Genomic DNA, 127,008 nt, shown 5'->3' on the forward strand with positions numbered 1-127,008 from the left:
ACCCAGTATTAATCATTCTCAGGCTTCCTCTAACCTTTTTATTATTATTTTACTGATGGTGGATTTAACTGTTGGCTCACCTTTATTTTCAAAGCAGATGAATTTTATTAGTCTCTAATATTAACCAGATCCAACTAGTTGATAGAGTTAAACCGATGTGGGCCAGACACTCAACTGTGAACTGTAGCCCTGTTGATTTGGGTACCCTGTCTGGGAGAGTCTGACAGGGTGTCTGGGCAGGAGGAAAGCCCCAGCTCACGTGTGAAACCAGGTAGAGCTGAAGGTCTGATTCCTGGTCTCCTTCAGGTGCTCTGAATCAATAAAGAGACTTATTAAATCCATTGCTTTATAACTAGAAGGGAGGTGATCTTTTCAGGGAGTATATTTTTCTTTTAATTGTTGGATCTGTGTATTTCATAGAACGGTTTGTCTTGGAAGGGACCTTTAAAAGTCACCTAGTCCAATGCCCCCTGCAATGATCAAGGACATCTTCAACTAGACCAGGTTGCTCAGAACACTGTATTTCTTTATATCAGTAGTAGAATGATTCTGAATCAGACCATAAAAGCTTTATCAAGGAGGTGGGGACTGTTCATGAATCAGTAGCTTACATTTCCTAATGTTTTCTATCTTTGAAACTTATATCAGTCTGTAATCTAAAAGCTAGGTATCAGATTCAGAAACACAGGTAAATTCATGAAGAGTGTTTCTTCTTTCTTGTTTTGTTTTTACCTCTTCTGCTTTTTTTTTCTCTTAGAGAGTGAGAATTGCAGTTGTGCATGGTTTTAAATCTCCAGGAACTTTTTGGCAGTGCAATTTGCAAGGCTTCTGTAAAGGTTCATAAGTGAAAGGGGAAAGGGGGGCCAAGAGGAATTTCATGTTGCCACCAGGAGGTCATAAGGAACTTCTACAGAAGAGGCTGAAAGATCTGAATGTTTAGGGTCATCTTCTCTAGCAGCTTCAAATGCAGCAAAAGATATAGCGCTACCTCTTCCATTGTCTCTTTATTTCAGTAGCTGCTACAGGTGAAGTCTACTGCTGAGGATTCATTTGTGCACTTTGAAGCAGGACAGACAGACCTGGATGCTTTTAAAATACACATGATGCTTACTTAAAGTAATTAAGTTGTATTTAAGAACTATGAATTCTCAAGTAATTCTTCATTATAGGATCACAGGAGGATTCAAGCTGGAGAGGACTTCAGAAGGTCTCTGAGCAGAACCTCCTGCACAAAGCAGGGTCAGCTATTGTCTGGGTATTTGGAAAAAATAAAGTGAAGATAACTGAAAATATTACCTATCAAATTTTAGTTTTAAACATAAGCATGACTTCTCTCAGAGCTCATGTAGCCTGTAAAACAAAGTCTAGAACTCAATCTCATGATTTTATTTGTATTTCCATATCTGGTTGCTTTTAGAACAATTTGCAGCAGAATTGTCTGTCTTTCAGCAGGTGTGAATTCAGCATCAGGCCCTCAGTGCAGTATACCAGCATTCCATGGCTGAGAGCTATTGGAGGAGACAGGACAGACAACAGGCTTCAAATAGAACAGCAACCTGGCATTGGTTCTCATACCTTTTGTGCGCTTGTTACCTGCACTCAGGCAGCCCAAGGAAAGGCAGAAGGACTCATTTGTCCTGGAGTGTAGGGTCTCCAGGTTGCTGAGGCAGTGACAGGTTCTGTAGCCATATACAGCAGTAATTTTGTCATCTGTAGCATTTTCCTTGGTGTTTACTGGTAGCGAAAATATTTGTGCTGTGGAGATTAATTCCTGCAGAATAAATCACAAGCACATCTGCAGAGAATATTTTCTCTCAGAGTTTCCTTGGCTGTAGTGCACATGACAATTTTCATTTTTCTTGAGAAAGACAATACACTCTTTTAGATTCCCCAGATTGTTACGGGTTCTTTGCTCTTTATGTTGGCCTGTTTGTGTAAATTCTCATGGACCTTTGTCCACAGCTTGTGAACTGAGCTATGAGATCAGACTATGGACTTCTGGGGAGAATAAAAGGCACTTTACATGGAAAAGCTGTATGTGGTATTATTTCAGCCTTGTGAACATAATAGTGATGTGCTTCCCGATTGAGCTTGGTACCTGTGTGCCAAAGTTCTGTCAGCCATGGAGGGATCTACTACAATATGAAAAAAAGACCTAGAGGAAGAAGATCAAGTTTTTTGAAATATTTGGGCTTGTGGAGCTGTTGATTTGAGCATATAAACTTGGCCACAAAGTTACCAAAAACTGTAGCCTTAACTCAATATCTTCTCAACAGGCTTCTGTTTCAAATGGCCCTACTTGCCTGCCACATCACTTACTGTTAATGAAGGATTTTGGCAGGAGCAGCAGCTACCAGCACGTCTATACTGTGCTGGCCAGTGGCTGAGGGTAACACCACGCTGCCTTCAGAGTGCAAAACAGAGCTGTCCTTGCACTAGCTCTCCTGCTATGCCTAATTATTTATTTAGGATACCTGCTGATCGCACAGAGAGTGCTTATAATGCTTCTAAGGGTTTTATCTATGAACACAAAATCTGATGAGTGTCGCTTTTTTCAAAATTTTGTCAGGGAAATGCCATGAAACTGAGTTGTTTCTAACCTCAGATGCTTCTTGAGGCATTCCAGACATTGTAGCTGCCACTGTACTTGGATGGCCAACTTGGATCTTTGAAGGTATCCTTCTCCACAAGCAGATCAATGGAGAACAGTTTCACATATCTCAAAAGGTAAAATTTACAACTGAGCAGTATGTTAATATTCATTTGCTTTATAATTTACAAATAAATCTTAGAAAAAACCCCAAAACAGGCAAGCAATAAACATGCAAGAACAATGCATGAAATTATCCTCAAAAATATGCATTATTTGAGTAAAAATGGCACTGTCATTCAACTCAGGCTTAGCTTGGTGCCAGCATTACTCAAGCAATGATAGATTGTATGGACCTTGATTGCATCTTAGAGAATTAGGTTGCCCAAAGCTTATCCTTATCCTCCATCAGTAGGGAATGAGAGCTCATGGGTGTATAAATAATGTTAAAGGGAGTGCTGCATTGGACAGTGTAACCACATTCTTTTTAACTTGGAAACACGTTGTGCACACATGGATAATCAGGCCCTTTTGAAATCCCATAGATGAGCATTGCTGTTCTCTTGCTGGATGTACTGGGCTGTCGTTGGTAGAAATGCAGAGAGACAGAGAGAGAGGAATGAGTAACCAGTAGCACATACCATGCATATGAGCAGCTTTCCCAGCTGCAGTGTAATTCTGTCACTGTCGGTCTCCTTTCAGTTCTCTTCAGAAGAATTCCAGAAAATCAGATGGATTTTAAGCCAGTAGACTGATTACACAGCCGCCAAGTCATAAGGGTAAAGCACCCCATAACTATCCTCAAGAATCCATTAAAGCCCTGCTGAAACATGATCTACCACTGATTAAGGGGGATTAAAAGGGGGAGGAAGAGTTGTAATGCACTGAATGAAAGAGATCAATAAATGAAGCAGGGCAACCTGAGAATCAGCCTGTCCTTGCAAATATTTTATTTCGGCTTCACTGGGACAAACTGCACCTGGGCTCTTCCCATCAGCTCCATGGGAATCAGATCAATTTTATGGGTTTGCAGGGAGGGTGGGGAGGTTAGCGCTGTTAATGGAAAAATACTGACAACTGTATCAAATGCTGCTGTTAATTCGAAACACTAGCAAAGTCTGTCCAAGTAGTGTTTCACCTTAATTGCCTTAGGGAATAATTTAGCTGTAATTGGAGAGTGGCTTAAAGTTATGTACATTTCTGAAACTCAAGAAGGAAAAGGAACGTAGCAAAGAAGAAATGCCCATCTATTCAGTCTATAGGGAAACCATTAACTTGGCAAAAGCATAGGTGAAAGTTCAGTGACTGAGCAAGCTGGCAGCGTGGAGTCAGAGAGTAGGGGAATGGGGAAGAGGAGAGTGAACCAGCCTGATCTTAAGAGGCAGGGTTTACACTGAAACCAATGTCGTGCACAAAGCAGGCTGGTGAAGTACAGCAGAAGCATCTGTCACAGAAGACAAAAAAGAGAGATGAATGGGAGTAACAAAGAGGCCCCTTGGAAAGTTCAATGAATTGTGAGAGCTCACAAAAGACATGCAGGGTTGAATGAGGATACTGAAGGAAAGTGATCCTAAGTCATGTGTGCTGTTCTTGTAAGGTACAATTAGCCCACCAGGATGTCAACTTTTGCTGCCTGGGAGCTAGTTCCCTTGCTGAAGTTTTCATTTTGTTTTATGTCCAAGCTGGGAATCCTGTGGGGAGCCTGTTTCCCAGGGAGCTCAGTGCTTCCTAATGTCTGTGAGGTTTCTGACTTAAAATACCCAAAATCATTAGATTCTTCTGAAAAATGGTAACGTCCTTTCTCGTAGCTGCAAAGGTAAAAGGGGTAGTTCTAAACAGTATTGCACAGTTGGTCAAAATCATCAGTTGGGCTTGACCTGTTTAATAGTAGTGGTGGTACCACATTCAAGGAGGAGTTACTAGTGCAAGGGCATATTTGTTTAGAAAATGTGAAGGAAGCTGAGAATGACAGAATTTAATTTCTGATGAGGCATTCATTTATCTAGGTGCTTCTCCTACTTTTTTTTTTTCCTTAACCACTGATACTGGTCACTCTTAATGAGCAAGACATTAATAAACTACAACAGCACTGAAAAAAGCACTGGGTTTTGTGAACACATATGCAATCTTTAACCTAAGAATGTTAGTGTTAAAGGAATAAAGTTTGCTTTGCAATACCAGATTATTTTATCAAATACAATGTCTTTTAAAAGAGGTGTTTTTCACAAGCTCAGAAAGAGAATCAACAGCAATTTTACGTGGAATAGCTAGAGTAATAACTACTTAAAAGTTATTCTAAAGATTATTCCAGATGAAAAAGTGATAAGATGACATAAATTCCTTAATCTCCTGAAAAGAGAGATTAGTGTACAACATTGTCCTGCTGGGATTATTTGTTATTCAGCCTTCTACAGGAAATAAAGATTGCTTATGGGAACTTCTTATCAAAGAAATGCCACATCATTTCTACTCTTCTCATGTTCTTTTAGTGATACATGTAAGTGCTCTGAAAACAACTACTCTTAAATGAATGAGATTTTACGTAGTTATACTGTTTTTTTAAATCTAAACTGAGGGGAAAACATTGCAGAATGACTCCTCATTATTTTAGACCCTCTAGTTCTAAAAGCCATTGCCACAGAGGACATGGTGTTGCACTTCATTGGTTACAGCATCAGGGGGGACCAGCCCAGCACTGGGGGCACAAACCCCACATCACAAGCTGAAATCTGTTCAGACATTTCTCTTGGGGCTGTGCAGACTCTTTGAAGTGCTGAGATGTGAAAGTCAGCACATCTTTCTAATTCAAAGATCAAATTGAAAGAATTAGCCAGCACATTAACTAAGACATCCTTTCTTCTCCATTCTCAAATGGCAACTAGAGGATTAGGGTGAACTTGTACTGAAAGCACTTGACTTCGTACACACACACAAAAAGATGAAATGATGGGTAGGATTCCATTCTCTGTTACCCTGCCAGCTTCCATAAACTATCTCTTTTTTCTCTTTGAGGACAAACCCCACAAAAAGTTAAATAAGCCTAAATTGCACAGGCTTGTTTCAAAGATAAAGCACAAGCTGGGAAAGCATGCAGTAAAATAAATTGAATTTCAGGTTTAGCTTTAAATTTCTAAATCTCCTGACACCATTTCTCAATCTGAAGTAATTTTCCAGTTGGAAAAAGATGTCCTCAGTCAGATCCAAGCCAGGAATCCTGCAGATTTGACATCTGCACAGGGACCAGCAGAGAGTGTGTCAGAAAGTAGTCTGAGGTACTGAAACTGTTAAATTCTTCCAACAGTCCTATAGACTGGTTTGACTTCAGGTAAGTGCCAACTTGTTTCACATCTAGTGGTTTTCAAGGAGGTGAGAATTTGGCAGTTTTGTCCCATGATGTGTTACTTTTTTGTTTCCTTTGGCAGTCTAGGAGAAACCCCATAGCAAAGAAAAATTAAGATGGCACCTTAAGTCTCATCATCATCATCATGGCTAGGCTTCGCGAACAAAGATTTGGGAAGGCTCTATCCACATTTGCTACAGACACGCTGGTGGCTTATGAGGCCAATACGTGACAGACATACCCGATTGCAAAAGGCACAGCAGAAAGACTCCTTAGATGGTATCTTCTGCAAGACACGGTTCTTTCTGCGTTGCCTTTTCTCCTCGAGAGTGATCCTGCGTGTGTTCTCAAAGGAGACAGCTGCGTTATAGATGGTGTGTCTCCAGGCCTCCCGATTGGAGGCCAGAGTAGACCAGTTATGGTGATCAATATGGCCGAGGCTGAGATGTTGTTTCAGGGAGTCCTTGTATCTTCTCTTCGGGGCTCCTCTCATGTGGCAGCCAGTGGCAAGTTCACCATAAAGATCAGTGTTTACAGAGCCATAGTGCTGTCTACTCTCTTGTATGGTTCCAAATCATGGGTCACCTACCGCCACCACCTGCGTCTCCTAGAACGCTTCCATCAACGCTGCCTCCGTACAATCCTAAACATCCACTGGTCAGATTTCGTGACCAATACATCTGTTCTAGATCAAGCAGCAGTCACAAGTGTAGAGGCCATGTTGATGAGAACACAGCTGCGATGGGCAGGGCACGTCTCCAGGATGAAGGACCACCGCCTCCCTAAGATCTTGCTTTATGGTGAACCTTAAGTCTAATTGACTTGGAAAATCTTACTAGTATGACCAACCTAGGAGATGCTCAGCAGTTTGATTTCAAAAATTAAGCACACAGTGTTTTTTCCTTTCTCAGTCTTTTCGTCAGATCTCTAATTTATAAAATATGTTAAAACTTTTTGCAACTTTGTCCTGCTACTGAATATGAACCATTCCTGAGTCACCCAGGAATGGGAAGTGATTTGTGATTACCATGCCAGGATTCTTTGCAGCATGTATCTTCCAGTGGCACAGGCCTTGTGTGATGAGAATATCTTCCAAGGAGTAGGAATGAGTGATTTTATTACCCAGAACCATATGCTTCAATTGGTTCTGGTTTTCTCTTTAGGACTTTTGTTGTTGTTGTTGTTTTGCAGGTCTTTTTAGGGAAAAAAAAATCCTGGCCTCAGACTTGGCTTGGGAGCTCCTGACATTGGCCAGAGTTGTTGTGGTAATTTTGAGCTTTCAGTGCATGGACTGGCAGGCTCCCTGACAGCACATTTGTTAATTGAAATTACCAGTAGATTACACAAATTGAAATCGTAACAAGATGCATTTTCCGTCAGTCAGCAGAACAAAAAAAAGCTCAGGTGTGCTACATACCATTATATCACAGCCAGTAAATAAATACAGAAAAACATAAACAAGCCTTAGGCAGGTGAGTACCATCTGCTTTACAGAGCACACAGTGTCCTACGGTGTGGCATCCTCCATGACATGATGGGGTTCAACACCATTTACTGTGAAAGAGTTATGTTCTCCTGCAGCAGCTGAGGACTGGGCAATGCAGACTGCCCAACAGCTGTTAGAAACAAAAAGGGAATTGACCCCATTTTCAGAAGGTGGAGTGAAAAATGTCCTGTCAAAACCACAAAGATTCATATGACCTAATTCAGACAAAAATGATTTCAGTCTTTGAGAGAGAACTGCAAATAATGATGATTTCTGAGTAGGAGGAATCACCTAGGAGAGAGCTTCCCAAGCCCTCACTGTTTTGGAAACCAGCAGCAGCAATGGCAGCAGCAGCAAGAGTTCCTGGGCTCTGGTCCTTGCTGTCTGCTTTTTTTTTGCTGGCCATTTACATCCCACTTACTTAGGGGTAGCTCGTGTCTGTCATTTTGCAAATCTTCAGGTAGAGTGCTAGATTTTTTATTTCCCAGAGATCACTGCAAGATGAGCTACACAAATACAGATCCCAAGGAGAAGGAATTGTAGCTGCACAGAAGATATCATATTTCAGAATTACTTAGTGACTTTTAGTTGCAGAGGGGTACTTTGCAGAGGGGTACTTGTGGGTTCCTTATTTTCACTGTCAGTCAATTTGATATCAAAATGGACTGCTTTTTTGAGTAAAACCTCTACAGCTCTTCCAAAAAAGAGAGAAACAGACTGCTGAAATGTCAGATAAATGGAAGGATGTAGTACCTCTAACATAGTAACTGCTGTCCTCCCCGTACAGATTTGAAGCTGTAATGAATAATTAAAATGAGAGGAATGTATGCCAAGTAATGTTGGGAAAGAGCATCTGCGGGATTCTGAGGACAATTTGGCATTGCCTGGACACAGTTGCAATTAACTGAGAAGCAGATGAACCAGTGTCAGAGAGCACTATATATATCATACAGGAAGTGTAAGTTCTGTGTGCTGAAATGGGTAAGCACAATCAAGAAATAGCAGTCTGCAGTCAACATAGATTAGAAAGGAAATTGTGACTGTTTGGTATTCCAGTCATTTAAATAAATGAGAATAGCATTTCTAGGCAATAGAGAGGTAGAAGAATGAAAAGCATGAGGAAATGGCATACTGTGATTTAAAAATAGCCTAGCACAAGCCAAGACATCCACGCTGAGGATGGAGGGAGCTGTGCAGCTGTATGATCACTACTGCCTTACACGACCTGGAGCATATGCTGAAGTTCCTGAGTTCTCCCTCTGTCCCAAATCTGTGCCTGGATAAGGATTCCTGGGAACTTTACTGTAGCATTGCTGATGAGGATAGAGGGCCAAGTTATGTAGTTATAGAAGAGTCAAAACACATGTAACTTTAGGCTTTCTGGGCTGGAAGGGGAAGAGGGTGCAATTTCAAAGGAATCACTAGTGTGGAAAGAATATGTGGAAATTCCTAGTTCACAACTGGAGCTATGTAAAACTTAGCCCTTGTGCTTTTTCAGAGATTTGCTGTTTTCTCTTTTATGTCAGCTCATGCAGGCTTGCACCCTCTGGCTTTTCTTTTGTATTCTGGGAATTGAATAAACCCTGGAAGTAGTGAGAATCATCTGGTCTCACAACCTAACCATGCAAAATACCCTGGCTGGCGTGGTTTTGATGTGAAATCATAAATCAGTCCAGGTTCACATAAAGGGTTTCTGAGCTGCAGCAAACTTTACACAAATGTGAATTTGGTTTGCTAGTATTTTTATTTAGCTTTTCCTCTTGATTTCATCCCTTCTATGTTCTTTTCATTAACAAACACCTGGAAATTGCACAAGCTATATTAATGGGTGATTATCTTCTCCCTCTCTCCCTCTCTCTTGGTGTATCATTAACTTTTCTTTTTGCTCCCTCCTTTTCTATTTCGTACACAAATGCACTTGAAAAAAACCTCAATGAAAATTGGGTTATAAGGACTACAGTAGCTTTAGGACTCAGAAAAGAATGTATTCGCAGGTCTCACCAAGTAAGAAACTTGAGTACGCCTCCCTATGAGATCTAATTTTGGTATGTTTGAACTATCGACTGATCTTATACTGAAAAAAAGAAATACTTATATTACAGTTTAGCATGAAGGTTGTAAGGAATAAATATATTCCTTTAAGTAGACCACTGTCCTGTCATTAATTTTACTTGTGCTTTTCTTATTGCCACAATTCCGTCAAACTCAAAGCTCAGATGCTCATATTGCACATCCAAAGAGCCAACAGGAATAAAGTGGTAGATCTAATCTAGCCCTATTTTTAAAAAGCTTTTAACAGAGACCTTCACAGAACACTAGAGATGCTAAGAGACTCTGAGGTCTGTGAGCAAACACAGCATCAGCAATCCTATTCCAGTGGATTTAGAAGTGATGTGGTAATGAAGTGTGTGGGGAGAGAGTGCAGGGGGGTTAAAACTGGTGAGGAAAAAGCAGACACTGAGCCGCCAGTGGCTCATTGGGCCCAATTTTTCTGTTGACTTTCCATATGCTGAGTCATATAAACAAAATATCTTTGTTGACTTTCTGTTTTAGCACCTGTTATAGATTTTATAAAAATAAGTAACATACAATAAATTTACAGCTGCAAAGACATATTTTTAATGGAAAATTTCAGTAAAGCAACATCTCTTCAGACAATCCACTGTGTTTTATAGCCTTTAAGGATATGTCAGTTCTATCAGTCTGATATATAAGGCTGGTGCTGAGGTAGAAGAAGAGTAGATTCCCATGAAGAACAGCCCAGAGCCAAAAAGATAGTGAGGAGACACAGACAAAGCCAGCAGGAACACCTAAAAATATTTTGGTTTCATTGCACCTTATGCCATATGGTGTTTACATTTTGGAGTGAAACCCACAAAAATAGACATGTTGAAGTTAAAGGAACTGGAAGATAAGTAGGCATGTGAAAAGACTTAGTCAACCCAAAGATATCCAACAAACCCAAGTCTCCCTAAACCAGCAGTTCCAGTCTTGAGTCCCTGAAGGTCTGGGAGAAGGAGAGGAGGGTGTCTGGGAAATGCCTTTATGTGGGAAGGAGTTTTCCAGGGGCCTCCATGCAGCTATCATCTACTGAGCAGTCAAACCCCACGAAGAAGAGGAGGTGAGAGGGATAGTGGGCAGAGAGGGCTACTAGTAGGAGCAGTGGTTGAAAGGGCAGCACAGCTTTTCCAAGGCAACCAGCAGCTCCAGCTTCTGCCTGGCTGGTTATGCAGGGATGAACAAAACTGCCTCAGCACTTGTCCCCTCCATGGCCTGGAAGCATGGGAGTTGAGGGGCTGGAGGGGCTGGTCCCGGGTAGCTGCCTTTTCCAGGAGGCAATTCCAGTAGGCTCCAATTCTTATCCCTATGTTTGCAGTTAATGGACTGTTGACAGTGTTGACCTTAAAACTATTTGTTTGGTCTTTCCTGTCTTCACACAATGAAGGAATGTTTTATTAGCCCCCCCCTTTTTTTTTTTTAACTCGTTGTTTAAAAGCAGAATGAAGGCTCCCAGATAGGACATTTAAAGCTGGGCTTGCATGGGCACTCTCAGGTGTGGCACTCAACCCTTTGACTGAGAGACAAGACCTGGCAGAAGGGTATTTACACCTGATATGCAGCAGGAAGACAAGCTGTTACAGGAGAGAAAGACAAATGAACAGTTTTGTCAGAAACAGAAAGGATCGACCAGTGACACTTCTGTGACCATCTGAGGGACTTCTATGCTGCTCAGTGCACAGTCCTCATGCCTTGGTGCTTGTCCCACATGACTTCCCTGCTGATCTTTGCTGGCGTTGCTTGCCTTGTCATCACTGACTGGCAGTTCAGCTTTGTTGTGAGCCAGTACAAGCATAAAGTTGTGACCACAGTCCTCACACGGGTTTACACTGTGTTCTGGAGTTTGGTCCCCATTTCTGGCCCTGCCTGCAAGGAACAGGAGCCCAATTAAGGACCTAAACTTAGTGATCTTGCTGCATACATAAGCCAACTCATACCTCCAGACCACTCAAGATTTATCTACCCATCATCAGAGCAGATATGGAGGTTTCAGGAAACCACTGCAAGGGTTGGAAGTCTTTCTATGAAACCCTGACTTTCTGTAAGTAGCGAGTTGATAAATCAAGGGCAGTGGCAAAGTGTCCTCTTCCCTCCACCAGGGCACAGTTAGGGAACACTGGTTCCTTGCTCACATATACCCACGTATTTTTCTCTTTTCAATTTACGATATAAAATGATTCTGCTTTCAGTGCTAGAAGATTATATCTTTCAGAGGTGATAATTTTAAGGATACTGGCAGGTGTGAGTCAGTTGGAAGAAGCACTGTAAACCTCCCTTCTAAGAAACCCTTTCCACATTTATATCTGTAGTTGCTATAGATTCTGTAATCTTTGTAAGGAGTCTATTTTATCATGTTCAAGCAGTGTTCTCCGTCTCTTTTCGTATTTGAAAGAACAGGAGCAGGAATGTGTTTGGCAGAGAAGGATGATACTTTAACAGAAGAGCCAGATGATGCTTTGAAGCTTTGTGGCTTAGCACAGATTTTTCATTTTATAAGAAGAAGCTATTTTTGTATTACTGGTCAGTCTTATGTTCCTGGTTGTTGGGCAGGGCAGTTCAAATTCCCTTTGATTCTGTATTACTTGAACTTTAACTACTAGTTTTGAAAGACTGTTGGTTCCTGTAATTTTTTTCCCCATCTTTTTTGCATTCACTATTATTTCTTAGCCATTGTTCATTAAACTGTGAGGCACAATCTTCCTCCATGTGTCCTCCCATACTTCAACAATGCAAGGACAATTGTCAGGATAATATCTTCCTTCCCTCAGTAAGCTATGTCAAAGCCCATGTGTTTCTCTAACCTTTTCGAATCTGGTTTGGTGAAGGAGTAAAGAAGGAAGCTGTTTGGCAGCAGAAAAGCCCTACAACCAACCTAATATCTGTGTGCAGCAATGGGACCAAATCAGAAAGAAATGGGTTGGAAATGCTAGTATAGAGAAACCCTTTCTTGTGTAATTCATTCTGCTTCCCCAGCAGCTTTCAGCTTATGTGTACTGTGGTTTGTCCTGACTTCTTCATGCTTTCTTCTCTCCTGCTTAAAAAAAGTAAGCCACTGCTGGACCCCTGCTGGACCTCTGCTACGCTGAAGTGTAACTGCAACAGAAGCATTTTGGAGCCTCTTTCCTGCAAAGATTGCACAAAGTTTGGGAGTTAAACTGGGCTCTTTGTGCTGCTAAAACATTTTGAATCCTTTCAGTTTACTTATTCACTGGAGGAAGACCCAAGACTATACCTACAATAAAGGCATTTATAACACGTCAGGCTGCCCAGGGAGAGTCCTTCACTTTTCTCTTTGTAATTCAAAACAGCATTTGCATCCTTGCTGGAAGTGGAGCCCTCCTCAACTTTCCCTCACTCTAGGGAAAGGAAGTGCTGAAGGATGGAACAGTTAAGCATGCAGGAACCCAAGCATCTCCTGTGCGGGGGAATTTCACAGGAGAAAGGCATCTGTTGTGCTGAAATAGCTGCCCTCCAGAGCAGCTGATATTTAAAGCTGCAGGCTGTCTGTCACTCGTTTGTATTTGAGATCTTGATTTTGCTCTGAAGGAGCTAATGTCATCCTGTAACTTAGATAGCAAAGATCTGTGTGGGGTTTACCATATATTAGGTGCTATGTAAAGCTGTTTGCAAAACCCTTTGTGTGCATATTAATTTTATTAGATGCACAAAATCCTTTTACAGTGGATCAGATTTGTTCCAGTTGTTTGCTTGTGCATTTGTTTACCATCCCTAATGCCTTAATACACAAGGGGAAAGAGGAAAATATCTTTGTTTTTGTTTACCTTGGACTCAGATCTGGATGAGATCTCAGGCAGTAATAGTAATATCACTTCATTAGCCCAAATATACCTGGATCAGGGGCACATAACATCGGAGAAAAACATCACCTGCAAGCTGGTATGTAAATGAGGAGCTCTCTGAGCCTGTCCTACCTGTGCTTACATGTTGACAGTCCAGTCTACCACCAACAGTGCATTGGTCAAGCATTTCCCACTCACTGGGGGAATGCAAGGTGGTGACTCTCACTTACTCAAGAGACATCAAATCGCCCACATTTTCCCTACCACTATTCATGAAATTTAGGTTAAGATTAGTGCAACTCATCATAAATTAAGAAAATCTATTCCCTCTGCCCAACCAAACTGGCAGACAGGGTATGAAGGGTTGCCACACTTTCCCAGTGCTGAGAGTTATCTATTTATATCCTCCTATATACTGCGTTATCAGATTTTACTTGCCCGATTAATCAGCTCAGCAGCAGAAGTTATTATAGTTTAAATGAAATTACACATTTCTTCTTTAAGCTCAGATGCAACATTTGCTTCAGTGACTGATTCAATTTACCACTCAATTTCTCAGAATGGCTTAACAACAAACTGCATTAAGAAGCAAGCCTCTTTTGTTGGGACTCATTTGTACTGATCTAATTATGTCAATGTTCCCCTTTGCAGTCTTGGAAGAAAATCATGCAAAGGAATTCATGCTTCTTGTTTTCAACCTCTTATAATTTAGAATGTGCTAGTCAACCTCCCATTTCCTTTCTTAAACAAATCGTTTGCATTTTGCATTCTACTATGATGGCTTGAACCATGTGCTTACTTTTGTCTTCATTGCCATTTCACTACCATATCTAGCCTCTTTTATAATTTTTTGTTGTTTTTTTTTTTCAATTTAAATAGCCAAGATCCAATTCACATATCTTTTAAAAATGAAAGTTATTTAAGAAAAGAAAAAAGTAATATTGCCAGTGTAGAGAAATAAGGTCCCATGGAAAAGCACTTGGATGAGAGTCAAGAAATCTAGACTTGATTTGTCACCTTCTATTGACCACTCAGGAACCTTTCAACAAGCCACCATACTTCTTTGTGCTTGTGGCTTATTCTCCTCTGAAAAGAAACTGAGGCACAGTTGTGGTTTCTTTCATTTTCTCTAAGTGTGAGGGAACACAAACCTTTTTTGTGACTTTGTAATGCAAATGAGCAAAATGTGACAGACCAGTGTGAAAAGAGTCTCTTTTCTCTATTGGGGAAAACACTAGAGAACTGATTAAGTTGTACATACCACAGTACATGTGTGATTAACAGGACCAGAGCAAGGAAGTTCCTGGAAAACTTTTTTCTCATCAGTAATTCACAAGTCTCTCAAAGCTTAAATCAGACAGTCACAAACTTCCTCCAAATAAATGACATCTGGTCTTTCTTGGTCTGAGTCTCACTGTGAATCTCAGAAAAGCTATAGGATGAACAATGAGCTAAGAAACAGCCAGAAGTGCAGGCAAGCCCAGAGGAGCTTGAACCCGCAGGGATGCGGGTCTGGCAGCTTACAAAATAAGGGTGCACCTCACAACCAGCACTGCAGGGAAGCGCACCTGAGAGCAGCTCTACTGGTGGCTGACAAATGTGGGGATTTGGCTTACCTGCCCATCCTTCCTTCCCAGAGTCAAGCACTGGCTCTCTGCTTCGGCTCAGTTCACTGCACTGAACCAAAGGGAGCTTTTTTACATAGGATAGTCAGCTAATAGCAGCCACAAAAAGTCCTTGGAAACCACTGTTTGCCACCTGTCATGGCATACCCTTCTCAGGAGGGCATGTGGGTTGGGTTCCCAAGTTAGGGGGAACCTCTGAGCTTCGCATAGGCTTGTGCCATGCAGATCCCTCCCCAAAATGTGATGCTCTGCCAAAGCCAGGGTGAGGCTAAGGGCTTCCCACCCCCACATCCTCTTCTGTACCTGCAGATTGGTTCTTTCAAGTTTTGGGAAGCCTTGCTACACTGAGCAACCCCCTCTTGCCCAAATCCCAGCTGGTGACCTGTAAGTGAGAGGTGCTGCAGGGGGGATGTGGGAAGCCATCTGCTGTCACTCTGGAAATGGCATCTCCTCTGACCAGATTAATCTCCACAATCTGGGAAAACATGGTTTCAGTTTTCTCTTTTGTAACAGCAATCCATGTTGTCAACTTAGATTATAGACCTGAATGGCCAGATCATGCTGTCAAATGCTTACTTCTGCGAGACTGTGTTGAACAGGTCAGGTGTCGCATCTCCTCTTGTTCTTTCCATAGCTCTTCTGGCTGATTTTTCACACCCTGCTAAGACTGCATATGCCTTGAACCAGACTTGAGTAGAAGGACTAACATACCATTCAGAGTGAAGGATTGCTGCTGAGTAGAGCTGAGGTTTTCACACCAAAAGCAAAGTTACACAGATACATCTCTGATCCCCATGCTGGGCTTGGGACCAAGCAACAGAAATAGCACTGCTGAGCTTTTTCTCCATTTGGTCATTGAATTTAGATACCCTGAACTTCAGGGAAATTTGAGTTTGGATTTTAAGCACCTTGGGATCTGAAGCACCCTAGACTGCTGGGAGATGGAGTGATGAGCCCAGCAGAGAAACATGCAGTTACAAAGAGCTGCAGAATCCGGACTTGTGATTTCCAATGGGCCTAACTCCAAACTTTTATTTTAAAGTCTAACGAATTCAGCTGCAGACAATACCTGCTCTGTCCTGCATGATTTCATAGAGCATTGCACTGCTCCAAGGCTCATTTGAGCTCACAGTAAAGTAATATTTTTACCCCGTTGGAATGGGGTTTTTTGCTCCAGCTAGTTTAAAGGCATGTTGTGGCAATGAGCGGGTGGGGTGTATTTGATTTAGTTGTGATGAAAATATTACCATTCCTGATCTGAGCAGCTGAAGCAATAGGAATCAGACAGAGAGAAAATCACCAAATGGGGCAGGGAGGTGGGAAGATGAGGAAGAAGGAGTGTTTTCTTGATGAAGGTGTAAGGGATTTAAAATTCCAAGAGAGAAGCACTTGTGGAAAGACAATACACAGATGAAAGGGAATTGATCCCAAATTCTAAGCCACCCCCACGTGGCTTAGTAGGTAAACTGCCAGAAAGGTTACCTAGAGAATTGGGCAATGTCTGCTGCCCAGTGTTTCCTTTGCTGGGTCCTAGGATGGCATATAACTGGGCTTGTTGAGTCAGAAGGTTCTGGGACCCTCTGAACAAAAGTGGACTTTGCCCATTGCCAGGCAACACAGCCAGATTTCGGACTCCCAGGTGGCCCATTTTTAAATTTTCCAAAATAAGTTGCCAGGTTGTTAAGCTCAAAGGTTTTCCTATAGCCTGTGGTATTTAGCAGGGAGTATGTCAGATCCACTGTGAATAAACTGTTTCAGAGGTTTACTGTCCACTATATAATTTTAAATTTTTTACCTTTCATCTCACAGCTGGAAAATGTTTTCAGTGAACGCCAAGAGCTAAGGGCTTAGTGAAAGGAGGGCACAGCTGGTTCCACTGCAAAACATGTGAAGCAGAGTGATGCACTAAAAAAGGAAAAAGCAAAACTGGTGGGTTAAACATTAACCAGTTCCTACTTATAAAATAGTTTTCATTTCTAAGGATGATGCTCCAGTGCTTTGGTGACAAATACCAATATGAAATGCCCCAGCTGAATGAGAGGGACAGGAGACATGTTGGCATGTGAGACAACTCTCATCAAATACTAATCATGACAAGTCCCACTTCTGGCTAGCTGTGAGTAGTCACCCACTTGTAAGTGCCATGGCTCGTTGCGACGATGAGGATGGGGCATGCGGGCAGGGCACGTGGTTGTACATCTGCTTCACAAGGAAGTTTGTGTGCCTTGGTCTTGGGAATCTTGGCACTGCTGCACCTCTTGTGTAACAGATGCTTCTCTCTGAGAAAACAGGGTCCTCCCACTCCCCCATATGTTCAGTTGCTAATTGCAAACATGAAGGACCGACATTTTGATGCTTGCTTTTTCAACTTCCTCAAGTTCTTACTTTCAGGCAGTTTGTTTCTAAGCTGAACTGCCTTCTTTTCCTGGGTGTTTCCTTGTGAGCAGTTTAGACTATTCCACTAGCAGCTTTAATAAATTTAGATGCTATGGACATCTATGGTGTGATTTTTTAGCTATTTTATTAGAGTAATTATGTCTGCAATCATTTTGGAGTGAGCAAGAAGCAAAGAACATACAATGTGCTAGACACTGGGCTGTCTTTGCCTAGAAGCATGCTATTGGACCTCACATCTACTGAGGGCTAAGACCAAATGTATTTACAGTAGATTAATTAAAGTCCTATAATGTGAAAGAGCAGATTTTCTTCCGTGCAACTTGTTCTTGTGCCATGCCCTACTCATCCAGCATACAGCACTCTGCCCAAGTAGGACATTAGTTGTTTGTTGCTTTCTTTGTGAGAATTACTTAGCTTTAAAAGGATGTGGTTGTTTTCCCACCTTTGTTTCCCTGCCCATATTACAAACAAGCACAGAATAAGCCAACTATGGCAAAGCATTGCCTCTGCAGCCCACAGCCTAGCAAGAAATATGTTTCGTTTTGTAGCAGCTGGGGTAGAGACCCCTAGACAAGAAATTTTTGTTCCTGATCCTTCCAGCTCTCCCGCTTTTCTAAAGCTAGGTCACATCTAGTTTCTGACCTGTTTGTCACTCCCCCCACCCCACCAAGCTGTTGTGAACATCTCCTGTCCTAGTCAGTTAAGGTTCTCTAACTAGTGACATAATAGTTAGGCAATTAATGAACCAAACCTGCATCATAATGAAGGATAAACATTGTTAGTGAGTCACGCTGCAGCAGGGATCCAGCGCTGCTGGAGTGGTTTTTCTTCAGCAAGCTGCAGCTGGTTGTAACTGGGGTGTATCTTTTGTACTTTCTGCCTTGGGGGCAAATTGCTTCAAACAGGGCTTTGCTGTATGGCTGGAGAAAACAACCATTTGTTTGCAGTTCTTCTTTGAAAGGGATGAGTCTGAAATATGCTTTTTTGACTGAAGCAAAGTAGTACCTTCAAGGCCAATCCCTTTCGTGTAGTGGCAATTTTCAAAGGAAAATCTTTTCGGGATTTGTCCATGCAAAGCACTCATTGAAAGGGTTGTGTCTGTGCCCCAGGCTGCAGGCAGTGATGTGCCCACAAAGCAAGCGGGGAGCAGTGACAGGCACTCCCATGTGAGTGACCACAGCCCATCTTGCCATCACTAATGGAAGGGACAATGTGTATTAACACCTCTCTGATTGCTGGATGAAGCTTTTCTAGGGTGAGACTCAAACCAGTAACACTGTACACAATTGACTTGGGTTAGTGGTTTACCTCAAAAAATGGAGGAAATCACTTAGCTCTTTAAGCAGAAGACTACCACAGCCATAGTGGTTTTGCAGCAGCATGGGTTGGTGGATATCACTTAGAGGTGGAGAAAATGGAAAGTTCTGTGGCAAAACTCGGGGATTTTCCAGCATGGACTTGAGCGGGTAGCAGTGGTTGCTGGGTTGTGGGGATGCCAACAAACACATCCAGGGCGCCCCAGTAGCAACTTCAGGAGAAACCAACATCCTACCCACCTACATGCTTTTTCAGCAGATACATTTATAGCCTGAGGCAGTCTGTTGTCCAAACTGGAAACAATCTCCTTCTCACTGTCTGAGACACAATTTGAGTGAGATCAGTCAGATTTTATGCTCTTTGGATTGCACTAGACACCCCCACAGGGGGTGGAGGGGCTGCGTCTCAGTGAGATGTAGGAGGTAAAAAGTGAAATATGCCCTGTTTCCCACCAAGGGATCCTCACCTGAGCAATAAGCAGATGTCTACCACTCTAGGCAGACCACTACCAGACTGCGGATTTTGAGGGTGTGAGAGGCTGCAGGTCAGGAAGAAATGGGCTTCACAAGATATTTATCTTTGTCCCAGTGAGTCTGATCACTCTAGCCTTCTATAGTTAGCAGAGTGACACCTTTTTCTGTGGAGAGCTGCAAAGCAGCTAAATTAGGTGCTCACTCTGAACTTTCCCGTAAAGGATGCCTTTTTTCTTCATTTGACTTGAGGAAATGAATCTCACAGGGTTTTCTGGCTTCCATTTATATTGCCAGTATCACCTGAATTTCAGGTTGTATCCTCTAGCATGTGCTCGGGGAGCAGGCTGGAATGTCTTGAGATTTGAAAGGTCTTAACGTGTTTTCAATCAGTCATAATGTTGCGTGTGTCCTAATTCAAAGGGCTTGCAGAGATGAAGGAAACAAACTTCTAGATAAAGCTGCGAGGAGACATGGAGTGTGCCCCACATTGACACAGAAACCCATCACTTGCAGAATTTGCAAATAATGTGGAAGTAGATTATGGCAATTTTTGTGCCCGACTGAGTGCTTCAGAAAGGCTGTGACAGAGTGGCCTGTCCCTTTAGGAGTCCATACAATTTTCATATCCATGGTTGGACCTGTAAATGGGATCTCTACACAGAGGGCGGACAAAAGGGCCTCGTGCAAGTGGGAACACAGAGTAAGAGACTAGTCAGGCTACAGACTCCTTAGGTGTCTCTCCATCTTCAAGCCATACATTTAAGCAAATGCCTGAATCATCCCTAGGAACCTGAAAGAGCAAACATGTAAGGAAGAAGCAAACCATTGCAGCAGTCCTGACACAGGCAAGAGAAAGGAAGGTATATCCAGAGGTCTTAGGCTTGGCTGCAAGAAGCACGTAGAAGCACGGGCCACCTCCTGTGTTAGAGAATAGCATCGCTGAAAGAGACTCTTGGGTCTGGCTGAGTAAGGAAAGATGACAGCTGCCATACTGGGAGAACAGCAACAGTTCACTGGAGATTCAGGGATCCTCAGTGATCGAGGAAGGATGAAACTGTAAGCCCACCTGGTATGCTTGCAGTCCAGCTCACTGGACACAAAGAAAGAAGATTCCATAGCTGTACATGGCTTAAACATCACTGAGATTTTTTTCTCTGTCTGTCACTGAAAATCTCTGCAGAAGGAAGAACTGAGACATTTAGTAAAAAAAATTGAGGAGCATTTCCAGTTGTCCGAAAGGTAGCCAGGACACATAAGGTATGTTCCCCACAGTTCCAGCTCCTGTCACAGTTGGTTTTCATCCAAACTAAAAGTGCCATAGAATTTTACAGGAGGAAAAAAAGAATTTTCAGAGAAGTGAGAAGATCCTTTAAGAATCCCTCTGCAACAAGCATTAACTGGCTCAGCCACATGTGGTGAAAAGGATCCCACCTTGTCCACCTCCACTGTATCATCTGCCCTGCTCTAAAAATGTGCTCTAAAAATATTTCCCATGACTGAAAGAACTCCACTTCTGTTCTCAGTCCATGTGTTTTTCCTGCCTTGAATTTGTGCAGTGCTGTCACCTGCTTCAGATGTGCAGGCAGAGTGAAACAGTGATCTGTACTGACTGGCAGAGGGAATGAACTCTTAAACAAAGAATGGTGCCTCGCAGTGAGCAAGACACCTTGTTCTTCTCAGATTTCCATTTTGGTCTTGAGTTAAGCTGGGTAACTTTTCTGCTTACCCAACTTAATTGAGGCTTTGCAGATACAAAAATATTTGCTCTATCAGGGCAGAGAGCAGCCACTGTTTGCCACAGCCTCAATTCCTTGCAAATGTTTTCTTGTGTCTTCTTATTCTCATCTCCTTTGGCTAAACCACAACACAATAACCCTTTGTAATGCAAACACCTTGACATGTTGGGAGCTGCTCCCCAGAGCCGATTTAGACAGAAGGCATGCTTGTAACTGTGTAATTGAACTGCGCTGATATGCGTGTGCCAGGGAACATTAATTTCTTCTAAACTCTCAATAGTTTCACATTCGTGGTATTTTTCCAGATGGATTGTAGCTGAAAGCGTATATTTAATGTCCTTAAGATACAGCACAGCAACCCATAGACTTATTGAGCTCCACAGAGCATTGGGTGGAAAAGTATTTGCTGTGCCAGATTTCTCCACTAAGTATTTCTCCTGACAGTGGCATGTTGAAAAACCGTGTAACTGCGAGATCTGATAGTTACAGTGCTTTTGGAAGGAAAAAATAGTGTCATGAGCAAAGGTTAACCTACAGTGATTGATTTACTCAAGATTTAAGCAGTCAGTTGAACCTTTGGATAAATGTTTATTTAACATTGGAAATGTGTTGTTCATTTTCATGACACAACAAACAGAGTGTCTTTACTTGCTGGGACATAGCAAGGTTAGCTAAGTTCTCTGCCTTCAAAAATAGAGCCCTGGTATTAGGGAAGAATATGAAAAAGTACTTTGCCAATGAATGGAATAACATTTCAGGTTAGTCTCCCATTTATGGCTTTGTTTGAGAGGCTGAGGAAAGGGATTGTCCTAGACAAGATGAGAGATACTAAAACAGTATTCACCACTAAAGCCCAGGACTCTACATGGACCTGGTCTAACACGCGTTAATCCACATCTTAGTTGAATGTCAGCGTGATTAACCAAAGCATTAATTCTGGAAGTGGGGTGGTTGAGTGTTATCCCTCTCCCTCCTGTCTCTTATCTGTCCAATCTCCAGGCTGGGTAACTGAGGTGTGCCCTTGTTGCCATCAATAGGGGAGGGTGTTCAGCACCTTCACACAGCAAGGCTGTAGCAGTGCCAGCCTGTCAGAAGAATCAGAGTGTGTCCTGTGCTGTGAAGGCACCAGGGAGCTTAGATCAGCACCTCAGCATTGACTTCCAGTGGAATGGGAAAGTCTGTGGCACTGGAAAACAGGGGCAGTACATTTAATACTGTATGAAAGCAATACAGTTGCCATGGAGTGCTTCTGGTATCGCAATGGCTTTTTGGCGCTTTCCGTAAGTCCAACAGGACAATTCCTTCAACATTTTGGAGCAAGAAAGTTGCACATGAGGCCCCGGAGTTGGCTAGTGATTGCACTGGATCCAAATGTTACCTTCTCAAATGTTTGTGTCTTTGCTTATGGAGACCAACTCAAGGAGTAGCAATTGTTGCCTCTTTGGAAAAAGTCGGCCCCTTACAGCACTGATTTTAAATCGAGAGTCTGTAGGTGGGCTACTTTCAAAAGCTGCATGAAAAATAATGAAGAAAACTCTTTCAACTGACAGGCTACATAAATTCCCTAGAAGGATGTCTGCAATTCCCTTGGAAGTTGTCCTCCACATCAAAAAAAGTTGAAAATCACAGTCCTTGAGAGATTTTCTGTTATCCGGATTACTGGTGTTCTTATTCCTGTTTTTCTATAGAGTCCTCTTCTAGAGGGGGAAAAAAAATTTAAAAAGTAACCCAAATTAAGGCATCTGCAATAAATCCAGTAAATCCTTTTTTACTTTTTATAAGACCCATATTTCCACGTAGGCCATTTTAGATTCATTAGAATCTACATGAGATTTACTTAATGAGTAAGTAGAGAAGAGCACAGATAATCCCTCAGGGCCTTATTCTGAAGTTCTTATTTGGGCAAAACTCCAGTGACGTCAATGAGTCATTTCACCATGTAAGGATTTCAGTAGTGGGCTGTATCAGATTAAATACAACTTTGCCCAAAATTTTACTCTATGAAATTATATTAATATCAGGCCCTGGATCTTTTGATTACAACTAGGGTGCAGAACATTGCTGGTTTAATATCATAATCATAGAGAATATCATCGGACCTGCATGCTGTATGCTTGTCTTATTGTGGTACCAAACTGGCTGCCAAAATGTTCGTGCTTTTGGCCACATGTCATCTTTGGTAAGAACATGGCAATTATGGTAAGCTTTGGACTAGTTCACCATTAATTATGAATATTTCATACTCCACTTATATAACAACAGCTATGAGTCTTTTATTTTTCTAATTTAGTCATTTCTCAACTCTATAGGTCATCTGGAGGGGTTTGGACCATTTTTTGCTTTCTAAACAAGCAATTCATGGGCTTGGATTTTCAAGAGGAAAAGGAGAAGATGAATTACCCTAATGTGACCTCTTTGATATCAGAGCACTACATTCTCCAAACTGCAACATGATTTTACAGAAAGCCTGTCCAAATTAGGACAGGGACATTGAACCCTGGGAGGAGGGAGAGGGACTGGGTAGAGAAAAGCCTGCCTTTTTTAAGAATGCAATCTTCTTACTGGAGGGAACATTGTCAGCAATTCATAAGCTGCTCATCAGGTCAAAAGCAGTAAGGAAGAAGAATATGTTTCAGTGGTCAGTCAGGCAGATCATCAGTCTTTCCAAAATCCAAGATATACAAAAGAATCTGGCAGAAAGGCCAGTCTCTATTTTTGTTTCCCTTCTGATTTTTAATAGGTATTCATTTTGACACACTTATTTAATCTTGCTACCACATCCCCACCCTTGGTCCAAAGTTCCACAGGAAAAAAAAATAGCTTTTTTCAGTGTGCAAAAACTCAGACTAAGATGAACAAGGAAAACAAAACGCAAAGCTGAGAAGACCTAGAAGTGAATATTTAAATCAAATTTTGCTGGACACAAACCTCAGTGACTGAATGGATCCTGCAGAAACTGTATTTTTTAGCAATCTGGTGTCACTGGCATATAGCTCCAAAACTGTGTCAGCTGAGATATTTTCTGCATGAAAAATTAAAGTGTTTTTTTCTTGGGAGTTTAAATTACTTAAATGAAACCTATCATCCGAAATTTTGGAAATCTGTAGTGAGGCAGGAAACATAAGCTTTGCAAATCAGATAGGAAAAGTCATTCCTCCTAAATCCCAGCTAAACTCATGTTTACTGGGTTAGCCTTGGAAACATTCCTTTAGAGAAGATAAATCTCAGGGGTTTGAGGCTTGTCCTCATTTATGTTGTAACACGATGAGAACATCGTAAGGTAATAAGAAGAGGTATGTTAATACAATAGTTAAATAATGCCTAAAATTCCCAAGGACACTTGCGCAGGAGTCTTTCTTCCACTGAAAGTACAGGTTGGGCTCATGGACTAGAGCACTGCTGTGTCTTCCACAGCCCTATTCACTACCAAGTCACAGAGAATATTTCGTACCTGAGAAGCCCTTAGAAGGTAGCCTGATCCAACACCCCCAGTCAGAGCTGGGCCAGTCCTGAGATAAGATGACAGTCAGGTCAGCGCCATCGAGGCTGTGGGTTTCAGGTAAAGTAGGTGGGGGAGCCCTTGATCCGAAATCCGATCTGGCTGCCAAGAGGGTCTACTGAAAAGCATTTTAATCAGTGCAAAGGCTCACATTGACTTCCGTGGGAGCTAGGTCAGACATCAGTTCAGTGAGACTGGCTGCCACAGTCAAATCATGGGATAATACAACTGAGCTTTTGTTGGCAGCATTTGAGGCGCCAGATTGTGTTCTCTCCTGTATTGGTGTCTATCCAAAATGACTCCATTCACGTCACTAGAGCAATTCCTTACTTGTTCCTGTGTAATTAAGAGAAGAATCTTTCCCACTGGGTTGGTGAAATCACTCAGCATTAGGGGTATGGATAATCTGTACATGTTCATCACTGTCAGCATGAAAAGATTTAGGATCCCCTGCAGGACTGAACATTTTTCTGTGGGCTTCCAGGTTGCAGTTATAAAATTATAAAGGATGCTAATAAGGACTTTTCAAAAATTAACCTCACCTGGGTTGCAAGAGTCATGACTAGCCCTGCATTTCTACCCAGTTCAGGAATAGCAAAGTTTTCATTTCCCATCTACAAAATTGAGACATACTGACTACGTAGGTCCTGACATCTTCCAGGAGCCTTTGTCCAACTCTGACTGATGCAGTAAGTAGTGGAGATGGAGAAGAAGAAATCTGTGCTTCCCATGTCTCCCATTAAAAGTTTTATTCCTGTGATATCATGCAGTGGATATTGTAAGCCAGAAGGAAAAGTTTTCAATCCTTTAAAATCAGAAACTTCCAAGCAAATCCGGAATCACAAGCAAAGCTAACAGTATCCTAGCTAATGAAATGACTGTGACATACTGTCCCCTGAGAAAAACTCTCACAGGAATAGGGAAGAGAGCTAGAAATGTCAGAGGAAAATTCAGATGAGTTACAAAATGGCAAAAATCCTTTAGAATTTGATCTCAGGTTTCTCAAAGGCTATTACACATGCTATGAGCATAGTGTAGCATCAGTGCTGCTATGGATGACAAAGGTGCTCAGCATTTTTGGCAGCACAGATTTTGAAAGTAATGCCTCTTTAAAAAGAAGTTTTTAAAAGGATTTAAGAGAAATTGCATGGTGTCATGGTTTAACCCCCTCCAGCAACCAGGCACCACACAACTGTTTGTTCTAAAACATGGTTCCATACTTGCCACTGTGAAGAAAATTAACTTGCCCCCAGCCAAAACCAGCCCACATGGATACAAATCTTCATTTGCAATACCTTGGAGAACACAAGAGAAACTTCTGCTGTAATCTACAGACTAGATACTTTTGACAGTTAAATTGTGTCAAAAAGGAAGATATACACTAAGTAAGTGTGTACTGGCTGATCCAAAAGGGAAGCACAGTTGTGGCTGCAGTAGTGGGAGAGCTACTCAAGAGCAGGGCAACCATGTGCCCTCCCTGACTGTGACCCACATCGCTCAGGTCTCATCGGAGCAGTCAAAGGTAAGCAAAATGGGAGTCCTTGGGATGTGAGGGGAAGAGTGCTAACGTATGACAGCCACAAAACAGGAATCAAAGGTCCATTCAGATGATAGAGTCCTTGGGTAGCTCTGAGATACCCACCTCACTTACTGAAAGAGGTGTCCACGGCTGTTATCAAAACAATCTGCCTCATCTTTTACCTGCAATGGAAAATTTAAACAGAGCAGACTTTGACTGCAAGGTGGTTGTGCAGCAGCACAGAATTTAGTCCTTCACTACCCAAGACCTTTACTCAGTGCTTGCTCTCAGCTACCTTTACCATCTACTTGCAGAGACCATGCATTTGTATAGGGGTTTGCTTCCAGAAGACTAGACTTCCCCCAGAGTACATGCTGTTGGGAAATACTTCTGTTCCTAAGAGGACAAGTGGCTACAGTCATGGTGATTCCAGCACACAGTATTCTGTGATTCATGTTTCTCCATTCAGTGTAATAGGCCTAACAGGGTTGCTCCTGTATTTGATGTTTAACTTTGTGAATATCCATGTCCTCCTAATTAATACGAACATCTCGGTGTAGAGGGGCTCCTAAATGTCAATATTCAGAGGATCCTGTGAACAAACTGCACAGAAGAGTTGTGTTCCTTAATATTTTGTGAGCAGTGTGTGAGAATCACTATAAACCAGGCTAGAAGCAGACCCTTTGCGAAACTTTTTTTTAGAACCATAAGCATCAGGTGATTACTTTTCACCTGAGTCACAAGACAAGTAAATACCCTAGTTAACAAAAATCTCAGCCAGTGTCTCAAGTTTTGAGGTGATGTCTTATCTTGGTGTTTGTATTTGTTTTGCATCGGGGCCAAGTCCTTGTTCAAATCTCATTGCATTTCTTAAAACGTTCCTAGAACACCATGTTTTGGTATAATCCTATAATTGCTTGGACCACTCCTTAAAACATCAAAATGGCTAATAACTCCGCAATTTACAACAAAATTCTTTATGTGTGAGAAAAAAAGACTGGGCACCAGCAGAAGAATAAACTTGCCATTCATCATGTGAATGATTTTCCATTGCAAGACTTAAAGCATATCACTGGTTCAGCCTTGAAGTAGGTCTGTGATGTGCATAAGTGAGTAATAAGCACCTTCTAACTTTTCGGGATCAAACTACTTTGGTCCTGATTTTCAAATGTTCTGCCCAGTCGAAAAACATTCGTGTTCATCTGGAGTTTCAGGGCCTTGCAAAAAGTCTGGCTTGGGGCTTTGACAATCAGATGCAGTGATCACTTCTTCAAACCCACTTTTATACTTGATTAATTTGAGATGACAGGAGAGGTCAGTGGCAATACTTCTCCGACACAGTGCATCTACTTTCTTACTGAGGTTTTAGGGTTATATGGTAGATTTGCTGATCAATTGGTCAGCAACATTTTTATTTAAAAGCACACACTGTCATTGTCTACTCTTTAATCTGCAAATCAGACTGTTGAAACTTCATCTTCCCTCTTCCAGCATAATCAAGTAAAGAATCAAGCACACAATTTCCACTGCTCCTTGACCTCTTCCACGTACTCTGGCTCAGAGATAGAGTTCTTCTGGAAGCTCATCAGCTTTCAGGCACATATGTGAGACTGTCCTTGCTTTATTGGTTTTGGTGCTATAATGACCCTTTAACCTGAAATTTCACATTTCAGTAGTAGAAGGATGCTTAAAAAACCCATGGAGAAGAGATGCTCTTTATTTAACTCTCTACAGATGTCATATTAGTCATAATAGGTAAAGAATGTATCTCCTGGCTTTACTCTGAGCTGTAACAAATGGCTTTGACCCACATCCTCATAAATTAGGATGTGAGCAGAAACTTACACAACTACGCCTTACAAATGTAATGAAAATCAGACCCCTGCCATGTAACAACTCTGTTTATCCTCTCTGATATCCTTTTGTGCTTTTCAATTATATAATGGCCAGTCTTCGCGAGCGAAGATTTTGGGAAAGGTCATTAACCCTTCCAGCCTGCGCAGTGGATTTTTAGGTGAGACACAGCGTGCGCTGAACTGAGCCCACCCTTTAGTCCTGAGGTTCATCTGCCGGGGCCGAGCAAAGCTTGGACAGTGGCAGTGAGGTCCCCAGGATGTAGGTTTGTTTAGAGTGACCTTCTCTTAGGTGGATTGCCTACCAAGGCTGATGAGCTCCACCTGCCCAGGGGGCCAGGAATCGAACCCGGGTTGCAGAGGTGAGAGTCAGGCACTCTAACCACTAGACCACCAGAGGCCCCTTTTCAATTATAGCCATGGACATAATGATCAAATTACACAGAAATTTTCAGTTAGGGTTGGGTTTATCCAGTTATTCATAAATAAGAGGATTTGCTTTTCACACTTTAGTACAATTTTATTCGTGTCTGAATTGTATACTCTGCTTACACAGCAGAAATGGCCAAACAATTTGCCTTAGAAGTATTTTGCTGCCACGACTTTTTTTTTTTATCCCATCATTGAGGGCTTGACTCCACACCTTTTTAAACCTGAATTTAAAAACCATATTATCACCACAGCACTATCACAGAAAATATCATCATCACTGGTCTACTCTGGCCTCCAGTCGGGAGGTCTGGAGACACACCATCTATAATGCTGCTGCTTCCTTTGAGAACGCACGCAGGATCACTCTTGAGGAGAAAAGACAATGCAGAAAGAACCGTGTCTTGCTGATACCACCTAAGGAGTCTTTCTGCTGTGCCTTTTGCAACTGGGCTTGTCTATCTCGCATTGGCCTTTTTAGCCACCAGCGCACTTGCAGCAAATGTGGGTAGAGCCCTCCCCAAATCTTCATTCGTGAAGCCCAGCCATGACTGACTGATCACAGAAAATGCTCACAGTTCTTGTCTTGGAGGCTTCTTCCTTCCTACGTCAAAGAACGCATATAAAAGACATGATTCTCTATCAGTAGGTCTTCTGTCTAGTGCCTAGGTTTCCTTTAAGTGGCTAGTGCATGCTCAGATGTCTTAGCCACAAAAGCTAAGAAAGCAGAAGCAAGTGGTGAAAGTAGATTGTCTGCCTATAGAAGGTGAGCAAGTTAACTAAGCACAGGAGACTGCGCCCACCTGGTTAGAGCAGGGAAGAACTTATAGTTCAAGTGACAAAGAAGTGTGAGTAGCATGGATTTTGGGACTAGACAGTTCACATTTTCCCTCCCTGACAAGGCCCATTAATGTATATGATTGACTCATTGGTCTAATAAATATACAGTGTAGTGGGGCTGCACTCACGGAGATATTGCTAGCATTGGAGAAATACCCAGGAATTTCTACCAACCCTAGTTTTACCTCTGACAGAGGAGAGCAGAAAGCTGTGGGAGCACTTCAGCCTTGCCAGGTATGGCCTCCCACTGAGTGTGTGGCCTCATGCCCAACAGGCTGAGTATGTTACATGGCTCTGCAGCATGACACCTACCTTAGGGCACTGTCAAATTTGGTAATGGCATGCAAAACCCATCTGGCTGTAACTTAGGTTCTAAGCAAAACATGTAGCTAAGGCTATTCAAAAGCAAAGTTTGGCCAAACTAGGACAGATTTTAAGGCGACAGGAGGTGTTTTGAATGGAAGGAGGAATCCACTTATTGCCTCTGCTTTACAGCAAGCTATGCTTTATAGTAGTCAGAATTTCAACTGAAGTGTTCTAGGTCGGTCCTCACCCCAAACACAGAGGGCCTAACAGTCTACAAGCAACAGATGGCTAATATGTGTGACTAGAGAGCACAACCTGGTGTTCCCCCATTCTTGAAGGGCTTCTACATAGCAGCACTCTTAAGTGGGCAGAGAGCGGATTGCCTGTAAAACAGTGCTCTGACTGGGTGGTAAACGTCTTGCAAGCCTGGCTTATAAATACAGTTCTGAAGCCCTACGTGTGCAGAAATTAACTCATACTCTTTACGAGGACCTGCTACATTGTCCAAGAAACAAGTAGCTTTGGAATAAGCATGATTTAGAACTATCTGCTTTGCAGAGAGGATGAAAATAAAGCTAAAGCAGCAGAGCTTTCTCTCACGTTTCTTTAGTGGTATGACACAACTTGCCAGACATCTGCTGAATACTCATTCCCTACCTGCCCTAAGATCATGGAAACAACCTGCAGGTTTTCCTGCAGCTAGGTATGATGTGATCCTTCATTCCACATAGCCTGCTCTAGGCCAGGGTTATCAGTTCCTGTGACTGCAAGGAAGAAGGGTTTGACTCCCAGCTTCTGCGTACCACATTTTGTGGTTTTGAGGTGGTTTGTGCAGGGGGATTAGGCCTGCTCTCCTCCATGCACCTACTCAGTAGAGCATGATGGTGAACTAGACCAGTGCAAGAGCTTAGGAAGGACAGACAAGTTGTTCTTCCCAGAGTTTCCTTATTAACCCGACAACACTGAAAAACTATTTGCTCTATTTGGTGTACAGCTCACAGTATTTCCTAATAGAGTGTGACTAAATTCAGTCAATACCTGTTCCGTAAAGTGACAGGGCCTGTGTTCTGTGCTGCCATAGGATCAGTTTACCAAACTGATTGTCATGTCAGTTTGGGAGAGAATTCCTAATGCTCTCAATGATTAGTTTCTCTTCCAGTTTAGTGTCCAGTTACACTCAGAGCACAAAGTCTCCTCAGTAGCAATTTCACTACCTACATATATTCCAATACTGCCCTAATACTTGTGTAGTTCACTGCAGGAGTTTAGTTCTGGTTTAAGTGGAAGACACCAAATGTTATCTTGGATGAAAGCCCACTGAGCCAGGGAGCAGACATGAGTCTTGAATTTGGTCTACAGTCTGCGGTACTAAGGAAGAAGGCCACAAAATGAATTGTTGATATATGTGCTTGCTAAATGGTATTTTCACCTCAAAGCATACTTGAATCTGAGAAGAATGCAACTATTTCAGCTTTCTTGGATGATGTGCCAGTGGTACAGCCTAAGGCTAATATGGATCATATCCTTCTTTTAGTTATTCCAGCACAATTTTATTGACTCAATGTGTTCAATGTCTCTCCTATCACAGTCATTAAGAAGAAATATCGCAGATTCTAGATGATAGTTTCTTGAACCAAATCCTTAACAAAGGAAAGCTAGGATGAATGCCTGAATACCTAAGCTACATCTGTGAGCTGCAGATCTTGCTGTGTACCTACAGTGTCTTGCTATCTATAGTTATTACCACTGTAGCTTGAGAACTGTAAACATTAGAAGAAAATTGACATTACTGTTCACTAAACCACATGGCACAAAACTCGCTCTATCGTGTTTTAGGTGATCAAAAATGAAGAAGCCTAGGCAGACATTTACTGAGTACAGTTATAACAGGGAAAAATAGAATTGTATTGCTTAATAGCTACAGGAGTATGTATGCATATATTATACATAATATGTACACTATATAAAAACACGCAGGCAAAGTGATACATTAATTGCAGGCAGAGTACAGTAAGCTCAGGCTCCTGAGAGTTAGATGGTAATATACAGCAACAACAACACAGTCTCCAAGCCATGAATCTACCACCCACATCCAACACAACTTAGGGCTTCTTAAGTAATTATACCAAATTGTAATGCAAACAGTGAACAGAAGGAGGAACAAAAAAAAAAATTGACGTGTTTACCCTAAGGCTCTTCCAAAGATTAGAGAGAAAATACTCAGGACTGGTATGTTATTTTCTTTGTTCTTTATCTTTTTGCTGGTTATTTGTGTTAATTTTGGCACTGGATGATTTAGAGCACCCTTAGTTTTGGTGGATGCAGGTAGCAGTGTGTGCATGGTTTCTTAGTAAACAGTATTACCAATGCGGATTGTTTTAAGTGGCTCTGCTATCAAAGAGTTCTGTCTTAATTTGAAAATACATTTAGGTGATTAAATAATGTCTTAGAGATAGATTCATTTGTCTTCTTTTATTTTCGTGGTGCTCTAATTAAAGCTCCAAACACATAATTATATAAACCAGAACAGTGAGCAACTTACTTTCCTTCATTATAAATTAATGTGTGGTGGAGAAGCAGAGAGGAAATAATTCCACATGCAGGAGCACTGCAAAAGACCTACAATTACAGACGGCAATTGGGTACCACAGGATCGAAACCACTAGATGTGCAGTTTGGGAATATCTGCACCTGTTCTGGTCAAAGAGAAAGGATGGCACCATCACTATCACAACAGCTGTTGCCTATGGAAAAAGGACAGAGATGGGGTAGGTCTACAGGAAGCTTAAAGAGAAATATATATAGTAGTCAAGCTGTTGCCTGAAGAATACTGAGTGGAGAAAAAGAGTAACAGCAATTACCACAGATGTGAAGGACTTCAGAGGAAAGTTTGAAGCTGCTGGCTGAGTGATGGTATGGGGAGAGGTGTACATAAATATTTGCACAGGTTTAACACCCAGTGGAGAGTAGAATTACTTATCTAGGAAAAACAAGATGAGCATGATAAAGTAGCCTTGTAAATGTGATACAGAGCAGTGCTGCAAGGTGGTACGTAGAGCTATGTTGTTCAGTGAAAAAAAGCACCAGTAACAAAAGCTACCCCTGAAAGATGGTGCTTGGCTTGATTAGGATGAATTTTTCCACATCCTAGTGAGAAAGTGGAGTTGCAAGAGAGAACAACAGTTGCAGCTTCAAAATTCCCCAATATACCTATCACCTCTCATCAGAAAGACCACCCAGGAAAACCACAGTACAGGAAACCTCAGACACTGACTTCATTCTCTCTTGCAGGGTTTTTCTCACATAAAGTGGGGGATCTTATCCTGCACACAGATATTCACCTGAAACGCACTAATCTCTGCCTTTAATACAGCAGTCCAGTAGTAGAGCACTAAGGGAACGCTGGTGTTCAGAGGCAGGGAAAAGATAATGTGAAAGAGCATAGCAAATGCCTTCAAGTCTTATTTCCTACAGAATATGTAGGGTTTTAAGGTCTTTCCAGATGGAGATGGCAGAGGAGACTGAGAAGACAGCAGGAGCAAGGAAAGGCACGTACATCACAAGTTGCATGAAACAATAGGGGTGATTTTTTGTCTCAATGGGTAAAGGATTAAGATGATCTTCTCTTATTCTGCATACATATTTGCAAAAAGATACAGGCATGTCATACCATGGTGTCACACTGATAAGCTACTCTCTCCAGAGAGAACAATTAAAAAAAAACAAAAAACAAAAAACAAAACAGTTCTGTAAAATAGGGATTGTATAAATTAAATCCAGAAGGCTTACACCATCTCAGCCTATTAATTCAAAACCCCTGTAAATCTAAGGGTGTTGATGAAGATACTTCTCACTCACACCCTATATAAATCATGGGAGAACTGGAACCAGAAATGTTAGCAGAAAAACAGATATTTATCGGTATCACCAGCTGATAAAGAATGGAAAAAAAGAGGTATGGGACAATGGGGCACGGTGCCTTCTGGGGACTGCTTTGTACTTTCCACAAGCATCAGCAACAGTGTCTTAAGGCATTGTGCAAACACAGCCCTTCTGATGACACACACAGCCCTTTATGTGATCCAAAGGCAGGAGATTGACATGAACACTGTTGCTCACTCAATATGGTGATGAAAGCTCCCGCCTACAATAATGATCCACTGATTTCTTAAGGAATTTTCTAAAGACGAAAAAAATTCAAAAGACATTTATAAATATTCAAAATCTCATGAAAGCCTTCTGGTTTTGTCTCTCTTACTTTTTTTATTTGAAAGATGAGGTTTGTTTTTAAAGGTGCTTCTTCATGTCTTCATGGGAAACTGCTGAATACCCCATCCTCCTTGTCATTCAGGTCCTTAAAATTAGTCATCTTCAGCTCTTAGCTTTCCTTCCTTCCTTGTTCCTAAGCCATTCAGAAATGCTGCTTTTTCTGCCTACTCTTTGTTGTCTTTTCCAGGGTGAACCTTTGTATCTAAGAGCCTTCCAGCTATTAAAAGCAGGCTTCCTTTTTCCTCTCTTTCCCTCTCTTCATTCCGAGACCACCAGTTTGTGTCTTTCTTGATTTTGGCTACAACATTTGAAAGGCCAAGATTTAACTTGTTGATAACCTATCCTGAGCTGGGAGCCTGGCTCTGCTGAGCTCCATTTTATGCTACCACTCAAATTTTATCCTTTTTTATCATAGAATCAGCACAGAATCATAGAATGGTTTGGGTTGGAAGGGACCTTAAAGATGATCTAGTTATAACCCCTCTGCCATGAGCAGGAACACCTCCCACTAAATCAGGTTGCTCAGAGTCCCATCCAACCTGGGCTTGAACACTCCAGCTTCTGTGCCCCACATCAGCCACAAACCCCAGGGCAGTCAGCATGGCAACCCACTCATGTCCAGGAAGACCTAGCCCAGATCTTGGCAAATATTAACCCTTTTCCATCTGGCTGGGTTTTACTGGGTGGGGAGAGGGGAGGAGGGTGAGATGATGAAGGTCCTGGGATGCCCCCACTGCTATAAATACCATTCAGCGCAGCACAGCACAGTTTCGACTTTATTTTGGTCTTTTTCATAAGGCACAAAAGTATGAGATCACAGCTATTTTGTATGAAAGGCTGGCCTGAGAGGTGGACTGTACTGTTAGCAGTATCAGCACTCAGCTTCCTCCTACTTTTATCTCACTCACCAGTGAATTCATCTAGCAGGGAAGTCTATAAGAAAAATAAATTCAGCCTCAATTCCTCTGCTGGTATAAACTGATATTATTCATAGCAGTTAACGTTAATAAAGGTCAACCTTTTTTTGTAAAACTTTACTTTAATGCTTGATCTCATTTTCTTTCTTTTTTTTTGTGTTTTTTTTTTCTTTTATTTTCTCCCCTCTGAAGGCCTCCCTTCAAAATGTGGTTGCTGAGATCATATTCTTTGCCCATCAATCGCCGAGTGTCAGCTCCTCCTGTCCTCTTTGAATCACTCTTCAGACTCCCTTGGCTTCAGGACATGAAGGTCAGGCTTTTTGTATCCACTTTGAATGCTCTCCACAGCCTGATCCTTCTGCCTACCTGCCCTGTCAGGGGGTGCCTGAGTTCCCACCCTTTATGAATAGAAGCAAGAAGAAGAACCAATTGCCCTCTACTCATTGGTGACCTCCAAATGAACAATGAACCAAGTCAAACTAACCAACCACACCAAATCTCAAACCCAACAGGTCACTAGACAAACTCTGCAGGATTTCTGGAAGGGTTTGTTATGGTCTGGGAACCTGAAACTATTTCTAAGCACGAAATACCCTCAAAAATCAAACTTATGGCAAAATTACCCTAGGAGAGTCCAATACAAGGTAAAGCAATTTTGATAACGTGTGGTGTAAATGACAGCCAGCTATCCATTTTTAGCAGATTTTCCCTTTTTCTTCCTAAAAGTGAAAGTAAAATTCAAAAGATATGAGCTCATGCAAACCAAAACCAGGAGACAACCTTTACTGTGACTGCAGATGCCACACCAGAAAGAGCTACAGATTCCCCAGCACAAACTTGCTGTCCTTCCCTCTGCCCTAGGAAGGACACCAGCTGTGATCAGAGGGCAGAGCTAGGCAATCCCCCTAAGTGCCAAAGAGCAGAGGGCCAGGATATTCATAGGATTTTATGGAAGCCCACCTTCCTAAAGCTTTATTTACCCCTGCTCTCTGGACTCAAACCTGAGGCACCAGTGCTGCCAGCTGTGTGTGCCATGGCTCCCGGCCACAGGCCTGACTTTTCATTACACGGAAATTAGGGGATAGGGATGGAGGGAGGGGAGGAGGGAGGAATATGGTCCAGGCAGCTCTTAGCCCTACACAGGTCCTAGGCTAATATTCATACCATTGGACTGTCTTTCCTTCTAGACAAAGGGCATACATAGATTTAGAGCAATGGATGATTTGTTAAAACCTCTTCTGAATGAGTCAGATCAAATCTGTTCTCTTTTCCATTTTGTCTGCTTCTTACAAAAGCAGACTGGCCATGTTAATTAACTGGCCATGTTAATTACCAGTGTTTCCCCCCCACCGCTACCCAATACTACATCATTTTACAGGCATGAAGAAAAATGTCATTTGGTTGCCCTTTAGACACTAGCCAGAAGTGACGATAAATTTGAAGCAGAGCTTTGGGGTAAAGCAAAAAACTATTTCTGAGGAATAACAGTATGTGCAAAGCGTAAATCTTGAAGCTTAGCAGCAAAATTCTGAACCCATGTGATGTTATGCCGCCCTGCATCATTAGCAAGCACCCAAAAGGACAGCAAACTGGATTACTCCTTCATAATGTAGTCTGTTCAGCACAAAATAAATGACTGCTGACTTTTAACAATGCACAGCACCATTGCAATGAAACTGTGTTGTGACCAGAGGCAATCCTACATGGAATTACCTTGGGAAATGAAGTTGCAATTAATCTTTTCTAGATACACATGTTACCCTAAGCTCTTCTTATCAAAATAATCTAATTAAGCACTGCATTATTTCCAGTTTCATACAAGCCTACTTCCCTTGATGTTATTGGAGTAATACCACTACTGACTTGGAGCAACACAGGCGGGAAGCAAGGCATATTCCCCAACACAACCACATCATCATAGTTTCTCCCACTCAAAAGATGTCTCCAATACGCTTTCTAGTCATCATCTTCCAGAAGAAACTCAAAATTAATGCCGGTGCTCTCAGACTGAAACCCCAGAAGCTTATGCTGACAACCAAACCAACAGAGTTGGTGCCAGAGGGGAATGATGACAGATCTTTAAACAGCTACTGTCTTTTGTTTTACAAAGTCTCTGTTTTAGACTGAGTCATAAAGAAACTCTGTAGAGGCCTGGTCTTCCAGCAGACCATGAAACTGAACATGAAAATCCAGCTGAGGTTTTTCCAAGGCTCAGCAGATCAGGACTTCTTCTCACTCTTTCAAGATGAAAGATTTAAAAAACTGTATGGTCAAGGCTAAATGTAGCATCCTGTATATGTCTCTACTGAATTTTATCCTACTTTCTCCAGTCAGTTTTTCTAAGCCAATGAGATAATTTTAAATTCCATTCCTCACCCTAATGCACTGCAGATTTCCCATATTTGTGTCTTCCTCAGATCAACCAAACACCATCACTACCAACCTTAGACATCATTTCTGAAGACACTGAGCTATGTTGGAGCCAGAGCAGCCTCAGCTGTCCCCCCTTCAGGGCATCATCCTTCCACCTGGGCAGTGAGCTGCAGATGACTGTGCCATCAGACTGCCCCTTCAGTGCCACATTTCCCTAGGTAGTGGGAGGTGGCACCAGAAATGGTGCAGATCCTTGGCAGCCCTGAAGAAGGGTTCCAGTTATGGATGTTGCCTGAACCTTGAAGAGTGTCTCAGTGGGAACCTGCATGGATCACCTGGGTCTGTGAAACAGAGCAGGGCAAAAGGATGGGCAGCATCATACCTCAGACAGTAACTCTACCTTGTGTTGCGCCCATCTGTGTTCTCTGGGAAGTCCCACAAACATTAAGAGACCTGCTCTTTTCTCCATGGAAACAGGTACAGTAAACAACTTCTCCAAAGGCAACAACCAAATGTGGTTGTTTTACATTTCCAAGAGAAAGCAAGCAGTGTTTTTGTAAAGAGTCGGATGCATAATTCCAGGCAAGCCCAGGCAGGTGTGCCACACTGTATGTTCACCTGCCTTTTTGGCTCTTCCATGGAGGCTGAGCCCACACGCACGTGGGTTGCCTGTCATAGTGTCAGCCAGGCCATGGCTGCCTCCAGATTTGGGAGGAGCAGGCTTTTGCCCACCAAACATGTGCTTCCAGCAACCCAGGCTCTTTGGCAAGGCAGGTGTTTTGCTAATTTTCTGCATGCACGTACACATCTCCCCGTGAGCACTCCACTTGCTTGGCTGCATCCAAACAACCAGCAACTTGGAGGAGCCACAAGGGAGAGGCTGCCCACCTCTCTGCCAGCTGCTTCATCAGTGCTGACTGTGTATGACCACCAACTAAGAATTCATCATGTAGCAGAGCTGATGTGGTCTGAGAAGGAATACAGATGCCCAGGGTCAGCCAGAGGTGTTCTTCCTAACCCTGTCCCAGTTTTAGAAGAAACACCTGACTACAGAAGAAAAGACTCCAGATCCCAGACCTTTATCTCTTTGATTGTAATCTGAAATAAAACCCCCAAAGAAACTCTTAGATTCTCCAGATTAATGTCTCTGATATGCTTATTTAAATTATAAATCCTGAAGGATTAGAGAGATGTGAACGGGGCTTGGGGCAATAGGGTTTTGTCTGTGGTGGGGGCACTAATAAAACACAGAAGTCCAGATTTCAAAAGCAGTTGTGTTTTTTTAAGAGCTAATAGTAGATCCCTGTGAGTTGAAGGATTTGTGGCATCATTCTGGGTGGCAATAAAACAGGGTTTTTATCAAAAGGGCTGTCCTCTGCCCCCATGACAGGTATTCCTGCTCTGCTAAAACTCCACAAAGTTATCACCAGAAGATGTCACAATACAATGCATTGAATTTAGAGTATTCATCCTCATGATACATTATTGGTGTCTTGCTGCATCTTGTCATGCTTGGGATAGAGCCTCCATTTTGCTGTATTCAGTGGGAAATTGCAGGTAAAATGGGGGTGATTTGGCTAAACAGTATGCTGTGACTCCCCTGGTCTTCCATGGATTCAGCACTATTCATATGCATGTGCCTGAGTTTTCAGCAGAAGAACAGTACTGTTATAGGCAGAGCTGCTGAGCCAGCACCTGCATTCATGGAAATGCTTTTCACTGTCTTCATTTCTTTAGGAAAGCTTCATTCACACCAACGACTAAGAAGATATTTTTAATTTTGCACATCTGTCCTTGATCTACTGAGTATTTTTCATCCAACAAGCAGTCACCAAAAGGGCATGTGTCTGTATGTATGCGTGCAGGACAGTTTTGCCTAAACAGTTGCCATGCTGCCTTGATGTCATTAACAAAAAAAAAAAAGATTTATTGCTGCAGCTCAGAAGTCTGAAGGACTCAATGGCATATGTTAAACCCAGCAAGACTGCAGTCTGGGACACTGATTCAGTCCAGGCTCATGAAAATGTTCTTCATGCGTATTTCACAAACAAGCAATTGTCCATCTCTTTTTCCTTGCTTATTTCCCAGCAGTCATCAAAGAAATGCATGCTATCCACTGAGGTAGAACCTACATCTTTTTAATGTCAGGTGCTGGTTTGATGACAGAGAGTTGTGAGAATTCCTGGTGATTGCAATACAGTTGAAAGGTTGAATTGCTGGAGTATAAGCTAGGATTTGAGGTGTTCTAGCTAAAATGCCAAGTGACTCATATCTTCCATGAAATAAGTAGCAAGGAGAGATCTTGATCACATGCACACAAACATACACAAACTGGTTGGTGATAGTAGCAGGGCATTCCTTGGCCAGCACAGGACTGCACCACTTTAAAATTACCAAAATCGAAGGATCTGTGCAGGAAAAAGTGTCCCCTACAAGCTTGTTTATAGGTATTAAGTGGATATTAGTTGCCTCTTGGTACCAGGAGACTGGAGAATTGCATAATGGGGCATACTGAAGAGTTTCTGAAAAGGAAGTGAGTCAAAGTTTGTTATTTTCAGTGCAGCCAGGATTGTGTTTTCTGCCACTTGTTGGGGGGGTTGATTTACCCAGCATAGTTGTGCTACAGGAATCCCAGCCAGAATCAGGAGCAAACATCTCAGTTGCAACATCCTGGCAAGAAGATTGTTCTAACAAGTAACTATTTTGAGAAGAGGAACAAAAAAGAACAAAACTTGGCAAAAAGAGCTGCAAAGGGCTGCACTTCATGCAGATGCTTCCTTCTGCTCCCTGGGCCTTGCAGACCTGGCTGTGCTGTCCAGGCTCCCACTCCCTCTGCTCTGCCAAAACAACTTCTTTGTCCATCTCTGAGGCACTCCTGAACACCCACAGTCTTTCTTAACTTTGCCTCTCTGTCCTTGAGCCGTGGTTCCCTCCCAGCTACTGGCACTCCCCTGTGCCGCTCTGCACAGGCCAGTTGCAGGCGGCTCCAGTTTTCCCTGTACTGTTTATTTCCTAATGCCTCAGTGTCCAGGTGCACCGAGGGGTATTGCACCATGTACCTCAGGCAACACCGCCTGCCTGTCACTACCCACAAGATCAGAAATATTCATGTAGGGCTTAACTTGCCAGTGCCCGGCTCTCATTTAGTCACTTGCATCTGGGCAAAGGAAACACAAGGTGGCTGTGATATACGACCAAATGTGAGTAGCTGTAAATTGACAAGGGCCATTTGTCACTCTTATTAATCCCCTGAGTCACACTGCCTCCAGATATTTCCTGTGTCACTGCTATTTTTATTTCTTCACAAATAAAGACTGTAGATTTCAGTTTGCTCTTGCTCACATCAGGCTTGACTCAACCCTCTGACAAGGAGAATTACACTAGACTTGCCCCAGCACAAGCTGGAAGCTGTATTCTAGGTTCTGCACAATTTTGCAATAATTACAAAATGTGTGTTAGCGCTGGAGTACTAAACAGCATCAGGAACTAATGTGATATTAACAGTCTCTTGAAGACCGACCATGAATACAGACCCTCTATTACCCTGAATATTTCAGAAAATTTGGATTCTAGATTAAGGGTTGGGCTTTTTTCTTCTTCTTTTTTTTTTTTTTCAATTACTCACTTAGTGCTAACATCAAAGGGAATACTTTCAAGCATTATCCCAAACAAAATCTCTGCAGCTGAGGCACAGCAGACGTCAGGCAGTGCAAAGTGCAGTAGCCTCAAAGTGTTTGAGCCATCCAGACCTTTGACATTAGCCTGAGGTTTGTTAAATCACCTACTTAGACACATGGCAAAATGCTTCACACTGAAATAGCTCTCAGTTGCTTTCCATCAGCAATTGGTGTGTTTGTGATATTTATATGGAAGACTTTTAAAATATGAACAAGCAGGATTTGGTTAGCACTAGTAGGGGGGTACTTGCAAAATTTAACCTTTTTCCCAAACTCTCAGAGTATGTTTTTTATTTAAATTGTATTTTATTTAATTAGCATTTGCTTTGAGATCTCTCGATTGCAGAGTAAAAATAATGGGCTTATATAATGGACTTATATATATAATGGACTTCAGATTAAGCAAGCCAGGCATACACTGAATTGCAATGACCTGGAGCCCTTATCTACCTCCAACAATACAGCACAGCTCTGACTAATAAAAGTTTCTCAAACTCAGGCATCAAGTACTTAGTGAGACAAGGATAAAGAGGGTGTCAGGATGTGCCTCAGATATACCAGGATCACTGAGTCACAGGAAGGGATAGCAGAGTGTTAGTGAATTGTGTTTATAGTCCTGTTGTTGCATTCACCTGCTCGAGTGAAATTCTTCCTTTTCTCAGAAATGTAAAGTGACCACTTGTCAGCTACTGACTGTAGGGAGAAAAATATGTCAAAGTGGGAACCCAAAAGGAATATTTTTGCTCAGTGTTTGGCTGAAAAAAAGTCCACAATCAACACTCCCAGGACTCAAAGATATCAGATGCAAATTGACTAATTCTGTCTCTTACAAATAAAAAGGATTCTTCTTGCTCACCAAAGTGATTTACCAGGTCTTTAGAGATTTGAAATCAGTAGGAAATAACATTATAGAACTGGCAGTTTTCTGGCAAAATATTTTATTCCAGTTAATCATTCTGTGCATTCTCTGGAAATTTGGTGTGATATCATGTCTGGCTATAATGCTGGTTTTCTCTCTCTTTTGAAACACTGACACTGTCTATCATATCCACGTCACCAGGCAGCATTCCTGAGGGATTCATTCAACTGTTTAGCCCAGGAAATGGCTCACCCTCTCTTTCCTCTAGGGCTCCAGCAGCTGCATGACTCCGGTGGTTTTACCACTCTCCTTCCAGGTAATGGGTAGTTTTCTGCCCAGGTTTGAGAAGTTAAGCCTCAGGCAGCTACATCATTATTACAGTCATCTGGTCAATATGCAGTAAGGTGAAAAATGCCCTTATGTACCATATTTCAGTGTGGAGCCTTTCCCAAGGAATTTCTTCATTTTCTGCTCTATCCTTGCCCGTTTTACAAACCCTTCATGTGTGCTCCCTGGGCAGGAACTGTTCTGCTCCCCAAAGCTTTGGAGGCTGCTTCTGCTTAATGTCCATCCCAATACACCCCAAACACTGGTCCAGAGGACTACAACATACTTGGCTCTGCTCCCATCTGCAGCACACTCTGCGCCCCATAGCACACTTGATGGTAGCAGCAGGGTCAGTCTCCAAACAGGGCAGCCTTCACAGTTCAATTTGTCATTGAGTCTCTTGTCTAGGCTCAAGCTCAGATTTTTCTAGTTCCTGACTTCTCCCCTTGGGATTCTAAGGTGTTTTGCACTGGCACCAGTGTGACCTTCTGTATGTTGAAGGCTGTAGACTGATGTTCTGTTTCACCTGAGCCCCATAATTTCTGTTTGTCTTCCTTCCTGAACGACCTTCCAGAGCTGGATTAGGAGACATTCAGAGGTGAAGACTTCATAGTTTCCTGAGCAGTTTGCTTCAGTAGTTAATTACTTTGACTGTTAAAACTGTTACCCTTAATTTTTAGTTGGTCTTGTCCAACATTAGTTCCCAGGCACCTATTTTATTGTGCCTCTAGTTGACTTTGTACTTAGTGTTTTCTCCAGTCACCCCTTTGAACTTCCTGTTGATGCCTTAAGCATCTGCCTGTCAGGCATGTTTTCCAGCCACAGTGTCATTCTTTTTCCTGCACCTATTTTTAAATTTTTTATCTCCATTTGAAGGTGGATACAGTGTCGTCCAGAGCAGTAATGCAATGACAAGCAGAAGACGCGGGCAGATGAAGCAGCTTTGTCTTTGAGATAAAGCTAAATCGACTAAGCCAGCCTGTAGTTCCTTTGCAATATTTGCCTTAGGTCTTGGCCAAAGTTTTCTCAAGGAAACCATAACAGGGTAAGATGTTGACTTGCTATTTATGTGACATTCACCAAAGTCCTGGTCAGTAAGGATTCTATATTAGGGCTTACGCTTGGCCCATCAGACAGGACAGTCATAGCATCCAAGGGATGCTGAGGGAGTAATTGTATGCTCCTAGTGCAAGGAGTATACATAGCAATTATGTATTCCTGAAGTGTATGATGTTTGGTAATTACACACAGTAGACCCAAAAATATCATTTAACACGTGTGCTGGTTTTTAAGGCAAAAATAATGGTGAATTTACTTTGTGATTATATGGTCCTTACCACATGAACTTTCTGCCAGCATTTGATACTTACTATGTCATTTAATGGTCAGCAATTGCTTTTGGAGGCAAACGCTGCTTGGAAAATTATTCCCTGCAAAATGGAGCATTATTTAAAAATCATTAACATTTTTCACCACAGCATTTTTTCTAAGGGAAAATACACAAGTCATGCAATTTGACTTCAGTCTACATTATTCTCGAGATGTGCTGTGTTCCTGTTGTTCTGAGAAAGCATAATGATGTTGCTCTCATACTTCCTTAATGAATGTTTCTCTCTATCCATTTTCCTCTCTAAGTCCTTCCCTCCTAAGCCAGAACTAAAAATTGAAAGCTGATTGTAATTTTAAGCCAACAATATCATTGTTCCTCACGAAGCCAATGGATGTGGCATAGTTCCCATTTACTTCCCATAGTCAAAGTTCTGTTTTAAGGATTCTTGCCATGTGGATAGAATAACTCCACCAAGGTCAACAGGGTTGCATGGAAAATGCCTGGGTACAATAGCAGCAGAACCCATCCTAGCGGTAGGAGGATCTCTTCCAATTTCTTCCTACGCATGCATATCTACACATGCATGCACACACACCACAGTGGAGCTTACAGTCCACAAGCTTTCTCTATGTTTGCCAGCATGGTATGTTATTTTGTTTGATTGCTGGGCTGCAGCACAGAAACACCAATCAGCCCAACTCGGCCTGATTGCAAATTAAAGAAAACGTAGCTCAAAAGAAGCAAAGAGGCAACTTTAGTTAGAACATTCTATATCAAGACTTACAGGGTTCTAACTAGAGTAGTCTTGTGGCTCCTAATGTCAGGACTAAATTCCTGTGTAGCTCTTCTTTTTCTTTTGGTTTTTATTTATTCCAAGGAGCACTGACAATATTTTGGTGGTGATTCATAATAACGTGACACCAGTTAAGCTCTAAGACTAGAATTCACTGATTTTCAGAAGACCAGCAGAAAAGGCTGTACCTTACTACATTGTCAAAATAAAGACTGTGGTAAAGCACATACCCTGTTCTGGCTGCCTACACAGGGGAGAATTTCATCTTATTTTGCAGATCTTTGCCAGTATGGCAATCTTCAGGACAATCTGTACCCAAAAGCAATGTGTGCATCGAACACATGACTCTCATTAGTTCCCATGAACATGGTATCCATCCCTAAGTCTGCAAACAGTATCTGTTAATTTGCAATAGCTCCTACCACATCTTGTTTTCAGGTCTGGTGAAAGCAAGGAGTGGTTTATGGAGGCAAAGACCAGACAGCTAGGGGCAGCTGGGGTGGAAAAGAAAGATACGAACATAGCACCTTGGCCACAGAATTACTTGCTGGCTGGTGGGTGCAAACAAGTGATTTTAATAGCTACAATGCTGGACCACATGGTATAGTTCAAATGCTGAATGTCAGACTAAAAATGTTTTGTGGACTGGATTCTTTAATAATAATAAAGTATTTCTCCTCTGAGAGCCACATGCTTTTTTAGCCATTTTCCTTTTCAGGAAAACCACCCTTTTTCAGATGTTTCTCAGCTGATAGATTGCTACATCGCCTGTCTTAGAAAATGGATGCATCCTGCTTCTGCATGCCTGTGTCAGAAAACTGAGTTTTAAAATAGCCGTCTCTACTAAAAATACCTCCCGATTATATGACAATGCAAAGATACTTCAGAGATTCAAAGCAATTATTCCCCCCAGGCATCTTTGTCCAGGTCACAGTAATATCATAAACTTTTTTCCCTGGAACCTCTATTTTAATCACTTGGGACAAGCACTTTCTTTGGGAACCCAGTGTGGCCACAGCATGACTACTCTCAAATGCTTGTTACCAGCTGAGACAAAACCTAGGCTTTGGGGCACCTGTATTTTATAATATTACTAAAAATACTATGTGAGCCTTTGGGTTTCAGCATTTCCCAGCTCATAACATCCTGATTTTCTCTGCTCTCCCACAGAGAACAAAGTCTACTCCTGTTTAACTAGCAAGAAGCTCCAAAAAGCATCTCTGCAAGCTCAGCCAGCAGCAAAGCAAGTAGATCTGCTCTGAAAATAGAAGCAGTAAATGAGAGATGGATAATGACTCATGGCTTAGCTCTGCTCTTGTTTATAGTGGCACAGAACAAGAGCAACTCCCTCGACATTGGTGAAGTTAACACCCTTTCAAGTAGCAAAATCAACCTACACTGGGTCATCATGATTCAGCTTTCATATTGGGTTGACTCAACTGGTTTACAATTCAGTGAGGCTCCAATACAATGCATCCTGATCAATCAAGAGTAATGAGAGAAGCTGAGCTGAATTGTACTGGTGCAAATAATGGCATAGCTTGGGTGACACAGACTCCACATCATGCAGTCTAGGACTTCTCCAGAGAGAGGTTCCTCTGCAGTCACTGAATGGGTATTAGTTTAAATGGAGTGGAAAAGAGTGGGAAGATGGCTTGGCTGAGGGATGAGGGAGAGTATTAGTTGGTTTCTTGCATTTCAATGGCATTACACAACACAATTTTTGCAGTCTGGCTGGAATCCTACCTGGAGGAACTTGCTGAGCACATGGGTGGGTTGAGGATTTTGCTTGCCTGTTTGTTTTCCTCTGAAAAGCAGGAGGTTTCTCATTAAGAGCTTATGAGAATCTCAGTTATAATAAAGATGTTTCTGTTTAAGTGAAAATATTCACTGGGGGAAAGTGTTTCTCAGCCCTCTGTATTGTGTGCTTTCAGTTCCTGAAAAGAGAAAAGAAAGGTGCCTGACATCCTGTGGGAAGTCCCAAAAGAGGACTGTATCACATATGCAAAGCAACCCAAAAAAGTTTGGCAACAGATCTAGGACAATCAGAAGTACATGAAAAGCCCTAAACAATACCCAAATTACTGAGCTATCTCTTGTCATTAAGCCCATATAAATGCTGATGGAGGTATTCTGCTGATCCAGTAGTATGCTATTCTCTGGCCAGACCCCCCACTTCGATTTCTGGGCCACCCCATAGCAAACGAGAAGTTATCAGACTTTGTTGATTGTCCACCGAGGAGTGGAAATGAAAACAGCTAAACATCTGCTATTCTTCACAGCAACATTACAGCTCAGCTATGCAATCCACCTATCTAACTTCTGTGCAAACGAAATGGTGCACCAGCGTTTCCAGTATTGTAAATCAAGGTTACAACCTGAGATGCTGTTAGAGATCCTATAAATAAAGATAAGTATATGTGGGGTGGAGGGAAAGATAATAAAAAAGATCCCACATCTGTGGGGATTTGTGTTATTGCTCAAATAAAGGGATGGGATTCAACAGGCACAGCTGTTCCTTGCCTGTTGCTGCCTCCTCCCATACGTTTTAAACAATATCCATATTTAATTGAGCTTTCTCAATGATATTTTCTCAAGTGCTTTTGAAAGGTATGTTTGGTTCATTTTTCCTTGGCATCATCTTCCAGCTGCTAATTTCCCTATTACTGAGGACTCTATCACTCACAGGAGGTCTCGGTTTTGACTGGTCCTGCATTCAGTAGATTTTAAAGCTGATGTAGCAGGATACTATCCATTGTGATATAATGGTATTTTTTAGAAGTAATTATAGTCAGATGGTGCCTTTAAAGATGTATATGGGAAAAGTCAATACCCAGGTTTGTTCCCTTTGGAGCAGCATGCAAATACTGTTCTGTGCCTGCCTCCACCCTTTCTTTTGGGATCATCCGTGTAGTAATTTGCTGATAGCGGAAAATGGCAACTTATGGCTTCCCCTGCATTTGGCTATTGCACTGTGGGGCTGAAGCCTGAGAAAAAGGACATGTGGCATCTATACAATTGTGCATAGAGTGAGGTGAGGACAGAGGAGCTGGGACAGAGCAGCTGCTTGTAATCCCTGGGGAGGGCCCTTGCATGGATTGCCTGTGTTGGATGAAGGGGCAACCCTCTTCTGGAGTCTGGGCTACTCTGTCATCCTGGTGGAGCCACAGCAGGGTAAGGGAGGCCCACAGGGAATCAAACCCTCGTATATCTTTCTAACTTCTGATTCTAAGCCCTACTGCTAACCCACTCTAAAGTCAGATATGTAAAATAAGTATGAAAGGCAAAGGAAGCCAACAACATCTTGGAAATGGATCTGCTTTTACAATTTAGGGTTGTTTTCATCTTTGCTAAAGCTCTGTCCAGTCAAGTGTGACCTGTGATCCCAGCTCCAGGCATCAGTGCACAGTTGAGGTCCTGGGATGGGCACTGCCCTGCAGCCAGCTCTTTGGAGGGAGGAAGATGATGGGGGACTGCTGAGATATCCCAGAAAAGGGAAAAGCTGTTACCCGAGGCACGTGGTGCAGACACCTCAATGTGTCTGCAAGTAGTCAGCCTGGGTCACCCAACCTCAGCTCCTGGGTCACTCACATTTGGGGCTATCTGAGCCCAGCTAACAGGGGCTGGCAGACATTCCTGCCCCAAGGGCCCTGGCCCTGGAGTGGGGAGGTCACAGAACACCAGCAAACAGGATGCATGAAGCATAAGGTTAGTGTAGATAACAGCAAAAGATAGTCTAGTTCTCCTTAGATGTGCAATGTCTTTGTTAAAAACAATTAAATTTTGCTTGACAGAGGGTACAATTTCAGGACTTGTTCTAGGATGACTGAATAAATTTTAACAGTTGAAAGGAATCACAGAACAGTTACAGGCAAAGTCAGCACGAAGGTAACAGACACTTTTTGTGCCTTTAGTTTTCTTTATGGCCCTTTCCATCAATTTCAAAGTGGTTATCACCTCCTTGAAATTCAGTAGTGCTGAAGGGCATGATCAAGCTGTGGCCAAGTAATAGGATAGAATTTTAAGGGGAATGAAGACATGAAGCAATGGGACAGAACTGTTCATTCTACTCTGCTGAACACATTTCTGCAGGCAATACATGTGGCTAACACTGATCAGAGGTAGGTGAAACTTATTTCAAATATGTAAATTAAATACATATGTTAAAATAAATATGCTTATGTGCCATAAAGTATATGATCAAGAAGAATTGTTTGCTGAAATGTATGGTTAGCACAGCTTAGCTGTAATTGCTATGGTCAGTGTTATGTTTTACTTGCAATACCATTACAATCCATTTAGTTGCCAAAGGGAAACTAAAAGGGAAGAAATTTAATGCTATCTAGATGAACACAGAAGAAAAATTTGCTCTCACAAGCTGGACATTTTTTATTACTCAGGACTAAACTGCAGTGTCACTGACATTTGTTTAATTTTGAAATGCCACATACTAGGAAAGTGCAAGTTAGGCAAAGCTACATGATAGATGTTGTGTACGTCTGCAAAGGAAGGCTCTTTCTCTGTTTAATGATCTTAAAAAACCCAAACCCATTCATAATCCCAAAATGGGATCGCACATTTAATCTAATTATGGACTCTGGAAAATCCTGAGAGTTTCCTGTTATGCTGTTTGGCTTTATCCTTCATCTCAGCTGAAACCTCTGAGCTCACTTTGAGTCTCTGTGACACCATGGATCTGATTCAGCAAAACACTTAAGTATACACTCAGCCCAAGCACTTTGAGGACTTGTATCCTTTTTTGCCAGTACTTTTAAGCACTTACAGAATTTCAAGCATATACTTAAGTCCCTTCAACTTCATTGAAGCATAAGATCTACTTAAGTATTTTGTTTAATGAAAGTATAAGTGATTAGAATATCACAAATGCAAACTAAGTTTTTTTCTGGTGTGCATTGCTCACTTCTTTTCAAAGTAGTCCAGCTTGTCAGATCGATTTGTTTGTACTCACTTTAAATGCAGAGATGTGTGCGGGAAGTCTACAATTAAATTCTCCAATCTGTTTGTTTGATTTTCCCTGCAGATGTAGGGGTTCCCAGCTCTTTGGGGAAGTGCTGTGCTGCAAAGTATTTAGCACTATGCTGAAGCCAGAGCAGAGCTACAAGTCAGGTTCACCGCAAGTGATAGAAGCAGATGAGTAAGCTAAGCTCTGTTTCAGTCCTCTTAGGCAAGATCTGTGCATCTTTGGCTCTAATCTTGCAAGTCACATATGAGGAAATAATCTTCATCCACTCAGCTATATCCTTGAAGTTGGTAGAAGCAGTCACTGCACAGAAAGTTTGCAAGAACTGGTCCTCATTTAAGTAAAGAGAAGAGAAAACAGTGCAAACCCAACCCGAAAGAGATCATGTGCTTCTGCCGCTGAAGTCAGTGGCAATTTAGCACCAGCTTCAGCTTCAGCAGGCTCAGTGCCGAAGGTGGGGCTGGACCCTTTGCTGTCTGTGCCATCCATATAAACAAGCAGAAAGATTGCTTTTCACAGACTGTTGTGGCATGATATAAATGAGCTCAGGCGAGACCATCTATAAATCCTTTCCTTGAAATGTCTTTTATAAGGCTGGGTAATTATATAGGAATTACTTCTCAGCCTGATTTTACAATGGCTCCTGAAAAATACAAGGAAAATGTTTGACTCCATCAGAAAACAAGTTTTGTACTGTAGAACTGTTCTGTTACACCCATGAGAAGAGCCTAGGCTGCACAGCCTATGAGTGATTGTATCTCTCACTAGTCCTTCTCTTTAGCAGACGAATCCACCCTAATTTTTCCCTGACAAAAAGACACAGCTTGATTCCTAAATCTACAGGATGACATGCAGGCTGCTGGGAAATCTGGCATCTGTGATGAGGCAGGAGAGATTCTGGCACTGGATGATGCCCCACAGGAGAGCAATTCTGCTCCACAGCTTGGCCAGAGAGAGTTTTAAAGTGCGATTCTTTCTCAGGACATACTTAAGAGAAAAGCCATCCTAGAGGAGGTAAAGGCAAGTGGTAAAACTGTACCAGGTTCAATAAACTATGTTGACACAGACACTGCTTTTAGCACTAAAATGAAAAGAAGATTAATCTAGCTTTGGTGATGCTAATGCACTGGGGAATCAATTAGTACAAAGGGACTGCAGAAAGCCCTAAAAACTCTCACTATACAGAATTCTAATCAGAAGGTTCTTTCAGAAAAGACCAAAACACCCAGGAAACCAGCAGCTTTTAAAAAGAGAGAGGTACACAAAAGAGGTCAGCCAGAGGAAGAGAAATACTACTTTTTCTCTTAGCTTTGAAGGGTTTTACCTTTAAACAGAGCTAGTCAGCAATACCAAACACTATCTGTAAGAGGAAGAGTAGCTAAACACAGGGCAAGCATCAAGCACACTCGATTTTATAACCATCATCTTAAATAGAATATCTTAAATCTGATTTAATCTCAGGTATCTGGAGTAATTTCTCTGAAACATGAATATAAAGTGGGGTTTTTTGCCTATGCTTCTTTCACAGTCACAGGGGAGAGGATGATTCAGCTCAACTGTTCCTCATGTGCATACTCGGGTGATGGCTGAGGGAGTCACACCAGGGAAAGGACTCAGCTCTAGCCCAACTTGCAGGGCTTGTTTCCCTGTCTTACATTCTTCACAAAGAATGATAATAACTCTTAGTCCCTCTCTTCCTCTTATTTTTCTATTTGATTTTGAAGTCTCTGAAACAGGCAGAGATCTCCAGATTATTACATTAATATATAGTGTGAGTTAGCCAAATTATGATGTTCATTAGCAAATGTCCCTGCAATATTGTGGTCGCAGTTCCAGGAGTCTTAACTCAGTCATATTTGTTCAGAGGCATCTTGACAATGTGGAACTCAAATATCTTTAGCTTCACTTCCTTGTTAATATTCCTTATGAGATATGTGTATGGGGTTTTTATATTTTTATATATTTACACTGCAGTCTGACTTCATTTGTGGGAATATCCTCTGTATATTTGCTACATAGTGGATAAAGAGGGTCTAAAACTTTAAATTGTGAGTATGAGAGCAGCCTGGGCTGTGATGTCTTTATTTCCAGGCAATAAATTAGATGTTTTTTTGCTCTCTGTGACTAGAGAATCATCATTTTTTAATATTCATGCTTTGGCCAGTGGTGAGGCAGGAGGTGGAAGTCTTTGGACAGCATTTCCACACAGGAGACAAGCTGTCCTTTCCCTGCTCCCTTCAGGGACAGCAGGAGAGTGGCAGGGACTGAAGCCTGGCTTCCCCTCCATCCTACCCATCCCAGCTCTGCCCTGACCCCCCAGGGCCATGAATCACTTAAAGGGCCTCATTTTCAGGAATGCCTGACATCCACAAGTCTGCAGTGGGAGCTGCTGGTGTTCCTCACACTGGCAGATCAAACATGTGAGGTCTGCAGCAGTGGTTCTGCTTGAGCCATACGCAGCCAAGGTCGTGTGTAAGGGTCTGGAGGTGTCAGCATCCATGGTGTGCCAGGTGAAGCCCTGAGTACTCTTCCAGCTATTGATAAGGGAGAGTTTCTGTGACGCAGAGGTCCCAAGGCAAGCCCCAAAAATGCCTGTGGAGCAGTGACTCAGCACTGTGTGGTGGTGGGACACCCTGACCATGGCTCACGCCGGTGCCTGTGGGGAGGCCTCAGCACATGCCTATCAGAGGCACCACCAAATTTCCTGACCTCGCCTCGTCCTTCTCCCCTTCTGCCAGGAAAGGCCTGTGGGGCTGAGCTTCTGCACAGCAGGCACTTCCACCAGAGGTGGCCATGGGCTCTCCAGCATGAGGCAAGACACCCTGGGCTGTCCACAACCCTTCCCGTGGATATGGGTGCCCCTTGGCACACCCGCCGTGGGGTTTCACGTGGCATGGGGTGTGGCTCCAAGCATCCACCAGCCTCAGCGCTGTGGCAGAGTACCTTATTTAACCCTGGTGGGGGAACCACCAGCTCTTTTCCCTCTCAGCATTTGTTTTCAGTTGCTAATCCAGGAAACACACGTCCTTTCTATTTACTTTGAAAAGAATGAATCACAACCACGGTTCTCCACAGCTCCTTCCCCCTCTCTGGTCCTCTTCTCACTCCCCTCCCCACCTTGCTATTAAAATGGCAACCTCTGTGTTACAGACATCTCCGGGCTGTTAGAGCACTTAAGCAGCACCCTGTGAGCTGCAGCCATTTACTATGTGTGATTGTTTCTGCGAGACCTAATAATTCTACCATTGTTATTATAACACTGTGCACTAATACAAATGAGCTTGTAAATAGGGGTCCAACTAAAATAAAACCATTATAATCACAGCCCAGGCTGTAAATCACAGACTAGTGTATTCTGCTGTGGTTTGACCCAGAGCCAGGCAATAGTCAAATAATCAAACTGCAGATGTTGGGATAGAAAATCTGCTTAAATTTAAACAGTGGCAAAGGTCCAAACAACAGGGGGGGCAGAAAAGAGTCCTTTGCACAATGTAGGAATTTCCCCACACCATCCCCCCTACTCCTTCTTGTTAACTGGGTCTATAAAGTAACCAGACATGTTACCCAATAATAGCACTGTTCCTTGGCAGCCTGTGCACACCAGTGCCAGCTTGCAGGGCATGATGCCATCCAAAGCGTCTGCAGAGTGACTGATAATTAGCACTAGCTGCCAGGCTTGTGGGGACATTCCCCCAACAGCCCATGGCCACTGCCAATGGTGAGATCAAGACCTCCAAACCTTCCTGGGGAGAAGCCCAGGGGTACCCAATAATGTTCTGTACCATGAACTTTGTCAGTTACCCCAGAAGTCAATGATGCAGTCACAGCTTGACTCTAATTTCTTGAGCTTCTTACTATGACTAAATCTTCTCCCTCCTTCATCTTACTCTTAGATGATCCTATTTCCCCATAATAAAGCCTAGGATGCAGCTGCAATTTGGATTCCTACTCAGCATCCTTGGTCAGGGCACGCAGAGAGACCCGCCTAGAAGTGGCACGCTGAGGGTTGTTTCACTGAGCAAAGCAGCATGCGAGGGGCAGCAGGGAGACTGTGCTGCAAGCATGGGGTAGCTGAGAACAGGATCCACATCAGGCTGTCACAGTCTGCCAGCTGTTTCCATGGCTGTGGGAGATGCAGTGTGGTTGCTTTTCCTCCTAGCCAGAAACCAGGATCTGTGTCAGTAGTGCTCACAGGCAATGTGTTTTTGTTTGGAGAATACATGAGCCTTGGCTGTTGCCCGACGACGTTTGAAATGATGCTATAAGATGCTATACTTTTCTTTGAGAAAAGTATACAGTCATTTTGTTTTTCTGACAGCCCAAGGCAAACAAGTTGGATGGGTCCTGCCGCTCACCATGTTGTCACATGTGGTCACAGGAGGACTGTTAAATGTGAGAACCTCCTTGATGTAACTTTAACTTACTAGGAAGGAATTTTTTATGTTTTTTTTTTTACTGTAATATTTAAGTGGCTGCCAGGCAACAAGTCATAAGAACAATCAATCACACAAACAGATGTCATGTAAATACATCTTTTAAGAGAGTAGCTCAAGAAATCATTGAGGGGATAAAGTAATGATCTCTCCAAGGGAAAATCAGCAAAATGACCTTGCCAGTCTTGGATGAAGACTGGACAGGATACAAACCAGTCATCCTCCTGAAGCTGCTTCTTTTCTGTGGCACTGACACAGCAGATGTGAATATTAATGTTATTTCCCTAAAATCTTGTGACTAAATTCCACTATAAGGACAATTTGCCCTTCCTGCTCAGGAAATATTTGCTGTTAAAATGACTTGAAGGCAACATGAACCAAGCTGCAGGGACCCCAGAAGGGGATTTTAGTTATGAAAAGCTCATTCACTGATTTGAAACATTTTCCTTAGAATTTGAGTAAGCAACTTGGAAGAAAGTCCTCTTTTCTCCTTTTTTTCCCTGTTCTTGGTTCTTTTCAAGGGACAGTCTATCTCCTGGAGGTGGAGGACTTTTTTTGGCCTGAGTCTCCCTCCTGGAAGGAATAAAATGTTAAGAGCAGAAAAATGTGCCACTCTAAGTACATATTGCAAAATTAACACTTCTTGAAAATTCGTTTTGCTGCATCCACATTTTAACAGGTTTTCCTGCTCCATTTTTCAAGGGCACCATTTTTAAAAAGTGCTATTTTTTTAGCGTCCAACTTACAGTAAGCCCATTGCTCAGAGGAAACTTGCAGAAAGAGACCGGTTTCCTTTGATGCATTCCTAAGTGTCTTGGTGAGAGGAATTGTTCTGGTCAGTGAATCAACTCTGCTTCCTCTGCTTGTCAGAAAAACAGTGCAACCTTGTACTGCTGATATATACCACGCTGCACGGGATGTGGTTGATCTCTTCTGCTACTGCTGCTGCTCCACAGAGATCTGTTTCACAGTGTGAGCAGTAACCAGATTAAAATCAGTGCTGGAGGTTGTTGTGAACACTAAGCATTAAATAAACTCCAACACTCTACCATAATTCCTCATAAATGATTAGATCATCCTGCTGGGAGTGCTACCATTATACATAAGGCAAATGTCACTGGGTGCCTCATAAATTTAGCATACAAGTACTAAACATTAGGTCTGATTCACTGCTGCTTCGCTTTAGATTATCCTAGTATGAGGCAGAGGAGTTACATTGGCATAATGTGCAGTGAAACGCTGGTTCTCTTCTCATTTTAAGGGATCAGCTGTTTCCACTGACTTTGGTAAGACTGACACTAAGTAGATTCGCAGTTGCTCTATTCGAGCTATGTTAAGTCTCAGTTATGGTAGATCATGCAGAGGAGCCAGTCCCAGGGAAAAATATAGGCTGGTATTTCTGGCATAGAAATTGCACTCCCTAAGAGTGAAGGCAGCTCTAGACTGCAAAAAAATCATGTACTCTGGAGTTGGGTTGACAAAATCAAATTAGCTGATTTAGGGAAAAAAACCCACAGCCATAAGGTAGGTTTGATTTTGACATGGGATAGCTGCTTAAGTGCAAGTCCACCACGGAGCTCATGTTGAACAGGAGCTACATACATGATCCAAAACCCAGATTGTCTCAAATTCCCTGGCACTTCAACCAGAGCTCATCTGCCAGCCACACTTCCCTGGGGAAAGGGAAGGTTGGCACAACACCATTTTGGTGTGTTCCACAGCTCTCATTTCAAATACAGTGACTTTCCCTTGATGTTTCAGATTTTCCATAAAAAGAGTGATTTCCCTCAAAAAGATCTTCCCTCCACCTTCTGTTTGTTAGGGTGGAACTAAAAGTCTCCTGCCTCAAAAACATTGTTAGGAAAACCTTTAAAATCATATGCTGACAACAGCACTCATAATAGAGCAGAATATGGCCTCTGAAGCTCCCTGGTACTTGACTTTCTCACTGAAGGATTATTCCTTGCAATCCCCCTCAGGGCATGTTGACCAAGGTATTTTTAATGAGGTGTTGACTAGTTCCCTGGGAAATTTTTCTGCAGTCTGACAGGTCTCATTGTTAGCATTCTACCCAGCCTAAACTTCGCTTTACCAGACTTTGTCTCAAACTCTTTCCCTCTTTCCTTCGTGTATTTTGCATCTTTCAAATATTTGTAGGCAGTTATCATATCCCCTTTTTAGCTGTCTGTCAGCCAAGTTAAACATAATTAGCTTTTTTAATCTTCCTCCATAAATCCAGCTTGCTTTCTTGAAATCCAGTCCCCTTCTCCTACTTACGTGTCTTTTTGGTATGATGAAGCTACATATTTTGTGGTTGGTTTTCACACGCCATCATTGATATCAATAGGAGGAGGCATCAGAAAATCAGACAGCGGATCAGGAATGGTTTCTAGCCTGGGCCAATTTTTTTCTCTTTGTAACACAGACTTTGTTTTGCTGTCAATAATTTTCTTTGAATTGTTATATCAATTAATATTTGCAGCATTCAAATCCTGTACAGTATTTTCAAAGCTAATTGCTGTAAGAGACTAATTAGGAATTTTCTGCACATTTTATGGGTAGACTGGCAACGGTAGAACACTACTGGAAGATTAATTTACCTGTCATGAAAATGTGTTAACTCATGTGGAAAAATGACATTTTTTTTTCCAAAAACAATTAGAAAATATTATCCAGGACTGTTTTTTTGTTTGGCACTGGTGAAGCAAATGTTCCAATGTCCCAGCACTCATTCCCTAAGCATTTTCTACAGGATGCCAAAACTCCATTTTTCAGATCTATGTAAACAAGAAGGAAGCATTTCCCACTGTATGCATCCCAGAGGAGTAGATGGAAGCTTAACCGGAGCAATGTTTTGCACACCTACTGATTCTGGACACAGGCAATATCTATTTACTCATTCAGTCATTGTTTATATATACTTATATGTATCTCTCTATATATCTCCTTTGGGAAGAAGGAGGCTGGGGGTTAAGTGCACACAGCGGACACGAATTGAGTATTCGTATTCTCCAACCCATTCTCCCATTTTAAAATTTTTTAATTTCTCCCTGTCAAAAGCCTTCAGGAACTTGATAACACTTTAATTTTAGATGTGCTCCAGAGGTACACTATCAAAATGCTGAAGAAGTTCATCCATATGGAAATTTTAAAGATGAACTGCCTTCAGGTCTCGGGTTGCTCAAGGTGACTCTGAAAATCTCAGCTTCATACATTAGTAATAAATGACTGAAACAATTTCCCCAGGAATGCAATTGATTCTTCATCCACTGGAATGCTTGTACCAAGGCTGGTTACTTTCTAAATGATAAGTTGTATTTTAAACAGATGCAACTCATATCTGGTAAATCTGTACAACTTCTGTTTAGCAAAATGAGCAGATTATAAAATAATCCTCTGTTTGCCCTTAAGCATATACTAACAGCTCCTTCCTTCGTTGTATGCACACAGATTTGTAGATTTTCACTTCAGCTCCTTCGAATACCATAGCTATGACAAAAAGTGTAAAGAGGAATCCTACTTATCAAAATGCCTTCAGGGAAATTAGCAACTGAAGCAGGAAAATCCCCGCTGCAAGAAAATCCCCTGAAACAGGGATGGAAGCATGCTCAAGTATAGGCCTCCTTCAATATTAATGTCCTTCCTGAGGGCAGAAGTCTTTGTTCTTCAGGCCTCTTACGTACAAATTCTCCAATCTCCTCTAAATACAGCTGCAGAATGACTGATCAGTGTGGCTGCTTGAAGTTTTTCATATTTTGAAATTTAAACAAAATTCTTTAATTACAATTTGAAGGGATGAAGAAAAAAATTCTCAATTTTTTTCAGTGGCTTGTGTTGTTTTCACAATTTTTCCTATGAGAATGGGTCTGTACCCAGAATCACTAAGACAGTAATTGTGTTATGCAGGTCTCCAGTTTCCTTGGTTTAGTGCACAATAAGTTCATAAGGAATTCAAATATGGAAAAGTTGAGAGAAAGATCCAAGTCCAAGCAAATGAAAATGAAAAGAGAGGGAGCTGCTTTTGTTATTACAATAGCTAAGAATATCCTGAACTGCAGATTTCACTCACTGACAGAAGCAAAATCCTAGCTGACTTCCACTTCTTTTGCTGACGATGGTACTTCTTTTGCAAGATCTGCCCAAGACCACTCCCCATAGTCATCATGAAAGTGGAACAAAGGCCTGAAAGACACCATGAGACATCTGACATGAGCAATCATGACATCAGTCAGAGCTGTGCTCAGCTAAGGACTGTTGTATAAATGCACATAAAAATTGCATAGCTGTGTACGTGCAGCTGTACCCCCACAAGGAGTTCACAACCTGCAATGTGCTCCACACAGACAGCAGCAATCAAAAAATATGGGAGGGTGCACAGAAGATGCAGCCTACAGCTTTATTTCTTAGTTTGCCTTTTTAAAATAATACTGTAACATTACTCATTTTTACAAATAGGAAGGAAGCTGAATGAACAGCCAGGAGCAGATACTCGCCTGAGAGAAATCCATCTGGATGCAGGCAAGCCGACCTCCCCATCTGCTGTGGCTGGGGGAGCAGAGGCTGCTACTGTGCAGGTTACTGCAGGTCTGAAGTGTCCCGATTTGACTCTCCCTTCTTGCTCACCAAACAAGGGCGATTTTGTTCAGCCTAATGGGGATTCCCAGCATGGAAACCAACTGCTTGGATCGCTTCAGCCCCTCCTGCCTTCCTGAACTTGGCTATTGACTTTTAAAGTAAATTGCCTTCCCCAGCAGCAGGTGTACATTAGCCTTGTCTTAGGGGAGCCAGTAGGAATGAACCATGGGATAGGATGTCCAGTTAAGAATTTGTCTCTGCTGTTGCTGGCAGGAATTCTCAAATCAAATCAGCCTGGACAAAATGGATGAAAACCCACGGTCTGGGCACCCTGGCCCTTGATTAGCAATGAGCAGCAGCAGACTACCCTTCCAGGAAATAAAACCAAAACAGTGGTGGAAATGGGGTACAAAAAAACCCCCGAGGAGATCATTCAGCTCAAGGTGTGTGTGGTGCAGAAGATATTTTGGAGGGACAAAGTAATAGGGATCCTGGAGGTTTCTGGGGTCTGATAGCACTTTTGGAGCAAGGTCTGGGCTTGTGGCAGAGGTTGCTGCAGATGTATCCAGCCTGCACCCATGCTGGGACATGCTATATGGCCTATGGGGTGACAAGGAAACTCAGCATGGATAGAGGTGAGCAGAGACTCCGTGTAATATGCATTTCCTTTGAGCCTCTTCTTTTCCTCTATTTTGCTCTGGCACTTACAAAGAAACCAAGCAGTTTAAAGGTCAGTTTTATTATTTTTGTTGGGTTTTTTAAGAAGTTTAAACCATAGCCTAAGGAGTCTATCTATGCCATTTAGGAAAGAAAAATCCGCACATTAATCCAGTCATTTTATATGTAGGTGAGGATGACCTGTCCACTACAGCAGGAAAGATTTCATGGGCTACAAAATTAAAAATGACAGTGACTCTGGATGTAGTGAAACAGCCTCTTCAGCTTTTCTCTCCATCACTAAGCTTGTTGATTTAATTCCTTCTGAATCCATAATTATATAAGAGAATATCAGGGTTGTCATTATAATCTTGCCAAAGTGTTCATTCCTTTTGCAATAACTCCTATAATGATCCTACCAGAAATTGGAAACTATTCTTCTGGGGCAAAGCCATAGGATAGGCTTTTGAGGGATTATCTGCTGAAAAAAAAGAAAAAATATATTTCTGGGGTTTTGCTAGTAACTTGAACAAGAGCAGAACCAGGCTTATGCTGAATGTTTTTGAAAATCTCAGCTTTGATTTGTTAATGACCATTTGTATGATGGACTACTGCAAGCCATTTATCTGCAGAAATAAATACTCAAAATAGAAGAAAACAGGACATAGTCAAGCAAGCTGTGGTTTGTACCAAAGCTTCATATTTGCTGAAAGACAGATATATAATATTGCTCGGTTTTTTCAAGAAAACCTCTACTGAAGCATTTCTGCCAGCCTCTTTGAGTTCACATCAAAAAATAATGCTGAAAACTGACCGTTGATTTTCCTGGATAGCATTTCATTGTCAGATAGAAAGCCATAGCCCTGAGTCAGCAATGAATGGGCAGGCCTATCTTTAAACATGTGAAAGTTATTTACAGGAGTAATTTACTGAATCAGCATTCATATGGGACAGGTGAGGGGGAAGATTTCATAAAAAAGACTAAACTACAGGAAATCCTGGTAGAGGATTTGAAATGTCACGTCTCCTCTCCCCACCCTCCATTTAAAATGCATTCATTAGTTGTAGCAAGACTCTTCCTTATAAAAGTGCTGGTGGATTGTTGGAAGATGGACTTAATGTGGTTGCTGCCAACCTGGTGGTAGACTTAGCTTAAGGTGGAGCATGAAATTCAAGCAAAGCTTTGAAATATCAATACCAAGATCTGCAAGGCAGATCAAGTGCCTACGTTGGCTGTGTCCTCGTAGGAACCACTCATTCTCTAAAAACCAAACCTCACCAGAGTGCCTCAAGTGGGACCCTCAGAAACCATGGCAGCTAAAAATTTTATAAATCCTCTAGCCTGAAGCTACAATTAATTAGTCCGACACAAGAATAGAAATTTCTAACAAAAACTTGCCTGTTCTGATGAAAGACAGTATTTGTAATCACTGGTAAGACAACTACATTTGGTTATTTTTTCTAGTTCTTCCTCACCCCTCAAAGCAAGCTGAAATGACCTTCCAACAATAGTTTATTTCTTCTTGGCTCAATCTGAACAAAGGCTTCCTATTCCCATGCATGTGAATGAGAGTATGGATACTTTTGTGGTGAAAAATCAAATCTCTCTTTTGAACTTCTCAGACTTACTGTGGCACCTCCAAGGCTTTCTTCTGTCCTCCGAGAAACCGGCCAACCAAATGTTTGTTTGTAGCAAAGAGTACATATAACAGGGCAGAGGACTAAATCAATCTAGAGCCTTCTGATACTTCCAACACATTTCCTTCTGGAGGGGCAGTTAGTCAGTATGGCCTCACAGTATTTCTGGGAATTTGCCACTAGACGTGGAATGTTCATGCAGACTGTGTGGACAAGCTTTGACTGGTCGTTAGTGATGTAATTCTTGTTCCATTTCTCAGACTGACTTGAGTATTGTTTCTATAACTGGAGGACCTTGCTTCTGCTTTTAACCAAGGCTACTTCAGAAGAAAAGGTTTAAGGGGGGAAAGCATATAAACTAGATGTGGGAATTCCTGTCTCAATAGTACCAGCTTTGCCAGAAGAAAAGCCAGATAACTTTGCAGTGGAACAGTACATTTTTAATTAAGGTCTAGTGAGTGTGTTGACAAAAAAAGGCTTTTCTGCTATTTGAAGCAATTAGGTCTGCTCACAACACATGTATTTTTTGAAGTATTTTTAGAGATGGCTTCTGTGGCAAGAGTGCTTTTGCAGGTGTTGGGGAGTGCACTTATGTCAGAGGGGAAAATATGCAAATCTTCTTTTCTTTGCACGGCAGACCTTTAACAAAAGCTGTCCCTGACAGCCCCATTCAAGCACATTAAGGACTCTGATCCCTCTCACACAGTTGTCTTTGTACCAGGGCTCCCTAGAGGGGCTCTGAGAGCTCTCCCTCTTTGAGTTAGCAAGCAGGATCCCATTCTCTGTGCAATATTGCAGTCCTGTTGCAAATGGTGACAAGGTGCACATTTGCAACTCTTGTGAGCAAACCCAACTACATGTTCTTGCCATGGGACAAGGAATGAGGAAAGTTCCAGTAAATCTCCTCCAATTTTAGAATGTAACACCAGGAGGAAATTAATTTATTCACTTATCTCTAGTGCAAGAGAAGACCATCCCTCCGCTCTTTCATCAAGCTGAAACGTAGCCCCCACTCTGCCTCGTTTTCTGTAATCATAATAGTTCTGTTTCTTCCAGAATTACCTACTTTAGTCATTGCCAGATCAGGACAATAATTTGGAACTTTCCAGAAAACAGCATTTTGGCTGTAGTAAAAAGCAACTGCAGTTATTTCTTCATAGACCAGGTGACGTTGTTCATGTGCTACCTATCTGGGCTGTATGTGTCTTCTCTATTAACGTCAAAAGAGAAAAATTTCTATGCCTATCCAGACTAATATGGTGGGATATACTGGGATAAAACCACGTTAGAAACTTGACCCACAGTACCACTTCACTTCCTTTAGGAAATGACAGATTTACTGAACTATAATGCTCAAGCTGTTGGGACCTTTGCAAGTGTCTTGTTTACAAGGAGCTGAAGCTCCCTGTTGTCTAAGCAGTACTCCGAGTCATAGAATCCTGAGAAATTAAAAACATCACCACCAATGATAAAATCCCTCTTCAGGTGAAGAATTGTTCCATTTCCTGAAAGGCTTGGAAGCAGGAACTTATACAATGCCCCAGTGTGTCAACGATTTGAAAGACCCCTGCCAGCTAAGGTAAGGCTAAAGACATCAGATATTTCCAAAACCACTTTTGTAAATACAGAACTCTTCATACGGGGAAGTCAAATGGTGAGCATGTGGGGCCTGATGCCATTCCCACTGATCCAACCACAATTTCACAATGATAGGAATTTACTTTTTAAGGCTGGATGCTTGTCCATGTTGGGTCAACAGCAGTTTGCACCATCTGGGGATGTAGTACTCAACTGTTACCCATTGTCTCTTTCCACTCTGACACAATTTTTTACTGGGTGGGCAAGGGGCTTAACTACCTTGGGGTTTCTAAGGGCTGGAGCTAACTGAACATTCCTTGTGACACTGAGTTGTATGGGAATTTAGCAAAGATCTCTTCTCAGGCAGCAGATCCCTCCTCTCAAGAAATCTTCTGATGAAACCGTCAAGCTGTGGGACGTGCAGCTGAAGAGAACAACAGAGAACATTTAAAGAAATATTTTCGACAATTCCCAGTGCAGCCGGGATGATGACACACACTCTGGTCCTAGCAATCTCGCCTGGCAGGCGAGGGCTAGGGCTTTATATGTAAATATAAACATATATTTACATACTTCCTAACATCTGTTATGAATTTGTTTTCCTTTTGGTTCTATTTAAAGTATGTCTTGTCCTATTATCTCCAAGGCTGAAATTTGGAGGGGTTTGTTAATAAACTCTCTGTACTGCAGAGCCACAAGACAAATGCTCCCTCCTCTCTGGCTTTTCAGACAGTTCTACAGTTATTCCTTCCTTGTATTTCTAAATGCAATGGCATCTACCTAGCCTATGAAAGGAGCACAGTTTTCTGAGTGGATTCCTGCTGGGGAGGGTATAATCCCACCACCAACTTCTAGGGATTTGTATTTGGTTGGTTTAACACATTTGTCCTAGCAGTCTAGCTTTGTAATTGTCCTCAGCATGGTGTCTCTTCCAGATAGCTCCCCACTATTAGCTCAAGGTCCCACAGTTTCTGCACCTGGAAGAAAAGTTACCTGCTGCAAAGCACCAGCACTAGAGCCGCCGCTGCAGGAGGATCCAAACAGCCTCCAAAGCAGAGGCTGTGCCATGGCCACGGTTAGCGCTGCAAAAGGACCTTGTGAGCAAAGTTCAACCCACCGTCCTGACAGGCTATTGCACAGTCCATGCAGCAAAACTAAACAGGATGGCAAACAAGATTTGGACTACGTGAGAGAGAGAGAGAGAGAGAGACACGTTGTTTCTGTTGAGTAAATAGGTTAAAGTGAAAGGCAAAAGGGCAAAAAGAAAATGTCAAGGCGGGTTGACGCCAACATTTCCACATGCTGTCTGACAGCAAAGGCTTCAGTGCTGGATGTGCATTGTGAGAAAGCTCAGGCATGAGTTTTCTGAGGTGCTTACTGTCAAAAAAACCCAGAGTTCCCACTGGCAGTAGAGCTGTTTTCCTGAATGAAGAAGTAGGGTGATGTCCTGACCTATAAGGGCACCTCTGGCCAGCACCCACAGCTAATTTCCTTATTTTGATGGCAGTCAGCTATCTAATTCTTTTATGGCCCTGGGCCTGGTACAATTCTGTGTGAGCTCTAAGCCCAGCATTTGTATTGGTACAGAGAATCTTCTGGTGATACATAAAATTGTCTTGTAAAATGCTTTTCCAAGGAATAATTAAGCATAAGTGCAAATAAATATAATTTCCTTAAAAGTTCAGGGCTCTGTATGGCCAGATGACATGCAAATCAAAGGGCTTTCTGCACTGATGAAATTCCAGGAAATATGGGGTCGGGAGTAAGGGCTAGAGAGAGATAGCCAGAAACAAAATGCTCAGATCATCTGTCCAAAAAAGTTGCTTCTCCAGCCAAATTACTCAGTCTTTTATGAGAAAGATGTCTTGGTTTGGCAAGGAGGAAAAGACAGCTCCACCAGACAATAAAAAAAGAAAAAAGCCCTAGTTGAATTCTAAATACCATCAATCCAGTGGAAACACGGCTTGTTCTCTTCTGTGGTAAAACTTTTAACTGAAACCACTGACCCTGGGGACAGGTACCAGAGACCCTGGGCTGATTCAAACACTAGAGTTTCTGTTGGCTCAACAAAAGCATTCCTGCAGATTTGTCTCCAGAAGCATCTCATTAAAAAGAGCTGTGAATCACCGAGATGTTTAACTGAACTGATAATCTTCTCATATACACCAAATTTACATGAGTATTGGACTTCTCCCTTCATTAGGCTGGTTATGACTTACCCTGTAGCTATAACTGAGACTCCGGTGTCGTGAAGTTTACTATTAAACATGCTTATGGAGTCACTAGCAAATTTATCTGTAAATACACTTGTCTGCAATAACTAAAAATGCCATCTCTTCCCTCCAATTTAGAGCCTTGCTTTCACAGTCCCTGGATTCTCTAAACAGAGACCAGTCTCTTCTGTGAGAAGAGGCGCAACTACACACCAAGTGCAAACTTTTATGGCCAGAAATTCTGCTGTATCACTTTGCTCTGAGAATTTTGCTTCTCTTGCCAGCACTACGGGCTGGTTATGGGCATCAACTCAGGCTGTGACAGCACTGGGAGATCCCGCTGTGTTGGCACAAGTTCTCTCCCTCTGCACCAGTGACTTGGGGCCAGTGAGCTTTGAGGAGCAAATGTCAGGCTGTCCTGCAAGTTTCTGTGCTGGCCTCCAAGTGCCCTACTGATATATGGAAGCATTGCTCAGCATCAGGCAGCACTACCCATGTCAGCTGGCCCCTGGACTTCAGCGAAGCCCACCACAGCAGTGAAAGGGATCCCTGGCAATACTATGTTACACACAAGCATGCACAGGCTTTGCAGGATCAGAAATTGGTATAACAAAGGGTTATAATGGACAAAACTATTTGTGGCTGTATAGCAAAAACCCACACTACTGCTTTTGCCACTCAACTGTGTAGCTCCCAAGGCTTATCTTGCTTCCTTGCTCCTGTCTTGCCCAATCCATAAAAACTCAATGATTCCTGAGAAACACTGGAATGCCCATGAAGCAAGCACGAAAGAAGACCAGGTCTGTCTACGGACTTACTATGTAACTTCAGCTAAGGCATATTGCTGTACACTTATCTACTGTAATAAATAGGAAAATCAGACTCTCAGCTCCCACCCCAGAAGTGTGCACTCTCAGAGCTGTACAAACACGTACATAATTACTCCTCAGATCCTGCCACAAATGCGCAGCATGCCCAGCCATCCAGAACCTTCTAAAAGTCATTATTTTTAAAATGAAACAAATAGTTTGACCTCAGCTTCCCTTTTTTCCTAGTGTGTTAAAAAAAAAAAATAAAAAAAAGTTGGTTCATAATTGCTATTACAGAGGAGACTTACAGTACATTTTCCACCACCCAGCACCCACACAATTAGACTTTCTTCACCTCAGGTACAAGAACACGTGTGCTGACTTTGAATATACACCATATAATTCCTGACTCAATTAGCACATAGCAGATAATCATTCCCTTTGTAATGTATTAACGGCTGTTTGCCTTTCTGCATCATTGGCTTTTTCCCTTTATTCCCAGTGGTTTTTAAGTGGTCATAAGTAAGAAATCTAGCACCTACAGCCATGGTTTCTGGCATTAAAAAGCTAGAGAGAGAAAATGAATCAGGAAAAAAAAGCCTTTTTTTTTTTCATGATATCCAAACCTTGGATCCTGATCCAAACTGCCTGTAATTTAAAAAGCAGAATATACACTACAGGTATCTTGGCTGGCTGCATCAAAGGTGACGTTTAATGGTGTCTTGCTCAGAGCCAACATGAAGACATTGCCAACCATTTCCTTTATTTTAACAAGTCCCCAGCACACACAGCATACCTAACACCCAGCTTCCCTTATGATGCCCATCTGTTTTCCAAGAAAAACAATCTAAAGCCTTCTGGTTATCATGGGGACTCCAAAAAAATGAAAACTGACTCCCCTTTTTCCCTCTCACTAGCTGATTATGCTGGCTGCTCAAAGCCATCTGAGTGAAACCAACTCACATTTGACAGCAGCGGATGGCCATCAGTTTTTTTTGCTCAAATAATTGCTCCAAACCCCTAAATTTTACCTACGGGTACATTGTCAATAAACTGTCCCCTCTTCCCAATAGAGGAAAAAGGACCATGACCGTCTGTCTCCGGGCTACAAATGAGTTATGCTGTGTCTGCTCAGCCAGCCAGCTCTGCCTCACCTACAGCACACCTGGCCCACAAACCTCATTTATCTCAAACAGAAAAACCCCAGTCAGCTATTCTCCACCAAACATTTCCACAGCTGAAAGCTCTGGGTGCTTTGTAGTGCCAAACACTTCGTAGCACGGGAGTGTCTATGGCCACCCACATTATATTCAAATGTACAAACGAGCCAAGAAGCTTTGCATAAACAACTTGGTACAAAGTGCTGAGATGCTGCTGTATTTCTGCATGACAAGTTCATTACCATTTGGCATTGGCTTATGCTGATGTACAATAAAAAAGAAAAGGGAGAGAGAGAGACTCTTCACAGTTACATTAACTTCATTTTATTTAATAAAAAACAGTATCAGATTAAAAATACAAACACTTTGGGTGATTATCCAGCGTTTTTCCCTGTGTGCCTCATAGAGCTCAAACCAAACAAGGATTGGGAGAAAAAAACAAAAAACCCAAAAAATAACACCAAACAATTTTGGCCGGAGCTGTAAAATAATGTTGCACCAATTAAATTACACCAAATATATTATTATACCTTTGAAATGGCTTTCAGACCAATAAATAAAAAAAAAAAACAAATTCAAATAAAAAAGTCGACTTTGTATTACAAAAAAATTAAATAAGAATCACAACACTAATAATAACAATGTGCAGTCAAGTTTTTTTTTTTCTTCTCTTCTAGGAATGATAACATGCCAGTAAACATGTAACATGCCAGTAACATGCCAGTAAATCCCTACATAACATTTCCAGTTTGGCAGCAAGCAGTCACTCACTCATTCACATTTGTACACAAGGAAGCAGGCCTGGGCAAAAGCCTCGGGAGATAGGAGCCTTTGGGGTGCTCCTCACTTCCCTGCCATGGCTCGCTGAGTTCCCTTCCCTTCATCCTGAAACCTCTATCAATCCATTCAAGGTTTAGTGCCACACGTGCAGGGAAGGTGTCAATCAGCGTAACCCCACCGAAGCGATGCTCCGGCATGTCAGCGGGACAGCGCTAATTCACACCAGCTAAGGATGTAGCTCTTACACTCCAGGGCACGGGTTAAAAGCCATGGCTGCAAGGCACATCCACCCTTGTTTCAGAAAGGCCATGGAGACTATGTTGAGTTGTTTTAAAATGCACCACAGCAAACCTGTTAACTCGATACACTGCAAAATGGGGTGTTGGTTTGGGATGGGCTAAAAGAGCACATGCAGGGCTTGTGAGAGAAGTTGAGATGTCTGACTATCATACAGAGAGGTACACATCTGCAGAGAAGTGACTTGCAGTTGCCCTTCCTAGGCAAACAACAGTGAGCCAGATTTCACTTGACTGCTTGAGAGCATGTCTCTCAGAGATTTCATGGTATTGATGCCATTTATTTCAGAGCCAAATTTGGTCCAGTGTAAGGAAATAAGTAATAAGTAAAGGTTCTCCACAGAGGCAGATTAACTGATTTAGGAAACTCAAGTTGGTTCATCTTTATGCTAGGCAGTCCAGTTGATTTTTAGGAGGAACCACCAGACTTAATACCATGATACACTGAATAAGGAATCTGCAAGTGAAATAGCTTCCTGCCTCAGATGCCAATGATTTATGGAGTTATCTCCAATTCCCAAGGAATCCCCAGAGGAACTCTATTCCGTTTCTGCACCAGCTCTAGGATTTGGGACACAGTGGGTCAAATTCTGCTTTCAGTTCCAGTTTCAGGGCAGGAGTGAGACCAGAACTTGCCCCATGCTCCTCTGCTCTGGGTATGCATGTAGATGCAAGTTTTGCAGCTGTGAATCATTTGACAGCATAGGCTGAAACCTGTGATTTAATCACACCAGTGCACCTCCAAGAAAGCCAGGGGCTATGTGCTCACGGAAATGAGGCTGAAATGGGCCTGAATATTCCAGTTTGCCCAGGCCTGTCAAACACACAGTGCCTTTCTGACATAGGCTTACATTCAGGTAATCCAGTAGACCCATGTGGTACCTTTATGGGAGTTGAAGCCTTCGGTCTGGATAGTTGGATATCTGAGAACACAAACACATATCCTTTTTTTTTTTCAAACTGGTGTCATTGCACACTCAGTACCAGCTACACTAGGATAGAAGCAGGTCTGCTAACTCTGTTATTAAACCTAACATTATCATTTCATCGCTCAATTCTTTCTGCTCCATTACCACCTACCTAAAAACATTTTCATACGGAGAAAGGCATCTTCCCACTAACTTTCTGACCTCTATCTGTTTCCTACATGCTACAACCTTTTCCTTACCTAACATTCAGGTCACAAACTACCTGTCACTCCCAAATACTACAAGCTAGCAGCAAGGTGGCACCATTTGCTGACAGTGACTGAACTCTAGATTGGAGGGTCAGCTAACTGTTGAGACCCTTTGTCAGATCCATCTTTATCTGGGCATTCATCTGGCTGGCCGTTTTGAAAGAGTCACAAGTGGAACACATGGGCTGAAATGCCTTAAAAGGTCATTTAGCTGCTGATAACATCCCTTCCTTCCAGATCCCTTTATTGTTTCTGTGGTTCTCTTTTTGCTAGTAGGAGCAGTAGTTGGAAACAATTTTAGAACTTTCTGCTCACTGAAGAGCAATGGCTTCGGACCCTGTGAAAGAGTCCGGATCTGAATGTCTGCTCCATCACTTGTCCACAAACACCTCATGGGGTGTTTTTCTGGGGCAAGTCTCTCAGATTATCTGTCCCAGAACATGTTCAGAACCTCTCAGGTCACTCTGGTGGAAGGGACCATGGTGACTACCTAGCCTGGCCTGCTGCATAATGCAAGCCAAAGGTCCCCACTGTGCAATAACTGTATTCAGATGAATAACTTCAGGGGGAACTAAAGCCTCTCTTTCTAAAAGGCATCCAAATCGGACTTGAAGAATTCAGCTCATCTCTTGATAAAGCTTAACTGATATTAATTAGAAACATCTCAAAACATGTATCCCTCACTTCCAGTTTTAATTCTGTCTGACTTAGAGCCATCAAATCTTGATGCTTTTGCCAGCTAGCTCCTGATGTGCTTTCCTCACAGATACAAAGACCAAAGGTTTTTCTCTGGTCAGGTAGGTAATATTTTGAGGGCACAAGATTAGAGAAGTGTGAGATGGCTTTGGGGCTACTTTACTAGGAGTTCAGCTAAGTAGGTACAGTCAGCACCTCAGAAGCAAAACCTACCATTGTCAGCAAATCAGTGACCTGGCTTACTCCATCATAAAGGTACACAGAAAACCTCCCTTCCCTCCTTTTCCATCTTCCCTCCACTAGTTGAGCTTGTTGCAGATCTCTAGGGCTTTCTTGTAGACCTGAGTCACATCATCCATGTCTGTGAGAAGAGAAAAACTGCTGTCCCCCAGACGGTTACGATAACGCTTTAGATACTGTGGCCGTGGGCGGTTCTGAAGTCCTTCGAAGTCTTGGATCTGGAGGAAATTTTCAGCAGAGACACAGCTCCGTATTCTCTGTCTGTTTGGCCTGTTCTCTTGCAAATCCAGCAAATCAAATGAGTCACTGGACAAAATACTGTCATCACTAATCACGCTGGAAGGGCGACTGTAACTTCGAGGTAATGCATCTCCAGGCAGGATCGCTTCTTCCATGGCCTCCAGCGTCGGTGTCTCAGGGCTAATCAAAGTAGATTCAGTGCTGCTGGGAGAATACTTGCTGTTGTGTTTCAAAATGCCCTTACGCCTGCAGGAATGGCTGTAAGACCCATTTCTGGATGGCTCTGTGACCCCTGGAGAAGTGTCACTATTTACTGTCTCATCATTATTGTCCAAGAGTTCAGAAGATTCGCTTCGTTCTGGAGAAGAGTAATAGCCAGACTCCCTCTGCTGAGTCTTCTTTAAGATTCCTTTTTTTGGCATGAGTGAAGACTGCTTAGTGCCATACTTGCCAGCTACCTCTACCTCCACAACACTTTTAATGGCTACGCCAGTCCTACACAGCTCTTGCTCCAGCTTAAAAGCAGAGGGTAACACTGGGCTGACCACTCCTTCAATGAAACCTGCACTGTGAGATCGATGCTCACTGTTGCTCCTTTTCTTCAGGATGCCTTTGGGTCTCTTGGAAGTGGGTTTGGTTGCATTTTCAGCTCCTCCTTCCTGGATGGACTGTGCAATGTCATTTTCCTTTTTTGATTTTTTCAGAGATCTTTGTCTCTCTAGTGTGACTTCAGGACCTTTGGGCTTAGAAAGGCACTTCATTTTGGTATCAGTCTCTGGTTGGAGGCCAGTAGAACGATGATGCCAGTCAATGAATCTTGCCAGCAATGGGGACTCAGAGTCCCTCATGGCATCACAGTCACAAACACTACTCTTGTAGCCCCAGTTAACCCACCAGTGGTTGGCAATGTCTTCAATGGTTGCCCGGCGTTCAGGGTTCACCATCAGCATCCATCTGATAAGACCACGAGCATCTATGGATGAAGAATGGCATACAACATTTTTAGAACATGAGCATTGTTAGCTTTGTCAGTTTAAATTGGAAGTGTGAAGCCAATCAAATGCGCAAAAATAACGCCCTTTACAACAGGAGAAGTGAAAGAGGGCAAGGCTTTGTCCATCAATCAATGACAGAAAATGCATTTGAGTATTACTTCTCATCAGAAGAATATGATTCACTCTGAGAAATGTACACTGGGCTATCAAATAAATTAGTATTTGTACTGTATTAGAAAGTGAATAGCTCCATATTACTAAAGGAAGTCACCAACCAATTGACTCTAATAATGACAAAACTTAGAGGAAAACAAAGGTGAATTGGGATATTTGCTTTTCTATTTATTTTTCCATTAACAGTGTAGTCTTCTGTGTATTTTAAGGGTTTATTTTCATACAGAGAGCAAGAAGACAGAAAATTGAAAGGGATAGCAAACAACTGATATAAGATAAATATTAATTTAAATATAATATATACATAGATATTTAAGGCCGGAAGGAATCATTATAATCAATGACCCAGACTTAGTTGATGCTTTTCTGTCAGGTGACTGCTTAATGTGTTATCCTCTAAGTAGAAGTCAATGCGAACATAGCGGCATTAATTCAGATTTTGGCCTGCCTTCTTGAATAGGAGACTGTGCTGCTCTGACCATTCATCATCTCTCTGCTGTGATATACCACAGTGTAGTGGATTGATCTGTACTAGTATGTTGTATCAGTTTAAAGCTTCTCTGAACAATTCCACTTGCAATAGCTAACAGACCTTTCACTGTCACACATCTAGTTAAAAGAGCCTGCTACAGCTTCCCCAAGGGAACAAAATCTATCTGCTACAAAATTGTAATTTCAAAAGTGCTTTTGGTAAATGCTGTATCCATTTACAGTAGATGAAGTCAGTAGGGGATGAGATTTTTTTTTTTCTGCATCATTCTAATATGACACCAAAACATGTTGGAAGGGACCAGACAGACTCTCCATCCTGAACTCCTGTCAGCTCAGTACACGGCCCTCCCTCCTTTTACATACCTGAGGTCTGTGTTGGCTCACGATATTCTCCACTGCTGATCTGCCTGATGAGATTTTTGTGATCGAAGCCATCAAAGGGCATCGTTCCATAAACCAGAGTGTAAAGCAATACACCAAGGGCCCAGCTGTCAACCTGAAATACAGACACAACACGTGTGAAGCCCAGGGAAGCTGATCCCTGCCCTTCTCCCTGCCATTAGCACCACAAGAGCAGCGTCATGTCCAGCTGCACCTGCTGGTGGGCAAACTGGTATCTAACACCTCACTACCCACTCACAGGCAAAGCAAACAAAAGCAAACTAAGGCAGCTTAAGAACTTTAAATACGGGACAGACCTCAGCGAACTCACACATACAATAACATTTGCAGTAAGACTAACCCTCAAGCACATTATCATCAAAGACATCCCCATACCAGCACAGAAAAGCTGACCCTTCTTACCTCTGGGCCTCTGTAAGGTCGTCCATTAACTATTTCAGGGGAAGCATACAGTGGGCTTCCACAAAAGGTCTGCAGAAACTTGTCTTTATGATAAAGGTTGGAGAGTCCAAAATCAGCAATCTGTAAATAGAATTGCAAAAGGCCTCTGTAGTAATAATTATATCTTAAAGAAACAAAAAAATCCTTTTCCAGGAAAGACTTAGCTATATTTGACTCTGCTGTAGTGCAGGGATCTTGATGTGGATAATCTCTCAGGTTCCCTGGCCAACCCATTATTCTATAATTTTTTGACTTTCCTCTCTACAGACCTTTCAGAGAAGAAAGATTCACAGGTTAAATCCTCCCAGTCAGAGACAAGGATGCTTTGGTACCATTTACAGACAGGTCACCAACTGACTGTAACCATCAGTCAGTAATTTTATCCTGGATGAACTGCATATGCTTGCAAAACCAATTTCATACTGTGAGGCACTGGGCCTGCTGTCCACTGATTGCTTTTCATCTTGTTTAATCATTAATACCAAAGGAAAGCAAATAGAAAGTACCACCCTTCTTATCACACACACACAAGCCAAAAGTCAAGACCTTTAAACTCAACAGGAGGAGTGAGGCAGGAATGTTGCAGGAAACTAAGCCTTACAGAAGAAAGTAATTTTTGAAATCATCTGGAGCATAGCTATGCTTGAATGAGATAGAAAGTGAGGCAGTTGCTAACTCTTCCAGATTCAGGGACACCAGGCTGAGGAAGCTGAGCTGTTAAGCCCATGAGATGTCTATCACGAGGTAATAAACACAAGTCTGATTCCTAACTGGAAACAATGGGCCCAAATCTGGTTTTCCCAACACAAACAAAACTTCCCTTGAGACTATTGGGAATTTTGCCCACGTAGGAATTGCAGGATCAGGTCCAAATATTTTGTTTACTTCAATTCTCTGTTCTTGTTCTTACAAAACAAAGGCTGAGGATAGCAACACTGAATACTCCCACAACCTTTGCATTTTCTTTGTTTCTTTAGCACAAGGCAACACATCTCATTTTTTTACTTGTTTAAAACCCAAATGCTTCTGCTTTGCAAAGATACCTGCGTTACTGCCCACTATTGGCATAAGCACACATAAAAGACATAAAGCACAGGTATTAAAAAGGTATTAGAGCTATAAGAGATAGGAGTTTTGTCTGGGTTTTCTTCACTTTATTCATGTATTTTCTACCAGAAAGAAATTAAATCCCAGGAATTTTCACAAGACAAAAATTCATGGAAACACAAAGTGAACGGAAAAGAAAAGGATTTACCAGCAGTATCATTCACTTCTGGTTTTCTAGAATGTTCATCATTGGAGCCTCTAATAACTGTTGAATTGCAACATTTAGTGACCTCTCAGGAGAGGTAAAGTCTTTGTCTCTACAGCTACACTGAAACATGACATAGTCAAGATCAAAACAGAAACCTATATACACTTCATAAGTAGATACATATATAGCTGTTAGATACTGTCATGTTAGAAATATAAACTTTTTTTTAAAACATCATTTTCACACAAATTTTAAAGTCACAGGTCAGACACAAGATTTCACACTTTACCATCTCCTATTTTGATGTTCTGCTTGTGCAGGTGTTTCACCAACAATTTGGACTCATCCTGCTCAAAGAGCAGCTGATTCCTGTTCATTAATGTTAATTCATCTCACTATGAGAGATTGAATTCACTCAGTCCCTCCAACAGTGTATTATCAACCCTCAGCAGAAAATTCAACCCTTAAATAAATGCGGTTTGTAAAATCTTCATTGTATGGCTGGAATGTCATTGAAAACAGCTGGTGTACAATTGCAGTCTGCAAACATATTCTCATGGCTCAGATTGCACTTAATTGCCCTGAATTCCACTTTCTTATCAAGTCACCCTGCCTGGCTTGCAGGAAGTTGGTTTTAAGCCTTATGAAGTGTGCCCTGTCAATCAGGGGAAGAATGGGATCATTTCAGTGTTAAAAATTCATGCTGGTCATTGATTTTTATTTTAGTTCAGGATGCAGCTAAGACAAGGACAAACACTGCACAGTGTGATTCCTTATGAAAATACATTCCCTTAACACCATGGAATGTATAAAATGCATGTGGATGTCCACGAATATATATATATAGGGATATGCATACCATTGTTCACTCTAAGAAACTCAGACTTGGGCATTCATGTTTTCATTTTGACCATTCAGGAAAAGAGTATTTATGTTACAGTCCACTCCCATACTCACAGACTGATGTTTATCAGCTTTTCCCATTAAAACTGTCATGCCCCCCAAAACAAGATTAATAGAAGCCAACATTACTTCATGTTCTTGGCACTTAAATGGAACTAAGGCATCAAGTCAAAAAAACTTCCTAAATTAGGAGGAGCCAGGAAGTAGAGTTTTATTCCCCTCACTTCAGCAGTGTATGTTTCATATTTACTGTTAGCTGTGATAAACCAGATGTAATTTATTGTTAAAGTGTGGAATACAAATTCCACAAGGTTCACACTCATGGAAATTGTCAGTTCTGTCCCACTTAAAAATCTGTCTTTCTGTACTGCAGATAGAGAAATAATTAGGTCTCTTAAAGCACATGAAATGTATGTGCAGTCGGTGAGACTTCCGGCAAGGTAAATCCCAATTACATACACTTACTCTGTATATACGAAACCCTCATGGGTTTTTAGTGGTTAGTCTGATTGGTGTCCCCTTACCAGCCCAAGAGAAGGTGCAGTTAGTAGGATTATGTTACTATTATACTTGCATTTTTCTCTCCTTCTATCACTTTGGGGTTGATCATATGGTTTACGTCAACCTCTGCTAGACGTCTCTTTTAGGTGCAATTCCCAGCCCAGGAGCCACCACAGCCCTACTGTGAACAAGGAGGCCCCTCCATCGAGCCAGGCTGCGTGACAGAGGTGTCCCTGGGGGCAGCCTATGGCGTGGGGGAGGAACACAGTATTTGGATAGTCCAGCAAGAGGCATTAACTCCCCACCTGCCACACTAGACAGCAGTTGCTCTCCACCTCCTTGCATGCAGTTTTGGAGATTTAGGCACTGGGGAGAACTGCAGTGCTTGGGGACATGTGGTTCTTATCAGACTAAACTGCAGGAGCTATGGGCAAATGGAGGCAGCTACATACTTGCCCCGCTGCTATTTCTTCTAGTAAATCCATAGCTGCAATAAATCAAAAACTAGCATGCTTCATCCTTTCAAAACTAATGAAGAGAAGGCACCTCCAGAAGGCTTTTTTAAAGACCACCGAAGGCAAATGCTGAAGCCATCGTGAATCTCTTCCCACAAAGGGCAGCTTTTTCAATGCTTTGGAACTGCCTTAGCCCTCCTGCCTGTCTGACCCTGTCCACCTCCAGCTGTGTTAGGATGATGAACGATTACATCCTCTTGATGGGATGACAATGCCAGTGAGAGGCTGCTCTGCCACTGCATGGCAGGGCCAGCTGCTGTACCCACCCCAGGAACCTAGGATGAGCAGAGGGGGCAGCTCCAAGCTGCCTACAGCTGTAGGGTGGAAGTCACCAAGTGCAGGCAGCTGAAAGGAGTAAATTTTAAGGTGGTGATGTTACCATCTGGCACATGAATGTGGCAGAGCTTGTACATGCTCCAGAAACCCTTTGCCATGTTATTTCTGTAAAGAACATGGCACCATGACAACAAGGTAAGAAAGCAAAAAACACTCCTCTGGCCTGGGAGGCTGCAGCGTCTTAGTAAGATTTAGCTCTAAGACTCTGCCCCAGTGTTGACCTCCACAGACAGGCTAGATCCCAAGAGAAACACTCACACTCTGAGTTTCTGCTACATAGTTGGGTGTGCATCTGGGGAGCAAGGCAAGGTATTGTGGGATTAATTGGCTGGATGAACTTCACGTATGCCATAGATATGCATGTGTGTTCAGTCTCACAAGTGTTTAAAACTCCTTTTATTCACTTATGCTTGCTGCATTTAGGGGTCTTATCTAATAGTTTGCAGGAAATAGTACCACATACACCAAGTCCCTGAAAAACCTAACTCTTCAAAATGTGTAATTTTTTGTCAGCTTCCACACACTGGTGTTTCCTAATTGCTGTACTCTAGCACATGACTGTTTCCAGAGACTTTTACTCACCATGTAACTCTTAAAAATAAAAAAAGCTGATTATGTCTCCATACACTCCTTCTTGACCTTCACTTAATTAGCTAAAACTTAAGAATGCTTTCCAAGTTAGTATTATGTAAAATGGCTTGGGGCCCTTTCAGGTCGGATAATAATTTCTAATGGATTACTTGTCCTCTTTATTTCCTGTTTTAAAAGTATTGTTTAAGCTGCTATACAGGGATGTATTTTTTCAACATCTTATTTTTTCTTCACATTACTATGACATGTTTTTGGAAATCATAATGTATAGATCACTGGCTTCTTCAAAATCATGTATTTAATTGCACATTGTACCCAAGAATAAAGGGATTCCTTTAATTTTCTTATTTTTTAAATCAAACTGCCAATTTTGTATCTGTTTGTAATCCACTGAATGAAATATAAATACTAGGAAAGTATAGATAAGACTATCACTCCATTTCCAGAAAATGCCTTCCACTGAGTATTTGAAGCCATCAGTCAATACCAAACCCCAATTTTTTTTTCTGCCTGAATAAAACACATACAAATATTCTCAGAACGAGGACCTGATAAATTTACTGCTAATAAATAATTTACAGTTCCATATGTGTTTCCTTGGCAACGGTTACTGTTTAGTGAAACAAAAAAAATGTGGGAAGTAAAATTCTGTGCAAGTAACATAGAAACCACAGTAACATATTCAAAGCTTCAGAACCAGGGAAATAGTGGCAGTATGCTTAACACTGAGTATTCAGAGCTGACTTTAGCCACAAGGTGTAAAAAAACAGAACATGAAGAAAAAGGAAAACCACACCAAAAGCCACCTCCTGAAACAATCAAAATTCAAACACTACTGATCGTAAAATGTATGAAATATCTACAAGTTCAGTCTGTTTTTCAGTTTCATGAGATCCTTTGCAAATATAGGTAGTAGGGGACAGCAAGGAAGCTTGCAGCCACTTGCCCATGCCTGCTCAGAGGCCTTAAGACTGAAGAGAAGTACCTGAGGAACGTAATTGGAAATAGGCAAAATACCTACACAGCAGCTTAAACACAGCACAAGTCAGGAAAGGGAAACCCTCCAACAAAAAAAGGTCCAAATGATAGGAAGGTATGTGGGGAGGTACAGATACATGAACCTCTCCCACAGCAGTGCCACTCACTACGGCAGCTGGAATGCATCTGTGGTTCTGAAGCCTCTGGATCAGCTCCATGGTCTGAATTGAACACAAAGCTACCTGTCCCTGCTCTGTCCTCCTGTTCTACCAACAGAAGGATTAGACTCCCATAAGGAAGAGAGAGGCGGGAGTGGAGCCTTCCAACAAAGCTGAGCTCCCCAGAGGTTTGGGGAAGTGATTGGTTTTGCATATGAGGACCACAGTGCAGACATCCAGCCCACGGCAGCTAGCGAATTCCTCAAATTCCTCTTTTCTCTCAAGAATTCTCTGATTAGCTGGGAAGATAGTTTAGCGTGCAATGTGGAAAGAAAGGTCATCCTGCCTGCGGAAGTCTGATTCGTATACAATGTCCCAGAAAGGCTACTTCTCATTTTCAGCGCTGCTGAGAACAGCTCTGGCTGCTGCAGCCAGTGTCCCTGTAGGAACAGGAGTGGGGAGGTTTGCTCTGACACTGGATGCTAACGGCAAAACGTCCAAATATTGCATTGGATGGGCCTTCTGTAAAAGCCTATTTTTGGAAACCACATATTTATGTGCCTTTAATCCACTAGTTGATCCAAGTTAGCTTCTGTCATCAGCATTACACAGATGGCAGCTACCACATGTTACTTTCCATTTCCATTCCACATCAGCTTAAAATGAAGACAGTCTCTCCAGCATGGAGCGCAGAAGGCAGTGCGTGCAGCCCCGTGGCTTTGAGGGCAGACAAAAGGAAGATTCAGGCTATTTAGGTATTTGGCTATGCAAGTAGCTCCTTGATTGCATTTTTAATTAAACAAGGATGCTCAAGCATCAGCACAAACTCTTCTGGCTTTCATCCCTCTGCTTGTTTGCCCATAGATGAGCCCAACCAGTCGTCCTTACATTCAGCTACCCAGAGAGGAACAAAGCTGAAGGTGAAACAGGTTCAGCCACCTGGAAATTACACTTATTTTATATAGGAATATATATAGGATATATATAGGGAATTACACTGGAAAAGAAATGTCTGTATTATTTAACTTAATGATACAGCTATAAAAAATAAAAGAAAAAGATGGGGAAAAAAAGTTATTCCCATGCTTTCACTGGGGAGAAATGACATGGAAATGACATCACTGACATCACTATCCAAAGTATACGTTTGTGTCTGAAGTTCCAAGGCCATTTCCTAATGAAGCACATGTGCTTTACTAGGTTTATTTTGAAACTCTATTTGCTTATTTTCCAGCCATGATCAAAAGAACATTCTGTGTAGTGTTCTGTAGGAGGCACTTGAACCCTGTAGACCAGAACAGTTTTTTCCTACCCTGAGAAGCAGCCAGCAATAATATCATTTGTACAATAAACCTGACTGCACGAAATGCTCGGTGTTTTCTACCAGTAAATAGATGCTGCATCGGGAATCGTGGCACTTGCATGGCAAGACAGGGCCTTCTCCCCCAAGGTATGCAACACTTCATTTAGTGTGTATTACTGGTAATCAATGGTGTCTTCCTTCCCCAACCTCCAAACTCCTGAGCCTCTTGCCAGATGCTGTTGCTTAGTAGCTGTTGCCATAACACTAGCTCTTCTAATGCCTTGGATAAAAATGTTAAAAAACATGCAAAACCATTCTGAGAAACAGAGAAAAAGAATCCTACCTTAATATTAAAATTGTCATCAAGAAGGATGTTTTCCAATTTTAGGTCCCTGTGGACAACACCGTTCTGAAACAAGAAAGAAAAAAATGGAAGAGAACATGAGAAAATACTGGGAAAATTAAAGGTGAGCTGGCAGGGTGGTCTTTGCATCTACATTTCAGGGCTGATTTCACTGTCATAACACTCCTGGCCCAGTGACTAGTGACAGGCTCTATATTAGTCACTTGGTGTGTGGTTATGGGAAGGATGACTGGAATCTGTCCTCCCACAAAGACTCTAAAACAGCAGGGGGGGCAGGGGGTGGAGGGCAAGGGGGTGTCTTTTCGGAACTTAATTTCATCCTGGATCCTGCCCCCACTGCGTGAAAGCAATATATTCTTCCCAGGCACCAGAAAAAAATATCTGTCAATGACGTTAGTGCCTACGAAAGCCCTCATTCCTCCAGTGCGCAGCCATGTGGATTGGAGGAGTTAAAATCCTGAAGGACTGTAAACGTTAGAGATGGAAGCAAACAAGCTGGGTTTAAATCAGCCTTCTTTAAAGAAATTTGGCAAAATCAACTGCACCGGGAATGGCACTGCAGCTTTTCAGCACTGAGCAGTGAGGACTTTGAAAAACCCCCCTGTTTATCAGAATTCAAGAGGAGATTTAAGTGTTAAAGAATTAAAATTAAAAAATTGTGTTAGGTGCTCATTGTATTTAGCTTCATACAAGTTTTGGCTCTATGAGGTTGGTTCATACGCAGGGCTACAAAGTCCATGATGACAGCTACCTTGGGTTTAATTGCTTAAACTGTCATTCCAAGTGGCTACCATGATGGAAAAGGTCATCTGCAAATGGTATCTTTCTACATCATCTCCACTACATTTGAAGAAATTACTTTTATCTATCCAGAATGAGTAAATGCTAAAGCTCATACGTCAACCTCATACCTTTCTCTTGACTTTTTCTTTCATATACTGTATCTTCTATTCTAAAGTTGTTCATTAGTATATTCACATTGCAAACTATCATTTGTTTGAGTGCATTAATACAAATGCTGTAGAAGTTATATGGGATGCCTTCTCTAGCTCATGCTGGAATTTTTGTTTTTTAATGTCAGGAGAACCATTTCAAAGGCAAAAATGCAATGTAGGGCTAAAGTAAGGGAGTGGCTGGTATCTGCCATAACACAGGAAAACATCATTAGTCTTCAAAAACAGGCACTAGTTCAGTGTTGCACTTTTAATGAAGATCTCCTGCTGTACTGATAAAATCACATGCTCTGATACTTAATAATGAATGTTGTTGACTCAGACATGCTTTGAAATATGTCAGTAATCAGCCTTCAAATAGCATTTTTTAATATTAAATCCTTTGCTCACCTTGTGGCAGTAATGTACAGCAGAGACTATTTGTCGAAAGAAGTGTCTTGTCTCTCTTTCACTTAATCGCCGCCTCTCACTGATGTAATCATACAACTCTCCTTTACTTGCATACTCCATGATGATCACAATCTTATCTTTATTTTCAAACACTGCACAGAATAAAAGAAAAGAAAAAAACACCACAGTTGATCCAACATTTGAAAACTGACACTTTAAAGAGTGAAGATGACTCGGGATGTCTGAACACATCCTACATCACCACTGAAGCCTGGAAATACGTACCTATGCCACTGCAAAAAGCAAGTTCCAAAGCTACTTTCTACCAGAGGAAGTTTACATCATCTCAGACAAGAGAAGAAGTTGAGGCTGTTCTTCACTTTGATATGGCTACACGAAGGAAGCTCTTTGCCTCAACAATATGGGGTCAAAGGGTGGCAAAGTCAACTTGATCCTAGTGACGTAGGTAGATACTTGTGCCAGTGACACCTGAATACTAGCTCCTGCTCCAACAGGGACTTCCTCTTACCAGTAGCTCTCTTGAAGCCATAGAACAGAAGCAAACTGGAGCCCTCACATCATTTGGAAAGGGTTAATAGAAGGCATAATAAATTCTTGTCTTCAATGACTGTTTGACACAGGATTGCCATTTGGCAATTTGCTGTTGGCTGGCCTTCACCTAACATCAAAATCCAACAAGTGAACTCATACACATGTCCTCTTCCACACCAATGCTGTGCAACAGCATGGTTGTCATGGACGCTTGAGCTAGCTGTGGCTGCAACATCACCAGAGCTGTACAGCTCTTCTCAGTATGGCTCTGTACCCTACCTCATGTACCCAACTCATCCTCAAGCTTACTTATCTCCTGCCACCACTTCATGTCCCACTGCACGCCTCAGATGGCACGCTGTAATCCTCTGTCACTCGCGCAGAGCCGGCAGCAGTGCACGACTCTGACGTAAGCAGTGCAAGGAAAATTCGTCTAATACACGTCATGACCTGAGTCTTCTTTGGGGCTAAGAGTACTCTGTGTCACATGCTGTCAAGGACTTCACTGTGAGTGGCAGATAACTAATACTTAATCTAGTAAAACAGGCTGTTAGTTTGGAATTGCTGTAATGCCCTGCCTGCTACATAGTTCTTCCCTTCTGTCACTGAAAATCCACTGCAACCCACTGGAAACTTCCTGCACCTGCCATAAATAGCCACCGCTAGATGAAAACATGGTAATTTTCCTTTTCTTTTTATCTGTGGCAGCAGCCTGCTGAGGCTAGGTCACACTAGCAGCAAGGCACCTACAAATTAATGAGGTTAAAGGGTTTATTACAAATGGATGCTAGTTTTGACCAGCCCTACTGGAATGATGCCTTCCTATATCTCTTCAGTAAAGCTCAGCCAGTAGTCCTTAGTGATTTTAAAAAAAACCAAAATCAACCTTCAGCTTTTGCAGTGAAATGCGAAGCTGCCTCTCTCAACACACAGATTCTTGCTTCTCTTAGGCTTTGTCTCATGTCCTCTCACACCTTGTCACTCAAATCTACAAGCCAAAGCCTTTGCAGTTCCCTCTAACACCCTTGAACCCCAGCCAAGCAGCTCTGATAAAAGGGAGAGCAAACAGCCAGATAAAATTGGCTGCTTACTTGTCTGCTGGCCTCACTGTACCCCGAAGCAGAGGCTCCTGCAAGTGATTACATCCTATGTGCATCCTCATTAGCAATAAACTTTGGAAACTGGACGAGCTGTCTCTGGATGGATTATACATACAGTATCCTCTCCAAGAATGACAGACTGATATTGTCTGGGAAAAACTGAACGTGCCCCGTGTCATATAGGGAAGTGCTGTGGTGTGTTATCAATAAAGGGTAATGCACACATTTGTTTCTCTGAGCTTGGAAAGGCTTGTTAGGTATATACTTGTTTAAGAAGGCAAAAAGAAATCTTTTCAGTAAGCTGAGACAAATCACTAAAAACGCTCTTATTTAAGAGATCTGCTTTAAAACAAACTAACACCACCACAACAACAACAACAACAAATCCCCACTCCCCCCAAAAACCCAGCTGATTCCATGAGTTAGGGCTTATTGTATCATGCACATACAAGTGAAGTTGCCACATGGTACTAATGATCTCAGTGCACTCTCATGGGAGTGCACATCCCAAGCAGTTCCAACTGAGGACCACCCTCAGCTATGGGCTCTTCCCACCCCACTCCCCCAGCTGCTGATGCCCTACCAGGTGTTCAGTGCTGCTGCTGACAGTAACAGCAGTAACAGCCCTGCCACGATGGAGCATTCTTACAGCCTGTTTTCGTTAAAATTTTGCCTGCATCACTCAGTCACGAGAGCTTTCTCAAATCATCCTTGATGTTCTGAAGTTTTAAATTCCAAAATCTAATTTTTTTTGACTCAAATTCACCATATTAATACAAGTCCTGATCCAGATATATTTTCCAACATTTCTAGAGAAATGAGGTGGAAAGCACTTCATTTGGAGGAATGCGCATTTAAAGGCATTTTCCATTTCAAATTTTGTCTTATGCCCTCTAGGAAACTGAGATAATACCTTCAAATTGAATTTAGGAAAGCATAAATCACTGTTCCAAATTTCAAATTTTTGTCATAGAGCCACGCTAGAATAGATGAGAATAGAATCATCTCAGTAACTCATATTCCACTTTCAGTTTACCAGCACACTTGGGACAAATTGGCACATTCTCCTTCATGAGGGAGCATTGTGAGAGGGAAACTATCCTTGAACTTAAATGACATTACAGAGGCCTCCTCCTCATCATCATAGCTGAATGATTACAGAATTAAACAGCAATTAATTTCTCTGCCAAGTGGCAGAGATGAATGGGGAGGTATTTTTTCACAACTGCTTCATTTCAGCTCAGAGCATCTCCATCATACCAGCTGAATCTCATGAGAGGGCACACAGCTACTTTCCTGCGGAGAGCGAACTGAACAGCAGACAAAAAAATCTAAAATGAGAGCTGCCACTGAAGGAAGAGGAAGTTGAAAGGCAGTGGAATTTATGTCTATACACACACATAATCTTAAAGAGGAACTTGGTGGTCAAAACTATCGGGGATGTGACAGAGTGGTATTCTGGCAAGTCTCAGACCATCAGCCAAGAACACCATGAATTTCCACAGTAGTATTTAGGATGTCAGGCAGGTTTCACATAGGCACTTCTGAATTTCCCTTCTGAGCACAGCATGTAGTTTTACAAATCTATGCTCAAGAAAGCCTTGTGGCCAATGGCTGGGGGAAGAGACTGGGGCATTAATTAAATGTTGGATTGACTTACTGCAAATAATAATGAGGTAATAAATATCCTGCCCTGTTAGCACCTGGGCTGTAACCTGCAGGCTGATGACAGACGTATCGCTTCCATATAGGTTCTGGGACTGCATGGTTCACTCTTTGTTTTTGTTGCAGACGATTTATTACCTGCCATCCTACTGCATATTCATTCCAAAGCTCACCCCCACCTAGAAGTGTGCCTGAATCCTGGCTGCACCTACTGCCAACGGAGAAACGTGGCTTTGGCAGGAACATCCAGGAACATCCACCCCAGGAACATCCTACAGCGTGTTACTGCTGGGACGGCCGTGTTGTACAAGGCTGCTCCTCAACTCTGAGCAAGGTCAAGGGAAGGAGGGAGGTTATATATAAATAAGGTGGGGCTGCTCTAGCTTCTTTCAAACTCTGCAAACAGCTGGCCAAATAAGTGGAGAACTGTCAGTAAGAACTGTCGCTATCAACACCCAGACATGGATAGCAGGAGAGATGGCCTGTCAATCAAAAATCAAGAGATAGGGGTTGCTTAGATACGAGGCATGAGCACCACATATTAGAGGAAACAGCAGCAGGAGAAATGCTTGCTGTGTGTCATTTATTTCTGAGCCACTGTGTTTATTTTCACCACTCTGCAAGCTGAGTTATACTGAGAGAGCTGCAGCAAGGCCTTGATGTGGTGGGAGGGCTGCTGCACTACCTCAGCCATAGTGGTCAAGTGGTATAGGGTAGGGTAGTGGTTGCAAATCGCTAGTATTCCCCTGCAGACACAGCCTGCCAGTTGAAGAATTGACTTCTGAGATGCCTACACTTCCATGTGGCCACAGGGGAGGAAGCAGGGATAGCACTGTGACAGCACATCAGGAACCAGGAACAGCATGTACCACAAGGTGTGAGGAATGTGATTGTATCCCCAGGAGATGAGCAGAGTACTGTGTTAATGTACTAGGAAATTGGTCACAGCAGTGTGAAGAAACAGAATTTTCCAGTGGGATACAAGCTTGCTTGGGCTTAGTCTGTTCACCCCAAGAGCCTTGGCAACCCAAGCAGCAAAGGGTGCTTAACATGCAGTGGTCAAAGAAAGGTTTCTTACAACTTCTCTAATGTGTTTGTTTATTTCTTTTTTTTTAAAATGACAGAAAAAAAGTTCTACACTTCTAGGCTGATAATTGAAGCCAAATCTGCTGGCTTCAGAGCTCATTGAAGAATATAAATGTGAAACTGGGAAAGAACTTCATTTCTCACTATCAAAGACATATCTGAGACAAAGTACATTTTGTAATATCAACAATCTGTCTCTCTCACAGGTTGTTCTACTACAGCAATAATTCTTGGATATAATGTCTCCACTTATTTATATTTAGAGGCTGTGAAATTATGAACTCAGCTTCCATCTACAGCTTCCCATTTTCTGAATAGCGCTGGTTGTGTTGGGATCCCTTGCTCATCAGCACTCTTCTTTTCAACCCTACTGCCAAATTCTTCCCTTTAGCTACACTGAAGTCACCTCCTCTTAAATTCACGGGACATACTCACTATCCTTCTTAAATGCTAAGATGCGCTTCACCCTAAAATTGTTGAAAGCCCACGTGAGCATGGTTGTGCAAACATCGGTCAGAAAGATTCAACGGTACATTGTACACTTCTCTATTAGGACAGTTCAATTTGGATTTACTACCAAATTTAAAAAGCAAAACAAAGCAGAAGGCTTTTGCCCTTCCTCCAAGCTTATAGGATACTAAAGTTAGAGCGAGTGCCGACAACAGGGGGGGGTGTGCATTTCCCCCCTCCCCCCTTAATGGACTACCTCCTCGTGGGCTGATTCCATTTGGTTTACATGTAACCCTGGGGTAAGGATTTTAGTTTGTTAGTTTAAGAGGGGCGGCCAATCTCTTTGCACTGGAACCATTTGAATTCTCCTCATGCCTTTGCTCTCTATCAGAGCAATCTCCTAAATTAGTTCCAGTATGTTGACATTCCTTCCATCTGGTGTCTTTCCATTCAGCGGTATTTTTATTACTCTCCTAACAGCCGCAGACAGAAGTACCTTTCCACTGCTACAAAATGCTCTTTTATTAAAGGTCAGCCAAATCAAAAGAACAAGTGAGTTTGTTTTTAATTTTGGAGATGCAGACTAGAATAACCTTTTCATTCAGAAAAGTCATGTATGACCCAATTACCTCCCTTGTGTAATAAGGCTTGAATTATTCTTCAAAAAGACATGTGAGTACTGAAAACGGTCTTTTACCTTAGAAATTCAGCCTGATGCAACTTCCATGTTCTTGACTGCTTTGAAAGCTTCAGAGCCCCTTGGCATGCTTTTTATTTGGCTTTTTTTTTTTTTTTGTAGTAGTAGTATTTTATTACTGTTTTTAATAGAGCATACAGCAGTCATGAAAATATCCAAGGTCCCAATGAGAAAACCACTTGTATGCATACACATAAATTTACACATATGCTTAATTATAATTGAAGATAGCAAGATGTATAGTAGATGTTTTAATGCTAAGCTTGTATTAAATCATTTTCCTGAATTATGGACTTATTCAGCCAAATTGCATCTCTTTTTAAATTAAAGGAATGTAGTTAAGATCCTGCAATAATCTTTTTAAATCAGACAGCATGCTATAATTTACTCCCCAGTGAGAAGATTAAATCAGAACGAGAACCATTATCCTTGGTGAGGTAGTTTCTTAGAGAGCGAGACTGAGGATATGCAGATTGTGACGGTTTACTCTTTAAAAAGGAAGGAAAAGTGACAGTTGCTAATTTGGCCACAATAACATGTTACGCTAATTGTCTTTTGTTTCAGCAAAGAACCCAAGAGCTAATTCCCCTTTTTTTAAATTATGATTAAAAGTGCCAAGGAACTTCAGACAAGCAAATATTTACATTGCAGTGGGACGATTGTGTAAATGGGAATATAGAAATAAATTTCATCACTGCTTGCAAGCATTTTGACATCTGAATTGGACCTGTCAGTGACCTCCCACATTTGAGTTTATGTCATGTCTGACAAAGCGCAGTTTAGGCAATCACCCTGAATGACAGGAAATTCATAAAGCTGGGGTATGGTAACTGAAGAGTTAAGTTTATTTATTCTTGTTTCATTACTATCGCCAGACACTTGAAATATTACTTTATGTTCTTGGATGTTATCAACTGAAAACAAAGGGAATAAAGCACTCGAAGGTCAAAAGCCTACATAATTAGAGGAAATCAATTAGAAATGTGGTTAAATAGTATCACTGCTGAAGTACTTTCTCTCAGCCAAACAAAAAAAAATAGAATCACTTCAGCCTTCCACCTTCCATCCTTCTTGATTCCAGCCCAGTCATCCATGTAATGTTTTAAGGGACTTTTGACTTTTTCAGGTGTTTTGCACACAGAAGGGATGGGGTCATCAGGCACCAAAGTTTGTTTTGATTATGTCTGAAAGCCAGGAGATAGCAGGGCTGGGATAGAGGCTGGTATTTTCTCCCGAGAACTGTCAGCCTGAGACACATAACCGCTCTGCCCCTGCACAAACCCGACAGTGGCGTGAGCTGCCACTCCGGTCCCTGGCTGCCTGTCCCTCCAGAGGTGCGTGTTGCAGCCGATGGTGGGGGACACTGGACTGAGCCAGTGCTGCTGCAGGGGATGCAGCTCCTCAGCAGTGGTTCATGTCACACACCTTGCCAGCTGCCACCCAGGCAGATTTTTGGCAATGCAGATGTTTTTGCTGATGACACGGTGACTTGACTGACACAATTCAAGGAGCCCCACACTGGAGACAGGCCTATGTGTGTCTGAAATATCAAGTGTGTGTTTATTTTTTCTTGCATGAAATCTGGCACAAAATGTGAGACTGAGCAAGTATTTGGCAAGTTAGATGAGTATCCTGGAATATTTTGCCACTGCCATTACACACTGTCAGATCTTCTTCCATTGCCTTTGGGATTTGAAAGTATAGAAGAGCTGAACCAGTTTCCCGACTAACCAAAGCATGCAACCTAGCTAAAGCCATTGTGGACTGGCAGACACATATGACAGAGAATCTCTGTGCTTTTTCTTAAGGGTACCAAAAACGCAACCTAATAATAAAAAAAGTAAGAAGTACATCTTACTCAGGAAATCCATATTTTGTGCCTTGTGGATGCAAAGGGTCCAGCACCATTATAAGCATTCTGGCCCCAACCCAGCCAAGCACTTCAGCACGTGCTTTTCTGCAGTTACTCGTTTACGCTAATGCCATCGTGTTCCCTCGGCACCAAAATGTGACCCTAATATTTATTCATTCTTCAGGGAATATCTTCATTAAACTATTTCTACAATCATGTTAGCTGTTCATTTTTAAGTGCATATAGCAAATGGCCAAGACTTCTCTGTATGCTTATGCTGACCAAGGACAACTTTTTCAGCACAGAAACAGTCATGTAGACAACTGTAGTTCACACTACAAGGACTCAAGAGCTCACTCCTGAATGTAGCAAGCCTAACTTCACCCTCATGATTGGCCTAACATGTGTTTAAATGTTTGCAGAATTGGGTCTGATGTTCTTTCCCTGGTTTAACTTTTATAAAGTATTGCCAGATGAGATAGATTTTGCACTCAGGCTACCCCTGGAAAAATATGTTAGCTCTTAAAGGCTTTATTATAAAATCCTGGAGTTTTCAAGGCAAGAAAGAAATAGGGCAGGGGAAGGGGGGGGTCAGGGGAGAGACAGACAGATGAATGGACAGAGACATTATTCTATAAATTAAAATTTATATGCTGAAATCAGAACACTGCCAGCAAAGCCAACTTCATGTATCCACTCCCTTTCAAGGAGTTTAAAGTCACTTGAAAGAGCACTTCCCTCACAGCCATACTCAACAGATTGCCAATTACAGTCCTGCTGAGAGAATGGAATTTCTTTGGAGTCACAACGGTACATCTGCCCTCACAGTAAGAGGGAAGGTACATGTCTTTTGATTAGATTACAAAAAAGATCTCTAAACTGGAAAGCTTTGTCTCCACATATCTGAATTAGCTTGGTATCAAAAAAAAAAAAAAAAAGCTTGTGTTTAAATCAAGTTGACAAATTCAGAGGTTAATTGCTTCTAAGCAGGAAGGTCAAAAGGATACCTAAACAGGGATGCTACTTAAAGAAAACACATGTTTGCAAATGCAATACAAAGAACTTCCAAAGATATTACAGGAAGATACAGCATTGTCCATGGTAGGTGTATCTGTGCACCTACTGAAAGCGCTGTCAGACTTGCAGTGGCAGTCTGAAAACCTACAGTAACAATTTGTGAGAGAGGAGAAAAATATCTCTGGGGTGGCTTCAATTTAAAAGTTAAGCATCTGATCTAAGTTAGTCAGCTAGACTCCATCTATAACCAACAGGAGCCTCCAATATGTCATTTATCCCACCTATCTGAAAAAACATCTCCCAGGAGGCAGCCAGCATCTGTGAAGGCGCTGATCCCTCTTGACTAGAGAGGGACTCTTCAGACTTGTAGCATACACCAACTGCATAAATGATGGATCACTTAAATTTGGCGAGATTAAGCCCATCTCTCAGGATTTACTGACTTCATCATTTTGTGTCAGGGGATAGCAATATTATCACTCTTTATGCATCACTCAAGAGGAACAGCCATGTGTTTAAAATCCAGCTTCAAGAGGCTACAAATACTTCAGTCCTAGATGTAGTCCCTTAACTTCACTACAAGTATCCTTCAGCTTATAATGAAGCACGTATATAAGGATCCCTGAGCTCACATCCTTACCTCTGGGCAGTATGTGACTGCTCCTGTGGGTTCAGTTGCACAACAACACATCTTCCCAGTGCTACCACATCTAAGTTACAGCATTGGCTGCTAAAGGCCAAGTACTGACTGACTGCTTGGAAAATAAACCATCACCTGACATAGGTGCTCATCCTCCTGCAGACAGGATGAACTCTCTATCGTGGAGCTTGACTGGGTCTGCTGCAGAAGCACTGCTCCTCCCTCCCGCAGGGCCAGAGGAGGAAGTTTTGCTCTCACAGGACTTTATTGTCTGCTTCCTAAAAATGCTGTAATCTTTTTAACTTTTACAAATGTTTTAACTCAGTAAAAACTATTTAAAGTAAGGATGAGAAGGGCAATTGGTCAAAGGACCACAGCATGCTTAATCTTTTTTCTTTCCAAGTTCCCGTCCACATTTGAAGTAACTTTTGTTCCATTTGCAACCCACATGCTGACACAGCATCCCTCCCCTTTTCTGTTCCCAGATTCTTTTATGAGTTTATTCAATAAAAAGACAGATACTCATCTCTTTTCAAGTACCAGAACATGCTTTTGAATAACTCAATATGCGATACTGTAACAGTACGCCAAGACAGCCCTTGTTTTAATCAGTTGTCTCAACTCTCCGAGCAGAGCTGCCATACACATATCATCACCTTGTGCATTTACCTCACGTCTGTGTAAACATGTAGGGCTAAATTCAAGCTGCCTGCTCTGCACACAGGAGAAGATGTGATTTCCAGGGACAAGGTCGCCCGACCCAGGTCCCTCTGAACCTCTGGAATCTACAACGTGGGTCCACCAAGCAGCCACCCTCCTCGCAGCAACAGACCTTTGGGCTGGTGTCTTTTAGCATGTACCCAGCCCGAACCTCTCAGCTAGTGCTGGGATGTTACTTGAGGAAGAAAGAAAGGAAGGAAGGAAGGAAGGAAGGCAGAGGAGATTTTACTACAGAGTGACACTTTATGAATATATAAACAAACAAACTGGCAAATCAGGGAGGAATGCCCCTGGCTTCCTGTTCCTTGCTGTAAGACTAGGGAGCAGCTCCGGGAGGCAGGAATTAGCAGGCTTCCCAGCTGTGTCCCAGGAAGAAAGGAGTTAGAGGGGGAAGGCAGGATAAGGAAACAGGAATGATAAGCCAGCGACCAGACTGACAGGAAAGTGTGAGAAGGTGGATAGGAAATGGATGCTGGGATTCAGGGGGAAAAGCAGCAACGACAACTGGCAAGTAAGGGAGGACCAAAGTCCTAGAGCAGATAAGATCAGCCTTGTGCAGTCCAGGGAAAATAAAGCATACAAGGACTGGTTTAGGGGCTGGGAACAGACACAGACATCAGGCTGGTTTAAGAGTGAGGATGAAATGAAACTGAACTGTCCAATGAGAGCGAGGAGATGAGGTGATACATGCCACAATTACCCACCTGCCATGGACGCAGTGCTTAACTCACACAGAAAGAAGCTCTTCCAAGCAAAGGGTTATGCACCTGTGAAACACTGGTAGCTCAGAGGGAAGGTAGTGCTCAAAGCAGTCTCGTTGGTAAGGGATGGGTTACACTAGGAGTAGGAGTTTGTTTGGTGCACCATCTCAAGAAACATGAACAACAGGTCTGCAAGAATGTAACAGAGGACTCAGAGAGGAAAATGACATTCACTAACCTTCATATATGGTGATGATATGAGGGTGGCTGAGGGATGACATGATCTCAATCTCCCGTCTGATGTGAACCATATCTTGTTCATCCTTAATTTTGTCCTTACGAATGGATTTTATTGCAACCTATAAATTCAGGAAATCAAGCATTATTCTTAGAACTGAACAGATGCATCTAATCCATTAAGAAGAGTTCAAAAAATAAAATACAGATGTTAGATGTCGGCAGAATGGAATGACCAAAACAAAGTTTTCAAACACAAACCTCCATGCCCCAGCTCCCTCATTTTATAGCAATAAATACACTCTCATTACAGTAATGGGTGACATGAAGTTTTAGAGTCTTCAGGTCTTAAGACTTCACTGAGGGGGAACACAGCACTTCTTGGAAGGATCTCTGTGCCAGCCTAAGTACTCTCCTTCTGAGGCAAATGGCAAAATTCCCAAGAGATTTCGAGGAGCAGTAAATTTGCTAAGACATGACTGCATCTGAAAATTTCAAGCAGAAGCTTTGGAGACAATTTCTCAGAAACAAGGTTGAGATCTCTGAAGAAACAGAGGGAGGGAATCCAGGGTGCTGATTACGTATTGGTATTTGTCCATGTTAATACACAGAGGATCCCATTAACACAGGTTAGTCCACAGTTCTCTAAAAGCAGGCAAACTGTTTAGGAATTATGACTTATTCAAAAATCAGAAGAAATAAATCTTTGAAATTCACATCTAAACTCGTCCTCATATAAACCCAAGACTTTCAGATCAGCACTTATGAAATCGCTGCAAAACCATATCCTTCCTGCATCCTTCCTCAATCAGCAACCTTTTTTACAAGCATATCGTGTGACTCGGTATCCTTCCAAAAGGCAGGGTGGGAACAGAGGAAGTGATAGCTAAACTTGCAATATAAATTCAAATTATAACAGTCCTTGTGAGTGTGTGTATGTATGCTGCCTGTGAAAAAAGGGCTTATCTGAACACCACCATAAGTAATCGCGGAGGTCATCTCATGCCCTATGAGAAATGGAGAAGCCAACAATGCAGAGAAGCTTGTGGGAGAGGGAAGGTGAGGGCATTGTGCATACTGAATGGTAGCATGGCCTTTATTATACTCACTATTTACCCTGCTTTATTTTTGTAAGCCAGAGTTCAAGGAATAAATTACCAGCTAGCTTAAAATCAACAATACGTCTTTGAAAAACATCACTGACCTGCTGAGATGACCACCCTTTTATGAGTAAACCAAAATTGTGTCATTCTTTGCAGCCAACTACTGTGGACTTCTCCTGGGAAAACATTTGTAAATCTGTGATTTATGTGATTTTCCCAGTTCCTCCAGAAAAGAAACTTTCACTGCCTACTTCAGTAATTGCAAGTGGCATGACCAGTATTGTTCTCATTATATGACGTAGCATCCAGGATATTGAAGAAACAAGGGAAAAACTTAAAATATTATAAGACTGAAATGTACACAAACAGGAGCCAGTTTAAAGGATCAGGTTTCCTACAAAGACTTCAACTCCGAAAAGCAACATTGTTCAAAAAAGCATTATGCACATGCCCCATCCCCTTGAATTCCCAAAGCTTGCAGCACGTGCTTAAAATCAAGCTCATGCTCATGTGCTCCCCTACTTTGAGACAGCAGTACAAAAAGAAGAAGTCAATGGACAAATCGATTTGCAAATTAAAACCAAAACAATTCTATTCTTCCTCTTGACCCAAATATTTGGGATAAAGATTTGAACAGTAACAATATAACTACGGTCTTATTTACATGGCACATAATTCTAGAAAAGGTAATACAACAGATCTTAATTGAATGAGTGCCCAAGATAATCTCCAAGTAATTTTTGAGATGGAAAAGGCAACCAACTATAAAGATGACACTAGATTTTTTCCCCCTTCCCACGTTTGCACTGGGACCGACTGCAAATGCAAATACACCCTGTCTACAGAAGGATGTGGGTGGCTCTTGGAGCAGCATGTGCATTCCTGCAAGAAATAAATATAGACATGGGTAAAAACACATTTTTTATTAAAAGACAGCCTTGTACTTGGCTCTGAGGAAGAATTTAAGAAGGGTTTCATTGTCTATACAACGAGGAGCAAATTCTTCCCCATTCAGGGCTGGTAAAGTAATAAGGCAGCCCAGAGGACATGCCAATCTCCTACTAACTTGACTGTGCTTCACAGGCAGGACTTCTGTACATCTACATATAATTACTGAATAATTGTATAAAGGAAAACATTTTTAGATACAAAAGTGCAAATGTGATTGAAAAGCGTGGCAGCACTTTGTAAATATATGTTTGGATTAATATTCTAATGCAAACAGATGTGTTGCCTGGGAACATATTTTTCAATAGGACCAGAGAGTTTAGAGTCCCACAGTCCATGCTGAAAAGTGGTTAAAAGGCACCTAGGAGCCTTAATTCATAACAGTTATTCCTAAAAGTTTAACTGAATTTTGAAGATAGTACTTAACCTCCTGAAAGCATCACTTCCCAGTTGCATGGGTACAATTCAACAGCCCAGTCAAAGTACTTGGGATTTTGTCAGTGACATCCAGGCTGCAAGGAAATATAAGGAAAGAATTCAAGCTGAACACATCTCTTGGGTTTTAACATTCAAGACTTTCTCTTCCCTCCCTCAGCTCCTTCAGTTCACAGTGACTAGCACCTGGAAACAAGGAAAGACAACTGGCAGGCATGAAATATCTTAACTCCAGTGGTGTAAATGGAGCCAGGGCAGCTGTAAGCATCCACCTGCCCATGGTCAGACCATCCCCTGTGATCCTGACATATAGCAAGAGTGCTGTGGAGGAGGGAATGCCCCTTGTACAGTATCAGTATAAGCACTCCATAAGTAAGCGAGGTTTACTTGCATATACTAATGAAATAGTATCACTGTCCATTTGCACAGCACGTGAGCATGCTCAAAACAGAGTGCAACCATTTATTAATTAAACCTTGGTAGGCAAGTGGTGAAACACCACTATTCATCCACTTCTAGGAGATGAGGAAATCGGAACAGAAAGCTGATGTGACTCCTGAAGGAAATGAGGACAGCAGCGACAGCATTCGCTGTCTGCCTCTTCCTTCCGAACTGTGCAACACATCGTGGAAGTTCAACAAACCATCTGGTTATTAAAGGGTGATTTACCTTTCCCCACGTTCAGTTGCTGGTTTTCTCCTCAAAAAGAGCCTCATGAAAGCGAAAGGTTCTAAGGCATTGCAATAAATACTTTTTATCCCTTGGCATCTGCCTGGTGGCCTCCACGATCCCCAAGTGGGCAGGCTCCACATTTCAAAGGCTACCAGGAGTGCACGGCCTTGCTGGTGACCTGGTCTGAAAGGCCAAACAGCGAGTGATTGCTGTCAGCAGGCTGTCACTGTCAGAGGTGGCATCCCAAAGCAGGATTAGTGGAGCAGCAGGACAGCGTTTGTTCCAGCTCTTCCCTTCTAAGAAAGGGATTTCTGCCAGCCAAGTGTCCTTCACCTGCATCAGTCTGCTCCAGACCACGTCAGCAGGGATACTCAGGCTCATGGCTACCGATGTGAAAGAAACAGCACAAACAAGAAAGCAGTCCAGTTGGGTTTTCTCAGTATTTCACGAAAACATTACAAATCACAAGCGCATTTGAGGTATTTATAATATCTCTCTCTATATATATATTTCATTGTTTTCATCTCTCTGAGCAAAACAAGACCCCTACCTCTATGTTATGGTATCAGACTGTAAAACAAGCCTCTCTTACAGGTATTTTAAAATATCAGAAGTGTAACTTTTTTCATTAAATGTATTTTTCTCAGAAACATATTCCAGCCAATACGTTTTCAAAGTGGGCTTATGCTTTTAACACCAGACAGAGCTGGCTCAATTTTTCAAAACCCCACTTGCGGGACTGCTACATGATGAACCTGAATAACATAAGCATAATAACAAATAATCTCAATTGAGAAATACCTTATGAAAGAACTTGTTTGTTCATTCTTTAGGTCCTTTTCTTTCTTTCTTGACTGCTTACTTTCCTTTCTCTGAAAGCAACAGCTTCACTGTGTGCAACATCAAAATTTATTAAGGGTCACAGCCTATGAATCAAGAGTAGGGCAAACACAACATGCTTTTTTACATCAGCTACATTAACTACTCCAAATATTGCAGCTCAAGATCTGCAGAGAAAGTGCTGTTAGTCCCTCTGGTACTCTCAAAACACTGTACTTATACCTCTACCACACTTTCTCAATATATTTTACTGGGTTTAAGACTTAGATAATTTAATTATAGTATTTTTAGTAACTTTACTAGGGGAGGAATTTGTATTTTTCCTAGCTTCTTGTCTTAATGAGAATTTCAGATAACTCCAAGACCCTGCACTCAGAGAGTGTAACATATCAGATTCCTAATAATGAAATCTTAAGCCTCTAACCCCAACAAAATAGGTTCAAGTTCACTCAAAGCCCCTATAGACACAGTATTCAATCTGGCAAAACACTTTAGCACATGCCTAACTTCACACATGTGAGCAGGCCAGTGACTTGTGGGATAGCTCACACATGTGAAGTTAAATATATGCATAAGCACCAAGGTCACAGCTCAAAACTAGGCCATGTGATGGTCCCTCTGGGAATCAATACTGGCTGTACACACCAATAACGTCCTCAGTATCTCTCCTGCAGCTCTGATGGCTGCATGGTCCCACACATGGGGTCAGGGGGGAGAAAGACCATCAGAGATGGGCTGAAACCACCTCTGCCTGCATTGCCAGTTCTGGTACCAACCTCTGCTCAGAAGCAGGTAGAGACAATACCCTCCCCAAAATGTATGGTAGAGGGGAGAGAAAGCAGGAGGTTGTGAGCCTTTAATATTGCCACGAATTTCCCAACAGTTCTGCACAAACATAGGCCCTGCCCCACTGCTGCTCTGCCTTCCAGAAGCAGATAGGAAAGAGGGAGCACAGCTTTTGGCTTCCCATCCCTCCATGAGTCAGCTTGCAAAGTTTGCTGGGCAGGAAGCGTGGAGAAATAAGCTGCTTTCTTCAAGGCTGCAATAAATTACCTGTCTCCATTTGCTGGAAAGAGAATTTATAGTCACTCTCTGAACTGGTGTAGAGAGATTATAAAATATTTTCCAACACACTTCATGCTTCTTTGCTTTTGTTTCATACAAATAACTGGAATTGAACTATAAATACTTCAAAAAGATGACGGTTGCAAAGGTTTCTGTACATTCAGTCCTATCTGCGAGAGAAATGTCTTTCCTTCTTTTCAAGCTTCTCGGTTGCTTAGCAGAGCAAAACAGGTGACATTCATTTTTACAGAGCCTGATCAAGACCATCACGTACAGAAAAATATCTCCAAGTCTAAACGTCTGGCAAAGGGCATGGCAGGCAGTAGGTGCCCAATTCCATATCAAATCTCCGTGTCTGCTGAGTCACTGCTGGCATCATCGTTTATGGCATGAGCTAAAAATGCTGTATGTTCATCAAAGCAAAAAGCTGTTTCACTTCATTGCAGGAAGTTGGTTCATGTGTTTGTTTTAATGTAATGAACCTACGTTTGCCTCATTTCCAGCTGAGATGTGTGAATATAAACAAAGGTAGAACGAGCCACAGTGCAGTCACAGATTTTTAAGTCGGCGAGTGCTATAGCAGAGGCTGACCACCTGAATGTCACAAACCACTGACCTTCCCCAGCAACCTCTGTGTGCAGTACATTCAGTCCCATTGAAAACAATCTTCCAACTCCCTATTATCTACCAAGGCTATTTTTAGGACTGTAGTGAGATACGAACTTCTTTTTTCCACCATGGGGACTGTGACTTTTAAGCTGGTTCCAGCGCCTGTGCATACCACCCATGCTCCAGCAAATTCCAATAGGCTCTTGCAATAGGATTGTGGAGAGTCAAAAAAATATCAGTCCCCTGAGAAAGGGAAACCAGCTTGCTGCCACTGCAAGGTATGTCAGAAGAGCAGCTTAAAGAAAATTATTAAAAATTATTTGTGGGAGGTGAAGAGGGAGGGGAGGGTTAAATTCACATAAACCTCTCCTTTCTGAAAGCTGTGACTGAGGCCATCCCCACCCAGCAATGGGAAGTGGGCGAGCCCAGCCGGTTTCACAGCTCTGCTTCCTTTCTTTGAGACTGGGAGGTGGGAAGTGAAATGTGCCAAATGCCAACGGGGTGTGGAGGTAAAGAATAGGTGGATCAACCAGGGGGGAAGAAAGGGAGGCAGAGGATGTTTGGGGGTGGGGAGAGAAAAGATACATTGTTCTTTCTTCAGCCCCACAGAGTCGAGCAAGAAAGAATAAAGTCTGGCACCATATTATGTTTTTTCCAGGGGAGTCTCTGCCTATGGCTCTTGCCCCAGACATCACCAACACAAGAGGAAAAGAAACAAAGCTATGAAATTGTGTGGTCCCTAAGGTGGCTGCAATCAAATGATAAGGAGAGGGATACTGATGCAGTTGCATTGAAATGGCACTTCCAGAGGTTGCACAAAGGAGAAAATGGAAAGGCCTGTCTATCTGGCCTCTAGACCTTCCAAGTGGGAAGAAGGAGCCGTGGACAGATATTCCTATGGGGAAGTGAAGCATCTAAAGGGTTGTGCAAAGGTATTCTCATGCAGACTTCTTGTAAGCCTCTTCCCACAGGATTATATCTTTCCTGTGTCTATTTGCTGGAAAAAAAGCTGTCTTGAGACTCCAACTCCTGGCCAAATGCAGTACTAAAGAGCATCATGCAGGACATGTAATTCTAAGAACAAGCTTCTGCATGGTCATTGAAAACATTTCATGCACTCACTAAAAGGTTGGACAAAAGGCCACTGTGAGTGGAAGCAAAATTAGTGTCTGGCATTGTGCAATCTGCTAACACATCTCTGAGAGCTCTCCCTTTCAGAGAAAGAGTAAGGTTGACACAATGCCATTGTTTTGGAGATTGTTAGTTTTCACATCCTAAAAGCCAGATCATCTCCATGGTGATACTGCCTGGGAGACAAGCATGCAACAAAATCCTTATTAATTATTTATCAGCAGCCCAACTCTATTGTTTGATATGTTGGCAAACTATGCGGTAATCAGGGGAGTTGCTCAAAGGGGTAACCGGTGCCATCTGCACCCAGTGAGACTCTGCTGATTTAAATCTCAGGGCATCTCCCCATTGCTCTGCTCCATCACATGTTTGTTCACATCATGGATGTTACCAAGCACAAAATGCTGTTATTGTTGTTGTGAGACAGCAGCTGTACACATAAAGGGTGAGGATGCACGTGCCGTGATGTACCTTTCAGGTTCTTTTACAGCTGCCTCACTCTGCACGGTAAAGGCATAAAGAAAACATCTTTATGCATCACTCTGTTTCATTCCCCTCTTCACAATGTACCACATAAAATAGCTTATGTTTCTAAATACAGCTGATGTCATTACCTGTAGAGAAACTCACTCTTGTGCCAAGTCTCAAGTAAAAATTCTATTTGCATAAGCTGAGGCACAATGTGCTGCTGCCTCTTGGAGAACCAAGGTACGATTATCTCGGGTTTAATTTTCCTTTTCTGGTTCTCTGGACATAGTTGCTGCTATCATATCATAAATGACGATCCATCAAGTGGAGAAGAAGAATTAACTAATTACGAACACTAGGTCAGGGGATTATATATTCTCTCTAGTTCCCCTTTATTCATAAAGACGTCTGTGGAATCAAGTTTTAATGAACAGGAAGGCACCAGATGAACACATTTATACTGCACATATACAAAGTGGGTGCCAGGAGGAACACATACAACACCCTTCCTCCACTTCTCTCCTCACCCCCACATACGGTGCCTGTTAACAGGATTTGTGAGCACATTTCCTGAGTAGCTACTGCCTTACTGAGAAGTTTACATCCCTTCATTGTTTGGTACCTGCTATGCTCAGCTATGTATATGAAACCTGGCATATTTACATCATGCATTCCCTGACAAATTTACCTGGCAGACCTTTCTTCATTCAACGGTGAGAATCCTGGCCAGAAGTCATACGTGTTGGAAATCTACTAAGAAACTTCTCACTTCCAAAAATAAAAAGCTTTTTACACTGCATTACTGAAGTTCCAAGTTGTAGGATTGTTCAGTTTGAGAAGGAAGATCCTACAAAAAATCACCATCCCTAGCAATGAAGTGTTTCCCATAGTGCTACCTCAAGTTGCGCCTTCTCACCCCTCCCCATTGTCCCAGTGCTACCTATGCAGCACGTTACCACAAATCTGTACCCTCTTCAATCCTCTCCGATCCACAGTAAAATGAATTTGCCCTGGTAGGAGCAGAGGGTGCAAAGGATTTGTTGAAAAGCAGAGATCTGACAAGATGTTTCCAGTTGTGGCCTGTCAGGATCAGAGCCCAAGGCTGGCATCCTGTCATGTGCAGACTTCACCTTCCTGGAGAAAAGAATGGGACTGCTTACATTTTTACATTTCTAAATGTAACATCATAGCCTTCTGAATATCCAAAGATGCAATACCTAATAATTGAAAATATTGATCACTCTGCCTGCAAAAAAGAGGCTTATGATCTAATTCTCAATGACTAAAGAAAAGAGAAAAAAAAACGGCCCAGTTGAAGTTTTGGGGCTGTCAGGCACAGACTGATGGGAGACCATCTCCTTTCCAAAGCCTAGTAACTCACAAATATCCCATCCAACTACCTTCAAGCTTTCAAGAAAAGTTCATGCTTTGGCGCATAAGAAATTATATCTGGAAAGGAACTGGGGTAGGGGATTTCCCCGAGGCAACAGAGGTTCGTAACTGTAATTAAAAGAAAAAAATGCTTTACAGCCTCAACTAGGGATCATTCTCCTTAATAGATGTTAACCAGCACCGAATGCCACATTCACTGAAAAGATGAAATCTGCATTTACAGTTAACGTCTGGTGAAGTTGCCAAGCAGATGTTTATTTTTGGCTTCCACATTTACTAAAGCCAAATGCTACACTGAATTGGGATTTCACAAAGTCCAACTGCTTTTCTTCCAGGTTACAATTTTGTTGGAACCACAAAGGGGGAAAAAAAAAGGAGGTGAAAAAAAAGGCAGAAAAGAAAAAAAAAGCTGACTTCACTTTTAAGTAGGAAAAAAACTGGTAGCATCCGTTTCTATCATGTCTGTTTATATCATAGTTTAAATGAGGTTAGAGTTGTGCAATCATTATTGATCAACTTCCAAATACAGCATAGCTCCATCCAGCACATGTGCAAAAGAGGAAAAGTCACTGGAAGTGAATCTTATGTCAGTCAGTCTTTTAACTTCTGCAAGTCTGTGCGCAGACTGTTTAGCACTAATTAAATTACTAGCAAGTCAGGATAAAGAGGAGTGAAAGAATTCACAAGCCCCAAGTTTACTGTTCTCAATGTTACATGGGTATTCCAGATCCAGTCTCCAAAAACTGGAAGATAGATTTCACATTAATTTTGAGGCTTGATCTCACAGCTACCACAGCTGCTGATGTAATGCAAAATGCTAACCTGAGGCAGCAGAGAGGGACTTTAATTCAATGTTGTTTTTTCATTGTGAATAAGCAGTGAACCACACTGAAGTAATCCTCCAAAGTAGGAGTGCACACTGTTCAAGGCATCAATTTGGGGATGAAACACAAAACCAAGATCTTGGCTACGTTGTTATAAAAAGCCCTTTATGACTTTTTAAAGAAGACAGGTATAAAGCCCTGGTGCCTGGATCTAGTTCCAGTTTGAAAATTACACAGTCTCCTGTAATTCCTCCCAATAATTTAAATTGGAAATAGGGTTATTCACACCCTCTAAGCAACCACTGCAAACTGTTGCAATGTGCTGCTAAATAATTGCTAAATAATGGTAACCTCAGCAGTTACCAGAGTCTCTAAAGTGATTTTGCAGGTTTAGGTGAAAGGTGCTACATCAGTGCAAGGCTGTAATTCACATTAAACAAAGAAGAAGGTTAGACATTGTTTGAACTCATTCTTAGAACTATTTTTTCCCAAGCCACCTCACAGCACATTTTCATTCATTGGTACGTTCTCCTTGAGAAAGTTGTGGGTAAATAAATGTAGCTTGGCTTATTCTACTCTCTTTCAGTGAAGTTTCCATGAGTTCAGAGAAATCTCAGAACCACTGAGAGCTTTGCACATCTTTACAATGCCTCTTCTGCCACAGCTGTGAAATCACCTTCAGATCTTTTAATTTTGCTCTCCTGGTTCTGCAGTCCTTCAGAGGACAAAAGAAAGTGCTATTTCACCATGAGAATTACGGTAGTACAAGGAAAACTTGGGAAGAGACTTTCTTGTTTAGAAAAAATGCACCACAACACTCATTAAAACTCAACACCATACTGCTTGACCACCTCAAATTCCAGATTAACAGAATGGAATTTTGAAGTGTGGAGAGATTTTAAAGTTGAATTTATACAGTTTAGGCTTTCAGATGAACATTGATGAGCAGGGATTCATTCTGAAAAGATGGTGGGCCACACAGATTATATCATGGAAAGTGCACAGATATGTTTAAACAGCAAAGTTGGAAGGGTTAATGACACAGAACTATCAGATGTACCCATGTCTAGTATATTTTTCTAAATTGATCTAAGGTGGATCAAAATATAAACACCACTTTCTGGCAGGAATCTAGCAAACCATAAACCCACATCCTATCTGGAAAAATACTCTTGGAAAACAAAAAGATTGGCCATCGTGTATCAAAGCCTCACCCAGATTATTTTGCTCCAGGGCTTACAGATCACTTTGCAATATTAAATTTGCTTTTGTTAATGCACTGCTTCAGTATTACATTGTTCTGCCTGGACATTACCTATTTAACGGACCCTTCTGGGAAGGGACCATCCCAGAATTTATGACAGCATGTGGTGGAATTGCTACAGCAGAAGGAAAGGAGTTTGCTAAAATTTCTTCCCCATCCTTCTCTGATTTCTGAGAAATATTTATACCCCTGAAGGTAGAGGAACCTCCTGTTGTTCCCTTCTATTTATTGAAAGTATATTACCAGGGCCACCCTAATGGCTCAGTGGAGAGAGTAACACAGGAACAGGAACACTCTTGTTCCCTGCAGCCAGTTGGGTTTGGAGTAGACATGAGAGGGTGAGAAATGAATTATACTCTCCTACAATTAAGTGGCTGGTGATCAAGCAATTTGGTAGCCTGAAACGCATAATCTAGCTTTCCCTGATAGAAGAGGAGTTCACAACTGCAGGCAGTTGTTCTAAGTAGTCATGAGGAGGCTTAACTTTGGAGGGGAGAAACAGCAAACCAATTTTTTTTTCGCGTTGGAAAGCTTTTGCCTAAGAACTCCTCCAGACTCTGAGATCTCCAGCACTGTTGCCCCCTTCTTCAACACGCACAAACACCTTTTTTGGCACGTGTTTTGGCTGGAGTCAGTTGAACAAGGGAGAGTTAGAACTCAGGTTTCTGGTATCCCCTTGCCAGAAGCTAAGCTGTTAGGTAGTGTAACAACAGCAGCCCAGGCTTCCCACTTCACCCTGCCAGTGACCTTCGCACAGACTTGGACATATCCCCTTCCTCAGAGTGAGGAGCAGTTCCCTCTCACTCTGCTCGGTCCAAAAACTCATCTCAGCAAATACCACAAATCATGTCAGACCGAGCAGGACTATTAAAGCAGTGCTGCATAATGTGAATTGCTGTCCACAAGGGACGGGACCAAGAGACTGCCTAACCCACTTTGTTTAACTTTTTAGTTAAACAATCCTGAAAGGGGAAGCTGCGTTGCTACTCTGGAAATTACAACTTTAATCTCATTTGAACCACACATTCCTCAGTTAAACTGCAGAAATAATTTAAGAACCAACTCCCAAATAAGACATTTTTCAACATTTCCTACATTTCCTGGAAATATATTACCTCCGATGCTGCGAAATAAAAACAGACTTATTAATTCACCCAGGTTAAAGTTCTTCCAGTAGCCCCAATAAACTCTAATATCAGCCTAATTACATGCGTTTCACCGGTTTTGCATTTTCACATTCCTCAAAGCAACACCACACCACACCACTGGAACATCAATCAATTCCAACTCGATCACACAAACCGTTCTCACATATTGCATTCATCGCTCACTCGCACTGCATTGCCCATGGCAGGAATCGATAGTGCTTCACTGAGAACGGAGCAAGCTTCATTTCCCCTTCCTCAGGCACACTTTAATGCACGTGCCACATCTCAGAGGTGCCAGCATTTACTGGCTTATTTAAACAGCACTTAGAGTTTTGCTGGGCAGGTAAGAAGAATAACTTGGGTGTACAGCAAAACAACGATACAGGTGTTTGTGCCAAACATTCAGTTTATGGCAATACTTCATAGGAATTTTTCCCCATAACAACTGAACTGTCATATCCTACAACTACATCCCAGGCAACCTCCCAGCTGAGCTCACTACGGCTGCTGTCTGATGTGCTCTACATACAAACACCCAGAACTACCCAGATGTTCTCTATGTAAAACATTTGGTTTGAAACACGCAGCGCTTCTTTCCAAAAAGCCATTACATTTGTTTAATGGACTTGCACAGTTCAACTAAAATATCCTGGAGCAGCCATGTGACTGCAGCTCTACTCTACAAGCCCCATCTGCAAAAAGAAAAAAAGAAAGAAAAGGCAAATGAGAATGCTTTACGTGATTTATGCTGCCTTTATGATCAGTCAGTTCATAAAATACAAGCTCTGCTCTACAGACAATAACACAAATCGCTTTCAAGTGTATTGTTTAGTCCTTGCTTGTGTTAAACAAATATTTCAATTGAAACAAAGGGTCGAACTCTACTCTTCAGCTTACAAGTGTTAATGTAACTGAGAGCAGCATTCTACCCATGGACATCACAGGGGATGCAATTTTTTTGGTTTATGCTCAGAGTGAGTGAGTAATGACATCCAATAATGATAACCAGTTACATTCACGGCTGCAGAGTTTTCCTTTCATCCAAGAAAGGCTAGAAGGAGGTTGAAGTACAGCATGAAATCCTTCTCCCTGATGAATTCCTCATGAGTAATGCACAACCCACAACGAGGCATTTCACAGGTCCCATTAGACCACGTTTTCATCACAAAATGCCAGATAGGATGGGAGAATACATTTGTTTTACAGAAACAGAGAGCCTGGTAGAAAAATCTCAAACTGTACTCAGAAAAAAAAATGGTAGTTGAAAAAGATGGCTAGTCCCTGACCTGGCTGTAAATGCACTGCACAGTTTAGCTAAAGGCCCTCATTCCTCCCAGTTTGTGAAGACACAACAGTGACCAACTGGTACCAATTGGTGCTCAGCAGTGGTGACCTGCCTCCAACAGACAAGAGATGGCAGGCTTCTGAAAAATTGGCACCATCCCTTCGAAGTGTGACTATGGCCATGGAAGAGGACGTTCATTTCAAGAGAAATCTTCCTGAGATGGTTATACGCACAAAAGGAATGGCCCAGCACAGCGCTGGAGCTGTGGCCAACCTGCGGCTCCACCACAGGCTTTCTGGATGAACCTCAGGGAAACCATTCACACGCTCGGTGTAAAAACCAGCTCCTACAGGAGATGGAGCTTAAACCCACAGATCACCATCTAATTATTTCACCCCATTTTGGCACCCTGAAGAAAAGAATATAAACATGACAAAAAAAGTAGTGTGAAGGATGTTGTTGCTTATGTATAGTCCTGATTAAAAACACATCTTCCCAAGGGGGCAATGTGGATGCCTCTCAGTTGCATCCCTACATTGGTCAGCTAAGCCTGCATTGCCTCCAGCAGGTATTTACAGGAATCTTCCAGGTTCCGGGCCACATGGCATTAGAGCATTACCAGCTAGGAAGGTTGCACTCTCCCCTCCTCTCCTCCCAAAGGCAATTTTTTTTTTCCGCATGCCAAAAAACAGCCCCCATCTCGGCCCTGCTGAATCCACTGCACCAGGTGTCCACAGGTGTCTCTGGTCACCTTAGGGACTGGGTGGCCTTCGCTCCTCCTTCCTGAGCTGCACTCCACCGGGAAAGCTGTAATATTTGATCTGTGCAGAGTGCGATGGCAAAAATATGCAAATAAATGACAGCTCTGAGCACATGCCTCAGGAACTGTTTTTTTAACAAATGCTTTGCTGTCTTCCCCTGTCAAACTTGTGTGCAAAGGACTTAACCCTTTTGTGTAAACAACAAAGCACCGTTTAACGAAAAGGAACATTTGTTTCATTACCACACAGCTCAAAAACGTATTTCTACCCAACCCTCATTGCTATCTTCTGTGATTAAAAAATTATACACACTCACTTTTAAAATGACACTTGTATCTCAAATAAAGAGAGATATCCTTCACCATCAGGTATTTCATGGAGATTAGAAATTGCAGTAGAGATCAAATGCCTTTTTGTGTACAGGAAACATGATATAGAGGCTTTGAGATCTCCATCAACAGCAGGACTCCAGTCTTTCTGAACTATCCATGAATAGCCAAATTTAGTCTCTGAGTTTGGCATGGTATCTTTTCACAGGAACAATTTTTCTTTTTTAAGCCTAATATCCCTTAACTAGTGTCTTTATTCTGAGGCAGTAAATGTGCTGACTCAGCTCCTCAGCACAGCAAGACATTAGGATAATTGCAAGTCCCTCAAGCCACCAGACTTCAGAACAAAGACAGTCCTCCAGCCTCTCTGCTTAAGTTGTCCCACATGCCGGCTGCTGGGCCAGAATGACCAAAGGGCTCTGGGATTACCACAGGCCAACCAGTAAGCTGAAGCAACAGGGACAGAGCAGCCTGCCAAGCACTGATGTTTCACCACAGAGGTAGCCAGCCCCACACAAGGTGCAGCAGACCCTCCCATTCACTAGGCTGGCATCCAGAGGACCCAATAGCAAGGGGTCTCAGGCACCCTGCCGGAGGTGTGGCTGAGGTGAGGTGGGAAATGCCAACAGGGAGAAGGGAAGGCTAAGGAAGAATCCATAAATTAACAGTTACATTATGTGCACGTTAAACTAAGCAACCTCAGTTGTCTTCTTAAAACTTACAACAAGACCTGCATTTATTTTGTGATTTTGCATTCACCTACAACTGGCCAGGACAGTTTCACACATGCCAGCCATGCCAACCCCTTTCCCCTTAACTGCTGTGTGACTGGGTTTTTTTTCAAGTGAAAGGAGCCACCCGTTAAAGTGTTTTATTATGTCCTCCATTGGCAAGAACAGAGCCTGAAAACGTTCACACTTGAGCAAGACTAGGGACTTGCATCCCATTCAGACCAGTGGCAGCTTTAAGGACGGAGTCTCATAAACCATCAGATCTAGAAGCAAGTCCCATCTGTCTTTGGAGAGTTAGGGAACACAAGGAGCTTATACCATCCAATAGTTTAACAGACTGCATTGAGGCTTGGCCCATGGTCTTTAGTTCAAAATACAAAAATTACTGAGCTCAAGTAAGAGTACCAGAACAACGGAAGATCAAGGGAGGGCTACAGCATTGCCCTCTCCACCCTTTGCAACATGCAGCAAAGGTTGCAGGAGGGCCTCCACGTGTACTGAACATCTGGCATTTCTGGTGTGGGTCCAGGATGTTTGATGGGTATGGCCAGACACAGTAAGCACACAGAGCATCTCACCCAGCCCCCTAGTGTTCAAAGGTCTAGGATCCCCTAATTTATACAACATACTCTTCTGCCTGTGAAGACACGGTGATATATATATTCTGTTTAAAAGCAGATACTTCTCAAATCATAACTTGCAGATGCTCGAAGTCTTTCATGTGGGTAAGACAAATGAGAGCCATAGAGACTGATTTTGTAGCCAGGGAGTACAGGAAGCAACAGCAGGAGAACACTATTGAAAGCCTGGATACACTTATGGCTTTAATGAATTGGTCATCAAATATAACAACACACATATGCAGCCTTTACCTTGCTTTGTAGTTCGCTCCCCGCCCTGCCCAGCTATTCCCCATATATCTAGCAAAGTGGAAATTATTTTGAGTTTAGTTTATTAAATGGACACACATGGTACTCACATCTGCTGGAAGATATTTGAGGGAAACACTGACAAATATCATTTACATATTTAGTCGGAGACCTTTTCATCTAAGACACTTCCTCTGACATACCAACTATCCTAAGTACATCAACCTATCAGGGCTAATGACAAGAGGTTTTTCTATAAGGTGTCTGGTGCACGCCTGGGCAATTTAGGGACAAATCCTGACTTATGTAGGAGGTAAGAAGAGAACAACATTCTCGGTAGGTCAGAGATTCCCATGCCAAGGCACCCATCACCGGTGGTGTGTAAACCATTGAAAGTGACCACCAGAGCTGGACACTGGCTGCAACCTCCACCCCTACCCAGGTCGGGAGCTGCTGAGGCTGCGGCCACTCCACACAGAGGAGGAGTCACAGGAAGAGCGCACAATGAGGAGAACAGTATCCTGCTGAGAGAAGCATGGTTGTACAGCAAGAGGAGGTGCTCTGGCACGGGCATCCTGGTTCACATAGACAGGCATAAGCATGGTACAGGAGGCAGAGACCGGAACCAGGGAGATGCCTATGCCAAACCAAAGGTCAGCAGCCAATTTCCAAATCCCTGGTATGTGGGTTTTGGAAACATGTCCCATATGCTCTACATTTGGATAACACACATTCACCTGCTGGTGTTCAAGGCTGATATATCCAGAACTGAGTTTCAACCCACATTTGTCATTCTTCCTTGGCACTGTTGTGGACACTGCATGCCTCCTCCCAGTGCTTCACTCCAGCAAAGACTCTCGGGTTATTTATTTACCAGACAAAACACAGACTAACTACAATTACAGTTCTCTAAAGAATAAACAATTGTTCACAAGAACTGCACATTCCACACGATTTTGTTCAAACATGTATGACCCCGAACTACAATATATACAGTAATTGTATCCACATGGTAAATCCACATTGTGGTTCCTAAAAAAATAATAATAATTTTTAGAACATATGCCACTAAAAAAACGCAGTATATTTCAGCAATATCTAATGAAAGACTTTGTACAAGCAATTTCCATTCTGTTGTGTTCCCTAGCATATGGTGCTGTGAAACCATTTGTAAAAACGCTTAGACATGTTATAGTGTTTTTAGCTGAAGGCTGCATTATAAACATTGGCTCAAATTCTGTTGTGAATTTCACATTTAGAGGGAATCATATTAGGTATGTATCAGGCCAAAATGGGCCCTGTCGATTAGTTAAACTTTCCTATATTAAGTAGTATCCCTTCAGAAATGAATACACTGAGACACAGGAAAGTTCATTGACCTGCCCAAAATTGTTCAATCCAATGCAGGAGGGGGAAAAAAAAAAAGCATGCAACTTTTAATTTCTTCACCTGTAAGAAAGTGCAACATCATTGAAAGAACATTACTTGATGTCCACTCAAAGCTCAAAGAACATGTTGTTCTTTAATTTGGTAAAAGATTTGACAAGCTAGTGTATTCAGATGACTCCTCACTGGCTAGTCATTAATTCAGACTTTCATACCACTGAACCATACTCCCCTGAACAAATCTGCTTCTCCAACAAAATTCTCATGTAGAAAACTAGCATTTTGTACTAGTGCCTTTCTCCTGATGACCTTCATGCTGTAATCAGTTATTTCTGTCTGCAGCCCCTGATGTTAAGGTGTTCTTTGGCATTTCAATTAAACAAGTGCTTATGTGAAGACCGTAGTAATTTTATACAACCAGGTAGTAACTCCTATGGCAATAAGCCCACAATATTCACTGTGAATGACATTAGATTAATTCCAGTGTTTTTTACTAGATTAATTCCAGTGGGTTTTTTTTCCAAATCCTGTTTTCTTTTCTTTTTTAAAGCAGAATCTCAGAACACATCTAATAACTAAGGGTGGAACAAATAACAAATTAACAGCATATACTCTTTCCAACTTCTGTTCACTCCAGATCTAGAATTTCCATGCATTCAGAGGATGACCTGAGTTTCACTAACATGCCTTCAGCACCATGAAAACATTGTCCAGATTTAGTCACATTACGAGTCCCTAAAAGAACTCAGTTCACACATCTTAAATAAATAAATAAATACACACATACATACATAAATAAGCTTTAGGTGACACATTTTGCAAGAACCTCTCCTCCTCCCCTCCTCTGGCCCCACGTAAGCATTGCATGGCAGGAGAGGTGTACACAGCAGCCACCCCAGGCTGCGCAGACCGTGCTGGCAGCTACCAGCTTGGAAGCAGGGAGCAAAGCAGCACACTCTGCACGGGTCACAGCGCTGGCATGCACAACAAAGCAAGAGGCAGTGGAGTACAAAAGGGCCAGGAACAGAGACCGAAGCTGGATGTCACACAGGGACAAAAGCTCAGGGCAAAGAGAGAGCCCAGGAAGCAGGAGAGCCTGAGGAGGAGGCTATCATCCATAGGACCCTGATGTTACGTACTCTACGTGGCTGGAAAAAAAATCAAGTATTAGGTTTGCACTCAAAACTAGCTGATATGTCTGACGATTTTGGCTTTAATTGGCAAGTTTTTCCTTTCTCATGTATAAAATGGGGTAGTGATACAAGCTATTGTTTCTATAATTCAAGTGTATTATCATAGCTGTGGAAGGCACATTCACAAATCAGGAACCTGCTGTGCAAAGTGCTGTACAAGCACTTCACATCACAGCAGTGTTGTGTAGATACTTACACCGGTGTCTGCAACAAAGGAAGATATCTTAATAAGAGCAACAAAGAACTTAAAAAAAAAAATAAACAGTTCTGTGTCAGATTTGGACATTATCCTGAGCAGTTTGGATATTGCACTGAGCGATCAAGATAAAAATCAATACGAAGTAGTGACCCGGGTGCTAAGTGAAGCAGAAGTTCTTAGGGGGAAAAAAATGGAAATATAACATATCATTAAAGATAAAAGAATTCACATGCTTGAGAGGGATACCAGCATTCTCTGTGATATCAGCTGTGCAGATAAGAGAATTGGGACAAACGTTTCACCTGGCTTTCACTATCCTCAGTGACCCACGAGCACATTTTTATCCTGTTATATGGAACCCTTAAAAACCACACTGCAAACAAACAAACGGTTGTGTGGCCAACAAGGCCTTAATTACTGATATGACAGAGCTGTCATTGTTGGCATTCATGTTCTGGTTTTGTTATGATATGGAGAAATACAATCAGCAAAGTAAAGGTCCTCCTTTCATGCAATCTGTTGCTGTTTCAGGGTTTCAAAAATCCTGTCCAACCCTTCAAAAGCATCACAATGCAGAGCTGTTTCAAAGGAGAGGTTTTCACTGGAGCTGCAAATAAAAAGATTTGTTGCTTTAAAGTGTAAGGGTTTTTTACAAGATTTGATTCAGAAACCAATTTCATTTGGCAACATCCTTCTACCTGAATTTTTATGCAAAATAGATAAATAACAGGCGCCAGCCACCACACATAACTCGCCTGCCCAAATATGAACCATGTGCCTGTTTTTCATGTTGGGCTGCAGCTTGTCATCAATTCCCAAAATAATTAACTTTCTGAAGGAACGGCTGGAGGAGAATAGTGCTTCCTCCACCTGCTGGTGAGGAGGAAGAAAAGATGTCATGGTTCAGGCAGAAAGGGGAAGATAAAGGTGGAGGGGGAGGCTCCTGCATCTACTCCTCATGGCCTCCTCGGTGCAGCCTAAGCAGAGAAAGGGAGACAAGCTCCTGGCTTTTGAAAACGTCAAAATCTCTTCTGCAGACAGATGGTACCAGAAAGGAAGTGCAGATAACACAGGGAGCTTCATGAATGGTTGTAACAATCAACCAGCAACATTAACAAGCTCCTGGTCCAGGGGTGGCGAGAAAGGCAAAAGGCTTCCCAGCAGAGCATCTCGCAGGAGGGCACCCCCAGGGAGCTGTACACCGGCCAGGCTATTGAACCCCTGCGTTAAACTTTGCTGGGAGTGCTCCAGGCAGTCTAATAAGGTTTACCTGGCATCTTCCATGTTTCAGAGAGCTGCATGCTCCTCTGTTAACATTAATTAAAATTAACGCATTTTTTTAATCCAGGTATTGTTTTCTGTATAATATCAGGAATACACAGATAACAAGACTGAAAACACCTATCTGTAATTTAAAGTTGCATTCTAATGAGTATTTACTCCAGGGGAATCATTTACTCAAAGAGAAACCCAGCAGCATTTACCATCTTCTTGCATCACACACAGAATCAGTCAGAGGTGGTCAATGCACACCTTAACTAAGGCTGATATAAGTGTAACAGTGGATTTCTTGGCTAACAAACATTGAATACATAACACAAACAACAGTTCAGTTCTTTAGTTTAACATGTGCAAGTTGTCAAGTGGAGAAAACGCCCAAAGAAACGTCAACATGAGTGTTACTTCACAGGCTTGTGATATCATCTCTTCATCCTTACACTTACTAACAGGTGCCTTAATTTAAAATATCATAAGTTACAACTGTGTATACTGAGCCAGTACTAATGAAGAAAATCTTGCTGGCAAAATTAGGCGCCTCATACGTCATGTAGAGGGCAATATTTTAACTGCTTCATGCAGCATGCAATACTGTCTGCAGTCACTGTGGCAACTAATACACAAATTCACTTAAGTTGTTTCCAATAAGAAACCAAATGTATCATACAATCTACCCTGAAGCTTTATGGCAGGAAGCTTTATGATCATGTACCACTGCGTTAGGAGGAAAGACAATGAAGTTAAAGTTAAGAGGAATAACAATTTGAATAAACCTGTAACCTGTGAACACATTCCAAATGCTACTTTCATTCAATTCAACAGAAATCCCGCTATTGATTTCCAGTGGCACAGGACTAAAGTACATCTTTACTTTAAAACCATGGTAAGAAGACAGGTCCCACTTTATTTACCCAAATGTGCCAGTTTCTATCTCATTTCCGAGCTCTGTATTTATACAGATGATGACAAATCCAAAGTTTGTGCTTCATATTAAAAGCCTGGCTAGTCATGCAAATATCTTTATGAAATGCCATACTAAAGCTAAAGAGATTGTTGATAGACAAGAGATGGAAAGGCCAAATAGGAGAATCGCTTAGACAGGGCTGGTGAATGGCAACACAGTGCCGCTGCCAAGGTCCAGCTTCGCAATCTGTTACCATCCAGCTTCAAATACCTGCTTACCACTGAGTAAAGAAAGAGATGATTAGCTAAACCAGTAGCAGAATAGGAAGCAAACAGACCGGACTAGAGCAACCTTAGGACTCTCGCTTCCTAGCTGCCGGCTGAGATAGGATTGGCACTGGACATGGTGCAAGAGAAAGTGCCGGCCACATCCCCTGCTCTGTGCATCCCCTGCTGGACACAGCAGCATCTGGTCCAACCCGCTCACGGATGATGTGTGCTCCGTCCACTAATAAGAATTGAGAAGAGGAAAGGGAAGAGAAAGAGAGGTGGAAAAAAGGAAGGAAAATTCTGCCCCTCTCTGATCAGTCATCCTGTCGGTGCTCTTATCTCACCTACAGAAAGCAATCGGTGTTCACTGTATCAGCCAGACAACAGAACTGTCGGAAAACAAGAAGCGTTTTCCATTCACTTAGATCTGGCTGGATTCCTGACAACTAGCTTTTATTCTGCAAGCAGACAAAATGTGGATACTTTACATACACTTGCAGATGTTCCAGTTCAAACAGACACATTACACCAGAACTTGCCTGCAGACTAGTTAATAATTATGAAGTGCCACACGCCAAGGCTTGCATTACTCCAGTAAAAAAACTCACACCCTGGTAAGGACTTGTTTAGCTTCCACACACCAGCTGATAGTGCGAGTGTTACATTTTTATTGCATTTAAGATTGCATGGGTATTCTGATTTTCATTCTCTCCATTTCAAGATGGCATTAGCCATATAAATTCAGTTCAGAACATATCACCAAAGTATCCTTTAGCTGTGTAGCTGAAGTGCTTGACAGTTATACAGAAAGACCTAGTCTGTTGTTAACTCAGATGAGAGACACTCTACATCTTTTCCTGTGAGGGCACTTCCCAAAGCCAAATCTCATTTACATTACTGTCACCTTTCCTTTTTAATTTCTCAACTCTTTTAAAAAAGATGTTTTCCATTTACTTGCTTATTTACTACATCTTGTAATGTAAGTCAAAAATAATCTACTTAAAAAATGATAGTATATAATATAGCCCTGGAGCTTTTGTTAGCCTGAAGTTGTAAAATGGCCAAGACAGCAAACTTTAAAAATCATGGACTTAGAGTGAGCATGTGCAGAGATGTCCATCTCTGGTTTCTCTTTAGCCAGCCTCCAAATGAGCTAATAAACTGAAAGCATATATGATATGACTCTACAACTTGGCTGAAACTCTCATTTTCACTGTCGACACAAAGCTATTCAGTTGCAAAGTAAGTGTTCCTTATTAAAGCCATAGCATCTGAAATTTCATTTTCTGTTTTACAGATCCTTCTGCCTCTGGGTGCACATTGAGCTTCCCAGCAACCGAAAGGGAAAGATAAATGTAACGTCACCAGGGAAATGCCTTGCTTTTAGATGAAGTCGAGTGAAAACTCAATTAGTCTACTTCAGCATGGAGACCTCTGTAGAAAACCATCTATTCCTCAGAACAATCTTTAACACAACAACGCCTGCCTCTCATTCGCTTGCCCTCTGTGAATAGTTACATATTTCTGGGAAGGAAAAATGACAATAACTGTGACTAATGTGTACACTGCTTCAATCGCATTTCTGCGCCCGGCTGGAGCTCTGCACCGGTGAGGAAATGCTGAAGCTGAGTTATTGCTGGACAACCTCCGGGCTGCTTCAAGTCTCGAGCCAGCCGGCACCGCTGAGCGGTGAAACGGATCGTAAAAACCAATGGAGCTGGGTTGCAGTCCCTGCAATTTTTTTAGGTGTCAGCAAAGTTCAGGTCGCAAAAGTATGACTGAACCACGGCGTTTTTAAACAGAGAAGCCAACGTTTGCCCTTCTGACAGTACTCTGTGAGCAGCTTTGGTCAGCTGGGGGATGTGACAGGTTTCACCAAACCGTGAATTTCCACCGGGGGAAAAAAATAACTGTTCACAGCAGACTCGCATGTAAAAACAAAACAAAAACAATAAGCCACCCTATTTTTCCAATGATAACGCATCCCTCCAAAATGTACCGATGTGCTACTACAATACCTTCACCACTCCACCCATACAGAAGTCTCTCTACTGGATTTGCACTCTAAACAAAGCCCTGGACCGCAGGCACGGGTGGGATGCTGACCCGGGTCCCCGCGGGCTGCGGCCACGCCAAGCGCCCGCCTCGCCACAACACGGCAGCCCCGCACAGGGACGGGGCTCCTGGCGGCAGGGTCCCGACGGAATGCACCCGGCGTTGGAAATTAAAGTTACATATACCTGCACATATGAAACGAACAGAGAGAGAGAAGCCACTCCGCCAGCCTTACCACTCTGCCAGAGAATCTCTCGATGGCCCGCTTGACTTTGCCATAGGTGCCTTTGCCCAAGGTCTCCTGCAGCTCGTAACGATGCTTCAGGTTGTGCTTGTGGTGATGCCGCTTCACCCCCTGCTGCTTCCTCGCCGCCGTTACCTCCGGGGACGGAGCCTCCCCGAGCGGCTCCTCCATGGCCGCTGCCGCCTCGCCGCCGGCCGGCCCGGGGCCGCAGGAGGAGCCGCGGGGCTGCGCGGGGCTGGGGCTGCTGCTGCCGCGGGCGGCCGCCTCGGCGCCCTCCATGCCCGGCGGCGGCGGGCGCGGTGTGAGCGCCCCGCCGGCCTCGCCGCCTCTGCCTCGGCCCCGCGCCCGCGCCGGCACCACGGGGCGCGGCGGGCGGGGCGGGCCGGGGGGCGGTGGCGGCGCCCCCGCTCTCCGCCCCTTCCCCGCCGCCCGCCCCGGCGGCGGATCCGGCGCGGGGCGGCCCCTCCTGCCGGCTCGCCCCGCCCCGGCAGCCGCGGAGCCGGGGGGGGAGCGGTGGCTGTGGGGGCGTCGGCGGCGGCGAGCGCTGCCTGCCCCGAGCCCTCTTTTGTGCGCCGGAGCGACGGGGGTTTCGCGGCGGCTCTCCCGGGCCGCTGGAAGGCGCCTCAGCCGGGCCGAACCCCGGCCCGGCGTGGCCCCGGGCTGAGACCCGGGTCCTAGCGGGGCCGCGCTGGGGCGAGGCGGAGCGCCCGCCCTGGCCCCGCGTGTCTGGCGTCTGCACCTGCAGGGACGGCGGGCAGGGGCTCGAGTGAGACCGCACCAAATTTAGGTCTGGAAAGTTTTTCCAGAAAACGCTTAATTTTCCCCATTCACCACGCGGGCGAGGGTTTCCTGTAGGGTTTTCATGTTAATGGAACTGGCAGCAAAACGCGGGCACGCCCAGGTGCCGCCTGTCCTTAGCATGGGCAGGCGCTGTTTGCCCGCTCCAGGAGGTTTTTGCCTGTCAGAACCTTCCTGGCCCCATCCCGCTGTGGTCAACTTGCAAACTTGGCGCCAAGATCTAGAGCTGAGGAGCACCTCGCCTGTGCTTTCAGGATCTTTGAAATAACAAAAGAATGCATCGGGTTTACGCTTTCTTCATTTTAAAGTAAGGTGGTTATTTCTGTCACAGAGACAGCTTGAAAATTTAAACCAATACAGACATATAAATTGTTGCCAGGGTTAAGTCGAATCAGATGTTTCCTTTAGAAAAGAAGCCATCCCCAAGCCCACGGCCAGTGAAGGCAGATGGTCTCTAGTAGCAGAAACAGGAAATTTGCATGGGGTGAAATCGCTCTGGCGTGCTGCAGTATGGCCAGTTTGCTGGACCAGTGCAAAGGCCTTTGAGAGCCCTGACTCAGTGTCTCTTCCCTGCTGACTGTTCTTAAGAGGCAAGTTACAGCTGGGATTGTCTGCCCTGCAAGCACAGGGCACATACCTTTTGAAATTCTGTGTTCCAGTTCACGGTCACAGCAATGCCAAGGCACAGAATTTCAGGAGTCAGTAGCCCCGTCCCTCCATTTTGCTGGAGGAGTGTTAGCACAGAAGTTGGTCTGTGAGCTCAGCCAATTTTACTGGCTGACTCTTGCAAAGGCTCATGTTTCTCAAATGTAAGTAACTCATGGGTGTCAAGGTGATGGGGTGATACCAGCTTTGGTATCTTTGGTTCTTCTAACTCGCTGGGCCAGTATATAAGGCTGGACTTCCTCAAGGTTTCTTCCTGAGACAGTGAACACATGTCCCTGAGGTTGCAGCCTTAGCCCCTCTGACTTGAACTTGAAAACAGAAGTTTCTCTGTAATTACCATCACTACACCTTCATTTTAGGATCAGCAAAAGTGCCCAGCTCAAGTCTGGCTCAAGGCAAGTCTGCTTAGTGCAGTACCCTATTCCTGGCAGGAACCAGCACCACGCCACAAGGGTTGAAGAAAACAGAAAGAATCCTGCAGTTGTCAGAAGTAACACCTCCTCTGCTGGCTTCTTGATCTTTGGAAGCCTGATATTGACTTAAGCCCCAGAGCATGAAATTTAACATCTCTTTCACAGACTACACATCAAACTGGCTATTCCAAAGCAGAAAGGGAAAGGGAAGACTCACTGTTACTTTACAGATAAAAAAGAGTGCCTCGTCCTCCTGTAGCCCCTTCCTTTATTTTAGCTGTGGAAAGGACAAAAATTCTGTGGCCCTCTCTTTGTAAGAAGTGAGGTGACAGTTGTAGCTTTGATATTTTTGTTGTTTTGTTTTAATGCTCTGAAGTGCTATTGCATTCCCCCCAGCTGGCACTGAATAAAGCAAGGCCTGGGCTACCTACACGCAGGAGAGGAACATCACTGCTGCAGTGGCTGCCTTGAATGCCCCCAGTCTGAAACCCACTTATGTAGCTCTTCTCAAACTGAGGGGATGCCCCAAGAAACATCCACATGAAGGAATGCAGGGCAAACCTGCTTCAAGTAGGGATTGGCACATGGATGGGAATGCAGCAGCACCAAGAGGCAGGAGGGAGCTAGGAGAGGGGCTGGCAACACAAGGAACATGAAGGGTGTCCTTGACTGCCAGGAGAAGTGAAAAATTGTCCTGGCATGTGTTCACCTCAGCACAACTTCACTTACATAGATTAAATCAGAGCCCAATCTTGCTGCGTGCCAAAGGCACAGCAGTCTGTCAAGATGACAGTAGTAACTGCCTGGTGTTTCTGCATGTCCAGTGCAAGCCCTAGTCTCACCAAAGAGGAGAGCAGCCCGGGTCCTGCTCTGACTTGTGCAGACTGCACGCTGGACTGCAGGAGCAGCTCAGGAGTGGCTTGGGCCCCCCAGAGGCAGCAAGGAAGAGCTATGGCTGTCAGACTATCTGGAAGCTCCCTTCAGGCTGGAACTCAGTATAGCCTATTTTCAGGTCCTTTATACCACTTGAATAGCCGAAAAGCATGAATGCCAGTGATGAAAATAGGTGTCATTATGTTATGCTCATAAGCATTGTTAATATTCCCAAGAGTGTTCTCTTCTAGCTGCTTGGAAGCATACATCATCAGTTCCATAAGGAAATATGTCATGAACCATTGCTATATGTTGTGATTGGAGAGATAAAATACCAGAAACTCCAAAATGAAAAATGCCAGTTTTTTAATGGAGTAAGCACAGGTACTATGTAGTATTAGAAATACCACTTTTCCTTTGGAATGTCCACGCTCTTAAGTGTGAAGCCAGAGAGCACTGAGCAAATCAAATATGTAAATTAAAATTGGACACGAGAAAGTTTCTGTGCTCATATGTAATAGCAATGGTAATTGAAAATGATAAATATAGAAGTATGCATTTGATTGAGTGTATCACCAACATACAGAAGTATTTCCTTTTAATTTTTAGCATGTCAGTATAAAACATGTAGTGTTTCATTGTTTCTGAAATAAACATTTGGTGAGAGTTTCAGCTCTCTGAGTTTATAGACACCACTAGGGAATTCTTCATTTCTGACAGTATTTTTTTACGTAAATGCTTTTCCTTACTCACAAAAAGGAATTATCCTTCCATTGAAACCAGCAGACTTCTGCTAGCCAGCTTCAAAGGAAATAGGATTAGGCTCTAATTTGCAAAACAGTATTGGAGGATATATTGCACCAAATCTAAACTATACAGAGAATCACAATAACAACAACAACAAAGCCATTGATTTCAGTAGGCTTACCTTCCTAAATCAATATGAGTTGGAAAGTAGTCTTAAAAGATTGCAGCATGCTAGCAATAAAAATTTATCATAAAATTCAGTGCGTTTTTAGGATTAATTTTGCCACGAACTTTCAAAACAGCACAACTTATTTATTATCTGGCATAGAGACACTCAGGATAAAAAAACCCACTGGCTTAATAGCACTCAGTCAAATATTTAGGTCTCCTCAGAAAGCTGACAGCATCTAAAATGAGGCATGAGTTTCATAGAGCTGATGTTAATTCATTCCATATATTTAGCTAAATAAAAAACCAAAGCAAAACAAAACAGGATTTCAAAGATACTTACTACACATACTTATTTTACAAACTGAGACGAGGTACTCTCTCTGTGCAACGATTATGCCTATTGCAGCTTAACTTGGTGAGATGGTATGATTTGTACTCAGACTTTTTGCTCATAAGCATTTCTCAGTGTTTGCCGATGTTCAACAGTGTTGTTACCACCCATACAAAAGTTGGCTTCTGGGGGGGGCTGTTGGAGACCTGGAACACCTTCTTTGACTGTTCCCTATAGTGTAAGATAAAAGAAAGGGGAGAAATGAGTACTAAAGGGATTCAAAGATGCAACAGACGTGTTCTCAGATACTTACATGCTGCTCTCTTAGATATCAGTCCCCTCCGCTCAGCTCTCTAGTCTGTACATGAAGAAAAACATAACCATAGTTCTGAAAATCAATTGATTTGCTTTGACTGCTCATGCTTGATAATCAAAATAAGTGTGGGTGTATGCATTTGCTGGACCAAGCTAGAGTGCTCAGCATTGTCCAGACTGCAAATCTAAAGATGACAACCAGAGGACATTCTCTCAATTGAACTTTCTCCTCTGTGTTAAGTACCTGCTGAGAGAGAGCTTTTTGGTCTGATGAAGTGAAAGCATGCTAATGTGTTCCACTCAAGAATAGGGATTATCCTTTAGAAAGCAGGGGCTGGCAGAGACAGCTGGCATCCATCTGGTTGCTGTGGCAGGTATCTGCATATTATCTGCCCTGGCAGATCACATCCAGTCTTTGTAATTGTATGCTTTATGAAACTTGCGGGAGTCAAGAAAGTTCAGGATTAAGACTGTAATGCTGATTTTCTCTGTAGTGAGCCATATAAAAAAACTTTACCTTGACAAGTAGTGGCCTTTTGAGATGTGTCTTGTTTGCATCCCACAGATGTTGATTTACTATTAAAACAATACTTCAGTCAAATAATGAACACTGACAGGGCCCAGATTCAGAGGTTATAACTTCCCTCTAAATTCATGTGTCTCCTCTTGTTATTTGATTGCCTCTAGGCCTCTTGAGACGTCCATGCAATAGGAAAAATAGAGACTTAGGTGAAGTTAAGCCCTCTGAATCTGGATCCCGGACCCATTACAGAGCTTTATGGGCAGTGAAGAAACTGAATAATGTCTGTAATGTCTGTTTGGAGAGGACTCTGGAATTTAGGCTGTAAGACTTTCAATAGGAGAGGAGTTGTATGTTCATAAAATATCTTTTAAAATTCCGTTTCCAAGCCTCAAGCCTTTGTTTCAGTGACTTCCATTGAGAATTTAGACAATGAATGAGTTACAATTTTTGCCTGTAATACTGGTCATTTCTTCTTCTGCTTGTTATGTTTTATTGGAATATCCATAGCACAGAGGATAGCAGTCACCTGCTGAATTTACATCATGTGCTTCCTTTACATAAGCATATCTGTGCCTGTATGCTTATGTCACATGATTTTATCCATACAAAATCTGCTTTTCTACAATCAACAATTCCACATGACACCAAAATTCCTGACTGTTATTGCTAAAATGGGGTGCTCAACACCACTGAGAAGTGAAGAGAAACAACCCGAACTGCTCAGGAGACGAAACTGAAATGTAGCAGGTGAGGCTCAGCGTCTCTTCTGTTGCAGGGTTTCCAGAAGGATTGAGCACACACAATTCCTTCTTCTGTTGCTTTCCTATTTCTCATTCAGTTTAGATGTTCTTTAGATGTAAAACTCTGTGATAGTGTGTTTACCGTGTTATTTATATATTAATTTTATTGAATTAATTAGCAACACAATCCAAACTGCCATCCTCCTCTGTCCCCCTGCACATTAATACTTTTGGGATTAAAGTCCACATACAAGTTCCATCACCACGAACAGGGAATTGCATTGGGCCACTGTCAGTGGATTGCTCATTCCACCAACGCAAAGTGCAAGAAAATAAATTTAAAATGTAATTAAGTCACTCAGCAGCAACTCCCCGCCTCTCATCACTTCCCTTCTTTGCCTTCAGTTTCCTCCCTTCCGCTCCTTCTGTTTTTTTGCCCTTATTTTGAGAGACTGACTGACTGCATTGATTTCCACCATCAGCCCATTAGGCCACATGTAGGCAGCCAGATCTCCACCCAGCTCATTTTGCCCACTACCAGCTGCTGCACCTGGTTTCAGCGTAGCTTATACACACACAGCTTCTCCACAGCATCACCAGGAGTGGTCATCACTGGCCACCATTTTGCACCATTTCCTCCAGCCCCAACTCCCCCAGCACAATGGTGCAGGCAAGCGAGGTATCTTAGGGTTGGGTTTTGGTGGTGAAACCACGAGCCCTTACCGTGTAAACACGGGTGGTGCTCAGTGGTGCCTGTGGGTCGTGGTGGAAAAGGGTGGAGCTGTGCAGCCGCGGGTTGGTTTGGGGCTGGGAGGTAGCTGGGGCAGAGGCAGGGGAAGCGAAATGCAGACGAGGTGCTGGGGCCTGCCAGCCTGTGCTGGGGAGCTGCGCGCTGCAGGGGCCTTCACTTAGGGATGTTTGTGTGGGAACAGAACGGGGAAGCATGAACTTTTGCCATTGTGACCCCTTCATCCTGGATGACTCACGGATGAGATGGGGCAGATACATCCCTCCAGGACTCTGGGATTTCCTGCCCAGTCTGATTGAATGGAGATATCACAGCCACTGGGTAGATCCTGCAAGGCATGAGGTATTAGCCTTAGTTGTGGTTTTTGTATGGTGTTCATTGTGCTGACGCCTATGATGAAGAAAACCAAATGTTTTGCACAAGATGATTGTTTTGATGTTGAGGTCTATGGACCTGTGTCTAGATTGTATCACTCTTTTCATGAAGCTATTTGATGCTTAACCAGTTTTCTTGCAAATACAAGGGTAAAGCTGCTCCAATAGAAAAAGACAAAAATATATGTATCTTTCTTTTCTTATATATATATTTTTTAGAGTGAAGATGATTAAGCACAAGATGTTATGCTAAAAGTCATGCTGCATGTGTTACTGGACACCAATGAGTTACTGCATGTTCATACCTTTGGATGCACTCACCTGAACAAGCCTTTCCCCATGACTATCACTGGCGGGCAGGTATCTGGGATGATGACAGCAAATGATGCCCAATTACCAAAAATGGATTCCACGACACTTAGAACAGAACATCTACCATGTCATGATAGATATACAATTTACCCCATCAGACAGAACAGCATTTGTTATATTAGACTGATAACATGCATCACTTCCTTTGGCAGCGTGAGTATACAGTTCAAATCTAGTGGAGAAATGGGCACTGTGTGCCACCTGGCTCTTGTTAGAAGACAAATCTATAAGGAATTGATGACAACATAGTCCTCTATTCTCTCTTTTCTCACACATGCTGCAGGCTGCCTGGTAACCTCCTTCCCTGCAGAGACAAAGGGGAGCAAGGGCTGAACTGTGCCTTCTCAAAAGGCAGCCCTTTCCCCTCCTGGAGGTGTTTTGGGGAACAGTGGACAACTCCACACCTTGTCACAGGCCCCATGCTAGGGGCGAAATCTGACATGGAGAAATCGTCTCCTCCTCCCCACCTCCCCCTAAATTCCCACTGATATACTGGAATTCAGCGTGGTGTGCATCATGGCTTCATAGCTGTAAGACTGGCTGTATTTTTCCTTCACTGATCATTAGTTTGTCAGAGTCAAAACAATACTAAATGATAAAATAGATTCAGCACAGAGGCTGCCAGCTTCCTTTAGCTTTATTTTGTTTATTTTTCATTTGTCTGCAGCCACTTCCTGGCTTTAGAAAATAGTGTTGTCTGTGACTTGTAAATAAAATTAGGTCAAATAATAAAAACTATTGATGGCAATATAATAATTTTATGGCAAGTGATTAGAAGGATGTAAACAGAATATTACAACTTTAGGATGTGTACGGACAATACAGCATGACTTTCGCAGGAAAAAGACTACCCAGAATTCTGGGGCAGCAAGCTGCAAAGAGCAGTTAAGTGGAAAATGGATCTGTTTGCATATAGATGCCTGAGAACCAAATATAATTTTCTATTAGATCTTTTTAAAATCCCATCCTTTATGCCTGTTTGCTAGCAGAGAGGACTCTTTAAATCAATAGCAAATTGGCTAAGTGACAAACTTGATCAAAGCCTCATTATGCATGAAAATTTCATTTTGCTGGCTCTGGCATTATGAGGGGGAAGGTTTTGTGGCTCTTTGTGTTTCCTTTGTGCTTCTCATGCACTATAAAGGAAACTGCAAATTTCTAAAATCCCCACAGTGGGCATAGGGGAGCAGAGAGAGGATGCCAGCACCTCATCTGTTGTCATCTGGGAGGACAGTGACAGCCATTCTGACTCCAATGCTGTCCCCATTGCTGGGCCTGCAGAAGGGTGTCAGGCCTGGGGTGGAGGGCTTTAAGGGTGGGAAAGAGGTGTTCTTGATGCACTGACAGGTCATTTTCTTTGGAGCTGATGCTAGCTGGTCCACATGACCACCACCCCTAGGCTTCTCCAGCCTGCACTGAAGCCACAGACAGTCAAAGTTTAACAACCCCAAAAAGATAGTACAGATCTTAAGATGCAGACCCAATCCCCCAGGGAGAAGCAAGGCAACACATTGATGCCACCACCTTGCCTCTGTTAATGCAAAGTGCACAACACTTAGGGTAATGATGCCTGTAGGAAAGAGCCACCTTCCCCAGCAAGTCCACAGAGGCTTGAGGAGATGCCTCCATCTCCTCCATGATCTATGGCCAATCAGAATATCTGGCCCAGGGCCTAAAAACACTTTTAAACTTGTGTCTCCTTATCTCTCCTGAAGAACTAGAGTACTCTTTCCTGCCTCCCAAGAATTATACAAAAATAAATCTTCTTGGATCTGCAGAATGCTTTGCTGACACTAATTGTGTTATAAGAAAGAAACAGATTTATTTTTAATGGAACAGGACACTCATTTCTGAAGAGCATGTTTGAAGGTCTGTTACTAAAGTGAAAAAAGTATTCAAATTTAATAAGAGGAGCAACATGACCTCTGCATACTTCCCATTGCTTTAGCAAGGCCAAATCCTTTTAACTTTACCTCAGCTTGTGCTAATCTCCATGAGGGCTCCACACACAGGAGCCTTTGCCAGCACTGAAGCTTATGAAGATGACACTAGTTAGACTGCCTAGAATCAACCACATGCTGCTGCAAAACAGCTGGAAATTACTATTCTTCTCCCTCCATATTCATGCCCCCTCACCATGATACTGTCTGAAGTCTTCTGTCTCATCCTTCTGCATTTCTGTTCCCTTCCCTCAGTCCCAAAGCCAATCATTTGTTGGGACAGATGCAAGGCTTGCTGGGGGCATTTTCTCCCTTAGGACATATACAGTTTGCTCCATCAGGGTTTTCATCGCCTTTCTGCCCTGGCTAGATATAAAGGACAGTTTTCACCTTTCATTCCTGTGTGCCAGCTGGCATCTACAGAGTATGCCTGGGTATTTCAAGGAGGTGAAGGGGTGTCAGTGCCTGGATCTCGCTGGTTTTGCACCGAGTGACACACATCATCTGCTCTGACACATCCTCTACTCTGTGTCACTGCAGTATGAATTCTTGAACCTGCAATCTGCTTGATTTCTGCCAGTAGTAATGCCAGAGAAAAAGAAAAATTACAGCTGGATCATCAAGAAAAGCAACCGTGGAGTGGAGCATTTTCAGATTGGTGAATTGTACCAGGACACCCCATCTCCTCCAGTTTTCAGCTCCATGGGAAATAGGTAGATCAAATATCCAACAGAGGGAAATTAATTGGCTGAGGTTGTAACTTTACACACACATTTGGTGGAGGAATACAATAGCTAGATTTCTAAGATTTCAGCCCGACCATTGCAATGATGATACTCAAAAGAGAAAAGAGAAAGGAAGAAAGATGCTGCTTGCCACAGCTTTATCTAATACGATATCTGGTTACTGCTGAGGAAAAAGAAACCTGCTTTGCTTTAGGAAGTGAAGCAGACCCTTTCTGTAGCACCACCAAGTGGTCGAGCATCTCTGGAAAAACCTGTCTGCAAAACAAACAGCAGTGTCTCACAGCAACATTTTCTAACTACTTTACAGTCTTTTAAGTGGTAAATATGATTTTTGGCCTGTAAAATGGATGTAAATTTGGATTAATGTCAGTGAAGCTGTGGGTGAAGACAGTATTAGATGTGTTGCACTCAAAGCTGTCAGGAGAAGACTGACAAAACCTTAATACTTATCTGGTTTTGGTGTGGGTCAGCAGATCTCTTGATCTGTGAACCAGGACATGGATGTATTAGGAGTGCTATAGGCACAGAGTGAGAGACAGGTCTCTGTTCGACAAATTTTTTCACTGGTAAGTGGTATCAAGAATCAGTGGTAGGCAAGATCTTGAAATGCTTTTTTTAGCAGAATTTACTTTTCTTCTGGGAAAAAAAAAAGTGTTAATTTATAAATCAGATTTGAAGTGATTCATGCAAGGGTGATAGAAATTAAGACAGGGGCTGGTTCCTGGCACCATTAAAGGCTGCTGGTGTAAAATTGTCACGTGCCAGTGATATATGACCAGTGAAACTCTTTCGTATGACGTTACAAGCTGTTGCCGTTCTATCTTCAGGGTTGCTATTCAAGGAGAGTTCCTTTACCTTGAGTCTTGTTACAATGGAGAGGAGCCTCTAACATCTTGGTTGCTCAAGCTCACCCCCACTACAAAGAGACTTCCAGGGAAAGGGATTGCCTGGGATGGCCTTTGTAAAGCCTGGGTCCCAACATGGTCCTCGGGAGCACAGAACCATCCAGCTTAGGAGCCCAAGCCACTGGCATTGTCCTGTTCACAGCTTATTTGAACCCACAAATCTGACTCATGGAAAGACCAAAGTACTGCTCCTGGAACAGACCATCAGGATACATCTGTGTAAAACGGATTTAAGCAGGTTTCAATGCAGGAGCAAAACCCTTGCATCTGTGGTAATTAGCCCTTAGAAAGGCATGTGGTGTAATATGCCTCTCAGCTATCATGTCCTTCTTTAATTGCTGCATTCATCAGTTGTAGGTATCATTAGGTCTCAGCCAATGACCCCTACTTGTTTTCTGGCCAAAAAGCTGGACACTGAAGCTTGTGTTCATCACTGACCTTTTGCAGTGCCACAGCAGCATTAGCTCTCTTCTTCCTCCAGGAACAGCAGGGACCAAAGGCATCTCTACCCTTCACAGGAGCTGCTCAAGTGAAAAGAGCCCCAGGAGTAATAAAAGGCCATCTTCTTCTGTACCAGCTAATGCTTCTGTAATTAAAAAAGCAGGTGTTCAGTGGCCATTCTGTTTGCCTGCCTGCAAACTTGCAACACAGCCAGAGATGCCCGAGGTGCTGCTGTTTGGAAAAGCAGCAGAAGGACTCAGCATTCCTAATGACAGAGATATGTTTTCAAAAATACATTTCTTAGCATGACAGGCAAAGATGAAAGGGACCAGACATGAAGTCTGAGGTGAAGATTTGCAGATTCCCATTTCAAGAAGAGCAGCTGCCAGTTTTGTTGGTTGTTGGACTCATCCTCCAGTATGATACTGGAGACATATAATGGAAATATTTTTATTTGAAAAGAAGAAAAGCACCAACAGACCAGGACCCATCTTAAACAAGCTTCTGAGAGCTCAGTGTGATTTTCAGAGGAGGTGATTATGCATGGCTGCCACGGCATTGGATCAGAGCAGGGCTATTCAGCACTCCTGACGGGAAGGCTAGATTGACCCTATGGGAGAGTAGATAAATTGAGTCAAAACACATGGCAGACTCTAATTTCCAAGGGATTATTATAATCAATAGTAACTCTATGCATTTGTGCATGTGTGTTCATGATATAACAAACAGCAGCATATATATATATATGAATATATATAAACAATAATATCTACATACATGTATGTATGTACACATGAAAGCTCATATTGCTCATATTGCTTGAACAGCTGTAGTAGGGATCTTGTCAACATTAGCTACCAATATTAAAAGTCCTTTTATGTTTATGTCAACAAGGAGTTGAAATATTGTTCATCTGTAGCTTTAAAAATATAATCATAGCGAAGCGCAGCACTACATTCAAGCTGAAGTCAAGCTGACTGTTTTAGTACAAAGCTGGGCACCTCATTGTGGCTCTGGCCATCTGCATGCACGCTATACTTAAAATGGAAAAAGGCCTCTGGGGAAAATGAACCAAATTCACCGTGTGTACAAGCAGCCATGGCTCCTTTGAGGTCTGTGGAATGCATTTGTTTACACCAGTAATGCACTTAATCCAGAGACCGTTGTTCTTTATGAGACCTCACTTTTCTTTGTGTTTATGCCAGTGTAATTCCACTTTGGTAGGAATAATACTAATTCATGTAAGTGGTGAAAATTTTTATTTTTGCTTTTCGGCATAGATGCCAGATGACAACTTTCATAGCCTGTTTCCTTTCCTACTTTACTGTAGTTTTTCTGCAGGTGCTGTTCCTCTGATTTTTTACATTTACTTCAGATTTCCGTAGTCTCAAAGAGAAGGCAACCGGGCATTCAGTGCCCATATCCACTACCTACTCCTTAGAGTGGATGTTTTTCCCCATTTTTTTCTGATGCCAAGGATTGCCGTGTTGCCTTCACCAGCATTTCCCTCCTGCCACCGTCACAGCTGCCACCATTCCAGACAGGAAGGGCTGTGCTCTCCAGAAGTTCATTAATGCTACTTGTTAATTGCCCAGAGACTGGAGACAGAGGGGTCCTGTTTCATGTGTATGAGGCATCCCTTATCTTCCTTGTGGGTTGACTGGGCAACCTGATTTTCCGTGGAGAAATAGCTTGCAGTTAATAACTAAGGTGATATCAATAAAACCAGGTAGAAAATAATAGTGTGGA

At 42.5% G+C, this 127,008-nt stretch overlaps 1 protein-coding gene and 1 long non-coding RNA gene across 3 annotated transcripts; one reads left to right on the forward strand and one right to left on the reverse strand.

Annotated features, from left to right (window-relative positions):
* The first annotated feature begins 31,430 nt into the window (after positions 1-31,430).
* On the forward strand, positions 31,431-62,255 carry LOC120323681. 2 transcript variants are annotated; one of them, XR_005564393.1, is made up of 3 exons: positions 31,431-31,497; positions 61,583-61,676; positions 62,039-62,255. It is a non-coding gene; the product is annotated as an uncharacterized LOC120323681 (long non-coding RNA). The 2 variants fall into 2 exon arrangements; XR_005564392.1 differs by lacking the exon at positions 31,431-31,497 and adding an exon at positions 60,401-60,431.
* A 3,903-nt stretch (positions 62,256-66,158) lies between these two features.
* NUAK1 (NUAK family kinase 1) lies at positions 66,159-114,458 on the reverse strand. Its single transcript, XM_027715164.2, has 7 exons — positions 114,148-114,458; positions 90,756-90,876; positions 80,038-80,189; positions 78,674-78,739; positions 71,752-71,871; positions 71,311-71,443; positions 66,159-70,259 (listed from the first exon to the last, which is right to left on the reverse strand). The coding sequence occupies exons 1-7, from the start codon at positions 114,433-114,435 to the stop codon at positions 69,106-69,108; spliced, it is 2,034 nt and encodes a 677-aa protein (XP_027570965.1). The 5' UTR covers positions 114,436-114,458; the 3' UTR covers positions 66,159-69,105.
* Positions 114,459-127,008: the final 12,550 nt, after the last annotated feature.

This window comes from Pipra filicauda, unplaced genomic scaffold (genome assembly GCF_003945595.2).
Source record: "Pipra filicauda isolate LSUMZ 115617 unplaced genomic scaffold, ASM394559v2 scaffold313_size859762_pilon, whole genome shotgun sequence".
Classification (NCBI taxonomy): Eukaryota; Metazoa; Chordata; class Aves; order Passeriformes; family Pipridae; genus Pipra; species Pipra filicauda.

Coding starts and splice junctions, on each gene's coding strand:
- NUAK1 (XM_027715164.2), bottom strand. CDS start 114,435: ATGGAGGGCGCCGAGGCGGCCGCCCGCGGCAGCAGCAGCCCCAGCCCC. Junction 90,877..114,147: donor AGAGATTCTCTGGCAGAGTG/GTAAGGCTGGCG, acceptor CTGAATTTATAG/GTTGCAATAAAATCCATTCG. Junction 70,260..71,310: donor TGAGCCAACACAGACCTCAG/GTATGTAAAAGG, acceptor CTTCATCCATAG/ATGCTCGTGGTCTTATCAGA.